Below are 130,653 nucleotides of genomic sequence, written 5' to 3' on the forward strand. Positions count from 1 at the left end.
AACAGTGATTGTTGTGGCAATCTCTGAAACCATTAATACTTGTATCCAATGCATTTACCAAGTGTGCCAAGCTGAATGCACAATCTCTGCTTTACACTCAGTTTGTAATTTTATAAGACACTTTTTGCAAAACTGTAAGCACAACTCACTGCTTTATGCAGTTTTTTTTACAATTGCTTAAACACTAGCACGCTTTGCAAAACTCTACACACAGTGTTTTGCAAAATACTACACACACTTCTCTACATTAGACACAGAAATCTAACATGATGTCACTTCCTTGCCACTTCAAGGCACTGCCCTTCAAAATACCACGCTTATGAACCAATTGATCAAACACGGCCGTCAGGTGTGCAGACACTTAGGTGCAAAATGCAACCTTTGGAAATGCATGGATGTATTGACTGATTTTCAATGTGGAGAGAAATAAATATTTGTATCAGTGTGCAAGACGGGTGTTGTGTTTGGCCAATATATTCATGTACTTTACTCTAACAATATCTCTGAAAAAAATCAAACCCAGACTATATCATTAAAAAAGTAGAAATGTTAAAAGTGTTTTAGGCCACAGCAGTGTGTAACTGGTTCAAACAGAATTGGATCGTATGAACCATGTGTGTGCCATACAGTGACAAAGTTCAGTTTTTATAAATTACTCTATAGTTTTGAATGAAATGTTCAATTTTGCAAAAGATCCGAGGTGTTCTGCTACTTGTGTGTATGTGTGGTTGTGTGAATTGTGTGTAACGTTTTGACAAAACAAGCCCTGTTTTCAAAACCATGCTTAAGCAATCGTGAAAAACTGTGATGTGACGTGAATGAAGTCTTATGGACAGGCCCACAAAGAAGGTGAGATTTAGCCCAATTTCTTTCTTTAGCACAAATGTTTTTGTTTTCTTTTACTGCACCTCTGTTGTTTGATGAGTGTTAGAACACTTTAAGAAGACAAAAACTTTTCCCCCTTATTTGTATTGATGGTGTGTTATGTTTGGAATACACATCCACGCTGTACACATTTGGATACCTGTGTGTATGTGTGTTTACTACATGTATGACAAATCTTTACAGTAAACTGCTATACCCTGCACATGGAAAAAGCTAAAGCCACAAGCGTTTCTCATTTATAAGATCAGTGTTTAGTTGGTGCTTTGTTTGCTTATTCATAGTAGGTTTGTGTGAATTGTATTGATGCAAAAACACATTTTTCAAAAGAGTTTGAAAAGTTTTGCAGGAATTGTTTACTTTTGCAAGAAATGTATAATGTTTTGTTGGTTAGGTGTAGGGTTTTGTGGTAAGTGTGTACAGTTTTGCAAAAATAGCCTATACTTTCAAAGATAGTGCTAAAGCAATCAGAAAAAAACTGTAATGCTTGTCTAGAATGTATTTTCTATTAGTAAAAAGGATCACCTACACAATTATATAGGCTTCTGGGTAAATATTTTCTAAACAAAGGAGTCTGAAAATCATATTTCTGCATATGGCCAGAAATGCTACCTTAACCAAACTTATTCAGAGTTGAGAGTGATGCTCAGTAAAGGTCCTATGGTCACCACTTGATGCTGAAGGATCTTGTTCAGTTTTCCATTTCCTTCTGCCTTTATTTTCATTTTATTTCTTCTGCTTGTTTCCATGTCAACCAAGCAAATCTATCCAGGAGCCATTCGGCAAGATCAAGTTCTCTTAATGCATAGTGTATTCGTCAATATTATCTGTGATGTGGTATCAAATTTCGTGTCATCATACATTGCGTTGTAAAGCCACTGCAACTCACGTACAGCACAAGACCACAAGCACCATCAGTAAACAAAGACTATTATAACATTGACTAAAGTGAGAGTAGTAACATTGTTTAGTTCACATATCTAAAAGTCACAGCAGGTGTTGCCTATACATAGTCAGTGTGTAATAGCCTATTAACGCTTCAAAGTTTCAGCATTGTCAAAGTTTTCTGAAACGTGACTAGCCTACTTTTGTCTGACATGATCTACAATCATTGTGCAACATGTATGTATCTGATGTAGCCTTGTGAGTAGGGTAATCTGGAGTTTATTAATATTAGCATCTTTATATCCCAGCTCGGACCAATTTAGTGTAAGTACAGCATTTAATAATATGTGGATGTTTTATATAAAGGAAGTTTGCTTACTTCCTCTGATGATGAAGTAGCTAATTGTGAGATGTCACAACAACACTCTCTCAAACCAAAATTCTGTAACTGTGATGCAGTGATATTCATTGACCCAAACAGTAAAAGGCAAAGTCAGATGTCTCTTATTAAGGGATGAAATATGACAATCTTTCCTCCCAGTTTGTGTTGAAATATTTGGTTCCAAGTCATGAGTCAATGATAATCAAAAACTTGACAACTTTCAACAGTTATGATAACGGTTATTTAATATGTAACTTATTACAAAACCATTTGCAGCCATTTATTAATATACAGTGCAAACAGCCAAATACAGTGAGTCTAACATTTTTAACAATTCAATCGAAAAAATGCTTCAGTTGGATTCCATTGTGTGGTGAATTCTAGGCACGGAAGTGTTGAAATATTCATGCAGTTATTTGTTGTCAGCTTGGTCTAAGATTTGCTGCAGTTTTTCATGAACAGTCTTCAGCTGATGCTCTGCTCCCAGCGTGCCTCTGGCTTCCAGCAGCAGTGCTGGCATACAGGAGGGACCATACTGTGGAAAGAGATGCTGGCTGAGATAGGGAACCCAAATTCTGTACATCCACTGTTGCACTGATAATGGCTTCATTTGAAATTTTCATTTCAAATGAAGCACAACTGTACCTGAGAACTCCTCTCCCCATAACTCACCCATTTATCTTTTCAGAGTAAACTCTGTAAGAACTACCACTTTGCATTTGCCTACTCTCCAGTGTGTAACACCATGCAACCCTTTCTACATCACTTTCAGCAATTTCATTCTAAATTCAATCGAAATTGAATTAGTTCTCGGGTTCAGTTGATCTGAGATTTAACAAATTCCACCACAGTGGAATAGCCCACAAGGTGGAAATAAACCAAAAACGTGATGATAGATGAAAATTAGAGGAAAAATGCTCACCACTGGCTCTTCATCAGGGTGAGTGTTGCAGTGCTGGAGGTAGCTCCTGTGAAGCTTGGTCAGGTCACTGAGGAAGGACCAAGCTTTTCTCAGGTCTGTGAGCCTCTGCTCCAGCTCATCACGCTCTTTCTGCAGTCTCCGCACATGAGCCTCACTCCTGAAAATGGATGGACAGAGAAATAAAAAGAGCAATGAAAACAGACGTCAGTTTGCATCAAATGTTCAACATAGCTTCTGGAATGGAAGAGACTGAAAACTGGAACTGGAGACTGAATCGTTACATTTTTTGTCCCAATACAAAAAAAAGCATTTTACATAAAAAACAGATTATTGATGCTTAATTTAAGTAATGCAATAAGGAAAAGATTACTCACCCTAAGTTCCTGCTGGATTTCACACTGTTTAAACTTACACTTGCGCTGGGATAATTAGGTTAAAATGGAAAAAAAACTGCCACATTATGTAATTGTAATTTCACTGTCAGTCCTGTCCATTCAGTATTTTGCTTGTACACTTGCGCCAAATACCTGGTGTTTAACCGCGAACGTGTTCGAATGTTTACTTCAAACCACTACATTTTCTGGGGGTACACTGAAAAACAAGACTTTAAAACCGTTAAAAAACAAACGCTTAGCATATCCACCAATACGGACACTTACTGAAATTGCATATTACAAGAGTTTTTGAAAGATTCCCAACTCAACATGGATGCTTAAATTGAATATGTGCCAGCAACTGTTCCACTATCACCCAAAAATGATCCATTCCACAACTACGTATCTTATTCTTCCTGGTTTTGAAAGCGACATGCAATAATATAGGTGCAATACCGCCAACTAACGACTTGAAATGGCGCTGACACAATGGATCGGGCACTTGAACTGGGGCGGGACTGCTCTAGGTCCTCGAGGGACAGGTACCTCAAATTTTCCACCCTCTTCTTTACCTACATGTTTACTGTGATTAATAGATTTTGTATCAAGTTTCATTTACTAAATTCCATAGGAAAATTTCTTTGTTTTCTAATATGAGTCATATCAAAATTAGATGAAAATTTTAGCAAGCCTGGAACCAGCGGTGGCGCCTCATCTGTTTCAGGGTTGGACGATCCTCTGGAGTTTCTTTCAGACACCAGCGAATCAGGTCTTGGAACTCTATGTGAAAGAGAAAGAAAATTAAGTATGGAGTTAAAAACGGGACAAATCAACCAACTACATGAGAGATGTGGAAGTTCTGTAATGAATGTAGTTCTTTCTGTTAGTTTGTGTATGTTGGCCATAAGAAAAATGTGTTTGGCTTTGTGCCAACATCTTTACCTGCAGATGGTCCTTGAGGGAAAGGTAGATGGCCCTGGATGATCTGTTGCCTGGAGGTGAATGGTGCAAAGCCACACACTAGACGGAACATGGTCACTCCCACAGACCAGACAGTGGCTGGGCCTGCCATATACTCACTATGCAGGAACCATTCAGGTGGTGCATATTGAAAGGTCCCTGCAAAGTAGTCGTAAGGGCAGATCTGGAGCAGGTCTCCGCAGCCAAAGTCGATGAGTTTGACCGTGTGAGAGTCCGTCAGAATGAGCACGTTTTCAGGCTTCACGTCACGGTGGAGAACCCCGCGCTTCTCGCAGTGACGCAAAGCCCTCAACAACTGGTTCATCACCTCGCGAGTCACATTCTCGTCGAGGGAGCCACCCTGCGCCTCGCAGAATTCGGCGAGATCCTGACAGGGTTCAAGCAGCTCCAGGATCAAAACGAACTGACTTGGTTGTTCAAACCACTCCAACAGCCGTAGGATGTTTGAACAGTGAGGGGCTGTGTTCACCATGCTCATCAGAGCCACCTCCAAAGGCAAAGTACCCTGTCCAGGCTACAGAAAACACAGGTGACGTGAAGGGCAGTTTGTGCTTTGTGCCATTAACACAGGTTCAAGAGGATCATGGTTCAAATTCAGTATTGCTCTCTCTAGTGCCCTGAGAACAGCTTAAAAAATGAGTGAAACACAAATAGATAACTTACAATCTCAAGCGTCTCCTCTGCCCTGTCTTTAGAGATATACTTGATGGCAACCTGAAGAAATCAAAATCTGACCTGAGTCTACATATATCTCTAAGCTGCGATGATTAGAATGCTACAATCACTACACAAACACGAAGCCAATCAGAAAAGGTAGTTCAACAGTAGTGGTAGTTACATTTCTTTCAATGGCTGAAGCTAGGGGAATGCTGTCGCACAATATTTCAGATGAAAATAAACTAATAAAGAGTTACACTTGTAATATGAAGCTTTTTACACTGTTATTAAAGTGATCGTGCCTCAAATCGGTGACAGCAAAAGTTTGATGAGTTTTAATAAGGCCAGCAAGCTATGAGACAAAGATTTTGGTTGTGACACAAAAAACAGAGGGTTATAGTTACGGTCTTACAGGCATTTGATCCTCAATGCGGATCCCAGCAAAAACACTTCCAAATCCACCTTCTCCAAGGAAGTGCTGCTCCATGTACGACTCCTCAAACGTAACTACGATGTGAAGAAAACATATGTTACTCTCTGTGAGAATGGTATATTTGAAACATTTCCATGAGGTGACTATCAGATCAATTTCAGACCTCTGCGTTGGCGTTTGGCACGTCTGCCGCCTTTGGTGGAAAGGCCTGCTTTTTGCCGGGACCGCTTCAACCCCTGATGCCCTGGCTCTTCCTGTGGAGGTTTATCCTCCTCCTCCTCCTCACAAAGTCTGCTGGACTTTGTGTGGCCCTCACTGTTTGGCTGAAGCTTCTTGCTACAGCCCTGCCTCATACTGATCTGAGGCCTGTGGCCCGTGGCCTGTCCAATGGCCACGTCTGGGGCCATAGCGGAAGAGACAGCTGCCACCCGGCCCTTGGGCGCTACAGTGGGGCAACTTTGACCGGCTACTTCCAAACATTTGTCTGGATCGACAGGCAATGGAGGCAGTGGGGTTTGGAGGTGGGTGCTAAACACTGCTCTCTCCTCTCTCTCTCCACTAAACTGTGAGCACGGCTCTCTCTTCCTCCTGATTGCCTTGCATGTCTTGTACAGAAAACTATCTGAAGCTGAGAGGAAACAGCAGTAAAAAGATTACTGCAACCTTTTAAGGATATACCCCTGTCGCTAATTCTGTTAACATCATTTCTCATTACAAAACATTAAGTGTACTATCTTTCATGACTGGAACTCTTCAAAAGTTTTGTCATGTATACTTAAGAGCTGTTCCAGCACACACATTAATTCAGTGACAATTCAATACTAGTCTGTTTCAAGTAGAAAATGACCAGAAATTAAACAACATTTAAATCTACCAGTTGTATGGATTATCGATACGGGCCTTTAAAAAAAAAACGGCCGGGATCGTGTCACAACATTGTTATTTGTTTTCTGATCGCTGTTATATTAAATATGACTGAAAATAAGCAATAAATAGTAGTCGCTCGAAAAGTACTTACCCGGTTTCGTTTTCAAAAACATTTTCTATGCCGTGTTAAGTTTTAATTTGTAAAAGACCATGAAAATGTCGCCTGAGATAAATCTCATCAATTTCACTTTTGTTGTCTTATCGTGTATCCGCTGACAACCTCGCAGAATTCGAAGGTGTTCATTATGATTTAGTGGAAATTCGAAGATAAACCTAAGAACTTTGGTTACCATGTCAACATTACCTTTAAGGAAGTCTAAATGGCGAGATGTCCGTATCGGAAGAAGCTTTTCCAATGATGGATGCAGGATTTCAACACTAAGTTACACTCCATCATAACCCATCCTAGCCCTCTCCAGTCCACTAATTATCTGACTCCCGTACACAGAGAGCAGAAATCTACCCAAGAGCACAGCGGTAGTCATATAATCAAGTAACTTTTGAAAGAAATAACCCGATATAACCCGACACTGAGCCGTAAATGTATCTGACAGTATGGACTGTACCGTTTTGAGGTAATACCAATACCGGCCACATTCCTCATATAAAGGCAGACTACGCGAAACCTCTGCTCTTGGATTAGCCTGAGCGCTAACATGAAGGGGACGAGGACGACGATCCAAATCAGCCGTTTTTCCGTGGCGCTTCAACATTTTCAGTTAGCTGAATAAAAGAGTTTTAACCATGTCCAAATGCTCCCCTTAATAGCAGCCTTTAAAAACTGCTACTCCCCAAAACTTTTAATATAAGTTACCCCGATGCTACACCTTTCCAAGTATCCTTAAAAGCAATTGCACTGAAATTTTTCTCTAGCTAATGACCCGCATAGATCTTTCATCCCCGTTATTCAGAACGGTTTAACGGACTCGAGCTGGCCTCTTGCAGTGGACTAGTTGTGAGACGAGCAAGAGACAAGAAATGATTCTTCAAGGCTGCACATGAACAAAATGAGAGGAAAACGTCGTGTTTTTAGAATCTGTCATGTCTCACCCCACCTCTTCCAACACCTCCCCTCTACCTACTACGGCTAACTGTGGTTGGATAAGGGCACTACTAAAATAAACTGCTCTGTTCATAATGACATTATTACTGAAATGAATTCAACAGAAAACCATTACAAACAATTTACACAATTATGATGGCCAACCGATAAGATTACATATGCCAGTTTACATGACTCAAATACAAACAACAGTGCAAATGCGACATTACCAACAGACCTATGCATTCTCGCTATACATGTTTCCCAGATAGCAAACAATCATTAACATTATGTTAAATCAACATTCCGCTGTCAACGTTGAGTTTATTGAATCAATATTTCTCGCTATACATGTTTCCCAGATAGCAAAGAATCATTAACATTATGTTAAATCAACATTCCGCTGTCAACGTTGAGTTTATTGAATCAACGGCGATCTCCGATGTTGATTCTTCATCACTTTTCCACACTTGGTTAATATTGAAACAATGCTGAAATCATAACTAAAGATAATCGGGACTTTAATGGTATTTCAACCGATATTAAACCATAGCAAATTATTATTACTACTTTAAAATATTGTGAATAAATATATCCAGTTTTATCTACAGCCAGGATGTTTTTAAATATATTTATAGCCCTATATTATTAAACATCATATTTTATAGCCACCACGAATATAAAAAACCCTGCAGTAACCTAAGTTTTGCTAACTGACCAAATGAACTCAGTGTAGGTGTTTGTGAAGCTGTAGGGTCTAAATCTTACTACAGATGCTAATGTTATAGATGCTAATAACATTTAAAGGTGTCTCAATTATAGTAATGACCGTTGTGACAGGCACGCATGTATGACGGCATATCATGTTACACAATGTAAATAAACTATAAATGTTTAGGAGCATTCAATTTGGTACAATTCATTCAAACATTAGATATATAAACGCACGCTTACCTGATATGGATGCACAAATGAGATGTGCGAGGTGCCGTTGGTCTTCCACATGATGATCTCCCGGTCAGCTATAATTAACTATAATCAGCTATAATTCGATGACTTCTCTATCATATCATTTATAATCAGGGCAACTATATATCAATGTTATTCCAACGTCACTGTTATCAACATTACTATACTGTCGGGTTTCATCGGTATTGTAATGGTGATCCAACATTTATTAAGCATTGAAATTTCAATCTCAACCATAATGATGATTCAGATGGAAAATCAATATTTTTTCAATGTCGTTTTGCTATCTTAATAATGTTTACTTGTTAATTAAGTAAGGCAAAACTATGCATGAGAACTTGGCACTGAAGCCAGTATTACGCTGTGCTGATGATCTGACCAAGGTTTTTAAATGCTGACTTCTTTTTGTTTTTTTTTGGTGAAGGAATTATTATAAATTTAATTCACAATAATCTTGTAAAGGGCTTTTTGTAGAATCTCTATGGGCTAAGAAATTATGTGATGTCATTACATAACATGCAATTTACCACCGGTCCTAGTTTTCCCGGGATTGTTCTCGTTTTTGAGCGACTATCTCGGAAAATTAATATTCTTTCCGGGGACACGAATTGTCCCGTTTTTTGTGAAAATGTACTTCATAGTTTCAGATAAAACCTCATTTGGTTTGTACTGCTATTCTGATATCTTTATACATCCAATCCTGTGTCTGCAAACTGGTAAAAACGCGTAGAACGCAGCGACGATTGGCTATGTTTATTTGATTGGTAGCAGAAGTAGGAAAGCTTACCTTATTGCTAACAACTGCCAGAGCTGTCGCTCTGCCGCGCACACATCCACATCGACATCGACGACCCCACCGTGAGTTCAGTTGCTAGCTAGAGGTAACATTAGTTGAAAAAACAAAACAAAACAAAAACTTTCTATTTCTATTGTAGGTTTTGTGAACTGGGGGGGGGGGGGGGGGGAGACGGACGAGGAGGATGACAAAACAAAATCGGAGGAACCACCAGCGTCAAAGAAAAAACGTACAAAAAACGTACAACTCAGACTGGCCGAAAAGGGAAAACGTTTGTGAATGGGTAAGATCAACCTAAGTAGACCCGTTCTTAATAGGGAGTCGTACAACTGTTAACATAGTATATTTACATGTATAGTTTAACCCCCCCCCCCCCCACCACCACAAAAAAAAAAAAAAAAATCGTCCGAGTGTCCCGTTTTTCCACAAAGATGGCAGCCTATCGTGCGCCTATCGTGCGTTAAAACTTACCTAAAAACTGCAGTGGCAAAACTAGCATAGCAAAACTAGCGAAAATAAGATGACCAAAGTCAGTAGAGCAAACTCAGTAGTGGTCTTGTTCTGAAACAGTATAAAAGATTATAAAAGTATTTAACTAAAACTTCAATTTAAAGTCATCAAAATAGCAGTTCGCCCTAAAAGGTCTTAGCCAGGAACACTAGCCTGTTTACATTTTCTGGCTTGAGGGATGCCCTAGTGCATGTCACAACATTGCCCCTCATGCTTAAAACATGCTCAGAGGTGGAACTTGTGGCGGGGATGGCCAGGTATTCGGGATTCAGAACTACCAAATTGTCCCAGTTTTCACCACAATTAAAATAATAATAATAATAATAATAATAATAATAATAATATTATACTTGGTTTCAGTGCTTACACAGACATTTATCATGTTCTGTCCCACTCATAACTTAACCCAATCAAAAAACATAAACAATGTACCATGTGTGAATTCAATGCTGATTTGTCTGTGTCAGTCAATGTGTCATTGTCATGGCTGTTGCTATGACGCTTGTGGTTCTGTCTTACAGAATCTGTCAGTACGCTAAGACATGCCAAAGAGAAAGTCGTTTTTTCCTAAAGAACTGCCGAAGGCTCACCTCTTTCTTCGTGAAGTGGCCGGCAACGAAAACGCTGCGTTCTGCACACACTGCAGGAGTACATTTTCGGTTGAGCACGGTGGAAATGCCGACATAAAAGATAACATTAATGAAAACGCCTGTGGTGCATGCATAAGCTCATAAAGTACATGTTCGTGAGTGGTACATGTGGTACACTTAAGGGTCCTGGTTGGGGGTTTGAAAATGTGGTCAACTTACCTTTGATCGCTCCAAAATAGCCAGACAAAAAATCCAACGTGATGCCTGGTCCACACAGTTGCAATTACAGCACTTAGATTTTAAACTAGAAATATACAACAGTTAGTTCCGACCGAGTAATTTGATTGGATGAGGCATTCAGTGAGTGCTGATATTGAGGACAACAGCACTGGGACGTTTTACAGTTATGAATCACTTCGCTTTACAGATGTTCCGATGCAATCATTGATTACACCAATCAATTCTCTGATAGCCAAAATTCTGAGAAATTCATACACTTTATTTCATGCTTTTAAAAAATATCCCAGTCTTCTCTGGGTCTTTCAGGGAACACATTTGGCTCTTTAACAAACACCTCACAAGCAGTGGAGTGGTAGTTGTGGAGTTGGTTGTGAAATTGGGGAGTAAAGGTTAACATGACAGAATTAGTGAGAAAGAAGTGGGAAAACACATTCATTCACTGTCAGCTGTACTCAAAGTACATTAATATATGTTGTTTCAACACTGAAGGTGCTTAGACATAACTGGCGTTGGGGCGTCAACGCAACGCTCTGCATAGGCTTGAGGTTCCACTCAGTCCTCCACATGACAAGCATCCTAGATATGTAATCATGGACGCTCTATTTTAAAAAGTAGAGATCGGGAGAAATAAGGCAACGACAGAAGTGGCTCTTCCACCTTGTTATACAATCTCTCTCTGCAAATAAATAACAAAACACTAAAATATTCGATACCCAATAACTAATATCTAATAACCAGGGACGTAGCAAGCTTCGGAGTATGCTGGGTATGTAACTATAAATTATTACAGCCGAATCCACGAACCAGGTAGCTGCATCTCGATGCTAACTTTGCGCCATGCATCTTTTTTTTTTTTTTTTTTCCAGGGAGGTTGTGGTACCACTTCGAAGTGGTGTCATATAACTCTGAAAAGCCTGACACACAGTATAATCTCCAGTTTGTCCTCTATTTGACTTTAATTGGATCTTTAAATTCAATGTTTATATTTCGTGCTGGTAATGTTCCAGTACGTCACACTGTAAAATCACTGGTTACACTCGGAAAGGACAGCGGCAAACGGGGTTGAAGTTCAACCAGTTTGAACTTTTAACAGAGCGTCACAATGCCTGGCTTGAACACTACGCTACGCTGAGGTCAGAACGGAGGCATAAAGCTCTCTTAATAGGAAAACAATGGCAAAGCAAGCATTGGGAGATTTTGACGCTAGTCATATGTAAGCACCTTGACCCTTATGGTTCTCTTCTTACATTTTAAAATTGTATTATTTATGCAAAAAAATATTCACAATTTTCTGTTAGACACTCATTATTTTAGTATATTACAGTGATTTAGAAATTGCTCCCCAAGAAGAAAACCGGCTTTCTCCATAGAGGAAATGTTGAGTGATGTTCCCAGTGACTCTTCTGGATCTCCCATAGTTTTTTTTGTCTAGTATTCTAACACACAACATAGTTTCCAAGAGAAAAAAATGAAACTACCTACAGATATTAACCTATAAAGCAGGGTAACTAAATGAGAAAAGGTCAGTGACTTGCTTCTCCAAACTGTTGCAGGTAGGCCATCACTGATAATGAAAATGGACTGGAAACTGAATCATTAAATTCATTTTCTTGTCCATCACCTTTAACAAGAATCAGTTTATACAAATTACTCACAACTGATTAATTCAAATAATGTAATAAGGAAAAACTACTCACCCAAAATTCCTGCTGGATATTTAACGTTTAATGTCATGTTTGGTTGAACAGTGTTTAAAATTATTCTTGTACCAGGGAGGTGGGATAACTATGTTGAAAGGGAAAGAAATGTGTGACAAATTCTGCAAATACACTTTCACTGTCAGATATGTAAATTCAGCATTTTGCCTGTACACTTGCGCCAAATAACTGTTTTTTTTTACTGTGAACACAGTGGTCATTCTTGCCCTTCTGAGTGACCAGAGACTCCGGCAGTCTTCCATTCCTTCATAGAACCACGATTATATACATAACTAGCGTTCTATTTCAGTCCATACAGACTGCCAGAGGCAGTCAATGGACTAGTGGAAGACGTATGCCAACTATGTCACGAGGAAGCTTACTCAGAATCAGGCAAGACAGTAGGAAGCATGGCCACATGTGTCAATGGAAGCGATGCTACCTTCAGGCCCCGTCCACACGACAACAGTGAAAATGGAGTTTTTGCGAAAACAGAAAAGTTTTGCTGCGTTTTGGCCTTTTCGTCCACATGACAACGGTGTTTTCGGGGCCTGAAAATCAGAGCTTAAAACCAGAATTGTTTTTCAGTTGGCTCACTCTGAGCGGAATCGTTTTTTTTTTTTTTTAACGTTTCTGGTTTTGCGTTCCACCCTAACATTATTGTTCCCAAACCGGTTAGGCCCAAATGAAATAACGGTTAATAATGTTCCATGTAGGGCTGTATGACATGACAACTTCGATCTTTCGGATGGTATAAAAATGTCTGTTGATAGATGTTTTACTCTATAGTCTCTATTGCTAATGTCACAAAACATTACAAAAACACATTGGATCACTAACTAGGAGCACTGTAGTCCAATCTGTCCTCGAGAAGAAATCCACTGTGGCTTTCCAGTCATTTGATTGGTTTGCAATCGTTGTCAGTCACAAACATTTAAATGGCAAAATTGAGAAACCCAGTTAACAAGCTAATAGGCTATACAGGTAACATTTAGCCTAACCTGAGCTAGCTAGCTTGCTTTCCAACATTAGTTCTCTCTACATGGTAGCCTATCTGTCAAACACTGATGAAGTTGATGTCTAAGACCAGCATTTATGAGGTGCATAGCGTAATATTGACCTCCTCTAGTTGCACGCTATTAACCGGTTACCATTAATTCAAATAAATGTTTCTGCTCTAGGACATTAAAAAATATGAAGTTTCTGGTTTTATCTTTGTTCCGAGCAAAATACAGATTGTTTTTGCTTTTCGTTTTCATTCCTTGAACTTGCTCAAAGCCTTGCTAAAAACTCAGACTTTTGAAAACAGGTTCCAGAGTGGAATCTTTTGAAAATGCAACCCTTACGTCGCCATATAGACAGGCAAATACAGAACCTTTTGAAAACGATGATGACAGAGCCCCACCTCACACATGGCTCCGTTACACCATCACTTACTACCCTGGCATACATACTACAGCGTTTTCCACTCTTTTTTGAGAATCTGTGTGGAAGAGGATGAGTTCTCAAAACATTGTCATATGGATCTGAAACTTTTTGAAAACACACACATGAGGACTTCTACTTATCTATTGATTGCCTCTGGCAGTCTGTGAGGACTGAAATAGGACCAAATATTTGAGTGATGTGGAATGTGGTGTTGTGTGGTGTAGTCCTTTCCGTTAGTTTGTGTATGATGGCCATAATAAAAAAAAATGTGTCACTTTGTGCCAACTTCTTTACCTACAGATGGTCCTTCAGAGAAAGGTAGATGGCCCTGGATGATCTGTCACCTGGAGGTGAATGGTGCAAAGCCACACACTAGACGGAACATGGTCACTCCCACAGACCAGACAGTGGCTGGGCCTGCCATATACTCACTATGCAGGAACCATTCAGGTGGTGCATATTGAAAGGTCCCTGCAAAGTAGTCGTAAGGGCAGTCCTGGAGCAGGTCTCCGCAGCCAAAGTCGATGAGTTTGACCGTGTGAGAGTCCGTCAGAATGAGCACGTTCTCAGGCTTCACGTCACGGTGGAGAACCCCGCGCTTCTCACAGTGATGCAAAGCCCTCAACAACTGCTTCATCACCTTGCGAGTCACATTCTCGTCCAGGGAGCCACCCTGCGCTTCGCAGAATTCGGCGAGATCCTGACAGGGTTCAAGCAGCTCCAAGATCAAAACGAACTGTGTTGGTTGTTCAAACCACTCCAACAGCCGCAGGATGTTTGAACAATGAGGGGCTGCGTTCACCATGCTCATCAGAGCCACCTCCAAAGGCAAAGTACCCTGTCCAGGCTACAGAAAACACAGGTGACGTGAAGGGAAGTTTGTGCTTTATGCCATTAACACAGGTTCAATAGGATCAAGGTTCAAATTCAGTATTGCTCTCTCTAGTGCCCTGAGAACAGCTTAAAAAATGAGTGAAACACAAATAGATAACTTACAATCTCAAGCGTCTCCTCTGCCCTGTCTTTAGAGATATACTTGATGGCTACCTGAAGAAATCAAAATCTGACCTGAGTCTACATATATCTCTAAGCTGTGACGATTAGAATGCTACAATCACTACACAAACATGAAGCCAATCAGAAAAGGTAGTTCAACAGTAGTGGTAGTTACATTTCTTTCAATGGCTGAAGCTAGGGGAATGCTGTCGCACAATATTTGAGATGAAAATAAACTAATTAAGAGTTCCAGTTGTAATATTAAGCTTTTTACACTGTTATTAAAGTGATCATATTTCAGATCAGTGACAGCAAAAGCAGCTAGCCAGCTAGGAGATAAATATTGTATCTAAACGATTGCTGTGACACAAAATGTTTTGTGGAGATCACTTTACACAGAGGGATGCAAATGTTTCATGCTCCTGTATGGAATCTGAAGTGGATATCAGGATTATAACTCTATTAGATTTAATAAAATAACAGTGTAAAATTGAAAACACATAATGAAACAGAGGGTTATAGTTACGGTCTTACAGGCATTTGATCCTTAATGCGGATCCCAGCAAAAACACTTCCAAATCCACCTTCTCCAAGGAAGTGCTGCTCCATGTAGGACTCCTCAAATGTTCCTACAATGTGAGGAAAACATCTGTCACTCTCTGTGGGAACGTCATATTTGAAACATTTCCATTAGGTGACTATCAGATCAAATTCAGACCTCTGCGTTGGCGTTTGGCATGTCTGCCGCCTTTGGTGGAAAGGCCTGCTTTTTGCTGGGACCGCTTCAACCCCTGATGCCCTGGCTCTTCCTGTGGAGGTTTATCCTCCTCCTCCTCACAAAGTCTGCTGGACTTTGTGTGGCCCTCACTGTTTGGCTGAAGCTTCTTGCTACAGCCCTGCCTCATACTGATCTGAGGCCCGTGGCCTGTCCAATGGCCACGTCTGGGGCCATAGCGGAGGAGACAGCTGCCAGTCGGCCCTTGGATGTTACATTGGGGCAACTATGACCGGCTACTTCCAAACATTTGTCTGGATTGACAGGCAATGGAGAAAGTGGGGTTTGGAGGTGGGTGCTAAACACTGCTCTCTCCTCTCTCTCTCCACTAAACTGTGAGCACGGCTCTCTCTTCCTCCTGATTGCCTTGCATCTCTCATAGAGTAAACTATCTGAAGCTAGGAGGAAACAGCAGTAAAAAGATTACTGCAACCTTTTAAGGATACACCCCTGTCTGATAATTCTGTTAACATCATTTCTCATTACAAAACATTAAGTATACTATCTTTCATGACTGGAACTCTTCAAAAGGTTTGTCATGTATACTTAAGAGCTGTTCTGACATACACATTAATTCATTGACAATTGTTTTCAATACTAGTCTGTTTCAAGTTGAAAATGACCAGAAATTAACCAATATTTAAATTTACCAGTTGTATAGCTTATCGATAAAGGCCTTTTTTACAAAACGAATGGGCAGGATTGTGTCACAACACACACCAATTTATTTGTTTTCTGAGGGCTGTTCTATAAAATATGACTGAAAATAAGGCATAAATATAATGTATTCGCTCGAAAAGTACTTACCCGGTTTCGTTTTCAAAACCATTTCTCTATGCCGTATGAAGTTTTAATTTGTAAAAGAGCATGAAAATGTCGCCTGAGATAAATCTTTTTGCCGGGACTACTTCAATCCCTGATGCCTTGGCTCTTCCTGTGGAGGTTTATCCTCCTCCTCCTCCTCACAAAGTCTGCTGGACTTTGTGTGGCCCTCACTGTTTGGCTGAAGCTTCTTGCTACAGCCCTGCCTCATACTGATCTGAGGCCCGTGGCCCGTGGCCTGTCCAATGGCCACGTCTGGGGCCATAGCGGAGGAGACAGCTGCCAGTCGGCCCTTGGATGTTACATTGGGGCAACTCTGACCGGCTACTTCCAAACATTTGTCTGGATTGACAGGCAATGGAGGCAGTGGGGTTTGGAGGTGGGTGCTAAACACTGCTCTCTCCTCTCTCTCTCCACTAAACTGTGAGCACGGCTCTCTCTTCCTCCTGATTGCCTTGCATCTCTCATAGAGTAAACTATCTGAAGCTGAGAGGAAACAGCAGTAAAAAGATTACTGCAACCTTTTAAGGATACACCCCTGTCTGATAATTCTGTTAACATCATTTCTCATTACAAAACATTAAGTATACTATCTTTCATGACTGGAACTCTTCAAAAGGTTTGTCATGTATACTTAAGAGCTGTTCTGACATACACATTAATTCATTGACAATTGTTTTCAATACTAGTCTGTTTCAAGTTGAAAATGACCAGAAATTAACCAATATTTAAATTTACCAGTTGTATAGCTTATCGATAAAGGCCTTTTTTACAAAACGAATGGGCAGGATTGTGTCACAACACACACCAATTTATTTGTTCTCTGAGGGCTGTTCTATAAAATATGACTGAAAATAAGGCATAAATATAATGTAGTCGCTCGAAAAGTACTTACCCGGTTTCGTTTTCAAAACCATTTCTCTATGCTGTATGAAGTTTTAACTTGTAAAAGAGCATGAAAATGTTGCCTGAGATAAATCTTTTTGCCAGGACTACTTCAATCCCTGATGCCCTGGCTGTTTCTGTGGAGGTTTATCCTCCTCCTCCTCTTCACAAAGTCTGCTGGACTTTGTGTGGCCCTCACTGTTTGGCTGAAGCTTCTTGCTACTGCCCTGTCTCATACTGATCTGAGGCCTGTGGCCCGTGGCCTGTCCAATGGCCACGTCTGAGGCCATATTGGAAGAGACTGCTGCCGGTCGGCCCTTGGATGTTACAGTGGGGCAACTCTGACCGGCTACTTCCAAACATTTGTCTGGATTGACAGGCAATGGAGGCAGTGGGGTTTGGAGGTGGGTGCTATACACTGCTCTCTCCTCTCTCTTTCTACTAGACTGTGAGCACGGCTTTAGGTCAGACTGCTTTCTCTTCCTACTCATTGCCTTGCAGCTCATATAGAGCAAACCGTCCGAAGTTCAGAGGAATCAGCAGTGAAAAGGTTATCTAAACCTTTTAGCCGTACACCCGTCTTGTTAATTCTGTGAACAATATTTACAAAGTCAGACTAAATGAAACCTCGGCTCCTGGATTAGCCCGAGCGCTGCCACGAAGGGGACGGGGAAGGCGATCCAAATTAGCCGTTTCTCCGCGTTTACATTTTCACGCAGCTTAGTAAAAGAGCTTTATCCATATTCAAATGCTCACCTCAAAAGCAGTCTTTAAAGACAGATAGTCCCCAAAATTTCATATTATGAGTTACCCCGATGCTACAGCTTCCTTCAAAAGCCATTACGCTGAAATTTGTCTCTAGGTAGATACCCAGGCTCGAGTTGTCCTATTGTAGGGTACTAGTGAGATGAGCAAGAGACATGACTAACTGATATTTTGCAAGGCTGCACAGTAAATAAAATTAGAGACACTGTTCCACAGAAGTTGTATGTATCAAGTGAATTATATCTACTGCCCAACATAGCTTCCATGTAAGATGACTGTGGTTAATACTGAAGTTTCCAGTATTTATTTCATTATTTCAATTTATTTCATTATCCTGAACAGTAACCAATCACACAGGACAGTGCAGTGTAAGTTATTATTCATTATACGCATTTGCAAGGAAGAACACATGGTAAAAAGAAGAATGATGAAATTATAAGAGACAAACACTGTTTCAAGATAGTAAAAACGTCATGCTCTTTAAATCTGTCATGTATTACCCCACCTCGCTTCCCTTCTGCCTGCTACAGCATTAAAGTTTATTTTAGTAAAGTTTAGAGTAAAGTTTATGTTAGTAATGTATGGCTGTGGTTGGATAAGGACACTACTAAAATAAACTTTTCTTTATGTAGTGATTAAATATAAAACAATATAAAGTTGACATTACAAACATCTATATAGCAATGTGTCTTGATATACATATTGGGCTTAGTCAGTGTTTATCTGTGAATTAATTCATGTAAAATGATGCATCTGTACTTAGCATTGATATAAGAACATCTTCATGGTATACTGATGTATGGTCTGACCATTGTTTTGAAAAGTTGACTTGTTTTTACATTCAGCATATCCTGTTTGTGTGAAAACTGACCTAAAACCCTACAGTGGCAAAAGTGTCGTAGTGAAACTGGCATGAGCAAAGTCAGTGGAGCAGGTTCAGTAGTGGTCTTGTTCTGAAACATGTTTTGTCAGTATTTGTTTTCAGATTTTACAGACGGAAAAATGCCAGAAATTTGTTCTTTTATTTGTTTGCATTTGCGGCACCATTCTCATTTCAGAATAACATTCTTGTTAGACTTACAGGAGCATAATGTTTTTGCACAGGAGCAAAGGTTTTGATTCCATGTGTTATTGTTTCCAATAAACTTTTGCCTCTTAAAACTTATTCAGACACCGGGACAGAAAATTCTAACAAATCATTCTGATATGTTTTTGAGACACAGGAAAGGTATGATAATCAATAGAAACATAATTTGCAACCACAGACAAACTACCCCCCTTCTCATTTAGTAGATACATCATGTCCCATGTATGAAGTTGAAGTTGTGGAAATATCCAACTCTTTGACTCTGCTACATATGCTGTTTTATGTCTTCTGGCTACAACTTTGACAACATGTACCACAAAATATCACTGACATCAAGCTTTTATATTTGTGTGTGTGTGTCAAGATAGATAGATAGATAGATATAGATTATATAAATAGGGATGGAGATGAATCATTGTGTTTAGTCTGTACTTGGTTGTGTATCTACTGAAATTAATCCACATGAAGTGTATTGGCACATATTACAATTTTGTTGCATTTTAATAGCAATATTTCTGTGTAGTTGTTAAAAAAAACTTTTCTGCACAATGAAAATGTATGGCTGTCTCCAGTTACAAAATATTTAAAGGATGATGGCAAATTGAAGATGTTCACCTTGATTGTAGATTAAATTTCTTCACAGCTCTTGGAAGTGCTCATGTAAAGGTTCTGCAGATGAGTTATTGTGTGGTGCTTTCACAGTGAAAAATGAGACATTTCAATCTCCAATCCGATTGTTTATTCTCTTCAGTCCCATTGAAATGGCCGATATAAACAACAGTGTCTATTCATAAGAGACACACTGTCCCTGAGAATGTCCGTAAAACTGGCTCCACCATGGATTACATCTTAATGTTGGAGTAAAGCAGGTCAATCTGCTTTCTGAAATGGTTCCTGAGTTCAGCCCGTTTGGCTTTGAAAGTTGGGGTGAGGAGACTGTTTTGGACAGAGAACATCTCTGTGTCCAAGGCAATATCCTTTACCTACAGAGGATGGACGTCATGTATGCAGAGGGTGTCAATGGATAATCAAATAATAATACATGTATTTTATCCAGCATGCTACTTTGAGATGAATGCTGAAATAAAAAAAAACTCACCTGCTCAAAGGACTTCAGACCACCTTCCTTACCAAGTCTAACAATGTCTTCCAAAATGGCATTTTTCACCTCCTGCATTTAAAGATTAACAAGCAACATATGGGTCAATTATAGACACATTTCACAAAAAGTATGTGGAGAGATTTACATATAAATGTATATCAATACCTAGAGATGCATTTTTCAATTCATCCCATTTTGTTTGTCATTATGTACGTAACAACAGACAGTTTCTAATTGTGTTATAGAAATACATGATGAGGGTAATGAATAATGAAAAGTAATGAAATATCACAGAATATATGAACATGTAGTAACTAATAAGGATGAGTCTTCAGAACAGTTCAGCCCTTCTTGGAATGCTGGGAGACAAGGTCTGGGGTATTTCTAATGAGATACTGGATCATCCTTTAGGAGGAGCATATATACTGCACACTGTAACCTTCCAATAAAGGTTGAGTAATGGTCAGAGTTGCTGGCTGAGCAGGCCAAGAAGGCTACTTGTATCTTGGTGTGCATAAAACTGCTCATCAGTCCCCCCTGGCAGTATATATGTGGCATTACAGTTTTGGAATACGGAACATCTTGAGCAAATAGTGTTTGCATCACTGAGTGGGGACCAATTTTACAGAGTCACTGATCTCATGATTGTTTAGGTTGGATGATTTGTACCATGTTATTGCATAGCTCTTCATAAGTTCCCTCCAATCCTCTCTTTTTGGCCCAGGCAGGGAGGAAGTCTGGATCTGGCACAATGATAGCTACTAAACAAGCCTAGAGAGAAAAGACAGATATTCACTCATGTGCTAGTCACTAAATCTCTAGTTTATTGATGTTATTGATGCACTACAGTATGCGGGAAGAAAACATATCAGTTGGAAGACACGGCATTTATTGTTCAGTATGTCTACCATCAGTAATTGGTATGCTGATATATTTTTAATTCAGCTGTCAAGGTCAGTATTTATGTAGTCACCTGCAAACTGTCTCCATGAACAAACGCCTGAGCCACAGCCTCACTCCTGATGTAAATATTCTCAATCTTCTCTGGTGCAATGTACTCTCCCTGAGCAAGTTTAAAGATGTGCTTCTTCCTGTCCACGATCTTCAGAGTGCCATTCTGTTCACATAAGAAAACACACAAGAGGAAAATCTTGTTAGTTTGCTTCGAAGACTATGCACAACTCAATGCATGTGCAAATGATAATAGACTTCCAGAAAGTAAATAAGAAACTGGGCTGTAGAAATGTTGCCCTCCCCCCAAAATGTGGTTAATAAGCATGTCTTTTTTGAGTTGCTGCAACAAAATAGCTACAACATTACCCTTGGCTTTACAACAAATCAGCAACACGAAATTAACCTTAATGCAATTATAAATATCAGACCTCATGTATTTAATTGTGTGGGATGGTAGGATGAAAGAAGTTGTAGTGAGTGTTACTTTACTGAGAGGGAAAGTGGATTAAAGTAGGCACACTTACTGGTAACCACCTGCCAATATCACCTGTGTGGACCCAGCCGTCTTTATCAATAGTTTCTGCTGTCTTCTCTGGGTCTTTCAGGTATCCATGGAATATATTTGGCCCTTTAACACATACCTGGCAGGCAGGCAAAATTAGAGAGAAATAAGTGAGAGAACACATTCATCTTGATGGCTAGAACAAATGAATGGATGTGAAAACAGACAAACCTCTCCTTCTCCGTTGGCAGCGAAGTAATTCATTTCAGCAACATCTACCAACTTCACATAGTTACAGGGCAAAGGAGGTCCAACATGACCTGCAGTGAATGACAAAAAAAATGCCTTCGATAACCATTGTTTGATCAAAGGACCAAAAGTAAAATGAAATCCTATGAAGCAGTACAGTTAGGGCCAAAGGGCTAGTGTGTTACCTGCTGTCCAGTCTCCAGGCAAAGTGATGGTGCAGCCGGCTGTGCATTCTGTCTGTCCATACCCTTCATAAAACTAAGACGCAGTCCAAAACATGCTCAGTTTACAAGCAAGCTTATACACAGTCTTTTTTTTTTTGTAACACACAACTCACTATTAATCATGTAGAATTAATGCATGCTTTTTTGCACACAATCAAATATATTGCACGCACAGACCTTGGTTGCAGCAGTAAGGTAAAAATTACAAAACAGTCTCATACAACTTGATGTGTGCCAACAAGTTTAGCATACTCAAAGGATCTGTGTACTCAAAAATAAAAATAATTTGACTGAAACATTTAAATCTCACAAAGGCAATGACTACTGCCCAAAGAAAATACTGTAACAATTAAAATAGTAAGATTAATCAAAAGATTAAAAAAGTTACTCTTCAAAGACAGTAAACACAGTCAAATACTCTGGTCAACTGAAAAAATCTGATTATTTCATGTGTGAGTTGAGGTTGTGAGACAATGGGATATCGTGTTCTTCTTTTTTAATCATTTCAGTTTGAAATAGCCATACAAACTTAAGAGTTTTTACTTCACGCCTCAGCATATACTGGAACTTTTACCAGGCAGCTCCCCCCTATGATTGATTGTTTTCATTAACTTTTTAAGCATTCAAAAGGAAAAAACAAAGAACACCTTTTTAGATACCATGATAACTGATAAAGTTGCAGGACGCAATAACCCTTTTAAAATTTGGACTAAGTTGACGGTTGTTGCAGGCCCTTTATCTGAACTATGCTGATTTTTGTAACAGGTTCAGGGTTCAGTTGATACGATATCCCAATGTCGCTGATATCGATGATAACCTTTCATGTGTCTGTCGGTGTACATGTGGCAACACGTGTTCATTAGTTTACATGCGTTTGTGTTTATTGACTGAATGCTTTTGGTAAATTAAAATAAAACATACTGCAAAAGACCTGCAGCGTTTTTATTATGAGGATAATACAATGTCACATGACTTAAGCTAATTCTAATGTGATCCTTCAGTATTAGGGTGGTATGAAAAGTAAGGTGATGCAGGTGATCATAATGTAGTGACGGTCTGGGGCCCACCTGGCATCCTAGGGCACCACGCAGGAACGTCAGCACCGTGGCAGAGACAGGAGCAGCACCTGTAAGCATTAACCTGACACGACCTCCAACGGTGGCCTGTAGGGGGCAAAGTTTCGCTGACTACATACACAGAAGCACAGCATATGCTAAGCAAACACCTACAGGAGAAAATGTTTAAATGCACCTATGTAATGGTATTAATGTAAATGGTTTTCCCATAAGCAGCCAACTTTTATCATTAGTTAAGCTCTATTCCACAGACTGTTTTAATGGAGCTTTCTGAAGAGGCAAAAGTGCCTTTTTCTTTTAACACTGGAAACATGCTCTGTGTAGCATCTATTATAACTGACTCATCATTTAAAGACCTTTGAGTCTAGTCTGTTTGGTGAGTAATCTGTGGTCTTGTTCCCATCCTTAATGTTATACAGATATGGGACTAAACTGACAGTCAAATGAACACACAGTGTTCTCAGTGCATTGGGCAGAACCAGTGGTCTGATGAAGAGCAGAGTCCAGGAGACCCAACTGACAGTTACCAGCAGGTGTGTGTATTTAACCCCTCTGTGCAATGATGGGAGAACAGGTGTCTTTTAGAGGCAAGGGTTATGAGAAGTGAAACTACTGCACAAGTACCGGGAGACAATTGAAATGTTAGAAAAGGGAAATGGTGAGCATCTATCTGTGGCTTAAACGTTTGAGGAGACTTAATGTTCGTTTTTGAAATACGGTTGAAAATGTGGTTGGTTTATTTAACTGTTAGACACAGTTCAGTGTGGCATGGTGTGTAATAAAAGCCTTGTGTTACAGCATGATGTCTTCCAGGATCAGCTGAGATGCTTTTAACGTGTTACCTGAACTTTCTTGAAGATGAGCTTGTCCCAGATGCTGTCTTGCCTCATGATGCCACTCATCATCTCCGCTTCCTTCCTCCTGGCGGCAAATTCTAGAAGCCATCTCTTCAGTGGAGTATTTGCCTGTCCTAAGATCTACAAGACAAACGGCTCATCATGCTCAAAAATTCAGGACAGAGAGTCTTTGCGTCTGCAGACTAATTCTTCAATGAATCTACTCTTTGTGAACTAAAACCACTCTAAAATGATACATGTTATGATGGGGATTCTTTTTGAACCCCCCCCCCCCCCCCAAAAAAACCAGCAAAGCTATTTCCAGGACTAAAATTCTGAACTGAACACTGAACACGTGACAGGAGTTGGTGTGTGAGGTTAAAACGGGACTGTTTAAGTGTGTGACTGCAAAATGCCTGTGGACTGTCCCAGTGTCCTGACCTTGTCAAACATGCGATTGAGCAAACGGGGGACCACTGGGAAGATGGTGGGACGCAACGTGGCCAGGTCATCCATCAGGAGGCGGATGTCCCCCTGAAAATAGCCGATCTGACCTCCATGAACAAACAGGACCATCTGTGGAAGAGATGAAGATGTCATTCAGATGGTATTAAAACTGACAACGCATTGTTCTGTTTTTTTTGATGGCACTGTAGAGTATATAAAATATATAGCTGTTTTGAAAAATATACATACGGAAAATATGGACGTTTAGAAGTAGCTCCCAAAAAGAGAATTCATTTGAGATTTTCAGCTTTACATTTTCCATCTGTATCTATTGTTAGCTTGTGTTGCAATGACATAAAAGGCAAGCTTAAAAAGCAATGAATGACAGCTGAGTGGGGGAGGAGGAGTCAGCTGTCAACATGTATTTAAAGCTCATTAAAAAGGATTAAAATGGGATGAAAACACACCTGCACCACCCTTTCAAACATGTGTGCCAGAGGCAGGTAAGATAAGTGTACATCACTGCTGCTGTGTGGACAGCTAATCTGGAGGAGAAAAAAAAAAAAAGGAAAGAGAGACAGAGAGAAAAAAGGAGAATGAGAGAGACAGATGGAGATATAGGGCAAGTGGTATCTTAGAAAACTCAGAGCTTTTTCTCTAATACTGCCGCATGGCATCAAAGACATTTTTTCCTGACAGTACAAACAAAATTGTCTTAGAAGTTGCTCTCGATAAATAGCGTCTGCTAAATGAATGCATGTACATGTAACTGTAAAACCACGGTTGATGGTCTCAGCGCTACGTAACGCCTCTCTGTTCTTTCACACTTAGAAAGACTTTTCTACTTCTGAGTAAACCTGAGGCTTAGTTTAACAAGAGAGAAATGTCGAACTGGAGCACATCGTGGAGAAATTCAGCAGGTTCTGAAACAAGGCTTTTTCTCTGTTTACCTCAGTGATTTTAATGAAAGCAGAACAGTTGGCCACCACATTCTTATGAGTAAGCATGGCTCCCTTTGGGTTTCCTGTGACAGAAATAAAATAGTAAATCAGAATATTCAAATGTTGCTAAGAGGATTTAAATTACTCGCGAAACACACACCACATGCAGGACTGCACACCAACACTAACCTGTCGTCCCACTGGTGAAGCAAATGACAGCCAGGTCATCAGGCTGGGGAGGCTGTGAGAAGAGCAAGAGAAACCAGGCCTTCAGTGTTATGTAATTTACTCGCCTAAACGTGTTCAAGCAGACACAGGTAGCTACAAATGGACTCAGGTGGCCACCATTAACTCACCACAGGCTGCTGCCGATGGGCTGCTCCAATGGCCTGGATAAGACAGAGATATTGATGGTGATGGGTTACTGAGTGTGGAAGAGAAGAGGACATAAAAAAAGGAACAAACAAGTAAAACACACCGGTAAGGCATGAATTATCCATTACAGTATACTGTTTGAAGCATTCTGTGAGATAATAATCTGGGTAATGCTAATGCTGCTAAAAATCTGTGTGCGATTGAATTTTTAGATGTCGACAGTCTGCTCACCTCTGCATCGCTCAGGCTGAGAATCTCGATGCCATTCTCTTGTCCTCTGGTAACCAGGTCCGAGTCAAACTCCTCCATCAAAATGACAGTCTTGACCGAATGCTCTCTCCCCGAGACACAGTCTAAGAGCATCTTGGCCTTCTCAGCCACATCACAGATCACCGTGGAGATAGTGGCTGCAAATACACACTCGTTGTGAAACTTTATTGTTAGAGGAATGGTGTTAGGCTTTACTAAAAACGCGGTTCAGAAGTCTTTATGCACTTAGTGATCAGAGTTTATTATTAAAACAGCTGCATATGGAAATGACATAGAGATGACTATATTAATAAAAATGGATTGACTGGATTATTTTTGAACGCAGCAAAATTAGACTCAGAATGTTCAGAAACTGAATGGACCGTGTTAGGGAGGAATGGAAAAGAACGACTGATTTGTAATCCTTGGTTAAACTATCACCTTTGTCAACAATATAGGCGATTGCTTCTGTGCCCAGGGTGTCGTAGAGTGGCACACACACCAGAGAGTAAGTGTAGCAGGCCAGCTCTGAGATTGTCCACTGCAGACACAAAAGGTGACATGACCAAAATGTACAAGGGCCGAAAGTTTTGAACATCTTTACCTGATGCTGTCCAGTATGCAGTCACAACAAAATAAATAACAGGTACTTTTCTGTGTTTCTATGTTCTTTTCATCTAAATTCAGGATGAAAAGGGTTTGATAAAATCATGTGTCATATTGAGTCACTGTCAGACTTTGGTCGTTGCTCACCTCAGGTCTGTTTTGGGCGAAGACGCCAATGAACTGGTCGTTGGTTTTGGAGTGCCCCTTATGGAGCAAAAAACAGCCCAGTGCCTCTGCTCTCTCCTTCACCTGAGTAACGTGAAACAAGAGAACTCATGTTTCAAAATAAAGCTTTAAAGAAAATCAAACAAAAAACATTCTCTTACCTCATCCTCAAAACAAACAGACAAACAAACAAGCAAAATCCACCAAAATACAAAACAAAACAAAGGAAACAAACAAAAAACAAAGCCAAAACAAACAAACAAAAAAAAAAAACAACCCAAAAAATACATTTACATTACATTCATTTGGCAGACAATAGGCTGAAAACATCCAGTTCCTTCACTTAGTACACAAAACTATCTCTGGGGCCATTAGTGAATCTTTTGCACTTTGTGAGTCACAAAAGATTTCTAGAATAAAGGGCGGACATGAGTGCAAAATGATGTAAGAGGAGCTAAGCCGGTAATAGACATTCATTATTTGTTCTTTTACCTCTGAGTAGGACAACCATTCATACTGTTGCTTTGGCTTTCTGGATCCTAGGCAAGGACCATTGTCTAAAAGGAACAAAACATGACTTAAGATACAAAAATGTCTTTGCTAATAAAAGCCACTGTGTTTGACTGTTTAGTACACTGAAAGTGATTCTTTTATCGTATTATTCATTAAAAAACAAACAAACAAACAAAAAAAACACAGACAAGATGCAGAAAACAGATTACGTTTCTCAAGATCTTCTTTGCGTTCTTACAATTAATTTACTGGGGGTAAATTCTGTCAAAACCCTTTTAGCATTTCCTTGCCAATGAAAAAACATATAACAAATCAAATGTGAGCTGTACATACTGGAAACCCGCAGGCCCCTGAGGAAAAACTCGTATAGAGTCTGAGCATCATCGTAGTAATGAGTTACAAGCTTGTCTCCTTTCAACAGGGCAGACTTGCGCGCCAGTTCTCCACCCTGACAGAAAGTCAAGAGCAGAGAGGAACACTGTAACCAGCGACTCTGACATTTCAGCACACTGACTGACTGCAACTGAACTAAATAGTTACAACAGAGTATCCCTCTCTGCACTGAGCAATAATGAAAAGTAATGATGAAAATGAAGAGTTATATCTTAAATGTCTGGTGAAGAGAAACATTCTCAAACGAAACAACCACATTCCACAGAAAATCCAAATCTGACCTTTTTATTAACACCACTGTCGTAGGCTACAGCTAAACAGATCATTCTTTGTTTAGTATAAGTAAAAACATCTTTCCCTAACCTACTTGGAAACGTTTATTTTATTTTTTTTAACATCACTTTAGTCTTCTCATGGACTCACCTCAACCTCCAAAGACTGCATTTGGAGGTCGCAGGGTGGCTTGATGGCTTTGGGTCGCGTGGCGTACCAGTAGGTTGTGAGGGCAGCGAACGCGCCCATGCCCATGATCGTGTTGGTGGAGAGACTGCGCAAGTAGTCTCTCACCTCACCCATTTCAGGTAGCCTCAGCAGCTTCAACAGCTCCTGTGTCTGCATGTCTGTCCGTTACGAGCTTTTATCTGTGTAAAGAAGGGACAATACATTTAGTCCTGTAACATTTAGAATTGATTTTAAGGTCCTCCTCCTCCTCCTCATGTACAAAGCCCTTAATGGGCTAGGGCCAAGCTACGTTGCTAACCCCCTTGTTAAGTACTTGCCTTTAAGAACACTGCGATCATCTGCTGCTGCTTTATTATATGTCTATTTTCATGTGAAGTATTCGGTGCATGTAATTTCTTTATTGTAAAGCACTTTGAGTTGCATCTCTTGTATGAAAGGTGCTATACAAATAAAGTTTATCATCATTATTATTATCACTATTACTATTAATATATATGACTCCCAGTCTTTTCAATGGCCATACGTTCTATTTAATTTACATGAACTCCCATTAACAGTGATTCCGCAATTATGACAATGTCATAGGTACTTAGAAACATGGCTGCTGAGACTACCAGCTATGACAACACGCCTTGTTCTAAAGAGGAAGATGAATGGTATGATCTCTTCCACATTTCCAAGCAGGGGAAAATGAATTACCTCCACTTACCTTTGTCCTTTTTTTTTAGAGATCTACTCTCACATGACAATTATGAAAAGAAGTATTAAACTTTATTCCCACTGTCAGGGTTTTATGGGTTTTACAGTTCTGTGGACAGCTTTTTCAGAGGGGGCTCCGCTTACCTAATAATTTGAGTTTCTTATGCTTCATCAGACAGTAATTCTTTTCTTCTTTTGAGAAGAGTTGAGGCTGTTATATTGAATGGTAGGTGTGAGATTTCCTCAGATTTATTTATAATGCTTTAATCTGCTTCAGACAATGCCAGTCTGTGAAAACACAAGCACACTCTTCAGGTTTCTCTATTCTCCAATTACTCCTTTGTTGCCGACCGAGCAAGCCGAAGTTTAAAAGCATTTAGGGTCATGGTGATCAAAGGTCAAGTTAGGTAACGCAGTCTTTGTCTTGTCTTTTATAACATGTTTTTACCTTCAGCGTTTCTGATTGTAACTATCTCGCTAATGATTTAAGGATCCTTCAGTCCGAAATCGCACAGATAAGTGGCGTGTTATTTGAGACAGAACGAACGCTTGTTTGACATCTCCCCTTCTCCTCTGGCTGTGTGACATTTATCAGTCACTGATGAAAATATCGACTAAATGAAAAGAGTTCTTCGCTCACGACGATATCCAGCAATGTCAAGACTAAAAGGTGCACACGTTTCTTTCATTATCTACAACACTCTTTTTCTTTTTCTAATACTGGTACTTTTTGAGCCAAAACCAATACAAATGTTCATAAGTCCAACTGAACGCACAATAGACAGGACTTAGAAAAATAAAACCATTGGAAGTTTACATTATCCAAGATGTAAATCTGTTACTAAAAACCACAATGCAGAGGCAAAACCAAAAAGACCAAAAAAAAAAAAAACCCCATCGCTTCTACTGAGACACAGTGCTTTTTAGTGTTTCTTTGGTCTTAACCAAGGAACTGGACACACCATAATTGGCTATCCTTAACTGTGAGAGGAAATGCTGAAATATGAGACCACGTAAGAATGAACTAAACTGAATTTTCAAAAACAATCACATGGATTGACAACAATTTCTTAGTTCTTCAATGCCATGTCAAAAAAAAACTAAACAAACCAAAACCTCACCAAAACAGTATACAAGAAATGTAATTCTATAATAACATATCTACTATGATTTGTATCCATGGTTTGTATTACTTGGAAAGAGCAGACAAAGGAGGTGTCATGCAACACATTACTGTTACTGTGTAACTGAACTAGTAACTGAACTACATCCATAAATGTTTTAACTGTGTCTGTTTTTTCCCCAGTGGCAGAGTACCTTGAATAAAAATGCAAATGACATTCAATGAGGGCTAAATGAGCTTAACTAAAACACACACACACACATACACACACACTTATGCTGTCTTACTGTAAACACAAGTGAAAGCAAATAAAACAAAAATATTAAAAGAATGTAACTGACTCCTATACTGCTACCTAAACAGAGTCTCATACACACACACACACACACACACACACACACACACACTGCATATACCCAACGTACATGTTTTAACCATCAGTTACACCTGGTGCACACCCAAGTTTAAAACACACCCGTATACTTCACCTGAATCCAAAGTACTTGCCTGTGATATCTGCCTTCAGAGCTTCAGATCAAATAATAGGAACTCCTGGGCACAAATCCAGCCCAACTACTAAATGGGTTAATGTGGAATCACTAGAGCTCAGACTCTGACCAAACCCTTCGAACCCTTTATTGACTAGTGCTGTGTGAGGGAGCCAATTACAGAGCAGATATCTACAAGGACAATGGACTCCATAGGATTACGTTACTCTCGCATAACACAAATCCCTAATTGATAAACATTTGTTACGAGACCAGCTGGATTGAAAACTTGTTTGACAAACAATGGGTTTTCACAATGCATTAGATGATCAAAGGATTACAACCATTGTGTGTAAAGAGGTCCCTTTTTCACGTGTGGATCCTCCCTTGAAAAAAGTTGCCCAGGTCAGTCAGTTCAGCAGAACCCCTCACAACCTTCAAGAAATGCTTGAAGACTCAGCTCTTCCGTAAACACCGGATGCTCAGAGCAACCCCAATTCCCTACCCTTTTAGTCATTATCAGCTGACCTACTGTATAATGCCGTGAGTGCATTACACTCTCTTCTGAGATACTCTTTATAGAAATAGTACATTATATCTGTCACAGCCTGCATCTCCATTTTAGACTTTTAGTTTGACATGTCTTTGTGCGCCTGTTCTGTGTCTGTCTCCGCCCCTCACCTGTTCCTGTTTGTCTCATTATTAACCTCGTTCCCCCCTTGTTAATTTTATCCAATCATGTTTGCCCTGTTTAGTTTTCCTCTTGTATTTAAGCCCTTGTGTTTCCCCTGTCCGTTGTCTATCGTTGTTTGTGTTTTAGAGCACACTGTTATGCTGCACCTTTTGTTATCGCTTTTGTTCCAGTTTGCACTTGTATTTTTATCTTCAGTTTGTTAGTAAAGTCCTCTGTTTGTCACCTTCATCATCGCGTCTTTGCACTTGGGTCCTGCACCACACCACCAGCGTGACAATATCTTAGAGTAATTACTTTGCTGATTATTGTTTGTTGAACATTGTTTGTCGTATAATCGCTTCATTGATTACTGTCTGCTTATCAGTACTGCCTCAACTCCTGCTTTGCTTTGCGGCTGTACCTTCCTCTCTTACTTCATTAAATGATCCTGTGCTCATTGTAGCTCTCATTATATGTACTGTCTCAACTCACCTTTTTGGCTGCACCCTCCTCTTTCACTTCCCACAACTATCTTTGTATTCCATGTGGTCCTTTATTTAGCCTTGTGGCACTTGTATCAATGTTGGCTCCTTTAACTATTGTATGCTTGGACTGTATTCTGCCTTACTTGAAGCTGTTTTAGATAAAAGCATCTGGCAGATGAATAAATATAAACGTAAACATAAATGTATGTTATCAGTATGTGCTCATACCATTTACTCATCATCTATAGAAAGCTGCAGCAGACCGATGTCCACAGTCACGTAGAGCCAAAAGTCAACTTCCTCTGGGTCTTTGGGCTTTGCAGGTCGAAAGTGACGCAATGGCCCCCGATCAGCTTGCTAAACCCAGCTTGCTTTAGCATAGAAAGCTAATCAATGACAGACCAAGTAGGACAGTGAAGCAACAAGCAAAACCAAGCGACCAGAAAGATGAGGGGCAAATCCAGGTCACTATTTAAAACAGTTACACACCAAATGGAAAGCATGATGATAAGAGCAAGGGGGGCAATGAAAATGTGCCAGCTACTGCTTTATACATGCCAAGTGAACTGTTTTCCACAAATCCATTAACTAGCTACTGACACTACACAACAACTGGCATTTTCCAAACACATCTCTGACAGTTCAGTTGGTGTTTAACCATATCCCGAGATCATTCACCGATTAAGAGTTTCCAAAGGGCACTTCCTGGTCTTGAACACAAGACCTCTTTCATTCATTTACCTGTTATGCTTAAACAGTGACTTCCACACTCCAGCTTCAGCCAATGCTCGAACACAAACACACCACAGACTATACATAGACTAAGCCCAGGTTTTGCTTTGCTAAGCACAGCTCTGACTGTGAGATAACCAGTATGCTAAGTAAACTGATAAAAATGAACACACAGGAAGAGTAATATGCAGATACTAAAGAATGCGTTCCTAAATTTTGAGCTATGGGACAAGCTTTTACCATTCTCAGAATTTGGCCTACTACACATGTGTGATATCTTAATACTGTATGGACTGAAGTACAATCAATGGCCCACCTCATACTGCCTTAAGCAGCTGACAGAAAACAACTGTTGAGGGTTGGAGTCAAGGGGGTAAACTCACACTGCATAAACCGAAACACGAATCAGCGTGATGTGTTGCCCTGCAAGAAAGCAACAAACTGATCATGTAGATGTACTGCTTCGTTCTGTGTCACAAGGCAGGCTCAGCTAAAGCATGCAGAAATGTGATTTTGAACATACTGTGTATGTATTCTGGGCTTTTAAATTGAGATGTGAATGTGTGTGTATATATATATAATTCTTAAACAAGACATCTGACTTTACTGTCAAGTGACTTGACTAAACATCAAATGATACACGAGTGAAATACATGCTGTTTTGAGAGAAGTACCCTTTCTGAGGAACTTTTGTTCTTTGAATATACGCACAGATAATTTAACCTCCATTACATTTCCGCATTAAACGCACCAAAATTTGATATTTACAAAATAAGGAAGGCCCGTGACATCATTATTCCACAGCCTAAAACAGGATTAATGTTAGGATGACCAGATGTTACCTCTCAGGCACAACCAATACCCTTTCACCTGATTCTGTCTCTCCCAGTCAATGAACACAGAGAGTAAAGAACACCGTCTGCAGAATTTAAAAAAGAAAAAAAAGAAAAAAAAAAAAAGAAAGGCTGTTCTGTCCATGTCAGAGCAGACAGATTGACAAAACACTTGCACAACTATGTCAGGGGATGATTCAATTACTTATGGGCCTTTGTTATTTACTTAATGGTTAAAATTTAATGAAAGCTGTCTGTGTCAGATTACATATATTTGGTAAAGTTTACAAATGCAGCTAAAAATAAAACATGCATTAGGGAATGCCTGAATATCCATATGTTGATCTACCACTTTTTACTTCTTCTTTGATGTCAAAAATCAGTGATATGGAAGAGTGGCATGTCGAGGTGAACCAGAATTTGTTTATAAGTGAAACAGTCACTTCTTATTTTGGAATCTTCTTGAGAGTGATCACTACAAATAAAAGGTGAGGGGAACCCAGAAGTCAAGTATCATCACGTCACCCCATCTACCCCTTTACAGTCAACCAATAAAAGACCAGCACTGAACTAAGAAATTGCACTTAAATAAACAAGTGCTCACCCTCAGGTACGAATGGGTGTGTTTTCAAAGTTAAACGTGGCTCTTACATATATGGCTGACGTAGCTGTTAGCACAAGGTCAAAGGGACGTTGAACTGGACACACAACAGCGTGACACTTATGACTTTCGTCAGCATTCGAAAGCATTTATTACGGAGAATGGGTTTGGTCACCGGAATGCATTTTACGTAGCATTTGCACAATAAGATAAGCATTAGGGTATCCAGGCGAAGTATGGGAGACGTTTACATGGTAATGTTTAAAAAAATCTCAGCTCATTTACGCATTCATGCTATGAAGTTAAGCACATCTGCAAAAAGGCAACACATTAAACTGCAGCTGAACAGCACATGATGAATCCAACCTACATGCGTACAAACGCAACTTCCAAGTGCATTACCTTTTTACATGAAATAATTGGGCAAAGTTGCGCAACATACCATTGGAGCTGTTCACATGACAGAAAATTTTAGTTATTTCATGCAGCAAAACCAAAAGACATTTTGGGTTCAGCCTGAGTCCATAACATAAAAGGTCGGTCTGAACATTTTACAAACTACTAATTTAGTTTTGTGGAATGGCAAATTAGCTCCATATGTATAACGGCGTGTGCAATTCTTAAATGATTCTATTAAAATGATTTTGTTTCACATTCACATACTAATTTCATAGACCCGAACGCAAAAAGTCGTTTCACAACACCATGAAATCAACTTGACCTTAATTATTAACAATCAAATTGTGTTAGTGCAGGCATAAATCCGGCAGCTGCCTAAATCTACATGAGACAATCCATTCATAGCCTACTCAAAACACGCTGTGCATGTGGTTGTACACGTTGCGTCTTACTGAGAGTGCACCCAAACAATATCGCGCAATATATCAAGAGAGAGCAGTTGGTTACATACATAGGATAAACAACAGAAAACATACACTATGTATACAGAACACCAACCTGTAGTTCTCCAGAAGTTGAAGCTTACCATAGTGCTCTCACGGGCAGACAACGTGGTGTATTGTGTTCGAAGAGTGGTTTCCTGACCAATCAGGGACGCTGTAGAGAGAGGCTGATTTGTGTAATTTTTACATGCCCGTAGAGTTTGGAAATTGGACCATATTTCCACATTTCCAGGCAAATTTCGATAAAGAAACTTTTATCAGTCCAACAGAAAATGTTAAACGGCAACTGGTGAACACATGCACATTCACAATTAACAGCCATAGTGCTTTAGGTGTGAAATCTCCATTCTATACCCACAAAGCATTTTATTTTGATATATTTTATTGCATGCAGTTTGTAGGTGTTTAATCTGATCTTGGATTGGAACTACAAATCTTTTTGATTGTTCAGTGATTTGCGCAACTTTACGTTATAAAAATATCTGTAATGTTTAAAATACAACAATGATGAAAAATGGAATAATAATTCACTTGCGGTTTGAATAACAGACGCAGGGTACCTATCTTGGGGTAACGTCAAGTGGGTTTGGAGCAAAATTCGGTGATAAAATATGAATATAGCATCATCTAGTGGTTGCTGGCAGTTTATTTCAGTTACAGGATGCTGCAGGCTTTAGCAGGGGCGTGATACAACAACCTTAGCCGAAGCACCTCGGGAAATGCCACGCCATGTTTCATTCTTGAAATTTGGGTTACGAACAGGTTCAATCTAAGGGTTAGGTTAAACTGACCAACGGCGACATTTCTGGGTGTGGCAACAACTAACAATATTTTAACTCTCAGGAGTCTGCGTTATACCCTTGTTCCAGTCAACAGACCCCCCAGGCATCGTTTATTTATTTATTTAATTTTTTGCTTTTATTTTGCTGAATATATTATTAAATAAAATGATGTCTTGCTTAACTTTTTTTTTTTTTTTTTTTTTTTTTACAAAAATGATATCAAAATGTTCTCTGAAAAGCAGCATCCGCACCACGTTCTCTGTTGGAAAAATCCAAGACAGAAATAAGCTTAGAAAATCACTTGCCCTTTCCTCCCCCCACACTAATTAACACAGTCTGTCTTTTAAGCCACTGAAGAATGAAACCATGAAAAACACATATCGCAGCATTTAACCAAACTTGTGTTATTTTATTGTTTTAAAAAGTTACACAGTCCCCAAGAGGGAAATCATATACACTAAAACATTTAACACCAAAACAACACAAAAAGGGAGCTTTAAATATCATAGACTTTACAAAAATTCTCCTTGTTCAGTTATTATACTTAGCATGACATATACACGTCTTTTACAGAATGACATCGTCACGATAAGGAACAATGTTATTGAGAGCCATTGGAAATCTGTTACTTTAAGGGAAGACGTTTTATGGACAATCAGTATTTTTTTTTTATGAACTGTGTTCAGTATAAACAGACATTTTGTATTAACTTACACTTTTTTTTTTTTTATTATTATTAAACAACCACCAGAGACCAGGCATTTTAGTGCAAACATGTTACTACAAGGCAGCCTTGGCTGCAATACTCCATTTTTTTCAGTGGAGTAAAGTGATTTTGTCTGAGCAAGGTGGGTCTTTGTAGTACACAGTTGGACCACGTACTACTGGATTTTGTTACACATTATGAACTGACTTGTGACAGATTTGATTTGGCAGTGCCATAAACGGATTAGAGAAACGTTATATTACAAAAAAAAAAAAAAAAAAAAGCTACACTCTCTCTCAGATGTGTTGTGTATATTTTATAAATAGCATTCAACAGTTAACCAGGGATATAAATACTAAATGAATCGACAAAAAAAAAAAGAAAAAAAAAAAGAATAGCACAGTTTAGTGCATCAAAAACTGAGAGCAAGACAATACAGCCCCAATGCTTCATTGGTGTTCATAGTCCATAGTCCTTACAGTCTACTATCACTAATTGGAGTGAGAAAAACAGTAGGTTCTTTGCACTTTGACATGATGAGTTGGATGTGAAAGATAATATTTAGAAGTAATTACATCACATTCACAGGCTGTGAGCAGACAACAGTGTTTTCTTGACAGACTTGGATAACTGCCACTCAAGACTCCTTTACCACTGAATAGGTGGTGGAGGTAGTGCTGTGTACTTTGTGTCTATTTATGCGGAAAAAAAACACACGAGAGCATCTGTTTCAAAATTCAACATAAAATTACATATAAAATTACAAAAGGGTGAGGATTCCAACTATCCTTGTTAAGAGGCTGATTGATAGCACCAGTTTTTGTGTATCAAAATTTTTTTAGCCGTCTGTGTGAGATTTACTCTTTGACACAAAACATGAAGTGCTGTTGCGAGGGGCTGTTCCTTACTAAAGGATTGAATATTATGGGAAATCGTACATGTTTCTCAGTTGAATGTGATGCTGACTGTAGGAAACACTGCTTACACACAACAGTCCCAGTCAGATACTAGAAATCACTATGAACAAATTTTGATGAGTGACTCAGTGACACCAAAGAGTAAAAACAGAAAGAACAAATGAGCTTAGTTGTTTTCAAAATACAGTGTGACACACTTTGGCAAAATTAAGCAGTCTCTTTAAAAAAAAACGTGCAATAATTTAAAAGGAGAAATATGTCTGATTCCTGTCAGTGTTTAAGGGATGCTATGAGAGCTCAGAGCAGGACAGGACCTGACAATGCAATAATAATGCACATATACTGCTTTCAAGTCACTATTTGGAGAAAGGAGTAAATGAACTTTGGAGGGGTGCATCTATAACATTGATCTGTTTTGTACGTTTTGTCCTTTTGTATGGTATCAGACAGATTGCAAGTCATCACTGATCTCAGATCAGAGGTTATTTGTATTTGAGTGGTTAATTTGTCAAAACACACAAAGAAATAACCAAAAACTGAATTATGCAAGGTGTTGTAACTATGTGTGTCCTGAGAGTATAGATTTAACACTTAACACAATAGCGGATGGAGTCCCATTGGCAAATCAGTGGGATAAAGAAGACAACAAAAATCTGTAAAAAGACCCGTAGTGGATTACATTAGGCTGTGCAGGGCATCTTTAAGTGTGGTCTTCCCTTTTCAAGGATACTATATAAATTATATCTACATTGACATAATGAGATTACTGTTTCACTGATGGTTTATGACAGATAAACAGCATTTTGAAGATCTTGTAGATACTGGAACAGTCTTCACATTGGCTCTGAAGGTCCCGTCCACAGTACTGCGTTCCTTCTGAGTCCCTCTTCCTGTTTTATCTCAGCGGATAAACAACTACACACTTGTGATGGAGGCTTGTTTCTCAGTTCTGGTCGTAGGGGGCTCTCGTATGGTCCGAAAGTTGTAGGGAGGTGGAGGTCGTTTGGTACCGAGGTGTCCTGGACTCAAAGCCATATTCTGCCGTCTGTTATTTTCCACATTACTAGAAGTGTTTGAGGCAAGGCTTTCCCGGGTGCTAAGATGACAAGAGGATGGAAGAGAAAAGAGAGAAGAAAAGCAAGGGGAAGGAAAGGAAGCAGAAATATTTTAATGACCTTCATGTGTGGATCTGTGATGTTATCAATGACAGCCTAATGTTGACATAAGTCCGGTGGAAGTTTTTTTGGGGGGGGGTTAAGAATGTTTGAGTGTACAAACTACAATTAATCTGTTCCTTCGCTGACTGCATACTTCTGTGGTAACTTCTACGTACAAGAAAAGAGGAGTGAGATTAAAGAAAAGGAGAAGGAAAGGATGGAACAGAAGGAGAAGAACTTTGTGAGAAAGGGAAAGCTTTCCGATGCCAATCAGAGCAGTTAAATGTTTGAAACAATGACTGTATTCAGACTCGTGCACTGTCCTCCGAATTCTACAGCTGTCACCAGCTTCAATCAAGATTGACCTGTAGGACAATATTCTGTTACACTGATATGTTCAAGATTTCGACCACAAGTGATCAAATGTATTGTTATCTCTGACTGACTAAGGCTATTTTTGGCTCTCTGGTGTTTTGAATGTGAGGGACAGTCATATGCACATGGGTCTAATTTAAGAAGAGGCGTGACACTCTTTAACTTTACCGGAACACAGTAAAAGGACGCTGATAAACCACATATTTCTGTACCATAGGTCATGAGCTATAAGGTTAAACAGACAAACAGTTGCTAGGAATAAATCATTGGGTGAACATAACAGGTGTGGTGCAAGGCAGTAATAAAGCTTAAAATACATTTGTGAAAACCACATATGTGTGCATTTGTGCACTCAGGCATGTGTGTGTGTGTGTGTGTGCGTGTGTGTGTGTACATGCATGGACGCATGCATACACACACGGACACACACGGACACACACACACACACACACACACACACACAATCTAAAACCGTACAAATGGAATAACATAATGTGTTTGGGTATGCATAAAAAGGTTGTATAAATGACATAAGATGACTTGGTCAGTGTAATACTCTTATTTTTTCAGGGGGGTGATAAGGGCTGAATTGCGTGAACTGAGTGACCTGAAATTCAAATGAATATACTTTGTGTTGCAGTGGCATTAAGGACACTATTTAATTAGAAATCCATATATTTGAGATGGATATGGTTTTGTAACCCATATAGTGTACTATATATATCAGTTGGTACGTAACTGTAATGTTTTGTAATGTAACATATTAAGTGGACACCTGGAAACTACATGTTTGGTCCATTATGGCCATTTCTCTGTTTTTTGGCCGCTTATCCTTTATGAATAAGCTTTAAAATGATTCATGGATTCCACAAATCTGCTGAACACTGAGATGTTCCCAAAGTTGACCATGCCAGAAGACACAGTGTTTCTGTCTAGAAATGTCATGGGTTCCTCATTAGAGGTTAGGACACAGACAAGAAATCCAAGGAAAACAATGGTAAAAAAAAAATGAAATATAACCTCAACCCCAATACAAATTCCTGGCAAAAGCACAAAAGTTTTAAAATGATTGAGTTTGGTTCACTGCACAGAGGAATTAAACTGTAAACCGTAACTTATTACACATCACAGACCCCTGATATAACCATAACGAATCTTGAAATTAGTATAGAGAATTTGAACATTTCCGAAGCATCTCATTCAGTAATGTAATCCAATCTTTGTAGCAGAGTACCTCCAGGAATATAATCATAAAATGGTTGGAAGGTTTGATGGTTTTCTGGTTTGATGGCTTTTTTTGTGCCTCTTCCTCTACAGCATGGTCTACAGCCACTATGAGTGGGGAGCCAAAAGCCCAAGGGCCCTGTCTTTTCTTTTTTTTTATGTTTGCAAGCTGAAAATGAGAAGGGGAAAAACCTTCAGAAAATTGCCATGATAGTTAATGGGACCTTTCTGGATCTGGGACCTTCAAAACTGAATACATGCTCTTAAAATTAGGTTTGAGACTCCACTAAATTTGATGAACATTGCCATTCTGATATGGGTTTTGTCACTGTATGTAACACTTTAGAAACGACTAACAAAACACATTACAATGGAAGGAAGCAGAAAATCAATTGGTTTTGGTTGCATTAACTCTTCAGTCGTAATAATGTTCATTTAATGTTCAGTTTTTGTTCAGACACGCCAAACAAAAGCTGCACGTGGGGACACAGGGGAACAAAAATGAAGGGAAAAGGAAAGGATGGGCACAACATGGATGCAACTGCAGTGCCACAAACGACACAAGCGTAAACAGAAAGAGCACAATAAGAACAAGATACGAAACAAACATACTTTAATTATCATCATCTTAGAACACTTTCAAATTCACATAACAACAACGACGTTAAACAAAAACTATATCCGGAAAAATGAATGAAATATCTCATCAATTAATTACTGCTGTAGTTTGTCAAGTCTTCTTACATGTGTGATGCAGGCAATCTAGTCTCTGAGGCATTTATTTGCTTCGTTGTGGTTAACAGGTCTTCCTGAGTGTGGCGCAACAGTGCTTTATTATTATTTTTTTTTGTCTATTTTAACTTCTCCTCTTACGCCCAACATTCAAAAACATCTCAGATTAATCATAATATTTTATGAAAAAGCACATGGAATTAACACAGATACCATGCTGATTTTTCTTTATCCCAGAATTCAGAATTGTTGCATGAGTGCTAAACACTGACCTGACACTTATTGCACTGATATTGTAGAACAAAGAAGAGACGAAAAGGTCTCTCTTTCAGTGTAATTGTTCCTGTATGAGACATTTCAAACACTGGGAATAAACACAGCACAGGTATTTAAGGGCTTTTTGGGAAATTGGAGGGAGATGGTGGGTGGATGACAAAAAACAGAAAACTTTCCATGTTGCATGATGTGCTCAAAGCACCAGGTTTCACAATAAATGTAATAACATATGTTCAAGGAAATGCGCATTCTGCTCAAGAGTATGTGACTTTTCCACGTAAACTGTGTAATTACAGTAAACATTTTAAATTCAGATAATTTTCTGATCTGTTGTAAACTTGTCATGAAAGAATTAATGTTACAGACCAGAGCACACCATGCCAACATGTAGTACCCAGATGTACAACAAACAAAATAAATTGGGATATGAATGACTAAAGGAACACTTAAGAAAACAACAAACATACACACAGCAAACATTAAAAAATATTCAACTGAAAAAAAACAAGATCATGTAAACACTTTGAACCATGAACAAAAATGATAGTGGTTGCCGAGGAGAATGTCGTGATGGCTGCTTTTAAACGTTAAAGTCTTTTTTAGTAAAGACAAGACTCATTTACAGTAGTATTAAACTCACTCATTTGAAGTTGCTAGCACTTATGCTTAGTCACAAGGTTTGAATATCTGGGATTAGGCTATGGAAGAAGATTCTATTGATTTCTACATCATCTGTCAGTACGCCCATTAGCTTCTGAGTCAGAGAATATCATTGTGCCCTGTGTGTTCACAGAATAAAAAACCACACCCTTCAAGGACAATTTTTGTATGGCGTTACTGCCATCTAAATGAAAGAAACTATCAAGTGGTCCATGGCTTACCGTGGTGAATTAAATCCACTGTCAACAGTAACACTGCTGCTATCCATGCTGTCCAAACGCGTTGAGTGAGCTGACTTCTGGTTGTTATTGCTCTCGCTCTCCTTCGGACTGAGGAGGGTAAGGTTCTTCTCAAACTTACGCTGAAGGTCACGTTCCTTCTCACGCTCAAGGAGCCACTGCATTGTCCCACCACCTTCCATGACCTTCTCTTCCTCTGTATTCTTATGACTAGGCTCCTCGGAATCATCATCTGACACATTGTAGTAGTCGAAGGTGGTTTCTGCACAAGAGGCCTGTTCCTGACCAGATGACGATGGCACCGACAGTGGTAGAGGCTTCTCAAAATACTCCTGGGTTTCAAGGACCTCGGCCGACTGCGCGTGCAGGGAACTGCGCAATGTGCCTGGCTTTGGATAGCTGCTTTCAACATAGTCAGAAGGTTGGAACAAAGTGTCCTGGCTATAAACCTCCATGTTGTCCAGATCACCTGAGTCAGGATGCTGCTGATGGATCAATCGTCCAATAGGTAAAGGCTCAGGCGTCTGGCTAGGCACCGGTAAGGGAATGCTGTTCTGTACCTTTGTACCATCCTCTGGGAACTCAACAGGGTGAGGCGAGGTAAGATGAGGAGTTTGACGGTCAGAGGGAACACCCTTCCTGACACCATCACTAGGACAAGGTGCTGACAGTGAGGCCTCGTTTGACGCTGTACACTGGAAATAGTCATCCACTGGTGTTTTAGGAGAGCAAGCCTTTAGGTCACCATAGCTTGGCAAACTGTCCCTACTTTTGCTCTTTTCCAGAGGCCTACAGAGCAAGGCATCCTCAGGGGTTCCCCGTCCAACATCAGGCACACAAATGTCAGCATTTAACTTAGCAGCAGAGAGCATGACACGAGAATAATGGGATGTTTGAGCCGATGCCCTCAGAGTCCCATCATCTGTGTAATAATGACTCCTGTCCTCGGGACTGCCCTCAAAGTCCCCTGGACTGCCTAGAAATGGGCCACCAAGAGGCCCCTTAGAATTGTCCATGGAGCGCGACCTCTCCTTGGCCTTGTCTGACCTTTCATGGCGTGACTTCCTCTCCTGTGTGTGGCTGTGGCTGCGGTGGACCTTAGAATGCGACTGTGCCCTTGAGGGCTCTGGGAAGGGCATCTCTGTTCTCCTTTTGGCCAGTTCACCAGACACATCCCATTCTGGAGTGGTGGTGAAATGGGATTCAACGATGTTGGGGTTACTGTGCATCACATATTTCCCCCGGTTTCTTTCCATGGACATCATGGTTTCCCGTGGCGAGCGTACAAGAGAGGAACTATAAAACTTGTAGTCCCTGTCGTAGGCAAGGTCCAGGTTGGAGCCCTCAGATGGGTCCCCCCTAGAAGTTCGAGTCTTGCTATGGGAACGTGAGGGCTTTCCCTGCTGAGGTTTGCGATGGCTGCGGCTCCTCTTGCTGCGAGTGCTCTGCTGAGCTGAAGAGCTTGCTTTGTTTCTCTGGGCCTTTTCCTCCTCCAGCCTCTTCATCACTGCCGTGTGCCGAGCCAGGTTCTCCACCGTCAGGTCAGGATTGATTCGTCGGATGATCTCCATTTCCACATCCCGGGGCACCGTGGAAGGAGTCTCCTCGTCACGTAATGGCCACTCCTCTGGTGGAAACTGGGCGGAAAATGTAGCCAGGTGCTTGGTTTTGTCTTTCTTAAAGCTCAGCCTGAAGAGCTTAAGACCAAACTTCTTGGACTGCTTTTCCCCTCCACTGCTACTTCCGTCCTTATGTTTACTCATAGTGTCTGTTTTAAAGGGGAAGCTAATGGTGCTCTTGCTCTTCTCTGCGGAGCACTGCTGAGGTGGTGCCGGAACAGGAAAAGGATCCTTGTGCTCCTTCGTGGACTTCCTCTGGAGTGTGGAGGAATGATGACTAGGTATGTCTTCCCGGTGGCTGTGGTTGTAGGAGTCTGAGTGGTTCTTGTGGTTAGGTCTTTCCCTGACACAGCCTGAGGTGGACGGGGTCATAGTTCCAGAGTGGGGAGAGGTGCATTGCTGCTGTAGCCGGTCAGGTATCCGTTCGTCCAGATGATACCACTTGCTGTTGGTTCTGATGAGGGAGGGCGTGATGAAGTACGTTTGTGGCGTGACGATAAAGTATCCTTCTGGGGTGGGGTAGATCTTCCTTTCCCGGACCAGCATGTTGAGCGTGTGACGCAGAATCTCCAGGCTTGGGGTGGGGACACCTAAGGGACAGTGTTACAACAGAGGTGGTCAGATCTACACTCAATATGAAGGAGGATTTCCTTGACAAAATATGTTTTGAATCGCAATGTATTCTTTGTCTGTTATTCGTCTGAAAAATGGTGAATGCTTTGTAGGTCTCTATATTTCAGTTTACGCTGCTGTGTTTATTACTGGATATCTGTTAAATATTACCAAAATGGAAGCACCATTCTTGCATAACTCTAATAGATATCAATCCCACATGACAGCACAGGCAGCAAAAGACAAATAAATATCAATTATTTAGTATTTGTGCTGAGCTTAACAGTTTTGTGATTGTCATTAACACAGCACAAAGATCCACTGCATCTGCTGTTCTCTCTGCACCATTACTATTCTGCTTCTGGTTTTACTGCTGGTATTACTCTGAGTTACATCATGAAGCACTTTCAACCAGTCCTGTGTGATGCAACCCTCCTGCATCAACAAACTGCAGTAAAATCCAGTCGACAACACCCCACTCGCTGTTCCACCTATGTCTCAGTCAGAGACTGTGCATTACTCAGGACTACAGCTAATATTATATAAAGCCCATGATGTATAGACTGGTATTCTCAGTTTCAAAGTGAAACATGTATATCTATTATGTATATTATGAGGCATGCTTATAAAATACACATAGATAGAACCACCTCTACACAGACACAGACAAGGACAGATACAGACAAGCACAGACAGACAGTCACGCACACACACACACACACACTTGTAAAATGAAAAGACAGACACACATCTTCTCCCCAACAGACAGCTTTACAACGGTTTGTTCATAATTACATCAGCATGGTAGGCTACAATTCTAATTCTGCAAGGAAAAAAAAAGAAAAAAAGAATAATATCATTTAGTTTGCACAACTAAGGGGTGCCAATATATAGTGAAAATAATCAACACTTTCAAATATATATGTATATATATGTATATATGTGTATACACACAGTATATGTGCCACATTAAAGAAATTAAATTAGGGAGAGACTGAATGTTAATGGTCTGACTGATATGAAGGGGCTTTATGACTTAATGAGCTTCCCCTGACAGGATCAGTAATGCTCATCCTTAGCGTAATCCTACTATTCACTTTAACCCCAAGGTGCTGCTCTCTGCACAGAAACTGCACACAGTAAGAGAAATGTAACAATGCAATTTAGCAAGGGTATATGAGGACCATTCCTGTCGATTGTTATTTTGTAATTCTGATCAAATGCTCTTAATTCAAAATTCAAAACATTTCTACTCAGTAAATGGTTGACCACAAAGTTTTCGCTAAAGGAATTTCAACCCAAATGAACAGTTATGAGAGATTCTACAGTGAAACCTGATACTGCCTGAGTATTCCAACATCAATAACAAAAAAATAAAATTTCTTGTGGGAAAATGGTGTCACATCCTTCCACTAGAGCAGTTCTGGAACCCTCTGATAGCCCAATAACCTACTTAAAAACAATATTTTTTCTGTTAACTGTTTAGGTGTATCAGTTGTTTTGTAAAAATAAAGAGATAACATTTAGTCACATTTCCACATAATCTCCAACACACAGGAGGGTCTACCTAGAAGTAAATCTTTGATAAAGAAAATGAGCTTGAAAATGAATATATATCAGGTAATGGTGAAACTGATGAGAAACAACAAGATCAGAGGTAAGGATACAGTTCCCTGACAAATCATTAGTATTTAAAATCTGCTGTCTTTACCTTACTTTGTTTTAGTGAAGCTAAATGCCCTATGGTTTAAATAATGTCTCAGAATATCATTTTTTTCCTTCAGTGACACTGAGAGTGGACCACTTTTATATCAAATAGTTTATTTTACAGATAAATTTTACAATTTGTACATTTTTTTTACAACAATAAAGAGAAGCTGGGGTCGGTTTACATATCTCTCTGGATTTTGTGAAACAAATAACTGGCTCTCTTTTCCAAGCTATAACCCTCAGGACACATTCAAATTGTGCAGGATATTTCTGTATTCTCTGCCAATACCACAACAGAATCTGTCTTTCAAATTAAGCTTTCAAACACATAAACCTCTCTCAGGTTGCCTATTTAACTGGATTTGAAACAACACGTTCACCAGCCAACCAAGTCTTTTCAGATTCAGACGTATTTTTACAGATAACCCTGCAAAAGAAACTAAACAACCGAAACATCGTGTCAAATCAAAAGGCTAAGTTTCAAAAACAGACAGAGTAACTTAAAAACGATTACATGTGCTTGTGTACAGGCGTGTAAGCAGTGCTATACCTGGGAAGCATGTTGCTAGGTGCTCGATGAGGGTCTCCTGAGTGACAGCTTTGCGGGCGGAGTTCATGGCAGAGATGGCCAGGCAGAGGATCTCTCCCAGTGGGATGAACTGCGACTGGCTAATGGGTGACATGCTGATAGGAGACACATCACCTAAAAAGGAGGCGAGAGAAATCAAAGGTCAAAAGATGGACTTCACAGGACGGAGGAATTTATAACTGAGGATGAGACGAGCAGTGAGACGGGCATGATTATGAAATCGTATTAAAACACTAAATTCTGTATATCCACCCTATATGTCACACCGAACCATTAAAAACTAACGTGGGTTACCCGAAATACCCAATTAAGGTCTATTTAGAACATTTTTTACAAACTGACTTGCAATGCAGTCCTCATAATGGATGCTTTCATTATGCTCTCTGAATGACAAAAAAAATAAAAAAAAATCACAACTCAAATCGAGAACTAAGCAGCCCAATCAGTATTTGAAAAACAAATGTGGTACACCGATTCATTTTTTTTCAGCCCCCTTTTGAAAGGCCTGTTCCCTTTCATTGCCAGAGGGGATGTTAACCCATGTATTCAATGAACTAAGACATTGACCACCACAGACTCAGTGACCTTGTCCAGAGCAAGCCAAGAACAGCTGGGCACAGATGGCAGCCAATTTCAGCGCAACCTCTGAGGAGAGCACGGGAGGAGAGCTGGCTCAGCCAGCTGACCGGAGCATCTGGGAGTTTTGAGTAAGAAGCTCCGCGTCAAACCTTGGCTGTAAGCATCCTGATAGAGCTCATGGAGCAAGCAAAGTCAGAAAAAAAAAAAACAGTTAACAAAGTTAATGCACTGTCCTGGCTAGGGACGTAGTTGTAAGCTGATTAGCCCAAAAAGCTCATGTGAAAAGCATACGCGGTCAACTTGCACCCATGTGAGGCCACAGTCTGTCAGGCTTGAGCAAAGAGGGAACTTTGAATAACAAACGGATATAAAACCAAGCCTCAGAGCTGATCTGAAACCTGTGTCAAACTTTGTCCTCTGAATCTTCTTGTCTAGCAGTGGAGACTTGCCTCTATCCAGAGAAGTTAAAACAAGCGTAAGAAGACAACACCTCCGTATTATAATGCAAATTTCACACAGTTTCTAATTTCAAGTTGCTCACTGCAGTACAGTAAACACTGAGAGAACGTCAGTAATAGCCAGACAAACCTGCTTGCACATGAAACAGTTACACACAAGTTGAACAAGTCCACATCAAAAGGGCTAATTAAAATCATGATAAAGGAACTGTAAATAACTCAGTGCCACAAATCAACACCTTTGCAGATACCAAAAGAACTTGTAAAACTGTGGCAACAAAGTTGATCTGGTTTGAAAACAACATAAATGGCCCTATATCATTACACATACTATTCATGTAATGCTCATAAAAACATACTATCCTGCAATACATATGCATGTGTCATATTAAGCATGCAGGAAACTATTGTTTTCACATATATTTCCATGCATACACGTTGAGTTTTACAGATCAGCTCCACTGCTGAGTACTCTGACCCCAGGACAGGCCTTAATTCCAATCCTGTTAGTGTTCTGGACTCTGATGTAAGACTTGGACCTTTCGTGTAAGATAGCCAGACAAAGACCACCTCACCTCTGAGATAGTGACATCATTGTTTCTCTCAAATCTCTTGGAAAAACACCTGATGAACCACACCATAACCACAGTCCTAATCTGCTTACAGCTGTGGATATTCCACAAGCATAAAACTGCACTTGATTCACAATGTTCTGGTTTACATTCTAAATTATTTTAATAGAAGACTGTTCTAAGATTAAAGTAATAGCACTCTTCTGAGCTCCCTAAATAACCCTGATGACCTCTTACTAATAATCAAAAGCATCAGATGTGATCAAAATATTAGAATTGAAAATGCTAGAATGAACAAAACACGCCTTTACTTTTCCGACACAACATCAGTAAAAATTTGCCAAGAATTTAACACATGGTATCATCCTCTAATCTATGCCACATCTTACTTATCCATGCTGCACAAAACAGGATTTTTATTATAATAGCAGTCATAGTAACTACAACAGATTCTAGTGTAGTTTGATTCAGTCTCAAATGCCAACCTGTAGGGGCTTTGATCTCCCTGACAATAAACAGTCTTGAATGAGTAACCACTGATGGCAGTCAAGTGTGGGATACTATTGCTTTCCTGCATTTGAATGAGCAGGGAAACTTGAGACCCATCCTGATACTGTGATACTTAGTTACTCGGTACAAGTGATTACTCTCTGTGAATATTTCCTATCTTGATAAAGACACATAATAATTCGGAAGAAGTCAATCACTTGTCTGTAGCTGGATCTGGGATGCTTTTTAAAGAGTAACACACAAACAGTACCTCGAAATGACATTAAAATAGCCAGCGAAATAAGATGACATATGGCAAGCAATTTATTCACTAGCACTTTGCATCAATAATTAAACTACATTTTCTATGTCATTTTACCACACTTTTTAGAACATTATGACGTTAAAACAAACTAGCTGCAATGGTTATACCCTGTAGGGTTACATCTTCAGCAAAAACGTTGGTGATGTTTCACCTTGAAATCTTTTGTGGGTCAAAAACCACAGTCTAGCCCCTAAACCACTACTGACAAGCTCACAAAAGCCATCTTTAGCCACACTGAAATCAAGTTACAGAGATAGAAGGGAGAAAAAAAAAAAAAAAACTCTTACAGAGACAGACCAGGAGGAAGGGGGTGACTTCACTTCCACGAACAATGAGCTACATTATAATGAGCGAGATAGAAAACATGTGATGTTTCTCTCTCGGTCTCACCCCCGAGGGGACGAGAGGCCGGCAGACATTTTCAGTTCCAGTTGTCGTCTCCTCCCTTGCCGCAAAGGACGAGATTGAGGGGGTTTTCTAAAGCACAGCTGCAAAGAGGTCTTAAAGTGGAAAAAGCCTCGGCCTCCCACATCTCCTCCTCCACCTCCTAAACGACAACTGCACAGCCCTCTTAAGGCCGACTCACCACAGAGAGAGGCACAAACTCCCACCCCCTTTTCACACCGCCAAAAGGAAGAGTACCCTATCACGAAAGACAGGAGCGCCGTGGATTGAACATGATGTGAGATAGAGGGAGGAGAAAAATCTTCAGAGAGGAAAAAAAAAAGAGAGAGGAAAAAAAAAAAAAAAAGACAGCAGTGCTTATACACTGCCACCCTTGAATTTGCAAACACAAATGCCTTTTTGCTCTGGAGTGGTTTGCTATTCATCGGCAATGCGAAAGAGAGATAAAGGAGGACGGAGACGGGACAGACATCCATGCCTGGAGCTCTGGTAGTAAACAATTCCACACAGCCAGGGTTCTTTGTCCATGCACCCTCAGTTGAACCCCACCCCCTTCTTTTGTGATTCATTCTGACAACACGGCGTAACACTACCCAGGCTAATTAAACCGTACAAATTAGAGCAGAGCGAAAAACGGGACCAGCGAGGGGAAAAGGAGAAATAAGATATTCAGTACCTTAGTGTTCCTCTCCGCTAACCCTTTGCCAAATCCAAGTAGACTTTTAGCTGCTAGCTTCAGACAAATGAGCATTCACTCAAGGGTCTTACCCAGCATGCTCTGGTCCACACAAAGACAAGGGAGGTGTGACCAATCACATTGTGGCTGAGCTTGCACTGTTTTTTTCCAGAGCTCCCTCCCAGGAATGCCCACTGACACACAAGCTTGTGGGCGGCCCTCAGAATACGTTGTTATAGCAACGCATCCCAGTTGTACCCTGTGCATGTTCCGTGAATGTTTTCTTTTTGCCTCCTTTTTTCATTCCAGTCTCCCTTTACACGTCCGATTTATAATTCAAGAGTCAAAGGTAGGTCCAATCAGGTGTCAGTCCTAATGTTAAGGGTGAAATGCCATGCTTACAGACAATCTGAACCATGTGGCGAATAGAGAGAGGAGAGGGGGAGGGGATTTCTACTGTGTTATCCAATTAGAGAGGGACAGAGCAGAGAGCTGGCCACGGGCTATGAGTCATGGGGCAGAGTATTTTTTAAAAGTCCAAAGACTGGAGAATTCATCCTGAATATTAACACAATAACAGATAACCCCAAGTTACCAAATATAGCCTTCTACTGTCAAGTCTATTGGTTTGTACACATTCTGTGAGTTTACATAGGATATCCTGTGGACACAGAGTAGGTTAAGTTGTGTTGGCACGGTTACAGTGTTCTAAAGCTTCTACTGTGGCAAGAGGGTGTGAAAGGCAGGGCTAGGGGGGGAGGGGAGATGGGGTATCTATGAGAATGGGGGAGGGGGAGTCTCTTCTTGGGGGTTCTCAGAGCTACAAAAGGGTTAGAGTCAGTTCTCATTCACTGAAGATCTGCTGCATCATCCTTGGAGCTCTCGAGAGCTGAAGGTATGGAAATGATGTTTCTCACGATGTACTAAGCTCTAGACAAAATGGGCTGCTCTCAAACGCAAAAACAATGAGAATGTATTAGCACCGCATCAGTCCATGTTTCACAGCAATACACTGAATTACTACTGTCAGTCTTGTGAAAATGTCTATGTAAAGATGTACTAATGACTACACAACTACTTATCAACTCAATGTATGAACTGCTATATAGAAAATACATAGCAACTACACAGAATCTACACAACAATAGTCAGCTACAAGGTTAAAGTGATTGTACATAAATGTAAGGGTATTACATTTTGATTTTAAGGAAATTACAGTTCAATTCTATGAGAAAAACAAAAATAAAAATAAATATGTAGTTGTTATCAAACAATTTCTTCATAATATACCAAGTTAGGTAGAAGCCTTATTAACTAAGGATGTATCTCGGGTATGAACATCTTGAGAAACTTTCCTGTAAATACTAACAATAAGCTTAATTTAAGAGTCAAAAAGATCTATACAGCTTAATAACATTTCAGTTTGTTGTAATTCATACACATTTGCAGGGCCATACAAGTGCACTGCAACTTTGCACAGTGCTAATTATGAGAATATGAACAAAAAAAAAAAAAAATACAAGAAAGCGCATACAAGAAAGAGAGCATATGAGAAACATATGTAGAGATTAAGTTATCACTATGGACACTTTTCCTGTTAAGTTACTGTGTACATGGATACTGTAAGTATAAAGGGCAGTTTATAGAGGAACAGGCCCCAGAGGAGGGACCCTGCTAGAGTTGTTTTACCTTCTTTAACACTAGATGGTAGTAAGAATTCAGCTGAGACACACCAGTAATACAGAGTAGCCTAACTCCTCAGGACAAAGGCAAACCTGGAAGTGGCACTGTTTTTGTCCTGGTTCCTCTGAGCTGCTTTGTTTCCCCTTTGAGGCAGATCAAAACATTTGAAAAGCTGAGTACATTTTTCCCTGACTCAAATTCCTGTTACAACATGTTGAAGTTTAGTGTGCTCCCCTGATTTCAAATGGAGTCAAAAATCCACAGCAAATGAAACTTCTAAAGTTTAGACAAGCGATAAGAAAAGTCTTTACCCCCCAAAAAACAACAGAGGGCTTTATCCTACCCTAAAAATGATTAAAAGTACTCCTACTGTGTCTTCGTGAGGATTACAAAATGAGTGTTAGCTCTCAGAAAGAGATGGCTGCACTCTCTTTACACTGCAAAACACTACACTGAAGTCTAATTTGAAATGAAAGAAGCCAAATTTACTCAACAGTGACGGAGTGTTAGTGCCCCAATTCTAAATTAAATCACAGGTTAACAGACATCATCATTCGACTCGTTAAAGTTAAATGGCATAACTCTGGCACAATTGTCAAAAATAGTGTCCAGTTCAAAGCAGAAAGTCAAAAAAAAAATATATCAAGATAGATTTTCACCTGGAATTTGGATTGTATGCTACACATCTATCATGCTGAGATACAGACAAGACTAGCCATGCAGACACACATAATCTGAGATCCTGACAGAAATAAAGACAGCACTGACACAACAGCTACAACTTTCTAGGATTGAACACATACACAGGATGAAATCTGCTTAATCAGACTTCTAATCTGGCACAGTTCACAGGCAACATGGCATCTGCCAATGTTTTCTTTGCAGACATGGTTAGATAAAAAAGAAGCTTCCTTAGATACATGCATACAGCGATAAAACCTCCATGTCGTTGAGAGAGAGAGTGAGAGAGGGAGAGAGAGAGAGAGAGAGAGAGATTGCACCTTTTTCAAGTCAACCTGGAATGCTCTCTGGGTTGTTCCCTGTAACATATGGAATTTAAGAAGAAATTCAACGTTTCTTTCATTCAGATCTCTTTGTCTTTCTAAGTTATTAAGTTTGATGAAAGCAATCTTTCCTCACTTCATCACTCATGTATTTGTTCTGCTTGGCAAAACAACTCTTCTGAAAAATTGGCATTCAAAGGATTTGTAAAGAGCCAAAAGATGACTGGGATAATCATTTATCAGCTTTCTGCTGTACCATGCTAAGCGTTCAATGGAACACAGACTGTCTGACTTTCTGTTCCTCATTTTTAATAAGCCGCTGCTTTTATGCTATTGCGTATGTTTTCATTATTCCTTTTTACTGGCCTTTGGATTAGGAAATACGCTAATCTCGTTGACTAATGCTTCTCAGATTTGATGAACTCTACTTTGGGTTAGTGGACCTTTGATACTGAACGCTGCAAAGAGCATGAAACGTCAGTGCTTGACCGCAGTTTTCTAAAGAGTACAGACCTGAATGTGATGCCTACTTTTTCCATCTCCAGTTTCTCTTGGGTTTTGGAATTCACAATAGCTTGGAAACAAATGGAGGGTCTAGGGCTCACTTGGAAGTCTCCCTGTTACATGGCAGGCATCTGAGGTCTAGCTGAGTGGGGCTGGCAAGTCCTTCCTTTGGGATACATGAAGTCGACTAATGCATCCGTCCAAACCGTGAACTAGGCTTCCCAGTCATTCAAATAGTTAATCCCAGTTAGTGCTTTGACCATTAGTATTCAGGCCTACTTAAGACTGATTGTATATGGTACACACACTCATACAATAGTAACAGCTTCTTATACTACTGATGTGGAGCTACACGGAATGAAAAAAATATTGACTGAAATGTAATAAAGTTTTAAATTCTCATAAAATGTACTTTAATAATCGTATGGGGTAGACAGTAGACAAGAACCCAGACGGTTATATGAAATGTAACAGCCTATAACTAAGAGTTTCCCTGTCTTACTGTGCATCTACATTGAAAGTAATTGAACACAAATATGATCAAATAAAAGAAAAGTATAATGAGAGTGTCTCTTCTGCATCCATTTTCTGTCATCGTGAAATCTGCACAAGAGTTATGGTCAAAGTGCGCAGTCAAAACAAAACAACAATATAGTCACAAAACAGCAGCGTTGAAACCAGTCCTTCGATAATCTAAGAAAGAAGATGGGAGAAGAGGTAAACAGAGGCTGATACCCAGTGAAAACAGGCATCAGGCTGTGACGCATGCAGGGATGGCGTTTCTCAGTAGGGGGTGACGTCGTGTCAGGCAGCCGAGGGGCAGCAACGGGTTAACGAGTTCACCGCATCCCAGCATGCCTTGCATCTTTAATACTACATAGTGCGCATGGGAGCACACATCATGAGCAGATGACTTCAGTAGAGAGGAGTAATAACAACAACACCGTGAGGCTCTAATGTACATTTCTAATAGTCCCACTCTTAAAACAGCACACGGTGCGAGACACGCTAAGATGTTTTTTTCTAGGGGTATTATTTGATTAATTTATACGTTTTAAGCTCACTGTTCCATATGGACATACCTAATCTTTCTACAGTCCCGCAGTACACATGATGTATTGCGTATTGACGGCGTTACATGCAAACATTACACAGCACCGAAAGAATGTGACACGTTTGGTGGAATGAGCTGAAAATCTAAAGCGGGATATGAAATGTTTGAAGTGTAGGCCTCTTTCAGCTGAGATCATGAAAGGACACTGTGCAGAGCCTTTCAAAGAATGGCGATGAAAGCACCAAAAATGATTTTTGTATCCACACGTTTGATTTACGACGTGGTGTTGCCTTGGGGGTAGACGGGTGACAAGACAGAAAGCATGCCTGAGTGTCTAATAAAAACAAAAAAAACAAAAAACCCACACACACACACACACACAGACACACGTACACAGAAAGAAAAAAAAAACCAAAAGCGAACAAACAAAAGAAATTGTCTGGGCAGAATCATCAAACGACCTCTGAAGTCTTTGAAAGCAGATAACTTTATAGCAAAGTGTGCCTCCACAAGTGATGGAGGACAAAAATAAATAAAACATAAGCAGACGAAAGCAAAGGTCATAAAATGTGGATGGCAACATATACGATTTTAAAAATGACTTATAGTCCACTGGAGAACATGAGGGATTTCTTGGGAGGAGGCCAGACGCTAGTGGTGTGCTGAAACCTTATGTCAGCTACAGGAAAGTATGAGAGAGAGAGAGAGAGAGAGAGAGAGAGAAAGAGAGAAGGGAGTAAAGAAGAGATAAAATTTTCTGCTGAAACCAAAACCAGACAGGGTGAATGAAAACACAGGGTGGGTGGGGGGGGGGGGTTATTTGCAGATTTTCCAGTCGCAGGCTAACCAGTCACATTGCTAGGGGATGTGTCTCCCTGGATACAAGCCAGTGCATCTCTCAGTGAGAGTCAGTGGACACAACAACACAAAGCATCAGGATTTTGAGTCACAGTCTCCTTGTCTAACAGCCAACCTTCCAATTAGATGAAAAGCACTATTTTCCCGGTGGCAACTGAATTTAAATGTATGAGCATCAATGGACTTCCAAATGACTCCCTAGTTCAGAGCTGATTCTCAATGAATCTGCAGCAAGCGTGCAGAACATATGAGTTATATCAGTGCTATGAGTGTCACATTTATGACACTGTACATGAAGAGGCAAAATGCATATGAATGCATTACAACTGCAGCATAGCACAGTAACACAGGGAAGAGAGAGCGTATCAAACAATTAAACAAATGCAAAACACAATATGTGCATGCATGAAGCTCAAGCGTCATCATTATTCAAACATGCTGTCCCGTCCTAAATAGCTTAAAATCCATCATGTTAAATTAGGCCATTGCTAATCTAAAAGAAAGTGTGGGGGGGTTTGGCAGTATATTTTTCCCGAACAGATAAAGTGTGTCTATGGGGGCTATTATATCATCGTAAAAGAATGATAAGGGTGAGACCTGAGGAAACAGTAAATGATAAGATTTCTCCCAAAACTTTCTTTTTTTTCCCCAGGCAACATACTTCAGGTACGTAATCTAAGTGAGAACCATAAAACGAGAATTGTCTAACATGAATTGGACATGAAAGCGATTTTTATGTCACTCTACATGTCCTTGGTAGGACCGTCAGAAAAACAAAGTGGAAAAACAAAAGCTGGTAAGGCTTTCGTCCACGGCTTCCACGCTGGGCTGGCAGCCTTGATCCAACTGTCTAAATGGAATATATGTTTGTCTTTCGTTTGTTCATTTGCGCATGTGGGCCATTTCAGGACGGAGGTCAGATTACACTGATAGCGGGGACTGGTCACTTTACGAAATTAATACAAACGTAAAAAAAAAAAAAAAAATCTGATATGAACGACCGCATGGAATTACCCTCAGCATGAAACCATAAAATCCTATGACTAAACATACACATTTCAAGTACTGACCCTGTGCTCTCACCAGAGGTTCATATGTTCAAAATTCAAGTCCAAATCTTTGCTCAGACTTGTTTTTTTTTCTTTTGATGCTCAAATTTTTCCACACCTTTTGCTTTTTTGACTTATGTAAGAGCTGAGTTTGCAGTTCACAAATCTTAGCTCACCGTGATGTCTCTGGAATCACACGTGAATATTACTGGCAGTAAATTTGTTCCATACAGGAGTGAGTTATATGCACTATCATTACTGTCCTCCATGTGTTCCATGTTTACTGTTTGCGATCATTACTGACCTGCATGTGTAGAGTTATGACAGCAATAAGCCAACACCTGGACAGTGACGTAAAAAGCACTTGGGCCAAGGTAAACACGAAGTAGAACTGATTTGATGATTCAAACCAATGCTGCAGGCAAGACACTGAGGCAGGGCGTTGGATTTAGTACCACATGTAAGTTTGGTTAATAATCAGAACTGTAAAGATACCACTTCGTGTCTTTTTGTTTTGTTATTAATACTGCTACGAGAAGAACAAACGTTTGTCAAATCTGATGGCAAAAATCTGAGTTCGGTAAAATAGCTTCAAAGTGAACATAGCCATCGTATTCATTAGCACTGTCATAAGTTCTAATTGCTCTTCTGGCACTGCACACACCAAATCCCAAGCTTAAAGTATCCAAAAACAAATTTCTACCTGTACTTTCACATAGTGTTAACACACAGTGCAACACTGTGTGCCCGGTGTGATTTTATGTTAGAAGTTACACACGGAGGAGAAAAACGGAGGTTGTAGAAAACTGAACCTGTAATCAACAAAACTTTGCTGTTTCCACTCGGAGCGTCGTCCTCAGAGCTGTTTCCGCAATCAAAGATACATTCCTCACAGCCACAAATTAATAATAAATTCTATTTATGTGCACACATGCACGGACACACAGACACACAATTTTCTTAATGGATCTGGGCCCTCTTCCAAATGCCCCTGTACTATGTCTGTATAATTTTGAGCTGAATGATAGCCAGGTGAGATAGCAGAAGAAAAAAGCTCAAACTTACACAATGCATAAAAATGAACGTCACATTATCGTTCAATTCTTTTTGCACAGTAACATTCGGCCAAAGAAAACTGCACATGCAAGTTTATGAAACCAAGAAACACCTGGACACCACACGGCAGTAACAGAAAAAGCACTGCCGAGTTGAAAAACTTCATGACCCGATCTAAAACACACACAGGGCTTAAGATCTAATTATAACAATCAAACTTCCACTTAACCCACTTACAGGTCTCATGCACTTAGAACTGGAATTCCTACTATATTACTAGATTACTGATTACCATTTCTTGCCAGGTCTGCCTGTGCGAAACCATGAGAGCAATAAAGTAATCATATCGCTATGACTAAACACAGGGTCCAACTTATCTGTAGATCCAGCACCATGCCCAAAGTTCCCCGTGTTTATTGCACAACAATACTACTGATTGTGTGGGTGCTACTTAATACAGCAACTGGGCCCCCCAGGAGGGAACAGTGTAGAAGTCAGGCGCTTTCCACAATCCACAGGATTACTCAAGCATTAATACACCAAAAACTGCTCTAAAAATACAAACACCATGTGAGTGCAGCCTGATTACTACTACACTTTGAACCATTTCCAGGAATTAGTATTTCTATGATGTTTGCCTACAAACCCAATACCCAACAGCCTGCTGTACAAGCTATTGCAGTTTTTGTGATAGTTCTTTGAGATTTTGTCGATTGTTTTAAGACCACAACATTATAGTGTGTAAGTTTGACTGTGTTAAAAAAAAAAGTTTGTTAAGGTCTGCTGGACCAATGATGATTTGTTGAAATGAAGGTTTATGCCAGTTTCTTTTTTGAACCATAGTAATTACAGTGTTTTGTTGCCAACAGCATTTCCATCAGTAAAGATTAATTGGGTTTTCAGTGTGTATTTAGTACTGCATATTTCAGGCTCAAAACCTCTATAACACAGGACAGGGATTTGATTTTAGCCATTGTAGCAAATGTTAAAATGAAACCACCCACTACCAAATTGATCAGAAATGGTCACAGTTCTAAAGCTAGTCAAACAACCACTCACGCCAGCTCTTTGTCCTCCAGATCATCTACATTCTGCATAATAACCATATCATTTAACCCCTGACCCCAGACGTTGCTAGGAAACACAGAAAGGGTTCAAAACAATTTGGATGTGACTGTGCCAAACTGTGCAGCAGTTCAGCTTCATTCCATATAGGCCTACTCCTTCGAGCCTGAAACACTTAAAGACTCCCTTTTACCAGCATAAGTAAACAAATTGTATCCATCCTCAGCCAACATTGCATACATTTGTGTGTGGTAAATCTCCCCGTTTTTTTTTTGGCAACCTGATTATTTCCTTTTTGATGCAAGACACACTACATAAATTAGGAAAGCAGGTCCTACAAGAGCAGCTGGGAACTGCCAAAGCAATGTATTTCACTGTAGAAAGGAACTTGTGGAAAGGTGCTGCCCACTGATTAGCCGGACTGATAAGGTCATCTGCCCCACAATAATCAAACTCAGATAAAGGAGCGAACAGCTTCCCGGCCCCTCTCTCATTAGCTGGGAAGAAGCAGGCTTTAATGAGGGGCTTCTGGTGGTGAAGCAACAATCAAATCTAATTTACAGCCTGGTTACACCCTCTTCAGCACCAAATTTGAGGTGTACATTTCTGGTGTCTTCATGTGCTGGTTAGTCCTATTTAATCCAATGTACGCTGAATTTACTCAACAAACATGGAAATGAAATCGATCGTTTGGTTGAACATGCTTTCTTATAAACACAGTCAGGGCTTTATGTAAATGCATAAAAGCCTCAGACACCATATAGTTAAAAATCATCAGGATAAATTTGCATAGCTAGACAGGAATGGTGAGTAAAATTTGAAATACTTTAAATTTTGAAGCTATGCACTACATAGATATGAGGAGTAATTTCTGTTTCAATAACCAACTCCTACTCTGATATAGTCATAGATTTTTGACTGGAAAAGGAAACCCCCCCCCCCCCCCCCAAAAAACAACAAAAAAAACCCGGTGCTCATCATCATTTGTTGTGGCAGCCACAAGTAACTCAACACCTTGGAAGCTGAATTATCACACTGTAGTCTGCAAGACCCACCTGATCTTAAATATCCTCTGGGTGAGTGAGAAACCGAATGAGAGATGAAAGGTTTGGGGTAGTGTCTATAAAGCCGGTAGTCCTTCTCACTACGTGACCGGGTACGTTCCGATGCCCGGTCAGAGAAGTCAGAGCTGGGCCATGCCCGTCGAAGGGTAGTGCTGCGTGTCTTCTTCATGACCACACTAGTTAGAGGGGGCCACCTGCCTCAGTGCCCACCTCCAGCCAAACAACCACCTGTCTCACACCCCTGACATGTTGGATCACAATGTAAATGGCACTCTGTCGCAAGTCCTCTGTTCCTTTGACAAACGCACATGAAAGGTGGTGTACATATACACTTAGTCCAAAACCAGATGGTCCAGTTCAGAAAGTTTGTAAAAATCCATAAGGGATAACACTAGATTGTCCTTTTTTTTGTCTTGACCACAGATGTGTCCAGTGCAGCGTTGCCTTGTGCAGTTCATCCAGGCTTAGAAACTTGAGAGACGCACGCAAGGACATAGACACATCCACCTCTGAGTTGCGAGCGCATGGAATGGGGAGGAATAGCGAAGACCAAGAGAGAGAGAGAGAGAAAGAGAGCGCGAGAGAGAGAGAGAGAGGGAGAGAAAGAGAGACGAAGGGGGTGGTTTGCTCGATTAGGAGGGATACTGGGGGGTGGGGAGCTGAGACTTTGCAGCTTGAGAGACCCCAGGATTCAAACAATAGCTCAATTCAAAATAGCTCTTTGCTAACACAGAGGAGCAAACACAAAAGGTGCCCCAAAAGCAAATTACATTTTAAAACGCGGGAAGGGATAGTGATGGTCTCTATCTCAAAATGAGAGCCCAAGCCTCCCTCAAGCCTCCCTCCCTCACTGAGAAGAGAAAAAAAAAAATGAACAGAGAACCTAAGAAACAAGCGAAATTCCAATTCTTCTTTATCGCTGTCTCATCGGACAGTATGTTTCAAATTCTTTCATAAAAAATGTACAGGCTTAACAGTCCTTTGCTCATGCATGCTTATCGGAAGTGATGACATGCACAGATTAGAACCCATCTTCAACCTGAATTTGAGTCAAGTGGAAAAGAAAAGGAAAAAACAAGAAGATCAAGCAGCACAAAACTGTTATAATAAAAGGACTTTTAAGATCCTCTAAAATGGATGAGACCACAGACACAGCAGAGCCCAGACTCCAGTGCAGTAGGACGAAGATTATCTTGCTCTCTCTCTCTCTCCCCCCACTGCTCGTGGCAGTGCTGTCCACTCTCTCCTCCCTCTGTCCAGCACTGCCGCTCTGGTCGCCGATTGTTCACTCGGGGATAAAATGATTCTTTGCGAAGAGCCGTTTCACTCCTTTCTTGCAGCTGTCTTGTGTTAAACTTGCTGATCCTGTCAGGTTTTGCCTTTCAGAGCAAAACACCTCAAGGGGTCTAGCTCTCAATCTCTGGCGTACAGCCCAGCCTGTGAGAGGATGACGGTTTATTTACATACAAAGCCTTGCGATCTTCAGCAACTGACGAGTTGCCGGAGTGTTGAGTAGGGGAAGGAAAAGTGGGGAGAAAGTCCTCTATCTGCTCTCCACCAGACCTAACACTGCTCCCTGCGATGCTCTGTATGCTCCTGTCCTTTTTTTTGCTAACGTCCCCCTTTTCTCCCCACCGCTTTTCCGCTAAATCCCTCCTTTCAGCAGGCAGGGTCGTCCACTATTCCCACTTGTTTGGGTCGATGCAGGGGCCAGTTGCATGAGAAATTCTGCTGGAATGCAACTGGACTGATCTGTGAGCGACGGCAGGAGCGGGAACGGAGGGAATGGAGTTCTCTCTAGGCACTTTCGCTAACCTCCCGTCAGTCTGCAGAATGGAGTGGTGTCGTGCAGCTGCTCTGCAACTCCCAGCCAATCACGGGAGGGCAACAGCCTTTCGGCTTAGAGTGAGGGGAAATCACCACTCTCACTCCTGCTGCTCACTGTCTGAATTATTTACTCAGAGCTACAGGAGAATAGAGCCTGAGACATGGACAGTGAATTGCATATCAAACACACACTTATAAAAATCCAATCAAGAGTGATACAGTGCACTAAAGGGAGATTTTTGGAAAACGAAAACTGGAGTAATTGTGTGAAAAGAAGAACTTTTATGTGAATGAGAACAGTTAGCAAAGAAATAGTATGATCGAGATTAGCAACCGATTTTAAAATTATGGTTAAAAAAAACCAAAACATTTTAACTCAGAGTATGTATTAAGTGTGTGCTTTGTACACTGTGTGTGGGGTTTTTGAACTAGTTTGCAAAAGGCAATATGGCTGTGGTGTGCCTGATTCTATTGAACCAACATGGAAAAAACCTCTGTCCTCCCTGGAGGTGATCATTAATCATGGGAGGACTGTCTCTCTCTCTCTCCCTCTTTCTGTCCAGCTGAGTGAACAGGCAGAAAGTAATGTTTTTCCAATAAGGGAGAGGTCAAGGGGTCACTAGTCCATAATAAAGCAGCTGAACTCCATCTCATTTTCTCAGCCTCTGAGCCACGTTCTACAGCGACAACTCAACAAAAATATGCATTTAAATTTTCAAGGAATAGAAATCTTTCTACTCTCAGGTCTAAGGAACCTTGCCAAACTGCATGCTGAGGAGTGAAGCCAAAGGGGAAACACAGGGCCAAAATACAAAATAAAAGTCAACTTTCTGTATGGTTTAAGAGTTTCAATGTTGCAAAAACCCAGATTTAGAGAAAGAATGCAAGTGGAACACAAGATTTTTTCCCTTTGTTTGTGTTGGACTAAATTGCATTAGTGTGAGACTGTCAATTTATGTCATGTATGTTTTTTAAGTCATAGGTCTGAGCCGACACTTAGCAGACACAAGGTATAGAATTACAGTTCCTTGTAATAGAACACTGTTGAATCACAGAGGAGTAAAACCTGTTGTAGGTCAATGTCATTCCCCTTAAGCTACCTTGGCACTATAGCACTCCAGCAAGTATGTACTTTAAAGGAATCTTGGCAAACTAAGTTTAATTCTCTATTAAGCTTAAACTAGCTCTAAGGGAGGATGAATTTGTTTTTTTCTTTCTTGTTTTTGAGCTAGTCTGGATTCATTTGGTAAACATAACCCAAAGTATTCCAAAACACGAGAATCATTCAATTCCAGTTGAACACTGAGATGTCTGATGCAGTTTTGGCACAAACTTGCAGTTCCAATCCATCTGCTAAACGTTTTCCACTGCATTGTTTTCCCGAAACACACCCCAAGTATCCCTTCCGTCATTTCATGCCTTGCAATCTTGAAATGGTTGATATTCCTTCTGCTCCGCTGCAGTGTTTCTCTTTCCCTCTTTTCTGACCGTGGCCGGTTCAGGTTGGTGGTAATCTCCTCGTAGTACCCTTGTGCTTGCTCATTGGAGCTCAGCTCACATTTCCTGGCCTTGTTATTGCTCATATTTCTGACCGTGTTATGTCAGAGTGGTCGGTGATGACAGGAATGCAGTCAAGAGCCACAGTGAACACATGCTTCTCCTCACTGACAAAGCTGACCATGTGACCCCATACACCACCCCCTCCTCACCCCAGTTCCCTAGTATCCCACTGCAACCTGTCCTTTATCCCAAAAAGCCCAACGAGGCAGGTTCTGAGTAGCTTAAGGCCAAGTCTAACCTCTCGCGGACCTAAACCCATTGACGCTGGACCACTTGAGGTGTGTTTTTCTTTAAAAAGTGGGAATCTCATAACATTCACCCTGTGTAGACGCCAGATCTCCTCTAGGCTAAGGAAGAAACCTGGTCTGAATTACAAGCCCAACCCCTCCCTGCCCTTCCAGCAAACCCACCCATACCCCCCCCACACCACAACCCTCATTCCACCCCCGTAAACTACCACATACTGTACATATGAACACATTGCTCCTTCTGCTGCCTCTCTTGCTAACAAGTCTAACCATGGTTCCATTTGTACATGCAAGAATGAGCTCAGTAAAACTCTTTACCACCTTCTCTCGCCGCATCCTTTTCCGCCACAAAAAACCTCCGTCAACACAGACACCAGACATGATGGCTCATTAAATGCTGGTTTTCATTTTGTCTGTTAAAAATATCTGAGAAGGCATTAGCAAGTGAAGAACCCCCCCCCCCCCAAAAAAACAGAAACACTGTTTCCTTTCTGTCTTAGTCCTTATAGCTAACATGGGAGATTCTCTCTGAGGGTGCTCTAGGAAGCACAACCTTTTTTTTCTTTTTACATTTTGTTCAAATGCTCGTTCAAATGGTCTAACGTTTACTGACAGTATCTCCACATAATTAAATCAACAAACACACTCTACAGGCAGAGTCATTAACAGGTATGCCAAGGTGCTGTGTACAGGGACAGGAACCAGTTTGGAAACAAAGGAGAGTATATGAGTTTTGTGGAAAGGCATTAATTCCATAGTCTTGCCAAAGAGTTCTGGCCCAGTGGATTCCTCCTGCCTTAGCACAGTTCATGCAAACAGCACACAATTATAGCTCCTATACATCCAGCCCACAGTGCTTCCTGCCAAACCACAACTCAGAGGCCTTGGTCCAAAGCACAATACCATACATGAGAGACAGCGAATGCTCATTTGGTATCCGAATGCACCCCAGGGTTTAACTATTCCTGGCATTTCCCAAAATCAATAGATTAATGATGTGAGGGATGAATTTAAACATTTATGGTTTAAACTAGATGTATGCAAAAATACAGTTATTACCAATGAAAATGAATACATATTGTTTGAACTGGCTAAGAAAATATTGTTTTTGAATAAAGTGAAGTTCAAATATATTAGCACTTAGTTTGTACATATGACAGAGGATATTATAACGTGGTTAGTTAATCCATAGTCTGCAACATACACAGACAGACACACATTCACACACACACACACACACACACACACACACACACACACACACACACACACACACACACACACACACACACACACACAGTTACCTCTCAAAATGACTGTAATCTAATTTCACATTTAGCCTACACATTAAGTGAAGGTAAAACTCCACCCTGTATATAAACCATTACAACATCAGTTGGAATGGAATTTGATTATTTGATCTTGGATTACTGCACCAGTTTTTTTAGGTTGTCCTTTGCTTGGCCTCTAGGAGGGAAAATAACAAACCCTAGTGTACCTCTTTACCACCGATATCAGTCAATGTGTTGCCCCAACTCCTGCATGATCATAGTCTGAGAGTGTTTCATTTTACACAAAGGAATGCAACTGATTGAAGGATTGTAAACACAGTAACTGAACTTCTTCCGGTTTCATCTACAACAGTATAAACACGGCATAGGTGTGATTTTCACGATGATGAACATAACCGGCCACGTTCCGGGAGGTTCAGCTGGACAGCCTGCCATCAGACTTTAGTGACTCCGACCGGACACCTACACAGCTGCAGGTGAATCCAGGGAAATAGTATGTGCCTCAAAATGCCCTTCATTCCCATGGGAACATTCACACACCGTTAGGTGAAAAGAAACCTTGGTCGCATGCACAAGTTCTCACCATCCTGCAAGGGTGCATGGTGGGTAACTGGATGTGCCAAATTGGGATGAAAAAAAGAAGCTATAAAGAATTAATTGTGGATTCAGTGAGGGACGATGAAGGCTGCTATTGTTTTCCCAGATGTAACAATGGCTACAGAAATGCTTTGGGAACAAAATGACAAAACTTGTGACTGGGAATCAGCTCATACTTCTTTTAAAGAGAACCCATCATTATGTGCTAATAAATTATACGGTCTTTTTCTCTGAAATTACAACCATGTTATTTCAGAATCCCGTGCATTTAGCTGGCGAGATGTGTGCTGGCTTTTTCAGAGAATGTCTGACTATTAGCTGTAAAAGAGTGATTGTCAAGCCCTGGAATGTATTCTTCCAAGAATACTGAGTTCCTCACAAAATAATAAAAAGCTAACCCCCCCCCCCTCTAAAAAAAAACATGTTTAAAACCAGGTCTCTCCAGCTTTATGATCATACTGAGAGATCAAGGTTGTTAACTTTCCTATGAACTCGTCCCGAACTCCAGTTCTGCAATTTAAATGAATGTATGCAAGTAGGTCGTCTGTGTAGAATATGAGGTTCAGTCGTGGACGCCTGCTGTTTCAGATACTTTCTTTGGCTATGGCTTCATTAGAGAACTCTGCATTGGCATTTCAAAGGGAATCCACCATCTGAGATAGATTGAAATCCAAGCAATTATGGGGATACCCCCTGATCCACCAGAGCACTTGGGACTATACTTCATGAATAGCTTACTGAACAAATGCTATTTCAATCAGTGAGAGATGCATAGAGAAGTGTGGTTTAGCAAAGCCTATTGAAACAACTCGAAAAATAACAGTCACAATATAGTAACTATGTTAAATACCTTGCTTCCGCTAATCCATGTATTTTCTATTTGAAGCCTGTTCAGTGCTACAGCCTAATCAGGTTTTAAAATGAACACTATTCCTGATGACTTTTCGCAGGCTTCTGTCTTAACAAGAGCACCGTGTATTTGGAAAGACAAAATGGGAGAGAGTCCAAAAAAGGCCTCCCAATACCGCCTGCCAGCATTCAGTGACATTTAAATGGTTTTAACTTTCTCAGACGTGGCGACTAATATTTTGATATCTCTGCCAATCACAGCGTATTAACCTCTGAGCATTGAACGTGGGCATTGGCTGTCGGCCGAGAAAGTGAAACATCATAACAATTTGAGCCATATAATATTTCAGCTCCACCACGTCCAAACCTACACCTCCACTAGATTTAAGAGTCCCTGATTGGCTGTAAATCACTCTGGACAGTTGGGAAGTGGGCATTGTGGACTTTGTTACTCTTTTTGGAAACACTTCATTGTGGAGTAAATGGGTGGATTTTTTTGTAAAAACAAACTGTATTTTTTACATTAGACACAGTCAGCCGGAATTTCAAATAACAGAGCTGGGTTTTAAGAAAATCTGGTTTACACATGTGCAAGTGCTTAAAATGAAAATTTGCGTTACTCCTCTCATGGGCAGCTCCGAGCAGCAACGCATAAGGAGGAATAAAAATCTCTATTACGTATTTGACGTGACAAAATGTTAAGAGCCCCTCTTTTCCCCATAGGGGTGATGGAAGAGAAATCTATTTCCCTGAACAAGCTCATTTACACACGTGAAAAGATTGTGTTGAAATTTGCCAATCCCCGGCAGCAATTTGGCAATACGAATGTCCGGAGCCCGGGTGGAGCCGATCCTTTAATCAACTGAAACAACACTTCACAAAGGGTTATGGCACACAGCTGCCTAAGCTGGGGATGTGTGTATGTGTGTGTGTGCACGCGCGCCTAATTTTCAGCTACCATTCTCCACATCTTATATGTATATATGCGTTCACTGTTAAAACACGCAGTGGTCACATGTTAAAAAGTCATCTTTAACATTATGACCTTCGTGTATATGTCCTCTTTTCCACATCAAAACTGATTTTAGTATAAGCGAACAAAGCTTTTCAGACCTCACATTATATAATCGAATGGACCGCGATGTTTAGGTGCATGTGCCTCTTTCTTAAAATTGTGACGGTCACCCTCTAGATGTGTGTCACATTGCAACAATGTCTAAAACAAAAATTGTGTCATGGGTGCAATGTAATGTTTCAAATGTCTTAAAATTGTGCTTTTTGTTCTGCACTGATGAAACTAGCCCTTCTTAATGGGACGGTCATAATATCAGTTTTTGCTGTAGGTCTTTGTTAAAGAGGCTCTGATCTCACCAAAGCCAGAGAGTGAACTGCACTCAGACCTGGATTATTCTATTCATATCAGAATGCTTTTAGCTAGGCCTCAAGCTCAGAAGGGCAGCCTCTTAATCTGTGCAAATGTAAGATAATTTGGGACCACCCTGAAATCCAGCCTCAGAGAACAAGGGAAGAGAATGAAAGAGAGAGAGAGAGAGAGAGAGAGAGAGAGAGAGAGAGAGAGAGAGAGAGAGAGAGAGGGAGAGAGAGAAAACTTTCCATCACTTATTGTCATGAGTGTCATTTTGCATGCTAGCTGCCAGAAACTTACTGCGTGGATCCATTCATAATTTCAGTCACATGGTACTATCCAAACAAAGAGTCCTGAGCCAAGGCTTTTTTCTTTTCTTTTCTTTTTTTTTTTACATTGGACGTTTCTCTGAAGAAAGGGTCTCTGTAGTGCAGAGAGTTCCGGAATCAGAATCTGTCTCATTGTGTCTTTAGCACTTGCACTAAAGCAGAGTACGCAGAATGCATTCCAGATGACATTTGGCCACACTCAGTGACATTGCTTGACATTGGCTGGCTAATCCTTTAGAAAATGAAGAATTATTGCTTTGTGTTTCAAGATGCCAATGCAAACAATGCTTGGGCTGTGAAATCACAGTTTGGATGACATTGGAGAGTAAGTGAAGGAAAGAAGCCACTGCATTTGGACACACCACATTTTTAGAAACTGGGTCACATGTATAGATTATCTATTGCTTTTATCAAACAAGAGAGATTACTCAGTAGTGCCGAGAAGATTACAAAACAAATCTTTCTGGGAACGTAGCGTAAGCTCACCACAAATCGTTTTGGTGTATAGCACTAAATCACTGTTCGAGTAATAAAAAATACATCACTTTAACTCGTAACTACAGCCCCGGTGCAATTAATATGGTATGTACTGAAACATATATTACATACATGACCGGAATGCACAGATTACTACAATAAAGTACTTGATGGTTGCGGGCGACTCGCTGATTTTTATTCTATGCATTTATATAATCTGAGATTACAATGGTGCTTCACGAATATTATATAATATACCTTTAAACTGCAGTTTATGTACTTTATTCATCTTAAATATAAAACCATGTATTGTCAGATAACATCAGGCAAAAAAACATAGTCCAGCTTGCACATGATCCAGCATAGTCACTGATATGGGCTTTGACTGACAGGAGATGAAATTCAAACTGTCATAAATTGCACAGATCTGTATGTTCTTTCAATCCAAAGCGCGCGCACACACACACACACACGCACACACGCACACACACACGCACGCACACACGCATGCACACACACACGTACACACAAGCACACAGACACACGTAAACACATACACACACACACACACACACACACACACACACACACACACACACACATTCCAGGCTTAAAACATAACAGAAATGTTCATGAGTATCAAGACTCGGATTTCATACACACACACTGCTTGGCTGAGCCTGTAAGCTATCTCTGACACCTAAATGAGCACACTGCTGCCTGCACATGCACATGGACCTATCCTCTGTCAGTTATTCTGAGTTTAATTAAAGTCTGTCATGGACACTATTAAAATGTTTTAAGAATCTTACTGTCTCATATTATAGGAACTAAAATACAGTCAGTTCTCTAGCTGCTTCACACCCAAGCCCTGAAAGAATATGAAGAATCTCAGAATTTAAGGTCATTATGAATTGATGAATCTCTCTACGTGCTAGGTGTCCCTTATAAAACTGCATTTATACATTAATTCCAGAGGTACACTGAACCTGCTGTACTCATGCTGCTTTATTGCAACTGGTAAAAGCCACAGTGTTACATTGTTATATCATGTACAATTAGCAAGTTGTTGTGATGTATCCTGGTAGCACAGCACATCTTAAGCCAAACACAGCATAGCGTGTATGTAGTTAACACAAAGCCTGTATAAACTGCTTTAGAGACACCACCTTTGCTTTAGAGACACCTAAAACAAAGAGACTCTCAAATAAAACCGAAAGAAATATTTCAGAGGGTGTAAAAAAACAAAGCAAAACAAAACAAAAATACAAACAGACAACAATTTTATGACTCATGTGCCAGACAAATAAATACTCCAAAATCACCCATATTAACTGATAAAAGGGGGTGGCCATACTTCTATTCAACTGTGACCTCTAGTGGAAAAGATGAACTCATGCATATACTAAGGACTGTCATAGAGGGGGTGAAAACTAATTTCTATACAGTTACACAACTACTGAGTAAAATATGACACCCTTAAGCATATTCAACAAACGTCAAAATACTTTAAAATTCTCACAGTACACCTCTCATCACAATTACTCATCACAGATATGTAACAAGGGAACGGAGAAGTGGGTGCTCAATGCTTATGGACCAGTAGAGGGAGCAGTGCACGGACTAGTCTATGCTGTACTGTGACAGAGTCAGTGATTGTGAGCGGATGATCCCTCTTAAGTGGATTTAGGTGACCTCACCGTTGGAAATACCGGAACAATCACAACACAGTACAGGGAATCCCCATCTTTGGAACCGGTCATGGTTTGCACGTGAGTCACAGTCCTCAGACTGTAGGCTGCTGATGAAGTAGGGGTCCATCTGTTCAGTGTGAGTCATGGAAGCCTTGAGGCCTTAATTAAAGCAGCTGAGACTCTATATCTAAGAACTATGGGATTGCACAGGAATAAACACATGGCATAATACCGTCTTCATTAAAAAGGAAGAGCCTCAGCAATGGAATTCTTTCCGTTTCTTTTCATGAAACCTTTGCATTCAGCACTGTAGGGCTGATATTTCTGGATATCCTTCAGTAAATAATCCTCATTCACTGCTCAGTCCTCCAGACAAATGTCCATGACATGACATCATCTCATTTTAATGGTGCCCATATCATGTAACCTGCAGCAGAGCGGCAAAAACTTCAAATACCTGTAGTTTCTATGGCAACACTAGTCAAACACTAACAAACTAATAACGACGTCTTCTTCACAGCTTCCTGTCTGGGATGAAAAGCAGATCATTTCTGCAGCAGATACTGTTTAGATGATTATGGTTAGGATGAGAAAAAGCTATTTAAGTCAGGAAGCAACCTGCCCTTCAGAAAGAACAGCACAGCTGACACACGCCCCTTTAAGGATTTATGGGTGGTGGATTGAGCGAGGGTACTCATTCAACCTGTACAGACAAAGGCCACACAGCTAAAATGAATACTTAAAAATACCTGAGGAGACCACACAATCATCTGCCTCTCACCTCATGGCAAGCAGCAGAGCTGACTCAAACACACATACAGTCACATTTAAAACAGCTGAGTCAGACTTCACAACTTTGTCAGAAAAATTCAACTCAAACAATACCAAAGGTGTCTCCAGGCCAGAAAAAGAACATGGTAACAAGGTGAAAAATAGAGAGAAGAAAAGAGAGAGAGAGAGAGAGAGAGAGAGAGAGAGCGCTTTGTGTAGTAAGAACATAATAGTCTACCTGGAGCAATTCAAAGGTTTAGAGCCTTCTGATTAGAGCCTCTTATGAGACGCATGAAGGTGAATGTGCAACTGAAGTGAGAACAGACATGCAGTGGGAAAAAGTTAGAGTGGTCAGAATAGTTCCATCCCACCAGTAAACTCTATCCACAGATCCAGAAAGATCCCACAGATACAGGCAGAATACCAGAAAGGACCTCTCTACATAGCAAAACAAGACCCCACATAAGGAACAGGCAACAAAACGCATAAGACTAATCGTGTATCTTGATGACTTTAGATGAACTTCCGTATCAAATGAAGGAAAATGATTTCATGATTGTGGTAGGACAAAGAAATGTCTCTTACTGCTTACAAACTGGTCACCTGAACGGAATCAGAAGTGACTCAAACATTCAGCGCAGGGTCTATCGTTTCACTGTATTTAAGCTTAAATAACTCTTAATAAAGCAAAATGAGAGATTTCATGCTGTGGGCAGTAGACATGTGGAGAATGCTGTTCTCTATCAATGAAGAGCCTTTCCCTGCATTGAGGTCGTCACTGTTCCGCAAGACATGACAAGCACAATAAGGGAGTTAAAATAGTGCCATCTCTTCTTCCAGACTGACAACCATAGCCACAGCATACTGAGAGAGAGAGAGAGAGAGAGAGGGAGAGAGAGAGAGAGAGAGAGAGAGAGAGACAGGGGCCTGGCAACAACAGCAACAACAACAGAAGAACCACACTGTGATTACAGCCATACTTTTACTCATTTTCATTCATTCATGTTATTACATGTCCCCACCTACCCCATTCACTTCCCCCGCCCAACTGCTAAACAATGCACTCATATGTCAGACAAATAATGATCTGGGACCACACCAACAGTGGAATGAATGAGCACATTCAGACAAAGTGTATTACTATTTGAGGAGTGTGTGAACAAAAAGGGCCCTCTGTCACAGTGACATTCGGGGCAGTGAGTTTGATGCTGTTTTCTGCTCTGATTGGTGCAGATAAAAGTGAATAACTGTGTTTTTATGAATACATGTGCCATGCATGAAAATATTTAGACTTTATTCTTAAGGAAGCTGAGCACTCCAACAGATTATCAGATGAGTATTGAGAGGGAAATGGTTATGTTATTTCTCATTTTGCGTATTTATTTTTACATACAGTAATGCAGTTCTAAGTGTTTAGCGGCATATTTTTCACAACGAATATAGGGTTCATCTGCGACTAAAAATAGACTCACTCTCACAAATGAATTAAAATGCCGGAAATGAATGAAATGTCAGAGATTTCACTCTCACAGCTGAATGACAGCGCAGGGCTTATTTGGCATTTGACTGGCATAAACTCTGGGTTTCTGTCATCATAGCATAAGAATATTTCCTGGGCTGTATGAAACCAGAGACTTTATTCACTGTAAAGCTTTCTTAGACTTTAATTGCATTTCCAACAAATAGTGTAAATTGCAATTTATAATAAACAGGTCATCGCGGCATCAAAATGTCCTCACAAAGAGACTTCATTTCCAAACACTAGCGACACTAAAACAGATTATGGCTAAGAAACTCAACAAAAGTTTCCAAAATGTCTATACCACAACCGAGGTCAATATAGGAGAGCTTAAGTGAAGACGTCAGGAGTGAAAATATTTTGTGTCTGTCTTACCTAGGTACTTAATGTCGAAGCCCTGAGGCGGTTTAAGAGACCTTCTCATCCACGCTTCCCGTAGAACCTCCAGGTGATCCTCTTTCCCTTGGATCAACAGCACATGCTCGTCTATCCATCCCAAGAAAAAGGTTTCCTCAATGGCGTCGGACACCATTTTATTCCAGAAGTGTTTTATATTTAGTGATTTGAAGTCTGCGAAAATTTCATACCCCGTATGATGATGTGGAGGATCCTCGCTCTCGGTAACGCCGGGCGAATCGTCTGCCACGATACGTGAGAGTACAATAGCAAGGGAGTGTGGTGCGATCTGTAAGAACGGCTCCATTCTGGTAAATGTCAAATGCAATATATTCCATTCAAGAATGTATGGATTTCAATGCCTGTACACATAATATGAGGAAAAACTGCGGTCTTATTTTCGAAGCCAAGTCATCGAGGCCGAACAAAGCACCAGGTAGTTATTTTGACCTGACCAGCTTTTGATATAATGGATGACAGATATGATCCACAGCATCACTAAATTCGTCTTGAAACGAGAGCCAAGTTGCAAAATGCAGTGTTTCCGGGTCTTTTTTTCTTCTTTAAGACATCAAACAGAGAAGACCCAGTTACTGTGTGTAAAATATCGAATCCATTCCTCACCTTCATCAGACATCTGCATGAGCCATCGCAGCACAACGGTATCCTCCTCCAAAAGGGGAGCGATGTTATACCAGTCCGATAAAATAAGACACGGTTTGCTTACTGGTAGGTCAGTGACTGCATAAATACCTCACAAAATAAGTCGTCAAAGAATGGATTTAAGAGGCTTATTCCCATTTGTCGGATTAAGGCTTTTCTCTGCAGTACATTCGATGTTGAGGCAGTATTGCTCTTACACCGGTGCGTCATGTCGTTATCTTGCCGTGGTCATCCAGTATGTGAGTCAGGTTACTACCTTGACGCTCGAGCAACATCTAAAGATTTTAACGACACCACCTACTGTCAGATTGCGGTTGGTGCAGGCTCTCGGAGAGCAAGGGAGACAACAGGTAAACCACCGTGGGTGAGCAACAGGTCTAAGAACCTAGCAAAGATTTAGGGTAATCGCAAAGCCTCACCACAGCCTTGTGGACTGCGTTTTAACCTTGTTGAAGCAGATTAAACTGGTTTACCTGTCCTAGAAATGCATACCTGAATGTGTACTTCTTTGACAAAAACATTTTAAATAACTCATGGGCACGCTGATATTCTTCGGTTCTCCAGAGGAATCATTTAATCATGCATGAAGATAGCATTTTCCTTCACAAATTTAGTGTGCAATGTATCAGACAGACTTAAAATATAACATTTCATAAAGGAATACCACAGAAATGTAGCTGGAATGAAAAGAGTAATGTAAACAATTACATGAACAACAACACTTAAACTACCACTTTAGAAACTCACCACAACTAACTTCTCTTTTGTAAAACAATAGAGCATTAATCTGAAAAACAACAACAACAAAAAAAACAAAACAAGCAAAACACCAAAACCCCTCACCACCATATAATTAAAAACACCCCACTATATGAATTATGTTTTTGGTCTTGACTATTACTTAGTTATCATTGTCACTGCACACTCAAGACAGAGTTAATGGATAAAAATTGAATTAAAACTGTATACCGCAGCTGTATAAGGATCTACATTACTGTCACTCCTAAGCAGAGTAGGTAAACTTTTGTAGGTAAACAAGCTGTTCTCTCTTTTCATACAAAAATCTAAAAAACTTTTTTTTTTTACCTTTTATAATCAACTGTTCGTCACAAAATTCATTATTAATGTTTTCTTCGTGTTTGCCTCCAACACACAGAGTTTTCTAAACTTAGAACATACAGTACATTTTGACATGTAAGAAGTGTTCAGCTCATATCAGATATATACAATAGCACAACATACAGTATTTATACAAAATGGCTTATGGTGGTATGTGATGTCCTGGTGTGATGAATATTGTGACTGCACCAACAACCAAACATTCTCATTTCTGAAAATCTGACAGACTGAGGGGCACAACCAATTGACAAAAATCTTGAAGCACTTACTGTACAGTGAACCTCATATGCAAATACGGTGGAGGATATGTTCCTTCAAAGTTCCTCTTGTATATAATTTATCTTATACTTTAAATGGCTCCAAATGTCTCAGCAGTAGTGAGTAACTGTAGTCAGAGCTGTAGTCAAGACCACCTTTCTCGAGTCCAGGACCAGGACTAGTCGAGACCGAGTCAAAAGAGGTTGGAGTCAAGACTGAATCCAAATGAGAGACAGGTGCATAGCCAACGGATGGGCCTGACGGGCCAAGGCCCACCCAAAAGGTGCATGCCCCCCCCCCCCCCCCCCCCCCGAGTTAGGATGGAATTATTTAATTTAAATTCTGCGATACGGGGTGTCTGACCTGTCATTCAGTTCAGCAGCGGGTGGTAAAGAATGTGTAGGCTAGTGATGGACCGTGGGTGAAAGTCGTGCCAGCTCGCTTATGAAAATAAATTTCGGGCTACGCCACTGGACTAAGCCAAGACTGAGACAGAAAAAAAAAGAAATTCTCTTTGAGAGCACTTACTTACCTGTTTATAATTTTTCTGTGATGCTAGAGACACAGTTGACTATATCTTCTGTGAAAATGATGAGCATGGATGTAGAGCGTGCGGAGATGAGTTTTGGCCGGCATACGATTGGTTACCAGGCGGCCAATGTCAACGCCCATTCTACATGGATTTTGAATTAATTAAGCCAATGCCCGTTTTCTGAACAAGCTCGCTTAATCAATAATTTGATTTTGAAGGCGGAGTTAATTGAGGGGAAAAAAAACAACATATATATTTTTTAAAGGCAGCTGGACTCGGTCGAGACCAACTAGAATATTTGGCGAGACCAATGACCAACACCGAGATAAGACTGAATGCAAATACCAACGAGTCCGAGACAGGTCCGAGACAACAGAAAAAACATCTCAAGTAGCCTACTACAGCCCTGACAATAGTGTCTCTCATCACTTTAAATGACTGAGTTAAATAGAAGACTTGAGTTTTGGACATGGGCATTTGGCAGTGGAAGTATTTAAGAAAGAACCCAAGAAATTCCTCCTTGAAAACTAAGCCCAAAGCTGTGATATTTGTGAAGATGTCAACAAAAAGAATCAACTGTCACTGCTGAATAAAAGAAAGCAACTAGAGTGTATGTACTTTTGCATATATGGTTTATGGCAGAGAACTGATATATCAAAATGTTGGGTCTGCACATTCAGTCACTGGGTGCATACATCTAGGGAAAACTGTAACATATGAAATATTAAATTATGTAGATACATTTAATTTTTTTTTTTTTTTTAGAAAAATTGATTGTAGAGTTACTGAGATTAGCTATTGCTTTGTAAACTTCTGCCCTTTAGAAAAAGAAATCTTGGAAAAAAAAAAAAACTTCAGTAAAAGTCCTGAGGTTGCAAAACAAAACACAGCCTCTGTTTTGCATGGAATCAGACACATGATAATTGACTATTCTCCATGCTACTAGTGTTCTGGAATGTCTTGCAGGTTTGGATTGCTTTGGGTTGCTTTTTACACCACAAACAGCACCTAGAAAAGATTGATTAGGTTAAAAAAAAGATTTGCTGCATTAAGAATGAACATTGTTTTGTTTTTCAACACAAGATGTGGGCAAACTGATCTCCTCTTTTGTCAAAGCATGAGGAGGCTGTAATTCAATGCCGTAAAGAGTCTCTCTCTCTCTCTCTCTCTCTCTCTCTCTCTCTCACTGTGTGTATGGTATGTACTGTATATGTATTGATTCATACCAGTTCAGTGTTTGCACTTGAGAGAGATCCTCTGGGAGATCAATGCCACTGGTTTCTGGGATCAGTACGCTTAGCAATCCTGCTGACACCGTCAGGAACCCCATTAAGATGTAGGGAAGGACTTTGTTATACTGACCTGTGGAGCATAACATACTTTATAAGAGAGCTGATATTTCACAACTGTCTGGTCCTGCAAATAAAGAATCATTTCAGAATTAAGAGTTCATCTTTATTTGAAATAATTAAAAAATGTAATGTCCTTTTAATACCTAATTGTGTTTCGGGTTTGTTGAAGCGACACATAAGAGATCATAGACTTGTTTTCAATTTCCCATGTAATACACCACTTCTTTGCACACATGCACTCATGTGCCTAAACACTCACATGCACACAGTCCCCACCCACACACACACTCAATGTAAGATGAGCTGTCAAGTAGTAATCTGAGAGTGAGTAGCCTCAGTCTCTCTGGAATGTTAGGTGACTTGACGTGGTTTCAACTTTACTCTTTATGCTCAAATCAGAATTCTCCGGCCAAGTTGTCTAGTAAAGGTGAGCAAAATATTTTCGAAGCACCAGATGGGTGTTCCAGGAAGCAGGTTTAGTGAAAACTCTGACTTAGTTGACTCAGAATAAGTAATAAACCTCCTTATAGAACAGCCCTATGGTTTTGTTTTGCTAGGAGAATGAAGCCACAGGGCTCTTCTATTAGGAGGTTTACTACTTACTCTGAGTTAACTAACTCTGAGTTTTCACGAAACCCGCTTTGTGGAATACCCCCCCAAGAAACGTGTACATGTTGATGAAATTGTTTTGAAATTTGAAATGCAAGGTATATGACGGTAGATGATTTTTTTTCAGAAGAATATGTTTACTCTGAAACAGTGTTAAAAAAACAACCACCCTAGATTAAAAACAAAATGGCACAGTCACAAGTGATATAAATATCTTTCATGTTTTATTGTTCTAATCCCTTTGACTTGCTTGCAGATACTTCTAGGCATTGTAACAAAGGTTACTTGGGGATATTCCATTTCAGGGCGAGGAACACGATCAGACCTTTACTGAATCATAACCTGCTGCTTTCCCTTTGTCATCATTATTCATAACAGTATTATGTTGAAGGCCAAAAACATCATGACTGTTTCTGTGATGTTGCAAAAAGCACTGAGTGTTGAATACAAGTCAGATAAATTTTTTTTTTAGCTTACTTTTTTTTTTTTTTGCAATACAAACATTCCAATAAATGTTAGACAGAATCTTGTCAGACCAGAGGAAAAAGCTCATGCTTACCCATATATGGGAAAAATGGTGAAATTGTGCTTCCAATTTTGGAAGACATGGAGCAGAGACCCATCCCCATTCCTCTCACTACAGTAGGGAACTGCTCTGCAGCTGAAACGTAGAGCACTGAGAAGGCCGCAGTGATCCCAAATTTAGCAGACATTGCCAGAACCACACCAAGAACACTGTACTCTGTGAAAAGGAAACATGATAAACATGAAAAGGAAACAACAACAACAATAATAATAACAGTAATAATAATAATAGTAATGATAAAAAAAAAAGCTAAGCAAGCTCAAGGAGTATTATTTCTCTATTTAATCTCAATATGTTATGAAAAGCTTCATTTTGGGTTGTGTAGTAAGCCCTTAAGATCGAGAGTGCGACTGGCGTTACATGAGTGTTTCACGCCAAAGTGTTTTACCCGTTGAGATAAGGTGAATGAACAGCAGTACTGTTCCCGCCGTCATTAAGGTCGTGGCAATAACGATACGTCGAGGAACCACCTTGAGCACCAGCCACACCCCAACAGAAGCCGCGATCTCCATGACAGCAAACAGAAGGCAGTTCAGGTAAGGGTCTCCATGCATGTTTGGGGTATTTAGGGATAGGCCAAAGTAGCTAATGGTAATGATAAACCTAGGGACAATTCAAAGTGAAATGTATGAGAACTGGCGCATTTGTTTATGTCGTATTTCTTTGTGAGCCTTTCAGCGAACAGGAAAGAGATATGTATTCTCATTTACTTTATGTACAACTGATATTCTTTGTTATGAAACGAATATAAGAATGAATGACTGAATGCCTGAATGCATTTCAGATATACTACAAAACATAATTGTAGCCTGATGCATACAGAATCTCACTGAATTGTCCTAAAGCAGCATGACCTAAAGGTTAATTATAATCATATTTTTGAATGATGAGATTTATACAGCTGGTTCAGTGGTTGGCTCAGGAGATCTATCTATCTCTGTTATCTTACCATATGGCACAATTAAGCACAGTTACATTTCTCATCTTTCTTGTCCGGACCAAGTCCAAATATGTATAGGTGGGCTCATTTTTCAGTTCTCCCTGAAAATAGAAAACACAAACTGAACATAATGAATTTCCTAAACATACACACACAAAACACACACATACACATACACGCACAGACGCGCACACAGACACACACACACAAACAAACAAACAACTAACCAATAACTACTTAAAATTTCTGAAGGTGAATACTCCAGAAGAGACATCACCTTATGTACTAGATGTTTCGCTTGCTTGAAAATAACAGCAGGTGGAGTGATGCCATTTTTCTTTGCAGCAGCACGAAGTATAGCCTCAGCTTCTTCAACGCGACCTTTCGTCAGTAACCAACGAGGAGACTCAGGGATGAACCTGATAACGAGTGATATCAGAGTAAAAGTGGAGGGAGACAAAGAAAGACCGGGGCTTGATTCATGTCCGCTGAAATTACGCCATTAATGAGGGGTTTATGATACTTTATGCTAACGAATGCTGTAGTAATATTTTCTTACCACCAGAGGGGGATGTAGAGAAGTCCTGGTAAAGAGAGAGCGGCCAACAACACTCTCCAGCTTCGAATGAAGTAGGCAAAGAGTGGAAGGAGAGCATATCCTATTCCATAAAAGACACAGACTCCCAGGGTTGAGAAAGTCACTCGTGAGGATTTCCCTAGCAGTTCGCAACCTGAATACAGAAAGCAACACACTGATTATGAAAATTCAAAGAACTGCTGGCAGGTCCAAAAGCTGGTGGGGTAAAATGTATACAGCCAGTTATCCTTTTATCAACACACACACACACACACACACCCACACACCCACACACACACACACACACAAACAATATTCTGAGCAATTTTGCAGTTCTCACATACAGGGGACAAAGAAAAACACTCTTAGGGTTGATTTAACTAATACATGACTGGCCATAATTATAAAATCATAATCTGTTTCACTCAGCTTGCCTAAAACGTAGGCTGCCACATAGTTAGAGATCTGTCCAATGCCTGTGATGAAGAAGAAAACGCAAAACATTTCCCAGCTGAAAGATGCCACTTGCACAAGGCTGGACAGAGTCTGCACTGCCATTGTCACAAACAGGGTCACCTTACGTCCAAATCTGTAAAAGAGGGTCGAAGGAAATGCATGTTACAGATCATAGTCAGACCGAGAGTAAGGGCAACATAAGTGTCCATAAATGTCTATAATGTTAAAACTGATCTCTGTATGCTTTTTATTATGTGAATGTAAGTAATTTACTCTGATTTTCAATCTTTGATTATAATTACTTTAATAGATATCTGTTTTGATTGAACCATCAACATATATATGAGGAGTTTTTCACACTCAACATTTGAAAAAAAGGAATTCAATAAATTCATTACATTTGCTGTATATCTGTTTCTGTTCAGCATTTAACCAACGCACATGAAATTTTCAGATTTTCACATTTCACATTTCAGATAAACAGAGCCGGCCGGACGCCTCAGCCATAAGCGAACTAAGCAGCTGCTTAGGTCCCCCATGGCCACCAGAGGGCCCCCAAGAGCGCTTCAAATGTCCTACCACAAGAGAACTTGATTTTTTTTAATTGAATTTTTGTCATACATCAATGGTAATCATACAAAAACGCAATATCATGTTAACGGCCGGCTAGCTAATACTACTTGTTTAATCAATGCCTCTGTCAGAGCTGGTGTCACGTTCATGCACATGAGAACTGTAGCGGACCGTAACTGCATTTTGATTCAAGCACAGGGAATTATTTCATTTTAAAGGGGAAGAGCAGCGTGTCGCCTGCGTTGAAATGAACGAAACTATAAACCTGTGTTTGTGTTTGCGCAACTAGCAAAACCGCATTTATCAAACGTTTAATGATAAGATGATTAAGTAAAGTTACCTGTTGACTAATGTGTGTGGCAAGGCCAGACGCCTGAGACTAACAACAGTTACCAGAAGCAGGCTCAACTGACTGTCCTCTCGCACGTTTTGTTGGTTGCTGGTAATATATTTTCCTAAAAATTATGTTGTTGTTTTTTCTCGAAACTTTACGATTTTATTCGCGTAATATTACGACTTTATCTCGTAATATTACAACCTTATTCTCGAAATTTCAGAATGTTTTTCCGTCAACGTGGCCCTAATACTCCGTCGTGTATTCTGTGCTTTTGCACGTTGCAAATTTTTTGAACCAAAAGCAAAAGTGGTTAACTTGTTTACAGTAAATGTATTGTAGGCTGGCTTATTTTGTTACTTTTCAGTACACCGCGTTCAGTGTGCCACTTACTGTACTGTATCACTTTGAATATTAAAATGCAAATAACACCAGACCACTGCTGTGAGTCTGCTACCTTTCAAGATTAAAAGCCGTGGAACGGTAAAAACATACCAGGTTGACATTGGTATGATGTAAGCAACACAGCTATAACTAATTAAATTGATAATGGGTGTGTTAGATTTATAGTAGGTGTGCGAATGATCAAGCACTGAAAAGTCAATAGTGTTGGTGGCGCCCCCCACCAAATTCTGCTTAGGGCCCCGTAAAGGCTTGGGCCAGCCCTGCAGATAAGATTCTCTTCTAACTATTTTTTTTTCTATTACAGTTAATATATATATATAACATTCCTGCGTTTTTCCAACATTTATTATATGCATGATATGTCTTCACACTGAATAAACATGTGAAAATAATTTCAGATAATAATAAATATGAGAATACATTGACGCTTTTTAGCTTAAGTATGAGATAAATATTGACATTTGCTTTAAACAGTGGAGGGTTCTCACTTGAACACAAAATTTTTAAGTTACATTTTGCATCCCATATGTCAATCATAAATCAAGACAAACTGTTCATTTTTTAATGACAGAATTTTTTTCACATTCACAGCTGTGATTATGAGGGATGTGATGGCTTAGCCTTGCCATATTTGAATGTGTATGTTGTTGATATCCCAGGCATTAGAAAATGTTACACAGTTATGGGTGTGGCACAGTTACTGCCATCAGCCCACAACTCAAAATGAGTTATGTTTTCCTGGGTGTGTTTTATTGGGCATACCATGTCCTACTGGTTAAAAATGAGTCACAAAAATTTGCCCAGTCATCCCCGGTTAGCAGTGTTCATGTTTCTGATTTAGACCAGATGTAGGCAGCGTTGCATTTCATCCTCCACTGCTCACGTAGAGAGGGTTCTGATCTAGGTTTAATATACTTTGCTGTCTGTCTCTATCTCTCTCTCTCTCTGATAGACACACATATCTCTCTCTCTGTCCCCCCTCCCCCCAGACCTCTCTCTCTTTCTCTCTCTCTCTCTCTCTCTCTCTCTCACACACACACGCACACACACACATGCACACAGTATGTTTCAGGCATACATTGGCTGTATGGCAGAAAAAAAAGAGAATTCAGGAACTAGTCAGAAGTACTAGTTTAGGTTTTCTACATCTTGTACGTATGCACACAGCATTTGTACATCATTCATTTGTTAAATTTAATAGTTTAATTCTGCTTGTGCCATGTGTACTTATAGAAAGTACAACATTTTCAGGATATCTTACCCTGTTGTGTTTCAAAACGAGGCACAAATTCTTTGTCACTGTACTTACATGTATTGTGGGAATATTTCTACTTTATTCAAGGACAAATGTTTCTGTAAACTTTCATGTTTACTTCTCAACATTTTCAAAAGCAAGTGGCTATTTTTTCCCCGATAAGCAAATACACCAAGAGTACTTTTAGTCTGACATGCAAATATGCAAATGAACAATGGAATACCTCACTTAGTGAATCATTTGTCGACATTACATCCTCCAATAGGCAAGATTACTGTCCTCGATGTGAACAAGCTTGCGCTACGTGGCTGATATGAATGTACCCTAGTCTAATCTAAGCCCTTTTCAGTAATGGTAATGATGTATTATTTAAATCACTACATTAGCTACTACCTCAATGCACTCGAGAAAGTACTTTTTTTTTTTTTTTTAAATTATTACACACTATGCACATACAGTGCAAGAACACTCCTTCCAAGGACACTTACCAGTTTTGATTATTAATTTGGAAACAAAGAAAAGTTGACAAAAATTGGACAGCTGAGTTGCTGAGTTGTTATTTGAAATGGTAGTGGCTTTTTGTATTCATTGGATCAAGTTCAAGAGCCATATAAAGTCACTAGACTAAACGAAGGCCTCTGAGCTTGTTTAATGTCGTGCCATCGATGACATTGTGCAATAGCGCTCAACCATTCGATTTCAAGGATTTCAAGGGTCAGTTTTTTAAGCAATCTCTTTAAAGTGGTCCCAAATTCTCTATCTTCCCAGCTTTAATACCTGTCTGAAATCTGACCAGATATGAATGAACCAGTCAGCACACCCATGAAAAAGATGGACAGACTGAATGGCACCTTCCAGGATTCCTCACACACAAGGTTCCACTGTGAAAGAAGCACACAGACACAGACTCACCCAAAGCAGTGTTGGCCAATAATGACCAACTTGGCAGCTACAAAGGTTACAATTCAACTAACTCTTAGCCATCCTGCGTACAGCTGGCTGCATGGCAAAAAGAGAAAACAAAGAACTTGTGTTCATACCAAAAACAAGTTTGGGGACAACCGTGGATCTGTCCCTCTAACACTTTTTTTTTTTAAATCTTTAAAGCCACTGGATTCTTTAAACATACATAATTTAAATACATGATTTACTCACATTTAAATACATGGTTTTCTCACATCAGTACAGGTATGAGTGGATTCTGTAAATGACTGGATTTGCAGATCTAATACAGCATTTCCGTAGGATTTTTATGTAAGAGTTATGTATAACAAACTTGTGCCCTACTTTTATAGAATGTTGTCTTGTCTTAACAAAACCTATGAACAGTTATGAGTTTAGGAATACTGCAGTTCTCTGCACTTTGTTCTGAAATTTTGGATGCAATTTTGTGATATCAAGGTAGTAGCACTGAAGTTATGAAGAACATGAACTCTGCACTGCATGATAACCCACAGCGGGCTCATAAAGACATATGTGCACGATAACTCATTTGATTAAAAAAAAAAAAAATGACAAGAGTCATTTTTTGGATGCTTATGTTTCTCCTTCACAGGGAGACGTACAAGGTCACACTGTCTCTTTTACTCAGGATATGGAAGATAAGATAAAGCATGCCCATGTGGTGTTATGGGACATGGAGTGAAAACTGAATGTCATAATGAAAGTCCATTTGCATGCGGTGGCTACAGACTGGGACACAAGCCAAAATGCTGAAGCGTTGTGTCGCTGAGAGGATCAACGGAAAAAAAAAAAACCCCCAAAAACAAAACTGTGTACTGTGACCTGGAGATAACTGAGGCCAAATGAGGTAATCAGCATTAGGACTGGTGGAGAACTGAAAGAAATGTTTCTATCAACTAACACCAGCCGATGTCATAATACAGAGTTAACCTATATCATTTTGAAAAGTATGCATTTTGCCCTAAGCAGTTACAGCTCAGATTTAAAGATCCGTAAATACATTTCAAATGAACAATCTCTGAATCTTATTTACAAAACATAAACACACACACACACACACACACACACACACACACAACCACCAGAATCCTTACCTCTGTTACTATGGTGTTGTCATACTGGTCAGTGCTGTATTCCCATCCATCCAAACAGCCCTCTGTTACATTGCTGAGCTGGGCCCCAGTATTATTAATCCATTTGTAGCGAGAGCACGTGCTGGGCCTTGTTACTCCCTCGATTTCTTTTTCAGGTATAGCCCATGTAAGGTTTTCAAGGCTCCCATTTAGGAGAGGTAGTTTGCAGTGATGTGCCGGCGTATCTGAGAGGAAGACCATGGACATTCCCGCATAGCCATTGGGCACAGTACTCAGGCTGAGCAGTAGGAACACAGTCCACTGGAAAGTGCCCCATTCCCCCAGGAACGAGGTAATTTGGTCATAGTCTTCAGTTGTCATGGGGGTCGAGCAGTTCTGAAGATCACTGGTGAGGTGGGTTTCCTATTTCTGTCTTAGTTTTGACTCAGCTGCTGTGTATTAATGTAGAAGCAGGATAGTGGGAGTGTCATCTTGTCAGCTTGTTCTTGGTTGGCTGGCAGGAGAACAAGGAAGTGTGCTGTATTTGGAGAGAAAGGGTGTGAGAGAAATGTATTTTCATACTGAGTTAGAAAGTGCTGAATTATTTTACAGCTACACTTGTTTAGAACAGATATTTACTGTCAGAGCTTCTGACAAACAGAGTTGGGTAGTAACTAATTACATGTATTCTGGACTATGTAATCAGATTATGCAAAAAAGTAACTGTAATCTGGTTAGGTTATATTTGGAAAATAAAGGGTCATTTGATTACAACTAGCTTTTTTTTTAAGATAATGAGATTACTTGTTAAGTATTTATCAATGGTATCATCTTGCTCTTATGTTAATAGAAGTAGTTGGACAAAGTTTGATAGCTAATGTTACACCAGGCCACCGCGTTAGTTTCCGTTGCGTTAATTGATCTATATTATTATTTTTTTCGGTTATCATTGAACACTGTTTCGTGTTTGTTGTAAAAGAGCGTGGGAAGCGTTAAATTTTTTCTTTTGTGTGCAGGTTTTAAACTAGGTTAGATCAAAGACGGTCCGGAGGATTTACCTTGTCTTATGTCTTTTTTTAGAGAGGGAGGTAAGATTGTTCCGCCGATACAGGGTATGAGCCAGGGACCTGTGGTCAGCGGCAGCTGCCGTGAGGTTTTCCTGGTTATCTGTTCTTTGGAATTTTTTGTTTAAATATTATCAGCAATATTGCTGATTGTATTGTTGTAAGTAAAAACGTTTAATGTCTTTTGCGCTCTTTAACGTCTGGTGGCCACTTGTATGTTAGGTCAGTGTGTGAATGGTTATTGAACTCTATGTAGCAGTTCCAATTAAAATACCTTTTGTGGAGCTCAAATTGTAGTCTGTTCTCTGTTTTTGGTGCATTGTCTTAATTTAGTGTAAACTCTGAAAATTAGACAAGAAACCAAAAATAATCTAAAAATATTTTGATTACGCATTTCTGGTAGCCCAGTGGTAATTTTGTCGTGTTATTTGTTTTCAGTAACTGACTACATTTTCAAGTAATTTGACTTGACCCCTCTGACATTCACAACTGTTTGCAAGAACAACACTGCGATAAGGGTACATGGAACAATCATTTTCATCCCTTATCTACTTTTATGTCTGACCTACTAACCTAAAATCATCTCTGTTTACAATAAACTCCACTGTATTCTAAACTATAGCAACTGCCGTGTAACCAACACAGAACAAGAAGGAAAACATACTGCAATAAAATAAAGGCGAAAGCTCGTTTTCAGTTACTGTCATTTATTTCATTAACTGTAAACACCGGTCTATACTTTTGTCGGATATCGAATTATGTTAACATGTAGAAGAGTAAACCCAAAATGTTCTCTTAATTACCGTATTATGTCTTCTGTTAACGGAACTCAAGATTTAACATATAATAGTATCAGTGGAACAATTCATAGCGTGGCCGCGAAACAAAGCGGTGATCATAGGCGATTTGCTCTTTTCCAACGAATCCTTTGAGTGAACCAAATGATCTAATTCACTTCCATGCATTGATTCATTCCCTCTCCTTTCTTGACGGTTGATGGCTGAGACATAACTGCTACGGCTCTTTATTCTAGAGAACTGCCTGTAGCGTAAGCAAACTTGCTTATGAGAGAGTGCTATATTTATCCAAGAAGCATGTCGATGGTTGGGAGAATCTATTGAACGTGTACGCCCCCGACTGACTTACTGGACGAAACTAGGACATCCTGTTGGTGAGCGGAAGAACTCACTCACACTGAAGGCAACGAGGGCATCAGGTTCGTACGCCATATGGTGTAATTCACTCACTATATCAAAGAAACACTGCAACAGTTCAGTCATGCACACACCTGCAATCCAAATTATTCCCACATGAATGTTTAAACATTAACAGATGAGGACATAACAAAAAAAAGAAAAAATGCTGAATGATAACGGTAATTGGTAATTAATTTATTCTTGCACATTGCAACATTTGGATTTGAACATGACGCTTTTCTTCACAGAGTTTCTACTAAACAGTGGTTTTTAATTGTTGTTTTTTTATTTACTCTGCAAAGAATTAATTATGAATTAAGAATTATTGAAGCTCAAAACGTATCCATATGCTACTCTTTTCTAAAAAAGTCTGCACTAGACAAAATAGAGGGAAAAAAAAGTCATCCTGAGTTGTCATTTGTTGAGAAAACAGTCAGGGTGCTTAGGCCTCATTTTGGGGCAGCTAGAAGTGTAACTGGATGAATCTGTGAACAAATCACAGTGAACACATGATGTCAAACATGAAAAAATGGCCTCTCATAGACCACTGAAAAATCTGATCATACCCGAAAAGCTGAGTGAATTCTTTTATTAGAAACTGAAGAAGGTCCTTAAAAATGATTGCAGACTCTGAGTTGCTTTGAGACAGTTGTCCACCCACTGCAGTTTCTCCCAGGTCCCTTTGACCCCCTTTCTTTTAAAGTTGAGGACCTTTTTGGGGAACTAAAGAGTTCCAGAGCTACCCAGAACTGGAACTACACACTTCTTGAGTGTGTCATGTTTTGGTCTCCTGCTGCACCACAAAACCCACTATAAATTAGTAAATGACCACACACACACACATATATGTGTGTGTGTGTATGTATTTTTTTCCCATGATTTTTGTAGTCCTGTTTGATTGAATTTTTTTTCTCCTGGCACAGCGCCCCTGGCACAGCGCCCCTGGCACAGCTCTACAGTATGCCCGTGGAGTTTTCGTATACATCTTTCCATTTTATGTTCTGGTTTTCCATTTTAGCCACTTCGTTACAACTTGCTTTCTTACTGTCTAAGTGCTGGTGTTTTGCATGCTTGTTTGCTTGCTAAATATTGCTATTAAAAATGGTGCTCGATCTGACCTTTCACCAAGAGACTGTTTCACTGTAGCAAGTCCGTTCCTTTTTGACAGGCTGTCATCACAGGCGAACATCCGGTTTCAATGTTCCTCTCTTTCCTGAAGTGTACAGTATACAGTGGCAGCAGTGCAGTTTACAAGATCTTCAGGAATCGAAGGAGAAGATCATGAGTAGAAGATTGTAAGTTACTGGCCAGCCATATAAAGTACCCGTAACTAAAACATATGTACCTTCAGGATCAAAGCTTGAATCAGTCAAAATAAAAAGAATATGTTTATGGATTTTATCTATAATGCAATTTTTTTTTTACAGTGGACAATGTCACAAAGCAGTTTTACAGGATGTTGGATCCGATACCCCAGTAAACAAGCCCAGGGTGAGAGTGGCAAGGAAGAGCTCTCTTACACTGAGATAGGATGAAACATTGAGGGGAACCAGGACTCAGCAGGGGGGAGCCCATCCTCCTCTGGTTTGCCTGGGGTGGTTAGATTAATTAACAGAGTAACATTAAAATAATCTAAAGTGAAAAAGGATCTATGAAAGTTAGCATTAACACATAGTAGAGATGTTAGAACATGGTTAACAATCTAACTTGAGAGTTCGATTAGTTAACAAATTATTTCATATAAAGGGCAACAGAAAACAAAAGATTTATGAATGTCAGAGTCCTTCAAATACTGAAAGGTAAATAATTCATTGATATAAAACACTCAAAGCCAGCAGACAGAGATGAAGGATGGCATGCAAGCTATCATAGGTGGTGGGAGTCGTGATTGTCTTCAGTTGAGCAAGCAGAACAGGACAAACTGGATCATGGTCTTCAGGGATCAGAGTTATGCTCATTAGAGGCGTACAGGGGCGTCATTATCTGCATCTGTATTTTTACCTGTTCAACCAACAAAATCATCTGTCTCTGTATCTGTATTCGGATAGTAGAGCAGAAGCAGGCTTGGATTATACCGGAAGTCACGTTAAATTGGGCAAATGTTGTATTTTCTAACACAATATTCAATGGCAATGCAATTTCTGTGCCTTCAAAACCTCAAATTGATTTAATATTGGCATATAGTCAATTATGAAACATGTTTCCACATCCTCATACTGTACTTTTCATCTCTCGCTCTCTCTCTCTCTCTCTCGCTCTCTCTCTCTCCATTTCTTTTTTTTTTTTTAATTTTTAACTAAACTAAGTTTTATGAACTGTCTGAACCCCCCCACCACCATCACCCCCTTTAACTGGGGGACATTGAGCAATCTGAATCTGAAAAAAAGTATAAATAGAAAGAAAGATTTTGTTTCGGAAATAGAAACTATTTACCGTAAAAATATATAGAGAAATATCCTTCAGCTGAGGGGAATAATCTCAAATTTCATTAATGCTGCTTCGGCGTTTCGTGACATCTTAACGTTACTGCAGTTCGCTTGGGAAACGTGAACAGAACATAGCTACATATAAATCTATTTATAGATCTATCATGTTTTTTTTTTTTTTCGCCCCGAACATTAACACGCAACTTCGGGAGGAGGACATATCTGTTTCCATCGCATTATTTGTGTTTTCCCGAAAAACGTGTTCAGATTCGGATACACCCCCCAATGCTCATGCACATGAGCCTGCGGTAGGCTGGGTCTCAGGGAGGAATGAGGGCTCCTTAACACGGCCAGCACCCCGACCAACACAAGGTCAGCTAACGAGAGGTTAACAAACGGCACTGATAGCCTAGTCAGTGTAATCTTTGGATAACCATTCAGAGTTTTTCATGATAGCACTTACTGTCAGATTTCAACCAGTACAAGTATATTCACTGAGAACAGTGGAGGCTACAGATAAACCACAGTGGGTCACCAGCAGGTCCAGACACCTAACACGGATTAAGACTAATCCTAAAGCTTCACCAGTATGTTGTTTAATCTTAGGTCAGAATGATTTGCCTGTTCAGAAATAACCCGTCTAAATGCGTACTCTTTTGACACAAAATATTTGTAATTACACACTCATTACGATATTTTTTGTTCTACAAAAATTGCATATAATAATGCAAGATGACAACATTTTCCTGTAGAAATACACTGTCAGTTATATCAAGTGTACCAAAAATACAAAATAATATAATCTAGAAATACAGGAGGGGAGCTTGAAAGTGTTACTGCAACAAACACAACACTGTAAACAATAACAACATAAGTTATAACAGTTCACTCACAACATTAGAAAACATCACTACTTCTCACCAATGCCTCATGACTAATTTTCTCCTCAACTATTTACACATCATTTCTGAAACGGAACAGTATTATCTGTAAATTGTAAAAGCAACACATACAGCTAAAGAACTACTAGAACACTAGTAAGAAAACCTTGCCTTCAGAATTCATATGTTCAGTCTCAAGTGTACTTATTTCTGGAAGATAACTGCATGTTCAAGACACACAGTGAATGCATAATAAAGTAAATAGATAAATGTTTCTGTGATAAGATAATGAATGAAAACTGTTCACACCACAGCTCAGTATACTAATTTGAAGATCTACAGGACTGTTACACCAAAATAGAACATGATAGTTTTTGTAACAAATGACATTTGACTTTTGGTAATCAAGTGTCCATCACCAAATTTGTGATTGTGGTCTCTGGTATGTTTGTCATTAGCACATGTAATTTTTAAGACTATAATAAGACTTTAAACATACAGAATATAGACTATAAACGTACAGTATATTCTGAAGCAAAGAGGTTCAATTACAATTTACAATTTAGTTATTTGGCAGACGCTTTTTACCAAAGTGACTTACAATCAGTGCATCAGTCGGATTTCTAATACCTTGTGAGCAGAGATCACAATAAGACTGAGCGTCAAATTGCCCCTTCACATTGCGCCCCTGGAATACTTTGACAAACACAGATACAAGACAAAGGTTTTATTATTTTTTTTCTAGGAAAGGGAGGTTAGGCATTGGGGGACAGGTGTGTTCTAAAGAGGTGGGTTTTCAGTTTCTTGCGGAAGATGGTAAGAGATTCCGCAGTCTTGACTGCATGGGGTGGTCCTTCCACCACCTCGGGGCAATGGCGGAGAAGAGGCGTGGTCGGGAGGAGCGGCTGCCGGGTTCCCGGAGTGAGGGGACCGTCAGTTGTCCAGAGGTCGTAGAGCGGAGGGTCCTAGTTGGAGTTATAAGAGACTGAAGGTATGATGGGGCGGAGCCTCTTGTGGCCTGGTAGGCCAGCACCAGTGTCTTGAACTGGATGCGGGCTGCTACCGGAAGCCAGTGGAGCGCAGTAAGCAGTGGAGTGACATGAGAGTGCTTAGGGAGGTTGAATACCAGGTGTGCAGCGGCGTTCAATTTATGACAGATACATACAATCACAGCGTGATTTGTCTGTACATGTACAGGACAAAATCTTGTTTACAGTGTTGTGTAATCTTCTCCTGTAATGTAAAGCGTTGGGGGCAATGTACCTTTGCATGGTTTAGATGTTTTGGATGTTTGTTCATTATGGTATACACTCCTCACCCTTGGGGAAAAAAAGATCTTCAGTTATACTGAGGTGTCAAAACCTGTTTCTGTAGAATCAGGTACTCTTTGCCCCCAGTGAGGTAGTTTGTCTTGCAGAATTTGATTTGAGGTTGCTTTTTAAGTCCAGAAACAGAAAAGACTGAAAAGACTGATTAGGTTTCAGTAAAAAAACCAACCAAACAAACATTCCAAACCAAACCAAATCAAACAAAACAAAACAAAACAACTCAACTCAACTCAACTCAACTCAACTCAACTCAACTCAACTCAACTAAACTAAACTAAATTCCACAAGATTTGCTGCATTAAGAGTAGGAGAACTATTTTGTTTTTCAGTACCAAACAAAGAAATATTGATCTCCTTTTTCATAGTAGCTGGAGGATGTTTGTAATCCAATGCTGTAAGCTTCTTTCTTTCTTTCTTTCTTTCTTTCTTTCTTTCAACTTGCCAGATCCGTATGCTTAGTAACCCAGCAAACCCTTAAAATGTAGGGGAAAGCTTCATTATAACAACCTGTAAAATATAACTTGCCCGATAAGACCTTCTACTCTTAACCTCGTTGTTAATATGTGTGAAACACCTGCTTTTCGGAGCAAAAGGGAAATCTAAGACAAGGTGAGAACAGATGAACAGATACATGAGAACATATGATAATGCCTTCATCTGAGATAACTCAAATTACACACACACACACATGCAGACACACACAGACACATTTAGTGTAAGATGAGCTGTAACCCAAGAGTGAGTAAACCTGAGACCTCCAGGGAACTAACTTTACTTGCTTGTAGCGTTACTTGCTTTTCTTCCTTTTTGTGCCTAAAGCAGAACTTTGTCTCCTGTCACACCGTCCAGTTAACACAAGTAAAATACTTCAAAAAGCACTACTAAAATTGTTTTTATTTTGTTGTAAATGAGACTCAGTGTAGAAGGTGAGGAATCTAACTGACGTTACATCTGAAAGTGATTCATTTCAACACTGATATGTGAGGAGTGGTGATGTGGTGATGTTTCAGAGGAATAAACTGACTCTGGAATGGTACAGTGCTCCTGCTTCTCACTCCCTCCCTCTGCTGGCCATTTTGAGTTACGCTTCCATTGTTTTAGCTAGTGCCTTGTTCTCCAAGGTTCAGTCAGTTAATCGTTCAGTCATTAGCTCCACCTGTTTTGCTTAATCAAACTCGGTTTCTGTACAGTTTCTGTACTGTACGCTGTAAAACATTACAGCCCCATTTAGTTATGCCCACTCATTTCTTCTTGTCAACTCAAAGCGCTATGACAAGTTGTGTATATTGAACTCAGCTGTATGAGTTTTCAAGAAATAAACTCACAGTTATTCATTGTGTTGACTTTTTCAGAAATTTGTCAGAGCTATATGTGTTCATTGAAGTTGTGTTTGTAAGTAATCTGTTGGGGGAAAAAAAAGAAGCCAGGAAAATGACGGGATGGGGGTTGGGTCCTTGAGAAAAAAAATTGTTCTGTTTTTGAGAATGAGAAAAATGTTCTTTTTTTTTTAACCAGACAAAGTTGAAGCATCTACCAGTTATTCACTGACGATAAGCCACAGATAGCACTCCAGTGCCAAAAAAAATACACTTTGTGGTAAACAACAGTAGACTACATCGACAAGTGAATGAATCGTTATTAGGAGATGAAACCATTTTGTTTGATCATTTTATCATTTTGTTCTTCTTTAAGGAATCTTCTATACATGAAACATACTCGCATACATACTGATACAGTGTGAGAGTGTTTGGTTAACAAATAGCATTGGGTAATGGAATTATGGGTAATGACTGTTTTAGTGTTCTTTAGTGTAGTTTTCTCCTAAAGTGTGAAATGTTACAGCCTGGGCTGTAAGTCTGGGATTAGAGGGGGCACTGAATTTAGTAATCATGTGTGTATGAATGTCAGAGGGTGCACAGTCACCATTATAGATAACGATAGATATAGCCTAGTGCCTCATGTTAAGTACAGTGAATAGCTCTGTCATCATTTCATCACTTATTAGTACCAGTAATACCACAACAATTGGCAATAAGAGCTTAAACAATTCAATATGTGTTACTGCTACAGTGCATTTGATCAAATCCATTCCAAGAGGTGTCATTTATTAGGCAGGAAAGCTGGAACATGGATATTGGAACTAATTTAAAATATAGGGCCTCCGAAATGGCAAATATTATGAAAGCAATTAGGCTACTTGAACTTGAAACTGCAAGTTAAAGTAGTGCAAAGACATGTGTTTTTTAGACAAGGTAAGGAATGTTTTCTTTCATGGATAATGAAAAATCATTAGTTGTTTTAACTCACAGCATTAAGTTCAAACAAGTGACCAAAAGTTGAATTAACTTTGAAAACTTAAAAAACTAATGTTAAGACAACAAATGCTCGCTAATTAAATCAACCTTTTCACCTTTAGTTTTTGAATTGAAACATTGGTATTTTTCAAGTTGACTTTACTCACATTTTCAAGGCAGCAGGTGAACTTAAGTTTCTAAGTTTAACCAGTATGAAATGTTTTACAGTGTATAAATATCACTGTCTTTTCTTTGTCTCCTTTGCAAGGTCTCACTTTGATGTGTCCTGAGGGTCATTAGTAATTCTGAGCGCTATTTCCCGACTGGAATTCAGTATATCACACAGAATTTTTTATGTTCACCAAATAAATGTTTTAACATTTTGAATGTAGAAGCTAGACCAGACAAGAGAGCTGACACATAGTGAATTATAGCAGTTATAGTGAAATTATACCAACTTTGGAGGAATGGAGCAGAAGCCTGTCCTGATTTCCTATACTATGGTAAGGAACTGCTCCTCTGCACAAATGTAGAACACAGAGGAGGCTGCAGCAATGCTGAATTTGGTAGATGTGGCCAAATTGCACCATGGAAGGACAACATGAAGTTAATAATTCCCATGACAATGTGTCAAGGAACCACCTTGAATACCAGCCACACCCCAACAGAAGCCACGACCTCCTTGACAGCAAACGGGAGGCAGCTCAGGTAAAGATCCTCATTCATGTTTGGAGTATTTAGGGACAGACCAAAGTAGGTAATGGCAATGATAAACCTGGGCAGAACATGCAGAAAAATTACACCACAGAACAAGGAGTTTATCATACCGTAAATGTTGCAATGGGAACACTGTAGTAATGCTTTCTCACCACCAGAGGGGGGTGTATGCAAAGAGTGGAAGGAGAGCATATCCGACTTCATAAAAGACACAAACTCCAAGGGTTGAGAAAGTCACTCGAGAGGATTTTCCGAGCAGTTCACAACCTGAACACAGAAAATTCAAAGAGCTATGCGCAGATCTAAAAAATGATTCAAGAAAAGTACGCTTTGATCAGTCCACACAAAAACATTTTTTTTTTACTCTTTATTCTGTTCAACTGATCACTCTTGGGGATACATAATCACCTCTAGAAATCTTTCCAATTATCAGCATAATTATCCCCCACTACATGATTGTCTTTAATATTAAAATCGTTATCTGTTTTCCTCAGCTTGTTTAATCACCACATGTATAAATCAAAAATCATTGCAGCATGATAATTAAGGACTGATTATTTGGGTGCTGTCAGGCAAAAGTTGAGAGGCTGGATGTGTGTGCAAAATGAGGGATCTTTATTACAGGACCAGGGATACAGACAGGGTCAAGAGCACAGATGGGAATACACTGGGCAAGACTCAAACACAGGTAGTTATAGGGTTTGTGACTCAGATGAAGTAAACAAGACAGGTGAGTTACAGATCATGGTAGTAGAGTTCACGGTTAAACCAAGCAAGCAGCCACTAAAAAGACTTTGCAAAGAGTACCAGAAAAGACAGGGTTATTTATACAGACAGACTGAATGGCACCTACCAGGATTCACACAAAAAGATTCCAGCGTTACAGAAGCACACAGACACAGAATGAGTCCACAGCTGTAAAGACTATAATCTGTGTCTAGTCTAAAGACTATCAGTCTGTGTAAAGCTATTGCACAGGATGTTGGACTAGTGTATACACCAAAAATGATGTTTCAATATCTAAGGCCATTTGAATCTCAATGGAATAAAAATTTAGATATCTGAACAGCACATAGGAATTCATGGGTGCATAGCTAGGTTCTGTTTTTAATCTGAAAATGGACTTGCAAATTTTGACTTGCGCATGTGATGTAGCATTTGCACAGCAATTTGTTTGTCACAATAGCTAACAAAGAAATAGTGGACACTTTCACATGCTCTTTTGTCTAAACATTAGTAACACTTACAAAACCTTTAGGCATATGTTGAATTTAGAGATACTGCTCGTTATGCATTTTGTGCTGACAGTTTGGATACATTTTAGGGCTACATTTTTGTGGGGTGAAAGCAGTATCATGAAAGTTCTAAAATATGATTTAACTTTATTACTGCAGCAGAAGTGTAGCATGATTAACTCGGGGCATATTAATGATGCAACTTGTATGTCAGACATACATTACTTAAATTTTTAATGAATTACAACTTAAAAAGAAACATTAGGATTAATCATTTTTAAGAAAGAGTAAGAAAACCAACTGAGAAAAACTTCTAGAATTATTGCCACCAACAGTTTCCCTTAGGCCATTTTCATGACATGAGGAGGTCTTGGTGAATAGCCTTTAACTGTGAATTAACTGCTTTTGTTACGTAACACTGATTGTATATTTTCATGATCAAAGAGAATAACAAGTTCACAACAGACAACGGCAAATACATTTTACACAAACAGGCTAATGGGATGGGAACATGTCTGATGTCTTTGTAACCATCCTTCACTATTTTCTATCCTGTATCTAGTATTGGTAGCTCTTGTACACATACGTGCTTCCATATGCTTATTTCATCTTGGGTGGGACACCTGACCTGCAGAACATGTGACTAATGTGTGAACACCTTGTGACTGTTATTTAAGGTCTGTACATCGTGTGCAGGTGTACTGTTTGATAACTATATCATGTGTCTTAACTGCAATGTCCTTTGCATCTTTGTCTTTCACTCTACTTCTCCGTCTATGTATAGTGTTAAACTTGTAAATACCCTAAGGGGTACCCTTAGGCTAGATGGGTGGGTGGGTGCGCAGCGGCTTCATTGAAGATATTGAATCTGCACTTGAAATAAAAAAAAAAAGTTGTCCTCTGAAGAGGCTGGGTGGTGGTGGGTTATATATATAAATACCCTTAAATACCCTAAAGGGTGCAGGTGTTTTAGTTTACCATCCAGCTACCAGGTACTCTTACATTCTCTGAACAGTATGCTGTCTGAAAAATTGGTTAAGTTTAGCAAATTAATTTTGTAATCCATCACAATTCCCAAACGTACTGGATTCTTAAAGAAATAGCTCATGTGTGATTCTGTATACATCTTGACAGAGATCTTCAGCCTGTTAAGATATTAATGGAAAGTGTGTAAAAGCTTCTATTAGCCATGTTTTATTTTGTGGCTTTGATAAATACTGATGCTAACTACACAACCAGTTTGAGGAAACCTAGTCCACAATCAATGTAATCAACAGTGCTGAGTTTACAAGAACATCTTGCCAGGGGTGGCATGTGTTGGCAGAGGAGCAAACCTAGTTGAAACTGAGATGTCTGAATATGTACTATAGGGACTTAGAGTAACTTTCAATTTTATGAACAGTGAACTGCAATCCCAACTTGAACACTGAACACTGAATTATGTTAATAATGCCCCACTTACATGATCTCAAGTGTTTTCCATTGTTAGTTTGATTCTTTCTACTACTACCACCACTACTACTACCACTACTACTACTACTACTACTACTATTATTATTATTATTATTATTATTATTATTATTATGAATTACAGAAATGTCTAAAATTGAAACAGGTATACGATTTAATCATAAAGTATGCACTAAGACAGAAACTGATTCTCATTATAAGACAACAATGACGCATTTTATTTTCCCACAGTGTCTTCATTACAAATCTGACATAACCAGTATGAAATCTGAAGTAATTAGCCCTTGTTACCCTTTATAGGTCGACCACTGATAGATCTACCGTAATGATAGTTCGCTCAAATAAGGCATCTTTCTGAACTGATATGTTTGGGGTGCACATCTCTTTAGATTGTGTGAGCAAAAATGCTCTGAATAAAATACCAGTGCAATCTCATCATTACCCAGTCTGTTAAGTATGAAATGAAATGCAATTGTCACAAAGTGTGCAAAGTGTCACCACGAAATATTACAATTTTTGTCCTTTTTCTTACCGGCAAAGTCATGTTTTCAATATAAAAGATTCTAGCATGCATGTGTATAAATGAAATGGACACATTTTATTTCAACTCCTTGTCTATATCAGTCGTCTGAATTACTGTTTAAATTCGTGGCATGTATAATGTTAGTTGTGTTTGCTCTGGTTCCTTACAATATTTGAAAAAGAGAATGGTTGGCCCATATTTGCAGATAGAATCCCTGAGAATCCCTCAGTGCAGTAGCAGAACTCTGTTTCTATGAAAACCTGATAGATGTAGGTCTCAGGGGAAACTGATGAAGGCACAGCAGCTTTCTCAGCAAAACAGAGGCCTGCTGGCCAAAGCATTAAGCTTTTGCCCCATCATTCCTCCCCTCTGCTGGTATGGTTCCAGTTTGACTATAATAAATGGCAGCTTCCTCTTGGTTCCTGCAAATGCTATATGGAAAAAGAATACATTTGTCATGTGATGCATTGACAATAGTTTTTTTCTGTCTTAGTTATCATATCATATTCAGTATCACTTCTATTTCTAGTCAAAAATTTGTGATACATGCAATTTTATGTCTTACCATTTTAGTGGTTTGACTTGGCTGATCAATTCGGGTAACTCCTGATCTTTTGTTTCTGGAAGCAACAAACTAAGGCCTCCAACAGCAATAGTTATACCTCCCATAAGAATATAGGGTAGAATCCTATTGTATGTTCCTTAAAAAACAAATCAAATCAAGCATACAAAGTTATTCGTCATTACCTCAAACAACAACAACAGCAATAGCAACAGCAATAACGGTAACAATCATCATCATCATCATCATCATCATCATCACTGTCATCATCATCATCAAATATCTGATGTCAACACTACAGACTGGTCTTATGCTATCTGTCCTGCTACCCCGCTTTTAAATATCATAGTAATTTAACTCTATGCTTTACTCATTGCTATATGAAAACAGTGCCCATAGTCAAATAACTGAGCCAACGGATATTCATGCATTTAGTAGGTGCTTACCAATGTAGGCTATGTATGGGGAGAAAAGGCTACCAATGCGAGAGGCCATGCAGGCTGTCCCCAGGCCCATGTTCCTGACCACAGTGGGAAAAAGCTCAGTGGCATAAAGATAGAGAAACGCAAAGGCCCCTGTCACCCCTGATTTTCCTGTCATTATGAGGGTCAGGGTCAGAGCTTTAAGGTCTGTGGGAAACAAAATGAGAAGACTGTAACATTGTAAAACATTTGAGGATGGTAAAAGAACAGCTATCTAAAGATGCTGGCATCTAAAACAGTTTATTGGCTTGTGAATGCAATGGACTGGTCTCTGCTCTCTTCTTGACATGACTGTTATTCCTCCCAGAATGGCAGGGTCTAAAGACATTTAAATTCAGATGAAAAGCAACACCGTCATGTGTTGGGATGTGAAATGTCCTTTATCATATGTCCAAGTCCCTCAGTTTCCAAAGCAAATGGATGCTCTATGTTCACTGTTGAGGAATGGTGATATTCTTTTTTTCTTAAATGTCCCATTTCAAACTTGTTGAATTGTTTAGCTAGTGTTGGCTTGCGTTAGTTACTAGTGTTAGAAACTAGCTAGTGTTAGTTAGCGTTATTTCATGGCATTACACTGAGATATAACAAAAGGCACTAATATTTAGGGCATTTAAGAGTACTCATTAAGTCTTAATTGGATTTCTCTCATTTGTATTCCTCTAGACTATGCATGGATGTCCCACAACATACAAACGATGCAATACATGGAGGATATCTGCTATAACTGAATATTACAAAGCCAAGCCACTCTTATCAGTGGCCACAGACACACCTTCAGGAATAAATTTGATGAGGAGCAGCAGTGTCCCACACAACAGAAGACTGGACGTCAATGTGATTCGGCGAGAGGTGTGGCGAGAAATGAACCAAATTAAGCTGTAGCCCACGACCTCTGACCCTGCAGCAATAAGACAGTTAAGGTAGGGATCACCATCCATGTTTGGAGTGCTGAGGGAAAGTCCGTAATAAGTCATGGAGATGACTATCCTGTTCAAGATAAAAGAGAGAGTAATGATGCATAGTTGTGCCTTGTTTAGCGTGTAAACTTAATATTGTTGACTATCAACTACCTAAACTTGAGTCTAGATTTTTTCTTGACAAAAACCATATAGACCAAACTTAAGACCAAATCGTGAATCATAATTAAAAGAAAATAGTTAAAGCAGAACCAAAAACGCCGAAGTGATAATTCATTGTTACAATTTACCAGATGATGATGCTCAGGATGGTAATATTTCTTATATTGGTAGTTTTGAAAAGATCAGTCCAAGAGTACTGTACTTGGCTGGCTTGATCATCTTTTGCCTGGGAAAGAGAAAGTGTTCCGTAAAATAACATTTATAACAATTGTAATGACATAATTTTCAGAATTCCCAATTCTCAGTACTCTGAGACACAGACTTTATGAAAAGCCTCCTGAAAATATGGTCAGATTTGTGGACTAGATGTGAGGTGAATTATAGGCAGTTCAATTAAACACAATGAAATGTAATCACCAGTAACTGGTCACAGTCACTTTGTTTGAATATGACTTCTGGAGGAGTGACCCCATTCATCTTAGCTGCAGCTCGAATGATGGCTTCCGCCTCCTCCACCCTCCCCTGGGACAGGAGCCAGCGGGGTGATTCTGGGATGTACCTGACATATTCATACAACAACTCTAAGAGGTCAATTCATGTCTTACAGTTCACATACCACATGATCTCTATCAGTCACCTGAATTCAACATGGAAGCCCAAACTCACCACCACATGGGAATATAAAGGAATCCCGGGATGGATAGGGCTATCAGAAGAATCCTCCAGGTCCGAATGTAATAGGCAAAAAGTGGGAGAAAAATATAACCAATGGCATAGCACAGGCTCAGACCTATAAAGGCAAAGCTGGCACGTGTTGACTTGCTGAGAATTTCACAGCCTGAAAATGATAATAAAAAAGTGCTTGAGTGACATTTTCACCTCTTGGGGAAAAAGGGAGAAAAAATATTAAAATATATAAATGTATACACATATGTTTTTGGGAACTCTGGTGCTCGGAGCATCCATATTTAATGGAAGGGGACATTTTGGATCATTCCAAATAAATAACCTCTTAATACTTAACACGCAAATGGTTAAGTAGTTTTCATGTCAATTCTCTATGCTACTACAATTGATATTAAAACCAGTTCAGTTAAATTCAGTTAAATTAAACTCAGTTCAATTTTATTTGCATAACACTTTTTACAATGGACATTTTCATAAAGCAGCTTTACCAGATGCCTGACCTGATACCCCCAGCAAGCAAGCCCACAGTGACAACGGAAAGAAAAAACTCTCCTAGGTTGAGACAGGAAAAAACCTTGAAAGGAACCATGATTCAACATGGGGAGCCCATCATCCTCTGGTTGGCCAGGGTTAGTTTACACCACTACAGGGAAAGCAACAGAAAACAAAAAAGATCTATGAGATTAAATAAAAAAAAGAAGACAGGGCACAGGAGGGGAACACACACACATATATATATGTATATGAATGTGTGTATGTATGTATGTATGTATGTATGTATGTATGCATTTTTTAAAGGAAAAATCACGGTAATTTAGAAATTGTATAGTAATTTCCTTTTGTTTTCTTAATGATGTATTCTTGCTTGTAAAAATACAGTATTGGACTGCAATTTAACATTGTCCCTGCTATTCAATGGATTGTATCGGTTAATACAAAATACAAACATATTCTTTCTAATCTTACATAGGTAAATGAATTAATACATATACATATTGGCCAGCTGTTACACAGTCAAAGCTGCCAGATAGCCATGAGGGGAGAAGTGCGAAAAGCAGGGGTGGAGGGAGAAAAAAAGAGAATGAGTTTAGTTTCATCTGTTTTCTGAGGGGGGGGGGGGGGGGCAGGGCGGGGGTAGTATGGGTTGCATGCTCTGCTGAGTGCAGTATGGGACCCTGGAAGGCCTAGCCAGGACAGCATAACTAAAAGCAGGAGTTAGTGGGTAACGCAGATATGAGGGCACCTTAGGATGCCAGAAGCCCACCAACAGTCAAGTAACAGGAGTGATCACATGCAATTGAAGAGCAACAGCACTGACAGCCTAGTTCACCAAAAACTGTGTGTCAGAGTCCCCCCTCATGCTCTGTTCCTTCGGTTATACGGTAGACTTAAGAAGAACTTCTGACTTAGGCATATTTAGCTGTGGGCTAGACTAAACAAGTCTGTTTTCATGCTAGATTTAAAGATTGGCTGGACCTAAATTATGCACAAACTGATAAAGGTTAGTTTGATTGGATTTGAACCAGGAGAGTGCCTATCCACCTATGCCAGCAAGACATCCCGACCTCTTTGACAAGATTTCATGATAAATACTATCGAAAACTGCATTTAAATGTAACAACACAAGCAAAGATTTATAGCTAGGCATGGAGTAAGTCATTTAAAACCTTAACTAGAACAGTCTCTTTATTATGTGGTCTAAATTCTGATTGAAAAAAAAAAACATAAATATTTCTTTGCTGCAAGAATAAATACTATTGTTTTGCCATAACCGTTTCTAAGATTTTAGAGACTTAAGGAGGATTTAAAAAAGGCCTGTAGCTGGACAGATCATTTAGATCAAGATCTGCTTCCTTAATATATGGTTTAAGTCACTTTTAGGGGTCCAGGGTCATGTCCAAGGTATGGAAATGAATTACTAATATATAACAGTGCTTTGCCAATTGAAGGTGACATTTTAATGGTTCCCCAAGTAGGAGGAACCATTAAATAATTTCAATTTTAATTTACAGGAAGTTGAATTAAACGACTCACTCGAAATCCGAACAGAACTCTCTGAGGAGAGTTGACTCACCCAGGACAAAGGCGCTGCAGTAGTTGGTAATCTCTCCCATTCCAACAAGAAAGTACAGCACACAGAACATTTCCCAGCTGTTAGAGGCTGCTTGAACCAGACTAAATATGGTCTGGACTGCCATTGTGGCAAATAAAACAAGCTTTCTTCCATACCTGTGTGAGAGGAATACATGATGAACTTGCCAACAATGGTTTTACATAGATACACCCCAAAGGGAAGGGGCAGGGCAGAACACAGTACTTGCCTGTCAGATATTACTCCAGATATGAAAGATCCAGTCAGTACTCCAAGGAAGAATACGGTTGCAGTAAAAGGTGCTTTCCAAGCATCATCACACACCAGGTTCCACTGAGGATGTATGACGATACAAAGATGAGTAACTGATGAGTAATTGCTAACATGGGAAATACTGGTGGTAGAGTGAAAACTTGAGTGATACAATGGCATTGCTGCTTAACTAATGCAATGGCCGACTACATCTCACGCATAAGCTGGTTAAGAGTTTCACTCACATAATTTCTTTGTATTTCTCCTCCAACATACACTCCTGAAAACAAGAGTTCCATCAGGGTTCTTTGAAAGGGTACAGTTCCACATTACAATTAAAAAGAACTATTCTCCACTCAAAAGAACCCTTTTTGAAGGCAGAGTTCCTGAAGGGTTCTATACCTTTGATTATGGATTTGTTCTCTCCTCCTCACATATTTAGTCATACAGTGTTATAAGTTGATCAGCTGTCACTAGAAGCTGGGTACAGAAACACCGGAGACACAAGGTCAGCTAAATCTAACATCAAAACTCATAACATCATGCCTCAGCAAGCTCAAGTAAGCATTTTGTTGTAGAAGGTAAACTATTTGTTTAATTCTTTTATGTCAGGGGCCAGATTGCTTCATCTGGTGTAATTATTTCTGATAGGGTTCTGAGTAGAACCATACAGAGTTCGCTGGCTTATCCTCATAGGACAGTACATAATGGTTCCAGGTAAAAAAAAGGGCTCTACCTGGAACCATACAGAGTTCACTGGTTTATCCCCACAGGGAAACATCAGGCAGTACCCATTTTTTCCAGTATTGTACACTGAACTGACCTATATCATACAGGCAGTGACTGTATTCCCAATCTGATCTGTGACCAAAATATCACATGTAAGAGGTACAACAACACTGAGAACTTGCTCTGCATTAAAAGAATTGCCAAAAATTTAAATTGAGCCTACAACTGGAGGAGAGCGCCAGAATATCACAGTTCTTTTTTTTGAAACACTGCAAACACAGATGCAACAAATCTTTGTAAAGATTCAAGCAAATGTGCTGTAGTTAATGTCTCATACTACCTGCTGCTTTTGTGAAAACTCAAACATCATAAAACTAGAGCTGACATGGAATCTTGAACCAAAGTTTTTTGTATATTGTCCAAGCAAGGAACAATACAAAAGGAACCTTGTAAAACATCCCAAGGTAATCTAATGACAATCACTCCAGTGATAAATAAATATTCACCTCGCAAACTTGCTGACAAAAAGTTCAGGTGAGAAATTGTACAAACAAGCTTCAAGATAAGAAGCAAAAGCTCAATGCCATTGTCACCTCAGTTACAATTGTGGTGTCGTATCTCTCCTTGCTGAAGTCCCATCCATCTAAGCAGCTCTCTGTCTCATTCCCAAATCTTCCATTAGAGACATTTACTTCCTTGTATCGATGACATCTGCTCAAGATGGTTTCTCCTTTCACCTCTTCAGGTGGAATAGACAGATTCAGGTCAAGATTACCATAGCTGGAATTCAGATGAGGTAGTTTACAATGGTGAGGTGGAATGTCAGCCAGGAATACCATAGCCATCCCCACATAGCCATTGGGCACACTGCTGAGGCTCAGTAGGATGAAAATTAGCCGCTGAAATGGTCCCCATTCTCCCAAGAATGCTGTCTGTTCTTCATAGAGTGTCATGCTAAGATTTCAGAAAATAAACATTTGTTAACTTTAGACTGAAACCTTTCAAAGTTGAACATTTTTGAGTCAGCTCAAAAAGTGACCACATACATATTTGAAAAAAGCAGCTTTGCACAAGATTAAGATTGGTTAAGATTACCAGTCGTAGAGGAAACTGATTGATGGTGAATTAATTAATTCATGAATAGTTATTTTATAAAATTCATAAACAGTTTGGGTCATCAGTTCAGAGGATATATCACAATCATGTAACTTGTAATGAACCAGAAGGCTTAGTACAATCATTTAGAGATGATTACTGATACCGAGAAACTTTGAACACACACACACACACACACACACACACACAAAATGGCTTGAACAAATCAGTGGAAAAATATACCCTAAATAATGGTGTGAGCGAGAATTATTTGGGATCCTCTACAGTAGAGGAAATCTATGAGTCAGAACAGTAGCGAGTCAATGTTGCTTTTTTCCCTACTGGGTTTCATTCTAACTACGATCAGAAAATGAAATAATCCTGATGGCAGAGCCGGGGTGAGCGGGGAACTTCTGCAGTATTGCTTAACTGAGAAATAATTTTGCATAACAACATATCTCTGTGATAACAACACAGGCTAACGCTGATTCAACTGAACATGGAAACCCATTTCTGCGAGGGAAAGAGGCAAGAAGGGGACGTATTTCCTGTCTTTCTTTTTGTATTTCGCAGATGTGATCACACGTGTCAAGATATCGTAGAAATGTCCAGTTAACATGTCACGTAATAAAATAAAATCCACTCGTACGAAAATACACGGCTGGTATTCCGATTCTACTGATAATTTGACTTGCTAAAAAATAATTCTGCTTATTAAATAGGGACAGCAGGATGTAGACCAAACTTGAACACATTTATTTCTGGTAACTATGGACACTGACATGACAAGTCTTCGCTCCTAAGAACTTAATTTTCTTTGGTGGACTGGTATAGCTGCTACCCTACCTTAAAATCAAAATGCGGAAATTTTGTATTTGTGAGGCAGTACTTTGTGTTTGTAAAAAGTATTTGCATTTTCTTTTCTCTTCACAACTCTTAGTCGGCTGCATATTTGTGACTCTCAGATCCCACGCGCGTTCATGTTTCTACTGCTCATAAAAGGATCTTCCTTACAGGATCTATAACTCTGCAATTACATGTGTAATAATATATAATATGGGTTCTAAACTCGTTACTTGTTCTTAACTGATCTTTTTTCTCCTTCTGTTTTTCATTATATTAGAGGAGAGTCAGCAAATGGTGGCAAATTCGCTTACGTTCTCACTGATGAGGATTTGGTCTTTGCTTCTCCGGTCGGGAGCAGTTTGTTCCAGTTCTGGAATCACGATGTAGACGATCACTCATGTGAGTCTTGTACCCCTGTTCAAGACATTAATAGCCTGCAGGCTGAAATCGCAGAAAGTCCTTTACTGCGCTGATACTCCAGTAGCACTAAAGTTTCGTTACATAAAAGGTTGCGTCAGTGAAAGCGAACCTATCCAGGTAAATAAGGGTGTGTCCACAGAACAAATGCCAACCAAGCAGGTTGATGGCCTTTTGGAGTCTGAGGTGTGTGTGGTGTTCCACTCTTATCCTAAAAATTTTGTAACTACTCAAAACTGTGAGTGTGCATCAGGAGTGTCACTAGAAGGATCCACAAGTTTGCAAACCGGTTTTTATTTATTCGTGATAATGGGTAACTTCTTTTTTTTACTGGGTGTATTGTTCTGGTAATTTGAGCTTGATGTCTAACATGTTCCAGGTAAAACCAAAACCAGATTATTCCAGTATCTTTTTAACCAACCACAACTCTGAGGAATCTTGAAAACCATGTAGAACCACTTAACAAAGTGCTTGTAATGAAATATATATATATTGAAGAATATATATGTAGAACCTTGTTAACCTTTATTTATTTAGCTTAGTATCACCTGTGAAATGGTGATACTAAGCTAATGGTAAGTGCACTGCTGTGGTTAAATTGCCTTTAATACTATTATGTATACTCATTTAAAAAAAAATCGTTGAGCTATATGTTGAACAGAGTGAAAAGAGGTGGCTCCCAGGATGTCCTCCATTACAGATCATTTTGTTGCCAGGAGGGAATTCCACACTGGGTTGTAGTTGGGGGCTTGATACTTCACCTGTCTCCCTCCTTTCCTGTCTTTCCTGCTCGTTAAAAGGAATATTCTTTTTTTTTTTAGTCTATGTCATCCAAACAGCAGTTTAACAATCACATGACCTTTGTGGGACAGTAAGAGACAGAAAGAATATTTAGGTCTAGTTTTGTAGATGAAAATTCACCATTTCTATTTCCTCACTCTTAGTTACCTGCCGCCTGTGTTGACAAGGGTTTACATTCAATGTACACTGTAAAAAAATTCTGTTGTTTTTACAGAAAAAAACTGGCAGCTGTGGTTGCCAGAATAATTCTGTAGAAAATACAGTAAAAATATATGCAACTTTACAGAACAACCTGTAAATGTTACAGTTTAAAACTGTTGTTATTTACAAAAAATTACAGTTTAAACCGGTAAATTCAACAGCCTTTAAATAGGAAAGTGCAGGTGTAACCTGCGCTGTGTAGACCAGGGGTTCTCAACTTCAGGCCTGAGGACCCCCTGTCCTGCACCTCTTTGTTTTAACTCTTTATTATGACAGTTAATTGAGTTAATCAAGGGCTTGATGATTAACTGATCAGTGGAATCAGGTGTGTCAGTCCTGAGCACAGTCCCACACCACACTCAAACTTGCAACTGTGGGCATGGGAAGTGGGCATGCTAGCAAGGAGGCTAAAACCCATGGGTGCTAGCTTCTGTCGCTAGCACGTTTCTTCAGGTGTTGGGGAGTGAGTTCGAGTCCGGTACGGAATTTTGCTTGTCTACACAACACAGATTACACTACTACTATTCTAGTTTTACTGCTAGCTCACAGATATATTGTTAAACATAGGCCTATTCAATTCTAAACAGAAACATCACCTGTTTTTTTTAAACCCTTTATATTAACACAATTTTACTGTAGGCCTATTTGTACATATTCTCATCTATAAAGTGTAACATATGAATTTGTAAAAATGTAATATAGTTACTTTCTGTATAAAAAAAAATCTACTTGACAAAAAACATTATTTTAACACTGTCATGTTGTAATTTTAAATGTATTGTACTGTTATTTGTATTACAGTGTTTCTGTGTTTAAACGACAGTAAACTGTAAATTCTACAAAGAGATATATTTCTTATATGTATATTTCAACATATAACTTTAAAATTGACAGTTGTGTTTGGTTCAGTGTTTTACTGTAGTATACTGTAAATTACACACTGCTTCACTGTTTTTCTATTTACAGTTTTTTGATGTCATGATTTTACAGCGTTTCGCTGTTAATTTCCTGGACATTTTTTTACAGTGTAGCACAAGCTTTCACTTTTGAAGAAGGCTATTAGAAATTCATTAGTGGAGAAACCACAATGTTTGTTTTTGTAAAAACAAAGTAATCTTATTTGATTGATAAGTTAACATTGGAAAAAAAACCCAAATAGTCAATGAACCCAGAGTATAGGTGGTAGACCCAGAGTACAGATGAGCTTATTAGAAATAGTGAAAAAATATTAAATATACAGTATTTTGTTGTAAATGACATAACATTATGGTGAGGCTACAGAGTTCTGTGGAGATCTGACAGTTCACCAGTAATAAAAACATTATTGTGCTGGCTATGCAAAACAGGTGTCAGTATGTTGTGTCTCTTAGACCATTTTCTTCTTAAGGCTTGTGCTCAAAGATGCCACATACTGGGAACATAATGAACTATTGTTTAATAGGCCAGTCCCTCAGGCTTTTAACCACTAAGCCTGTTATACACTACTGAAACACACACACACACACACACATACACACACACATACACACACACACATACACACATACACACACTGTCTGGGGGCAGTTTTTCACTGTGCTATAACTGGAGGCTGATACTTGCCATGCCTCTCTCCTTTCATGTCTGACCTGTTTTCTGTGAAGAATGTCTGTCTTGGAAGTTGCTTTGGATAAAAGTGTCAGCTAAACGAATAAATGTAAATGTAACCCCTGTACAAGTCTGTGCCATCCAGACAATGTGGGACCAAGCAATTCTGCCTGTGTGGGACCAGGCAATTTTGCCTTCCTCTTAATTGTTTTTGCCTTTCTTTTACTTGATTTTTCCTTTGCTCTCTGTTTCAATTTTTAATGTGCTCTTGATTAAATCAGGTGTGCATAGCTAATCAAAAGTGCCACTGATGAGTTCAGTCAGGTAGGTAGAGCAGGGAAAGATGGAACACGTGTAGAGCAGGGGTCCCCCAGGAGCAGGATTGACAACTACTGATTCAGTAGGTAAAGAATATGGTTTAGCATTAGTTAATCAAGTTCAGACATTCATTTACTGAAAAAAAGGGAGGTGACAGAGGCAAAATACAGGAAGTTTAACCTGGCAAGTTAAATGTTAAATGCATTTTAATATTATCAAATATCAAAATGTAGTTCTGTTTCATTAATATCAAGTATGTGAATTTAGAATCCACTAGAATTGGCTGTGGGGTAGAGTCTTTACTCCCAGCTGCACTGAGTGGCCTCAGAATGGATTTAGACCAGTTAACTTTATAGCTACTTAGCTTGCTAAAATCACTGAAGAACTGCACAGATCTAGGGAAAGAGAATGACGTGTTAGACAAATACTGCAATATATTGTCTGTATATAAAGAAATATGGTGTTTAGAGTCACCAGTGGAAACTGGGGAGAGAAGATTGCCTTGTCAAGTAGCCTGGGCTAAAGGCTCAAGGGAGAAAACAAGTAGTAAGCGAATGCTTCTAGAAGCAGCCTTGAGGTGCCCCTTTTCAGTTTGAAGGGGGCAGACAGGCATTCTGCTGTTGACACCGTTTCTGCACATTCATCATATAACACATGTACTATATGTATAAAATGATTACCAGATCCAAACTGCGTAAGACCTGACCAGAGATAGCTCCATTTGACTCGGTCGAAGGCTTTTTCAACATCCAGGGAAAGCACTGCATATGATTCTGTGAGCAAAGGTGCCATGTTAGTAAAGTCTGACCATAATGTACCAAAGTATCTGTTACTGATTCTAGTTAATTAACATTTTGTGTGTGTATGTATAGTTTCGCATTCTGTAGAGGTTAGCAAAACAGATCAAAAGCTTTCAGAATTCGTGTTTGAATTGAGAACTTCTGAACTTTCTTCTCACTACAAAGAATCCACAGACAACATAGCAGTAGGTGTGGTGGAGCTTTGTGACTGTCCACCTTGTCTAGGGATGGGGCCAACCCACAATCATTATGCTTATGTTGGACTCATTTTTGTCTTGAAGCTTGAGGGCAATATCTAGACAAACAGTAGTCATTTAGATGAAATATTTTTTTCAAAACGACTCACTCAGCTCTATTAGTATTTCATAAGATGGTTATCTTTGGGCAACTTCTTAAAATGACTTTAAAAAAAAACAAAAAACAAAAAAAACACAGCATCTGCTCTCCATTCTAACATTACCTCATTTTCCTCATTTATTTGTAGTTCAGAATTCCTACAACATTTCCATGAATCTCGATACAGGAATTCAACCATGTGTGACCGGGTGAGGAGGAGGCATGGGTAGGTAGGTAAAAGGGCACCCCCTAGGACGATGTATATACAGACAACTCCACTTTGGGAATTTCGCCCAAAGAAATAGTTTTATACCTAATCCCGCAGTAAACAGCAAGTACTGCACAGGTCCTTTATCGTAAAACAAGAGCAGAGATGTGGTTTTCAAGTATCATAAGAGTAAAGTTTATTTCAAATTGCTGTAATGGGAAAAAAAGAGCTGCAAGAGAGTGTTCATGCAAGAGAAACACCACTTCATTTAAATCCTAAAGACCTTAATTGTTTAATAAAGCAACAAAAGAGATTTAAACAAGGTGTTTCTGTACCTACAGCTGCCACTAGGGTTACTAGAATGCCACAAGAGGGGCTCCAAGAAAGGCAGGCCGACCACTGAGGGGACTAATGGTGGAGTTACCTAGTTTGAGAGGGATATACTTACCACCGCCACACGTGATCGTGAACATGCACGCACTCACACATATACAGCACACAGCACACACAGCACACACTGCAGAAGAGGTGCAAGAACGGGTTAATCACACTAATCACGTGTGTTCTGAGCAAGGACAGATAGAAGATATGCAGAGCAGAGGTTCCCTAGGAGCCCGACTGAGAACCATTGTACTAAATGATGACTACTCTCCTCATCTTACCTTGAATCCAAGACAGATGTAATGTACTCCTCCACGGCCGCTTAAAAGAAAAAAAAATTGTTTTGAGCCACCTCATTCTATGAAATCCAGCTGACCTTCTGATGTCTGAAATATGATATTGTTGGTACAGTCCATGGCAAGAACTGACAAATCAAAACACAATACCATAAATACCTGGTAAAGAAGAAAATTAAAAAAAAATAATGATATTGAATGAGCTTGACCAGAAATAAAAGCTCATTCAATTAAAAAAAAAAATCCACAAACAGAAATAATGATATTGAATGAGCTTGACTGATTGTAACTATATAATATAATGAATGAGCTTGCTTTCCCTGACTGTTGTACATAGTTCTTATGTAAAATTGCAATATTTTGAAATATACTGAACAATAAATACTGTTAAATATATATAAAAAAAGAAATTCTCAAATCAAAACCAACAAATTCTCATCTTTGCAACTGTCTGAAATGATTGATTTGAAATTGTAGGTACAGTAAGTTCTGCTAGAGCAACATCAGTTGTCTCAAATAAGGTGCCATTTTACCTGGTGTGCAATTTAACCAGAATTGTCCTTAAACTTTAATACCAACAAAATTAGTATTTTCTATTCAAGTTCATTGTGAAAGGAAGCAAATGAATGAATGAAATATCACAAGATTTGTTTTTGTAGCTTAGGTCATGTTGATGTTAAATTATATACATGTGTTAAGGAGGTAGCCAAAAAAAACTCCTTATTTCAGTTGGCAGCTTTCCATTGGAAAATTTCTAAAGGTATGGTAGATGTTCTCTTTTGAAACTATTTTTTCTTTTTTGGCAGCATACATATTTATTATTCTAATTCACTGCCTCCTGCTAATGTCACATAAAACAAACAACAAAGAGCATATAAATATATTCACTTTGAGAAATTTTGCTATGCATAAAACATTCAATGAATGACTATAATTGACTATACTAATAATACTATAAAACTTAACTTAACTTATTGCTAACTTTTTAAACTGGAAAAGCAAAATAAAACAAAATAAACCCAATCACATTCTTAGTTTATTTGGCCAAATAAGTAATTTCAGTCCCCTAGGACATTAAAAAGCAGCAGATGGTTTGATGGGTTACATTTAGTGACTCAATCCCTGCGAATCCCTTAGAGCCACAGCACTAAGTCTCAGTATGAAGTGGAAAGCTACAGGCATTTGGTAAAACTGATCTGGGAAAAGCAAACTGGTCAGCAAATCGGATCATGCTGGCCTCAGTGTTGCTTTGAACAACAAATGAACAAGTTAATTTTGTGTCTCAACGTCTTCACTCTCAACTGGTGAGCATCCAGTCGGACTACAATCAACGGCATGTTGCCTTTGGTTCCTGCAAATCCTATGAGGAAAAAATGAAATGCATGTACGTGAGAGCATATCTGTGACTCTGAGATAAAATATTAGAAATATACCATTGGATTTACTGCCTTACAATTTCAGTGGTTTGACTTGGCTGATCAATTCAGGCAGCTCTTCGTCTTTTGTTTCTGGCAGCAACAAGCTCAGAATTCCAGTAATAATAGTGATACCACCCATAAGGATATAGGGCAGTATCTTATTGTATGTTCCTTCAAATCGTTAAAAAAAAAAAGAAAGAAAATCACGTTAAATTTACAAATTTGTTCACAAAAGGAGAAAAAGAGGTAAGTTGCATTAGTGCTTCAGATCAATGCAAGCAACTAAAGAAATGTCAATGACACCATGAAAAAACACAAATATAATAATAATAATAATAATAATAATAATAATAATAATAATAATATCGTATTTATATACCAACAACAGCTGCCCTGGAGGGCTCAGTTTAACACTCAGCAGTTTAAATGACAGGCCAAACATTCCACAAAATGGAATACTGAGAGTAAACCATGAGCTAGCTGTTACGCATGATGGGTTTGTCTTGTGTTGTGTGTCTGCACTGCTTTTTATACCCCAATAGTTTCCCTTGATTTGTTTGCTGCTTAGTGAAAATAGTGCCCATGGTCAAATAACTGATCCAGTGGATGTTCACGTGTTCAGCGGGTGCTTACCAATGTAGGCTATGTATGGAGAACAAAGGCTGCCAATGCGTGAAGCCATGGAGGTGGCTCCCAGGCCCATGTTCCTGACCACAGTGGGAAAAAGCTCAGTGGCATAAAGATACACAAATGCAAAGGCCCCTGACACCCCTGATTTTCCTGTCATTATCAGAGTGAGAATCAGCACATTGAGCTCTGTGGGAAAGAAAATAAGAGGGCTGTTAAAGACATAGACACGTGTAGAACATTAATCAACAGCAGCCAGAACAAGTCCAACCTCAAGTAGACTTCATTGTCTTGTGAGGGAAGATTTTTTTTTGTGGTTGTTGGTATTGTTTCTATGTCCACCTGTGCCATTTGTCCCCCCTGGCCCTGGCTTTGTTCTCTCATGCACTTTACTATGGGCCTGCCATACCAGTTTCACCTGTATCTCCCCAAAGTCTACAGAGTCATCTCGTCTGACTGTGAGCCTACTAAACTCCTTTAGACATCCCAAGTCAGAGTGAGAATTCATTTCTTTCCCCTGCTATTTATGTTGTTATTGCTATATATATTGTATGCATTTGTGTGACATGAAGTAAAATGGAGTCAATTTTAGCTGTAGTGTGAATGTAGCCTATTCCATCCATAGCACCTGTGTGTCAGATGGTCACTTTTGCAAGTGATATAGAGTCCTGTTTTTTTAATACCACATTTAGCATTATTTCAACTAAGGTACAACCGAAGTCACATTATCCTATGAGAATTCAGCATAACTTATCAAATATTATTTGTATTTTTCTTTGGACTGTGCGGTTGTTCTACTAGAGACAAACAACACACAGTGTCTGTAGGGGAGGATATGTATAACTAATAAAAAGAGCATATAAATACATTCAGTTTGAGAAATACCTTCAGGAATAAATCTGATGAGGAGCAGCAGTGCCCCGCTCAACAGAAGACTAAAGGACAATGTGAATCGGCGAGGTGTGTAGCGAACAAAGAACCACGTCAAGCTGTAGCCCACAACCTCTGACGCTGCAGCTATGAGACAGTTAAGGTAGGGATCACCATCCATGTTTGGAGTGTTGAGAGAGAGTCCGTAATAAGTCATGGAGATGACTATCCTGTTCAAGATAAAAGGGGGAGTGATCATGAGGTCTGTGCAAGGCAGTGAAGTCTAAATTTCACATTGTGGAGTTGTGTATTTCCTGAAGAACATCAGTGATAAGTGTAGGCTTCATGCCACAAAGCATATAATCCAGATATAAAACAAAACCGTGGATCCTGTGTAATTAAAATCAGGATAATAATAAAGGTTGCACCAAAACAAAATGACAATTCACTGTGACAATTTACCAGATGATCATGTTGAGGATGGTAATGTATCTTATATTGGTTGTTTTGAGAAGATCGGTCCAAGAGTAGTGTACTTTCCTTGCCTGATCATTTTTTTCCTAGGAAAAAAAGTTTTGTAAAATATAATTTACAGTAAAACTAGGTACATAACTACCCAATTCCCAATTCTCGGAGACCTGTGGTGTGGCAACTGGAGGAGAGACTTTTTACTTTGTGATACATGCGCTAATCAATGTTTCTCTAGTAAGAGACATAAATTGCAAAGATTCTCCTCTCCTAATATCCACCTTTTTCTGTCATGCTACAGACCCAGTCAAATTACGCTAGGGAGTAATTTACATCTGCCAAAAATCCCCCATCCTCATGCATAACAAAGATCATGCAAGACGGGTGATCACAGAAATTAAACCATGTATCATTACAAAAGAATTTCATGTATTCACTTACAACAAGGCCCGTATCCATTAATGAGTTACATGGCTTTGTAACGTGGGGACGAGCAGTTACGTAACATTTTTTGAAGTTGTAAATTAATTCATAGCGTGGCAGTGACAGTATCTGGCATCTCCAAAAAGCATAGTGACTTCACAGCTAGAAAAGGCTACTTTGAACATCACTTAGATAGCTTCTCTTAGTTGCGTGTGCCTAAGTGTAAGTATTTATACATATACGTAGTTGTTTCAGTCAGGTACAATGAAGAAAGCAAGGATATTGTCACTAGGTTCAGATTTTCAAATAAGGTTATGGTTAGAATGATATGATATAAGCATTCAGCCTAATCTATACTATTGGCATAACAGACCTTACCAAAAGCCTGAACCTACTGCCAGATTTATTGATTAAACCTGAGGCAAATTGTCAACATTTGAAATATAATCACCAGTAACTGGTCACAGTCACTTTGTTTGAATATGACTTCTGGAGGAATGACCCCATTCATCTTAGCTGCAGCTCGAATGATGGCTTCCGCCTCCTCCACCCTCCCCTGGGACAGGAGCCAGCGGGGTGATTCTGGGATGTACCTGACATATTCATACAACAGCACTTACAGGTCATCAGTGAGGCTTTCATTCTCATTCTCAATCATTCAATTCATGTCTTACAGTTCACAGATCACTAAGCCTCTGTAATCACCATGCCAGATTTGGTTTTTTTCTTGGTTAAGTAAGTTCAATTTCTGTTGAACAAAAATTAATTTGACAGGATCATGACAGTACTGACAGTATGATGTGAAAATTAGTTACAAGTTGTCCGATCCTGTCAAATCCACTCACCACCACATGGGAATATAAAGGAATCCTTGGATGGCTAGGGCTGTCAGAAGAATCCTCCAGTTCCGAATATAGTAGGCAAAAAGTGGGAGAAACATATAACCAGTAGCATAGGACATGCACACACCAATAATGGCAAAGGTGATTCGCGATGACTTGCTGAGAATTTCACAGCCTGAAAACGACAACAACAACATTCATGATTAATTTTCAGTTTTGGCAAAAAAGTTATAGAAAAGAAACATAGCTGTGTTTCTTCAAGGGAATCTTGAGCGTCCCAAATGAGTCATATTTTAAAGAGCATGAAAATATCATTGAGTGACTTTCAAATCAGTTCCATACCAACCAATAAAAAAGCTTCAATTATAATTGTAACTTCATGGTTGCTGATTAGACCCCTTCACTGGGAGCACCAATAAAAACTTATGAACCTAGATAGTTGACTCACCCAGGATGAAAGCACAACAATAGTTAGAAATATCTGCCATTCCAACAATAAAATACAGCACACAGAACATTTCCCAGCTGTTGGAAGCAGCCTGAACCAGACTAAAAATTGTCCGAACTGCCATTGTGGTAAAGAAAGTGACCTTTCTCCCATATCTGTGTGAGAGAAACATGTGATGAATTCTCTGGCCGATAAGAGTTTTAGGTAGATACACCAAAAGGAGAGGAGTAGAGGAAACACACAGTACTTGCCTGTCAGAAATGACTCCAGATATGAAAGATCCAATCAGTACTCCAAAAAAGAACACTGTTACAGTAAAAGGTGCTTTCCAAGCATCATCACACACCAGATTCCACTGAAGGTACATGAGGACAGAAAAATAGGTAACTGGTTACCTGCAGTGGTAAATCAACATTTCTAAGAGGTATTGGAGGGAAAGTGCATACTTGACGTTGATACAAGAGAGCTGTCGCTAAGCTATTGAAACAAATTTGTACAATCTCTGTGTATTTCTCACAGAACTGGAGAAACATCATTTAGATTTTGTGAACACACCTCTGAATGGTTGAGACAGAGTATTGCTGAGAACCTGCCCTGAATTTGAAGAACTGGTCAAAAACTCAAACACTAATCATGACAGATGGCATATTCCTTTACTTTAGATGCATATGGGGCACAAGGGTGAGGTATCTACTATCCGTATATGTACATATACAGCATGATTTGTGACACTGTGCTATCATCTGGATGTTTCTTGGAATCTGCAAGTGTTACTCTTTAGTCAGCCTCTGGTAAAGCTGTATATTTTTGGGGAAAACTCCAGGTGTGGTTATTCTGTACAAAGTTAGATAGGAATGTGCCATACTTGGCATCTCATACTATTTACTGATCTTCAAAAGTGAAACGACAATATCCATAAAACTGGAACAAGTGAAGAAACTTATGGAGCTATTGTAACCATTGTGCATAACTCAAAAAGCAACACAAAGTAAAATAACAAAATAATCTACTGAGAATGTCTTAAAAAGAGGATCCTCCAGTAACCATAAAGGTTCACTTTAGTTCTACCTTATCTGGGGGCACATCAAAAGAGAAAGTGCCAAAAGTAAGCTTCAGAAGAAAAGAAGCACACAACTTGATGTGGCCATCACCTCTGTAACAATTGTAGATATATATCTCTCCTTGCTGAAGTCCCATCCATCCAGGCAGCTCTCCGTCTCATTCCCAAATCCTCCATTAGAGACATTTAATTCCTTGTACCGATGACACTTACTCAAGATGATTTTTCCTTTCACCTCCTCAAGAGGAATAGACAGATTGAGGTTCAGACTACCATAGCTGGAATTCAGATGAGGTATCTTACAGTGGTGAGGTGGGATATCAGCAACAAAGACCGTAGCCATGCCCACATAACCATTGGGCACACTGCTGAGGCTCAGTAGGATGAAAATTAGTAGTTGAAATGGTCCCCATTCACCTAGGAACGCTGTCAAGTCCTCGTAGTCCCTCATACTACGATTTAAATAAACTGAAATTAGATAAAATGTCACAATTTAAAAAGAAAAGAAAGGAAAACTCCTTGGAAGTGACCAAAAACATCTGTTATGCCCCAGTCTAGGGTTAGGGCATAACGATTAACTAAGACCCCACCAAAATACATTACCTGGTCATAAAATAAATTTAAAGTAAAGCCACAGAACTACCCTAACTTCCTCTCTAACAAACAAACAAACAAACAAACAAAAAAACAGAGTCAAACAAGGAGAAGAAAACAACTGGCACCAACCTCCTGACATCCTTCAAAAACTAAGGCAACAACAAAAAAAATAAAGCCTAGATCTTCCAGCACTAGAGGCTACTCTATTTACAGGTTTACAGCCTACAAGAAGAACAACAACAAAGCAAAGATAGCGACAACAAAAATAACCCACTATGTTTATTACAACAAAGAATTCAACGGTTTGGCGTGCACCTGTAGTTGGGAGAAGGAGTCCTCTTCCAGGACCGTTGCCCGTGTTTAAATAACCCCGATGTCCGATCCTCTATCCAGGTAAATTTGATTGTGTTCACAGGACAAATGTCATCTGAGTGAGGTTGGTGGACTGTTGCAGTCTGAGGAATGTATGCTGTTCCACTCTTACCCTAATGATCGTATAAGCGCCCAAAACTGTGAGTGTGTCAATAGCAGCGAGAGTGTCACTAGAAGGATCCACAAGTTTGCAAACCTGTTTTTTTTTTTTATTCATGCTAAGAAGGTGGGGTTTTTTTACTGGGTGTATTGCTTTGGTAATTTGAGCTCGATGCTCCAGGTAAAACACAAAACCAAATTAGTCCAGTATCATTTTAATCAGTCAGAACTCTGGGGACACTTGACAACCATGTAGAACCACATTACAAAGTAAGTACCTGTGATTAATTATTCACTGGCGGTTGGGGGGGGGGGGTAAAGACAACAAAAGATAACTGAGGCCTATGTAGAACCTTGTCTACCTTTATTTAGCTTAGTATCACCTGTGAAAGGTTTGAATGGTAAGTATACTGCTGTGGTTCTCTTTAATATTATTATGTATACTTATGTTATAAAAAAAAATCAGTGAGCTATATGTTGAACAGGGTGAAAATAAAAGAGGTGGCTCCCAGGATGTCCACCACTGCAAATCATTTTATTGGTAGGAGGGAGTTCCACACTGGGTTGTGATCAGGGGCTTGATACTTCACATGTCTCCCTCCTTTCCTGTCTTTCCTGATTGTAAAAAGGAATATTCATTTGTTTAAAGTCTGTGTCATTTGAATAGCAGTTTAACAATCAGACCTTTGTGGGACAGTAAGAGACAGAAAGAATATTTAGGTCTAGTTTGGTAGATAAAAACTCACCTTTCCTAGTTCCTCACTCTCAGTTACCCAACGGCTGTGTTGACGAGGGTTCACATTCAGTGTAGCACAAGCTTTCACTTTTGAAGTATTATTAATTCATCAGTGGAAAAAGCATATCAGTGAGTAAGAAGCAATAGCCTAGTGCATATGTGCGACAAGAAAAGGCTTTTTTTACTGTGTAAAGACAAAGTAATCTTATTTGATCGATAAGTTAATAGGTGGTAGACCCAGAGTACAGATGAGCTTATTAGAAGTAGTATACAGCATTTTTATAAATATACAGTATTTTGCTGTAAATGACATAACATTATGGTGAGGCTACAGAGTTCTGTGGAGATCTGACGGCTCACCAGTAATAAAAACATTGTGCTGGCTATGCAAAACAGCTGTCAGTATGTTATGTCTCTTAGACCATTTTCTTCTTGAGGCTTGTGCTAAAAGTGTCAGCTCAATGAATAAATGTAAATGTAAATGCCTGTACAATGTGGGACCAAGCAATTCAAATGCAAAATCACATTCATTTATCATTTAAAGCTACTACGTTGCACAACACTTCTTTTGATTTGTGTGAAAAACAAGATGTTGATAACACATGTTGAAACTATATATACTACTTAAAACTGGTTTACATCTGGTAAACATGGTTGAATTCCTGTATCGAGATTCATGGAAATGTTGTAGGAACTCTGAACCACAAATAAGTGAAGTAAAATGAGGTAATGGTAGAAAGGAGAGCAGATGCTATGTATTTTTTAAAATTACTTGAGGAAGTTGCCCAAAGCTAACCATCATATGAAATACTAAGAGCTGAGTGAGTCGTTTTGAAAAAAATATTTCATCTAAATGGCTACTGTTTGTCTAGATATTGCCCTCAAGCTTCAAGACAAAAATGAGTCCAACATAAGCGTAATGATTGTGGGTTGGCCCCATCCCTAGACAAGGTGGACAGTCACAAAGCTCCACCACACCTACTGCTATGTTGTCTGTGGATTCTCTGTAGTGAGAAGAAAGTTCAGAAGTTCTCAGTCCAAACACAAATTCTGAAAGCTTTTGACTTACTTTGTTAACCTCTACAGAATGCGAAACTCTACACACACACACACACACACACACATGTTAATTAACTAGAATCAGCAACAGATACTTTGGTACATTATGGTCATACTTTACTGACATGGCACCTTTGCTCGCAGAATCATATGCAGTGCTTTCCCTGGATGTCGAAAAAGCCTTCGACCGAGTCAAATGGAGCGATCTCTGGTCAGGTCTTATGCAGTTTGGATCTGGTAATCATTTCATACATATGAATCTGCAGAAATATGATGAATGTGCAGAAACGGTGTCAACAGCAGAATGCCTGTCTGCCCCCTTCAAACTGAAAAGGGGCACCTCAAGGCTGCTTCTTCTTTTGCTTACTACTTGTTTTCTCTCTTGAGCCTTTAGCCCAGGCTACTTGACAAGGCAATCTTCTCTCCCCAGTTTCCACTGGTGACTCTAAACACCATATTTCTTTATATACAGACAATATATTGCAGTATTTGTCTAACACGTCATTCTCTTTCCCTAGATCTGTGCAGTTCTTCAGTGATTTTAGCAAGCTAAGTAGCTATAAAGTTAACTGGTCTAAATCCATTCTGAGGCCACTCAGTGCAGCTGGGAGTAAAGACTCTACCCCACTGCCAATTCTAGTGGATTCTAAATTCACATACTTGATATTAATCAAACAGAACTACACTTTGATATTTGATAATATTAAAATGCATTTAACATTTAACTTCCCAGGTTAAACTTCCTGTATTTTGCCTCTGTCACATCCCTTAACTTTTTTTTTTCAGTAAATGAATGTCTGAACTTGATTAACTAATGCTAAACCATATTCTTTACCTACTAAACCAGTAGTTGTCAATCCTGCTCCTGGGGGACCCCTGCTCTACTGAAATCCAGCTGACCTTCTGATGTCTGAAATATGGTATTGTTGGTACAGTCCATTGGCAAGAACTGACAAATCAAAACACAGTACCATAAATACCTGGTAAAGAAAAAAAATACCTGGTTAAAAAAAATAATGATATTGAATGAGCTTGACCAGAAATAACAGCTCATTTAATTAAAAAAAAAAATCCACAAACAGAAATAATGATATTGAATGAGCTTGACTGATTGTAACTATATAATATAATGAATGAGCTTGCTTTCCCTGACTGTTGTACATAGTTCTTATGTAAAATTGCAATATTTTGAAATATACTGAACAATAAATACTGTTAAATATATATAAAAAAGAAATTCTCAAATCAAAACCAACAAATTTTCATTCCTCATAGTCTTTGCAACTGTCTGAAATGATTCATTTGAAATTGTAGGTACTGAAAGTTCTGCTAGAACAACATCAGTTGTCTCAAATAAGGTGCCATTTTACCTGGTGTGCAATTTAACCAGAATTGTCCTTAAAATTCAAAACCAATGCAATCAGTATTTTCTATACAAGTTCATTGTGAAAGAAAGCAAATGAATGAATAAAATATCACAAGATTTGTTTTTGCAGCTTAGGTCATGTTGATGTTAAATTATATACATGTGTTAAGGAGGTAGCCAAAAAATACCTCCTTATTTCAGTTGGCAGTTTTCCATTGGACAGTTTCTAAATGTGTGGTGGATGTTCTCTTTTGAAACTATTTTTTCTTTTTTGGCAGCATACATATTTATTATTCTAATTCACTGCCTCCTGCTAATGTCCCATAAAACAAACAACAAAGAGCATATAAATACATTCAGTGTGAGAAATTTTGCTATGCATATAATATTCAATGAATGACTATAATTCTTATTGCTAACTTTTTAAACTGGAAAAGCAAAATAAAACAAAATAAACCCAATCACATTCTTCGTTTATGTGGCCAAATAAGTAATGTCAGTCCCCTAGGACATGAAAAAACAGCAGATGGTTTGATGGGTTACATTTAGTGACTCAATCCCTGCGAATCCCTTAGAGCCACAGCACTAAGTCTCAGTATGAAGTGGAAAGCTGCAGGCATTTGGTAAAACTGATCTGGGAAAAGCAAACTGGTCAGCAAATCGGATCATGCTGGCCTCAGTGTTGCTTTGAACAACAAATGAACAAGTTAATTTAGTGTCTCAACGTCTTCACTCTCAACTGGTGAGCATCCCATTGGAATACAGTCAATTGCATGTTGCCTTTGGTTCCTGCAAATCCTATGAGGAAAAAATGAAATGCATGTACGTGAGAGCATATCTGTGACTCTGAGATAAAATATTAGAAATATACCATTGGATTTACTGCCTTACAATTTCAGTGGCTTGACTTGGCTGATCAATTCAGGCAGCTCTTCGTCTTTTGTTTCTGGCAGCAACAAGCTCAGAACTCCAGTGATGATAGTGATACCACCCATAAGGATATAGGGCAGTATCTTATTGTATGTTCCTTCAAATCGTTAAAAAAAAAAATTACAATTGTATTCATGAAAGCAGAAAAAGAAGTAAATTGCATTAGTTTTTCAGATCAATGAAAGCAAATGAAAAAAATGTCAACGACACTGGAAAAAAAAAACACAAATGTAATAATAATAATAATAATAGTCATAACAGTCATAATAATTATAATAATACCGTAGTTACATGCCAACAATAGCTGACCTACAGGGCTCAGTTTTTACTCAGCAGTTTAAATGACAGGCCAAACATTGATGGGTTTGTCTTGTGTTGTGTGTCTGCACTGCTTTTTATACCCCAATAGTTTCCCTTGATTTGTTTGCTGCTTAGTGAAAATAGTGCCCATGGTCAAATAACTGATCCAGTGGATGTTCACGTGTTCAGCGGGTGCTTACCAATGTAGGCTATGTATGGAGAACAAAGGCTGCCAATGCGTGAAGCCATGGAGGTGGCTCCCAGGCCCATGTTCCTGACCACAGTGGGAAAAAGCTCAGTGGCATAAAGATACACAAATGCAAAGGCCCCTGACACCCCTGATTTTCCTGTCATTATCAGAGTGAGAATCAGCACATTGAGCTCTGTGGGAAAGAAAATAAGAGGGCTGTTAAAGACATAGACACGTGTAGAACATTAATCAACAGCAGCCAGAACAAGTCCAACCTCAAGTAGACTTCATTGTCTTGTGAGGGAAGATTTTTTTTGTGGTTGTTGGTATTGTTTCTATGTCCACCTGTGCCATTTGTCCCCCCTGGCCCTGGCTTTGTTCTCTCATGCACTTTTCTATGGGCCTGCCATACCAGTTTCACCTGTATCTCCCCAAAATCCTCAGAGTCATCTTGTCTGACTGTGAGCCTACTAAACGATGCTTCTACTCCTATAGACATCCCAAGTCAGAGTGGGAATTCATTTCTTTCCCCTGTTATTTATATTGTTGTATGCATTTGTGTGACACATGAAATAAAATGGAGTCGGTTTTAGCTGTAGTGTGAATGTAGCCTATTCCATCCATAGCACCTGTGTGTCAGATGGTCACTTTTGCAAGTGATACAGAGTCCTGTTTTTTTAATACCCCATTTAGCATTATTTCAACTAAGGTACAACCGAAGTCACATTATCCTATGAGAATTCAGCATAACTTATCAATTATTAGTATTTTTCTTTGGACTGTGTAGCTGTTCCGCTAGAGACAAAGAACACACAGTGTCTGTAGGAGAGGATATGTATAACTAATAAAAAGAGCATATAAATACATTCAGTTTGAGAAATACCTTCAGGAATAAATCTGATGAGGAGCAGCAGTGCCCCGCACAACAGAAGACTAAAGGACAATGTGAATCGGCGAGTCGTGTAGCGAACAAAGAACCACGTTAAGCTGTAGCCCACAGCCTCTGACGCTGCAGCTATGAGACAGTTAAGGTAGGGATCACCATCCATGTTTGGAGTGTTGAAAGAGAGTCCGTAATAAGTCATGGAGATGACTATCCTGTTCAAGATAAAAGGGGGAGTGATCATGAGGTCTGTGCAAGGCAGTGAAGTCTAAATTTCACATTGTGGAGTTGTGTATTTCCTGAAGAACATCAGTGATAAGTGTAGGCTTCATGCCACAAAGCATATAATCCAGATATAAAACAAAACCGTGGATCCTGTGTAATTAAAATCAGAATAATAATAAGGGTTGCACCAAAACAAAATGACAATTCATTGTGACAATTTACCAGATGATCATGTTGAGGATGGTAATGTTTCTTATATTTGTTGTTTTGAGAAGATCGGTCCAAGAGTAGTGTACTTTCCTTGCCTGATCATTTTTTTCCTGTGAAAAAAAAGTTTTGTAAAATATAATTTACAGTAAGACTAGTTACATAACTAACCAATTCCCAATTCTTGGAGACCTGCGGTGTGGCAATTGGAGGAGAGACTCTTTACTTTGTGATACATGCGCTAATCAATGTTTGTCTAGTAAGAGACAAAAGTGGCAAAGACTCTCCCCTCCTAATATCCACCTTTTTCTGTCACGCTACAGACCCAGTCAAATTACTCCAGGGAGTAATTTACATCTGCCAAAAATCCCCTATCCTCATGCATAACAAAGATCATGTAAGACGAGTGATCACAGAAATTAAACCACGTATCATTACAAAATAATTTCATGTATTCACTTACAACAAGGCCTGTATCCATTAATTGTCAACATTTGAAATATAATCACCAGTACCTGGTCACAGTCACTTTGTTTGAATATGACTTCTGGAGGAGTGACCCCATTCATCTTAGCTGCAGCTCGAATGATGGCTTCCGCCTCCTCCGCCCTCCCCTGGGACAGGAGCCAGCGGGGTGATTCTGGGATGTACCTGACATATTCATACAACAGCACTTACAGGTCATCAGTGAGGCTTTCATTCTCAATCATTCAATTCATGTCTTACAGTTCACAGATCACTAAGCCTCTGTAATCACCATGCCAGATTTGTTTTGGTTTTTTTTGGTTAAGTAAGTTCAATTTCTGTTGAAGAAAAAATAATTTGACAGGATCATGACAGTACTGACAGTATGATGTGAAAATTAGTTACAAGTTGTCCGATCCTGTCAAATCCACTCACCACCACGTGGGGATATAAAGAAATCCTGGGATGGCTAGGGCTGTCAGAAGAATCCTCCAGTTCCGAATGTAGTAGGCAAAAAGTGGGAGAAGCATATAACCAGTAGCATAGGACATGCACACACCAATAATGGCAAAGGTGATTCGTGATGACTTGCTGAGAATTTCACAGCCTGAAAACAACAACAACAACATTCATGATTAATTTTCAGTTTTGGCAAAAAAGTTATAGAAAAGAAACATAGCTGTGAATGTTTCTTCAAGGAAATTTTGAGCTTCCCAAATGAGTCATATTTCAAAGAGCATGAAAACATCATTAAGTGACTTTCAAATCAGTTCCATACCAACCAATAAAAAAACTTTTTTAATGGTAATTTCATGGTAGTTGATTAGACCTGCCCACTTAGAGCAGCAGTAAAAATGTATGAACCTAGATAGTTGACTCACCCAGGATGAAGGCACTACAATAGTTAGAAATATCTGCCATTCCAACAATAAAATACAGCACACAGAACATTTCCCAGCTGTTGGAAGCAGCCTGAACCAGACTAAAAATGGTCCGGACTGCCATTGCGGTAAAGAAAATGACCTTTCTCCCATACCTGTGTGAGAGAAACATGTGATGAATTCTCTGGCCGATAAGAGTTTTAGGGAGATACACCAAAAGGAGAGGAGTAGAGGAAACACAGTACTTGCCTGTCAGAAATGACTCCAGATATGAAAGATCCAATCAGTACTCCAAAAAAGAACACTGTTACAGTAAAAGGTGCTTTCCAAGCATCATCACACACCAGATTCCACTGAAAGTACATGAAGACAGAAAAATAGGTAACTCGTTACCTGCAGTGGTAAATCAATATTTCTAAGAAGTATTGGTGGGAAAGTGCATACTTGATGTTTATACAAGAGAGCTGTCGCTAAGCTATTGAAACAATTTCTTACAATTGCTGTGTATTTCTCACAGAACTGGAGAAACATAATTTAGATTTTGTGAACACACCTCTGAATGGTTGAGACAGAGTATTGCTGAGAACCTGCCCTGAATTTGAAGAACTGGTCAAAAACTGAAGCACTACTCATGACACATGGCATATTCCTTTACTTTAGATGCATATGGGGCACAAGGGTGAGGTATCTACTATCCGTATATGTACATATACAGCATGATTTGTGACACTGTGCTATCATCTGGATGTTTCTTGGCATCTGCAAGTGTTACTCTTTAGTCAGCCTCTGGTAAAGCTGTAACTTCATAACTGGAAGGGAAATTTGGAGCAATATATTTTTGGGGAAAATATACAACTCCAGGTGTGGTTATTCTGTACAACGTTAGATAGAAATGTGACATACTTGGCATCTCATACTATTTACTGATCTTCAAAAGTGAAATGGCAACATCCATAAAACTGGAACAAGTGAAGAAACTTATCGAACTATTGTAACCATTGTGCATAACTCAAGGAGTTACACAAAGTAAATAACAAAATAATCTACTGAGAATGTCTTAAAAAGAGGATCCTCCAGTAACCATAAAGGTTCACTTTAGTTCTACCTTATCTGGGGACACATTAAAAGAGAAAGTGCCAAAAGTAAGCTTCAGAAGAGAAGAAGCACACAACTTGATGTGGCCATCACCTCTGTAACAATTGTAGATATATATCTCTCCTTGCTGAAGTCCCATCCATCCAGGCAGCTCTCCGTCTCATTCCCAAATCTTCCATTAGAGACATTAACTTCCTTGTACCGATGACACCTACTCAAGATGATTTTTCCTCTCACCTCCTCAGGAGGAATGGACAGATTGAGGTTCAGACTACCATAGCTGGAATTCAGATGGGGTATCTTACAGTGGTGAGGTGGGATATCAGCAACAAAGACCGTAGCCATGCCCACATAGGCGCTGGGAACACTGCTGAGGCTCAGTAGGATGAAAATCGGCAGTTGAAACAGTCCCCATTCACCTAGGAACGCTGTTGAGTCCTCGTAGTCCCCCATACTATAATTTAAATAAACTGAAATTAGTTAAAATATCAAAATTTAAAAAGAAAAGAAAGGAAAACTCCTTGGAAGTGACCAAAAACATCTGTTATGCCCCAGTCTAGGGTTAGGGCATAACGATTAATAAGAAAAATAATAATAATAATAATAAAGTGGGAGTCCCGTCTGCCGACTGCAGCACTGACAGGAATGGCAGTTTTGACTAACAAAAGAAAGTTTATTTGAAAATGCAACAATACAAAAGAAAAGGGAGGCAAGATGTAGCTTCGGGAGGGGGCAAGGCCAAAATAACACACAAAACAGCAGCTAACCGAGACCCCACCAAAATACATTACCTGGTCATAAAATAAATTTAAAGTAAAGCCACAGAACTACCCCTCCACAGAACTCCCTTTCTACCAAACAAACAAACAAACAAACAAACAAACAAACAAACAAACAAAAAAAACCCAGAATCAAACAAAGAGAAGAAAACAGCTGGCACCCACCTTCTTACATCCTCCAAAAACTAAGGCAACAACAACAAAAAAATAAAGCCTAGATCTTCCAGCACTAGAGGCTACTCTGTTTACAGGGTTACAGCCTACAAGAAGGACAACAGCAAAGCAAAGATAGCGACAACAAAAATAACCCACTACATTTATTACAACAAAGAATTCAACGGTTTGGTGTGCACCTGTAGTCGGGAGAAGGAGTCCTCTTCCAGGACCGCTGGCCGTGTTTAAATAACCCCGATGTCTGCTCCTCTATCCAGGCGAATTTGATTGTGTTCACAAGACAAATGTCATCTGAGTGAGGTTGGTGGACTGTTGCAGTCTGAGGAATGTATGCTGTTCCACTCTTACCCTAATGATTGTATAAGTGCCCAAAACTGTGAGTGTGTCTATAGCAGCAGCAGTGTAATGAATTATTCATTGGGTTTAAAGACAACAAAAGATAACTGAAGCCTACGTAGAACCTCTTCTACGTTTGTTTAGCTTAGTATCACCTGTGAAAGGTTTGAATGGTAAGTGTACTGCTGTGGCTACATTTTCTTTAATGTTATTATGTATACTTATGTTATAAAAAAAACCCCATTGAGCTATATGTTGAACAGGGTGAAAAAAAAGAGGTGGCTCCCAGGATGTCCACCACTGCAGATCATTTTGTTGCTAGGAGAGAGTTCCACACTGGGTTGTGATCAGGGGCTTGATACTTCACCTGTCTCCCTCCTTTCCTGTGTTTACTGATTGTTAAAAGGAATATAATTTTTTTGTGTCACTCGAATAGCAGTTTAACAATCTTTGACCTTTGTGGGACAGTAAGAGACAGAAAGAATATTTAGGTCTAGTTTGGTAGGTAAAAACTCACCTTTCCTAGTTCCTCACTCTCAGTTACCCAGTGGCTGTGTTGACGAGGGTTCACATTCAATGTAGCGCAAGCTTTCACTTTTGAAGTATTATTAATTCATCAGTGGAGAAAGCATATCAGTGAATAAGAAGCAATAGCCTAGTGCATACGTGCAACAAGAAAAGGCTTTTTTTACTGTGTAAAGACAAAGCAATCTTATTTGATCGATAAGTTAATAGGTGGTAGACCCAGAGTACAGATGAGCTTATTAGAAGTAGTATACAGTATTTTTATAAATATACAGTATTTTGCTGTAAATGACATAACATTATGGTGAGGCTACAGAGTTCTGAGGAGATCTGACAGTTCACCAGTAATAAAAACATTATTGTGCTGGCTATGCAAAACAGGTGTCAGTATGTTGTGTCTCTTAGACCTTTTTCTTCTTAAGGCTTGTGCTCAAAGATGCCACATACTGGGAACATAATGAACTATTGTTTAATAGGCCAGTCCCTCAGACTTTTAACCACTAAGCATGTTATACACTACTGAAACACACACACACATACACACACTGTCTGGGGGCAGTTTTTCACTGTGCTACAACTGGGGGCTGATACTTGCCATGCCCATTTCATGTCTGACCTGTTTTCTGTGAAGAATGTCTGTCTTGGAAGTTGCTTTGGATAAAAGTGTCTGCTCAATGAATAAATGTAAATGTAACGCCTGTACAAGTCTGTGCCATCCAGACAATGTGGGACCAAGCAATTCAAATGCAAAATCACATTCATTTATCATTTAAAGCTACTACTTCGCACAACACTTCTTTTGGTTTGTGTGAAAGACAAGGTGTTGATAACACATATTGAAACTATATGTACTACTTAAAACTGCTTTACATCTGGTAAACAGAGTCCATGGTTGAATTCCTGTATTGAGATTCATGGAAATGTAGGAACTCTGAACCACAAATAAGTGAGGTAAAATGAGGTAATGGTAGAATGGGGAGCAGATGCTATGTATTTTTTAAAATTAATTTAAGAAGTTGCCCAAAGATAACCATCATATGAAATACTAACAGAGCTGAGTGAGTCATTTTGAAAAAAAAAAATTTCATCTGAATGACTACTGTTTGTCGAGATATTGCCCTCAAGCTTCAAGACAAGAAGGAATCCAACATAAGTATAATGATTGTGGGTTGGCCCCATCCCTAGACAAGGTGGACAGTCACAAAAGGCGCTTTTGGACAAAACAGTTCTAGGGTCTCATTTGATAGGAACTACTCCCTGGGGAGCTTCCCCTAGAACTACATACGTTCTAGGGCTTTTTTTCTGTTTGCATTCGCACCGCCAGTAGGAACGCTGAAGTGACGTAAGCCAGCCGACGGTATAGCAGCTAAGAGCTGTTGTTTACGACTAACCAGGATAGCTGCACATTTTTAAGTACACATTTAATGTCTTTTAAGACCTTTTAAATACCTCCAAAAGGAAAAAAATACCATTACTGCGGCAAAAGAAATCGACAAACTAGACTACAGTATATACAATTAATGAGTTTTATTGAATTTGAATGACAGAAATATTGAGTGCACATTAGATAACATATAACTGCCTTCTCATTAACGAAAATAAAACTGTATGGCGATAGACCCAGTCCAGTGGAAAAAAAATGTCCCCCTGCATTTCTGCATTTACCGCAGTAGCAGTGAATGACTCGATGGGCATAGTACTTTTCGGGTGCTAGCACAGTGCTAGTGCCTAACGCTTGCTCGCAGAATCGTGTTTTTGTTGTTGTTTTTTTTCCTTTTTCCCCACCACAGCCCTTAAATCGTTAGCTGGATAAACACATTCTTATTTTAGATAAAAATGCGGATCCAGACATTTTAAGACATTTTTAGACATGAATATCAAAAACTAAATGTAATACATTCTAAGACTTCATATTTTGCACGGATCTTTAAAAATGGCGGTTGCAATCATTGTATACCTGCGTCTGGACCAATGGCTGTACACCTGCGTCACAAGGTTCCTATTGCGCTGCGAAAGTACCTACCCTGAAGTAGGAGCTAAAAAAGCCCCTCAAAACAGCGTTCTAAGAACTATGATCGTTCTAAGAACTATGATCGTTCTAAGTTCCTGCGGTGCGAACACGCGAAAAAGGGGGGGTACTTTCTCCAGCAGTTCTAAGAACTCTGGAAAAGTTCCTCCGGTGCAAAAGTGCCTAAAGCTCCACCTCACCTACTGCTATGTTGTCTGTGGATTCTTTGTAGTGAGAAGAAAGTTCAGAAGTTCTCAATCCAAACACGAATTCTGAAAGCTTTTGACCTACTTTGCTAACCTCTACAGAATGCGAAACTATACACACACACACAAAATGTTAATTAACTAGAATCAGTAACAGATACTTTGGTACATTATGGTCAGACTTTACTGACGTAGCACCTTTGCTCACAGAATCATATGCAGTGCTTTCCCTAGATGTTGAAAAAGCCTTCGACCGAGTCAAATGGAGCGATCTCTGGTCAGGTCTTACGCAGTTTGGATCTGGTAATCATTTTATACATATAGTACATGTGTTATATGATGAATGTGCAGAAACGGTGTCAACAGCAGAGTGCCTGTCTGCCCCCTTCAAACTGAAAAGGGGCACCTCAAGGCTGCTTCTAGAAGCATTCGCTTACTACTTGTTTTCTCTCTTGAGCCTTTAGCCCAGGCTACTTGACAAGGCAATCTTCTCTCCCCAGTTTCCACTGGTGACTCTAAACACCATATTTCTTTATATACAGACAATATATTGCAGTATTTGTCTAACACGTCATTCTCTCTCCCTAGATCTGTGCAGTTCTTCAGTGATTTTAGCAAACTAAGTAGCTATAAAGTTAACTGGTCTAAATCCATTCTGAGGCCACTCAGTGCAGCTGGGAGTAAAGACTCTACCCCACAGTCAATTCTAGTGGATTCTAAATTCACATAATTGATATTAATGAAACAGAAGTACATTTTAACTTTTGATAATATTAATATGCATTTAACAATACAAGATAGAATTGCAACTATTAAAAGTGCACTTCCCAGGTTAAACGTCCTGTATTTTGCCTCTGTCACCTCCCAAAACCTTTTATTTCAATGAATTAAAATCTGAACTTTAATTAATGCTAAATGGCTGAGATAAAAAAAGAAGTTCAGTATTACCATGATCTAAAGAAGAAGGAGGGCTGTCTCTCCCTAGCGTTCCATTGTATTTTTGGGCATTTCAAGTTAAAACTGAGAA

The 130,653-nt window shown here is 39.4% G+C and overlaps 7 protein-coding genes and 1 pseudogene across 8 annotated transcripts; all 8 read right to left on the minus strand.

Moving 5' to 3' along the window:
- Positions 1-2,561: 2,561 nt before the first annotated feature.
- Positions 2,562-5,923, minus strand: LOC115805036 (serine/threonine-protein kinase pim-1-like). The gene is made up of 7 exons (XM_030765522.1): positions 5,680-5,923; positions 5,496-5,590; positions 5,090-5,140; positions 4,388-4,940; positions 4,144-4,225; positions 3,072-3,228; positions 2,562-2,684 (listed from the first exon to the last, which is right to left on the minus strand). Exons 1-7 carry the CDS (start codon positions 5,921-5,923, stop codon positions 2,562-2,564), a joined length of 1,305 nt encoding a protein of 434 aa, XP_030621382.1.
- An 8,063-nt stretch (positions 5,924-13,986) lies between these two features.
- LOC115805037 (serine/threonine-protein kinase pim-3-like) lies at positions 13,987-15,616 on the minus strand (annotated as a pseudogene).
- A 4,153-nt stretch (positions 15,617-19,769) lies between these two features.
- LOC115804334 (long-chain-fatty-acid--CoA ligase 1) lies at positions 19,770-34,799 on the minus strand. 2 transcript variants are annotated; one of them, XM_030764711.1, is made up of 21 exons: positions 34,731-34,799; positions 28,101-28,318; positions 27,618-27,732; positions 27,264-27,328; positions 26,754-26,855; positions 26,442-26,541; positions 25,983-26,158; positions 25,733-25,765; positions 25,566-25,617; positions 25,386-25,459; positions 24,903-24,980; positions 24,430-24,564; positions 23,995-24,129; positions 23,144-23,239; positions 22,038-22,110; positions 21,835-21,923; positions 21,626-21,742; positions 21,121-21,264; positions 20,817-20,918; positions 20,145-20,216; positions 19,770-20,028 (listed from the first exon to the last, which is right to left on the minus strand). In XM_030764711.1, exons 2-21 carry the CDS (start codon positions 28,293-28,295, stop codon positions 19,888-19,890), a joined length of 2,094 nt encoding a protein of 697 aa, XP_030620571.1. In that variant the 5' UTR covers positions 28,296-28,318; positions 34,731-34,799; the 3' UTR covers positions 19,770-19,887. The 2 variants fall into 2 exon arrangements, with proteins under 2 accessions (XP_030620571.1, XP_030620572.1); XM_030764712.1 differs by lacking the exon at positions 34,731-34,799 and adding an exon at positions 32,656-32,729.
- A 3,196-nt stretch (positions 34,800-37,995) lies between these two features.
- stox2b (storkhead box 2b) lies at positions 37,996-72,346 on the minus strand. The gene is made up of 4 exons (XM_030766024.1): positions 72,019-72,346; positions 46,235-46,387; positions 41,726-43,952; positions 37,996-38,176 (listed from the first exon to the last, which is right to left on the minus strand). Exons 1-4 carry the CDS (start codon positions 72,344-72,346, stop codon positions 37,996-37,998), a joined length of 2,889 nt encoding a protein of 962 aa, XP_030621884.1.
- A 2,880-nt stretch (positions 72,347-75,226) lies between these two features.
- On the minus strand, positions 75,227-84,199 carry LOC115805442 (solute carrier family 22 member 4). Its single transcript, XM_030766025.1, has 10 exons — positions 83,756-84,199; positions 82,476-82,579; positions 79,110-79,264; positions 78,658-78,829; positions 78,376-78,517; positions 78,108-78,199; positions 77,547-77,761; positions 77,132-77,314; positions 75,838-75,973; positions 75,227-75,619 (listed from the first exon to the last, which is right to left on the minus strand). Exons 1-10 carry the CDS (start codon positions 84,113-84,115, stop codon positions 75,520-75,522), a joined length of 1,659 nt encoding a protein of 552 aa, XP_030621885.1. The 5' UTR covers positions 84,116-84,199; the 3' UTR covers positions 75,227-75,519.
- A 9,354-nt stretch (positions 84,200-93,553) lies between these two features.
- Positions 93,554-103,704, minus strand: LOC115805038 (solute carrier family 22 member 21-like). Its single transcript, XM_030765523.1, has 10 exons — positions 103,345-103,704; positions 102,000-102,103; positions 101,753-101,907; positions 99,658-99,829; positions 99,409-99,550; positions 99,120-99,217; positions 98,685-98,899; positions 97,877-98,059; positions 97,434-97,569; positions 93,554-93,698 (listed from the first exon to the last, which is right to left on the minus strand). The coding sequence occupies exons 1-10, from the start codon at positions 103,702-103,704 to the stop codon at positions 93,554-93,556; spliced, it is 1,710 nt and encodes a 569-aa protein (XP_030621383.1).
- Positions 103,705-111,486: 7,782 nt separating this feature from the next.
- Positions 111,487-116,644, minus strand: LOC115805039 (solute carrier family 22 member 5-like). Its single transcript, XM_030765524.1, has 9 exons — positions 116,285-116,644; positions 115,385-115,488; positions 115,134-115,288; positions 114,689-114,860; positions 114,295-114,436; positions 113,415-113,512; positions 112,968-113,182; positions 112,089-112,271; positions 111,487-111,626 (listed from the first exon to the last, which is right to left on the minus strand). Exons 1-9 carry the CDS (start codon positions 116,642-116,644, stop codon positions 111,487-111,489), a joined length of 1,569 nt encoding a protein of 522 aa, XP_030621384.1.
- A 4,665-nt stretch (positions 116,645-121,309) lies between these two features.
- Positions 121,310-126,051, minus strand: LOC115805041 (solute carrier family 22 member 5-like). The gene is made up of 9 exons (XM_030765525.1): positions 125,692-126,051; positions 124,753-124,856; positions 124,504-124,658; positions 124,058-124,229; positions 123,667-123,808; positions 123,173-123,270; positions 122,726-122,940; positions 121,853-122,035; positions 121,310-121,449 (listed from the first exon to the last, which is right to left on the minus strand). Exons 1-9 carry the CDS (start codon positions 126,049-126,051, stop codon positions 121,310-121,312), a joined length of 1,569 nt encoding a protein of 522 aa, XP_030621385.1.
- Positions 126,052-130,653: the final 4,602 nt, after the last annotated feature.

This window comes from Chanos chanos, chromosome 2, assembly GCF_902362185.1.
Source record: "Chanos chanos chromosome 2, fChaCha1.1, whole genome shotgun sequence".
Classification (NCBI taxonomy): Eukaryota; Metazoa; Chordata; class Actinopteri; order Gonorynchiformes; family Chanidae; genus Chanos; species Chanos chanos.

Coding starts and splice junctions, on each gene's coding strand:
- LOC115805036 (XM_030765522.1), bottom strand. CDS start 5,923: ATGGCCCCAGACGTGGCCATTGGACAGGCCACGGGCCACAGGCCTCAG. Junction 5,141..5,495: donor GCATTGAGGATCAAATGCCT/GTAAGACCGTAA, acceptor TGATTTCTTCAG/GTTGCCATCAAGTATATCTC. Junction 3,229..4,143: donor CAGATGAGGCGCCACCGCTG/GTTCCAGGCTTG, acceptor ATCCATTTTCAG/GAGTGAGGCTCATGTGCGGA.
- LOC115804334 (XM_030764711.1), bottom strand. CDS start 28,295: ATGCAGACACAGGAGCTGTTGAAGCTGCTGAGGCTACCTGAAATGGGT. Junction 23,240..23,994: donor TCATCTTCAAGAAAGTTCAG/GTAACACGTTAA, acceptor TGCCCCCTACAG/GCCACCGTTGGAGGTCGTGT. Junction 20,919..21,120: donor TTCATGGAGACAGTTTGCAG/GTGACTACATAA, acceptor TTTTCTCTCTAG/GCTTGTTTAGTAGCTATCAT.
- stox2b (XM_030766024.1), bottom strand. CDS start 72,346: ATGGAGCCGTTCTTACAGATCGCACCACACTCCCTTGCTATTGTACTC. Junction 46,388..72,018: donor CTTCGACATTAAGTACCTAG/GTAAGACAGACA, acceptor CCTCCTTTTTAG/GTGATGTGTCTCCTATCAGC. Junction 38,177..41,725: donor AGTGGATTTAATTCACCACG/GTAAGCCATGGA, acceptor TTGTCATCTTAG/CACCCGGGAAAGCCTTGCCT.
- LOC115805442 (XM_030766025.1), bottom strand. CDS start 84,115: ATGACAACTGAAGACTATGACCAAATTACCTCGTTCCTGGGGGAATGG. Junction 77,762..78,107: donor GTGCTTAATTGTGCCATATG/GTAAGATAACAG, acceptor AATTGTCCCTAG/GTTTATCATTACCATTAGCT. Junction 75,974..77,131: donor ACCATTTTTCCCATATATGG/GTAAGCATGAGC, acceptor TATGCTCCACAG/GTCAGTATAACAAAGTCCTT.
- LOC115805038 (XM_030765523.1), bottom strand. CDS start 103,704: ATGACACTCTATGAAGAACAGACAGCATTCTTGGGAGAATGGGGACCA. Junction 102,104..103,344: donor ACACCACAATTGTAACTGAG/GTGACAATGGCA, acceptor ATACATCCTCAG/TGGAACCTGGTGTGTGATGA. Junction 99,830..101,752: donor CTGCAGCGCCTTTGTCCTGG/GTGAGTCAACTC, acceptor TATCATTTTCAG/GCTGTGAAATTCTCAGCAAG.
- LOC115805039 (XM_030765524.1), bottom strand. CDS start 116,644: ATGAGGGACTACGAGGACTTGACAGCGTTCCTAGGTGAATGGGGACCA. Junction 115,489..116,284: donor TATCTACAATTGTTACAGAG/GTGATGGCCACA, acceptor ATGTACCTTCAG/TGGAATCTGGTGTGTGATGA. Junction 114,861..115,133: donor TTGTTGTGCTTTCATCCTGG/GTGAGTCAACTA, acceptor TGTCGTTTTCAG/GCTGTGAAATTCTCAGCAAG.
- LOC115805041 (XM_030765525.1), bottom strand. CDS start 126,051: ATGGGGGACTACGAGGACTCAACAGCGTTCCTAGGTGAATGGGGACTG. Junction 124,857..125,691: donor TATCTACAATTGTTACAGAG/GTGATGGCCACA, acceptor ATGTACTTTCAG/TGGAATCTGGTGTGTGATGA. Junction 123,809..124,057: donor CTTTATATCCCCACGTGGTG/GTGAGTGGATTT, acceptor TGAATATGTCAG/GTACATCCCAGAATCACCCC.